This window comes from Salvia splendens, chromosome 11, assembly GCF_004379255.2.
Source record: "Salvia splendens isolate huo1 chromosome 11, SspV2, whole genome shotgun sequence".
Lineage (NCBI taxonomy): Eukaryota > Viridiplantae > Streptophyta > Magnoliopsida > Lamiales > Lamiaceae > Salvia > Salvia splendens.
The window spans coordinates 7,787,811-7,920,549 of record NC_056042.1 but is presented as its reverse complement, the minus strand read 5'-3'; the positions used below and the strand labels follow the sequence as shown (position 1 = coordinate 7,920,549).

The 132,739-nt window shown below is 39.7% G+C and overlaps 4 protein-coding genes and 3 pseudogenes across 8 annotated transcripts; 3 read left to right on the top strand and 4 right to left on the bottom strand.

Moving 5' to 3' along the window:
* Positions 1-11,935: 11,935 nt before the first annotated feature.
* Positions 11,936-13,075, top strand: LOC121755019 (protein BRANCHLESS TRICHOME-like). The gene has a single exon (XM_042150303.1). The coding sequence runs from the start codon at positions 11,966-11,968 to the stop codon at positions 12,773-12,775; it is 810 nt and encodes a 269-aa protein (XP_042006237.1). The 5' UTR covers positions 11,936-11,965; the 3' UTR covers positions 12,776-13,075.
* Positions 13,076-36,711: 23,636 nt separating this feature from the next.
* On the bottom strand, positions 36,712-43,119 carry LOC121754380 (annotated as a pseudogene).
* Positions 43,120-59,039: 15,920 nt separating this feature from the next.
* LOC121755773 lies at positions 59,040-65,462 on the bottom strand. Of its 3 annotated transcripts, none has more exons than XM_042151155.1 (9): positions 65,341-65,462; positions 64,237-65,203; positions 63,742-64,064; positions 61,720-62,829; positions 61,483-61,638; positions 61,059-61,389; positions 60,888-60,958; positions 60,608-60,730; positions 59,040-59,674 (listed from the first exon to the last, which is right to left on the bottom strand). In XM_042151155.1, the coding sequence occupies exons 2-9, from the start codon at positions 65,180-65,182 to the stop codon at positions 59,321-59,323; spliced, it is 3,414 nt and encodes a 1,137-aa protein (XP_042007089.1). In that variant the 5' UTR covers positions 65,183-65,203; positions 65,341-65,462; the 3' UTR covers positions 59,040-59,320. The 3 variants fall into 3 exon arrangements, with proteins under 3 accessions (XP_042007089.1, XP_042007091.1, XP_042007090.1); XM_042151157.1 differs by lacking the exon at positions 65,341-65,462 and having other exon boundaries at positions 64,237-64,645; positions 64,744-64,885; XM_042151156.1 differs by lacking the exons at positions 59,040-59,674; positions 65,341-65,462 and having other exon boundaries at positions 60,608-60,713; positions 64,237-65,334.
* A 9,663-nt stretch (positions 65,463-75,125) lies between these two features.
* Positions 75,126-107,187, top strand: LOC121755631 (alcohol dehydrogenase-like 3). The gene is made up of 7 exons (XM_042150952.1): positions 75,126-75,194; positions 75,334-75,383; positions 80,702-81,030; positions 81,113-81,195; positions 104,279-104,416; positions 106,630-106,791; positions 106,889-107,187. The coding sequence occupies exons 1-7, from the start codon at positions 75,126-75,128 to the stop codon at positions 106,997-106,999; spliced, it is 942 nt and encodes a 313-aa protein (XP_042006886.1). The 3' UTR covers positions 107,000-107,187.
* Positions 82,479-87,456, bottom strand: LOC121755630 (annotated as a pseudogene).
* On the bottom strand, positions 107,185-114,209 carry LOC121755632 (annotated as a pseudogene).
* Positions 114,210-123,647: 9,438 nt separating this feature from the next.
* On the top strand, positions 123,648-130,047 carry LOC121755582. 3 transcript variants are annotated; one of them, XM_042150901.1, is made up of 9 exons: positions 123,648-123,769; positions 123,907-124,873; positions 125,046-125,368; positions 126,280-127,389; positions 127,471-127,626; positions 127,720-128,050; positions 128,151-128,221; positions 128,379-128,501; positions 129,412-130,047. In XM_042150901.1, the coding sequence occupies exons 2-9, from the start codon at positions 123,928-123,930 to the stop codon at positions 129,763-129,765; spliced, it is 3,414 nt and encodes a 1,137-aa protein (XP_042006835.1). In that variant the 5' UTR covers positions 123,648-123,769; positions 123,907-123,927; the 3' UTR covers positions 129,766-130,047. The 3 variants fall into 3 exon arrangements, 2 of the variants coding, with proteins under 2 accessions (XP_042006835.1, XP_042006836.1); XM_042150902.1 differs by lacking the exon at positions 123,648-123,769 and having other exon boundaries at positions 124,225-124,366; positions 124,465-124,873; XR_006040778.1 differs by lacking the exon at positions 123,648-123,769 and having other exon boundaries at positions 123,776-124,873; positions 128,396-128,501; positions 129,412-129,435.
* The last annotated feature ends 2,692 nt before the right edge of the window (positions 130,048-132,739 follow it).

Genomic DNA, 132,739 nt, shown 5'->3' with positions numbered 1-132,739 from the left:
ACACATTTAAGGTCTCGTTGAAAGGGTCGATGATGAAATTGCTATTCTTTAGCAAGACGAATGAATTAAGCGGAAAGAAATATATGTTTTATGGATAACGACGCGCGTAAAGCAAGGAACGGTTGAATGAATATTATATTTGGAACAACACCAAATATAAATTATGTACGATTTCTCGTACTTTAAATTTTTGGTTATGAAGAACGAGATAACAAAATTTAATAAAGGACCGTGAATTTTAATTGATGAAGGAAAATACGAAATATATATATAAATGTATGAATTTATTTTGGACTTTCCAAAATAAATTGAAGTCCAATTAAATATGAAATAACTTGAATTTTAATAACTCTTTAAATCCATCAAGTGGTAGTTTTTCTACTTGGGCTTGTATTTTATTGATGATTTTTAGCCCAATTAGAATTAATTTATGGAAGCCCAAAATGGACCTAAGCTAACTAGCCCAAAGTTTCCTTTTCTTTCCTCCTTCTTTCCCCCCACATCGACGGTTTCTTTCCCCCATGATGACCGATCGGTTTTTCCACCTCTCCACTTCCCTCATCAATACCTACACCCTCCTCAAACCCCTCTAACCCACTCACCACTTTCACTTGGCAAAAAGAATAGAGAAGAAGGAGAAGAAAAGCGGCGAGAGATAGCCGAGAGGAAGGAGAGAGAAGAAGGAGTTGGTTCCACCATTTTTGTTCAACCACCATCAAATTTAAGCTCTTGAGGTTATACCATTTCTTCCATCCTCAAAGCATGAGTCGTTTACTAGCCTTGCATACATGATATACATCCTTGTTCCATAGCTTTTCTTCCATAATCAAACTAAGTAGAATTCAACGTAGAACCTTCCAAACGATCGTCGTACTTAGCCGAAGCTTAGAAAGAACTTAGCTTTATGTTAATAACACGTGTTGCGAGCCTTTGCGGGGTATTTTCGGGCAGGTTCGGAGTGGTTTCGGAGGAGGAGAAGTCGCCGCCGGCGACGGGCAGCGGCGGACAGCCGCACTCGACGTTCCCGGTGCGGATGACGGCTCCCGGTGGCGACGGCGGCAGCAGCAACGCGACGGGAGGCAGCAGCGGCCGGTGACTCCAGCTGGCAGCGACGCCGTGCGAAGTCCCTCCGCGGCAGCAGCTTCCCGGCGACCCTGCGACGGCGACGAGTGGAGGCGGCAAGGCAACGGTGGCTTCACGACCCGCCGACTATTCCAGCAGTGACGTCGTCGAGCCGGAGAGGGCGACGGCGGCGGCGGCTGTTGTGTGGTGGCCGAGAGAGAGAGGAGACGGAGAGAGAGAAAGATGTTAGAGAGGGAGATTTAAATCTGGGCCATGTGTTTTTAATTTGGGCCTTGGAATAGTTATTTCATTGCTGGGCCTTTTAAAAATGGAAGTCTAAATAAATTGATGGGCTCACTAATTTGATGGGGCTCACTATGTAATTTTGGAGGAATAAGGTGGCTAAGAAATTTAATCGCTTGGGCCGATAATTAAAATTTAATCGGGGGAAATTATTTCAGTAATTTCCGGAAGACTTTTTGAAGATGAATAATTTACCTAAGTATGAAGTAATACTTTTTTCAACGGTAAATAATTACGAAAATTAAAGTATGCGCGTAAGTAATTTATAAAAATTATTTTCGACGTTATGGAAATACGAGGAGCCAACGGAGGAAAGAACGAGCGTAAGCGGCCGACCGGCGTCGCACGCGACGCCTTGGGCGGCCACCGAATAACCGAAAATGTGCGAAAATCGAGAAAGAGAATTAAAAGATTTTAATTAGAGTGCATGCATTCTAATTATCGTCGTTACCGAGGATTGATATGAATTTTATGTGTTTTCCGAAAAGGTGGTTCGCACGCACGCTAAAAGTCGGAACGAGGAATTTTTACGGAAATCTTAAGCTTTTGAGGTGGGCTTTATTCTTAAATGTTTATTCTTGAATCAATATGCTTACGATGTTATAAGGATGTTTCTATAAGTATGTCATGCCGTGTTTATGTTTTGAAACTGCCTATCTGATTGTCTACTAGAATGAAACTCTGCTAGACTTTGATGGTTAACGAATTCGGGTCTAACTAGGGTCTACGCCCTACTTAGACTAGTGCACTGATGGGGATCGTGAGCCGTCCCCTAGGTCGGCCGGTCCAGTGATCGAGATTGTGGCCACAGTCTCGTTTCACATGATGGTTCAGATATGGTATATGATGGAGGATGATGTTGGTCCGCGCGGACACTTTTTAAGGAAATGAACTTTAGTGTCTCTCGGCCTTTTAAAAGTAAAACCCGGGATTCACTCGATGATGGCTTGACATATCTTAACGGTGAATGTTTTTGGGCATGAGTTCACTGGGTGCACCAAGTACTCAGCCCCTGCATATGTTTTCCCTATGTGCAGGTTGAGCGAGGTCGGGAGGCGGAGGATTGTTGAGCGATGATCCAAGAACGTATCAAATCACTGTTCCGGTTACTATTATGTCTTCATACGTAGTAGTAGCTACACTCTCAAAATTTGCTTCCGCTACTCAATGTTTTCAGAATTTCTGTTATTTTATTTGAACTGTTGAACTCTGTTACTTCCTTATGGTCGCACTCTGTATCTTTCATTTTGTAAACTTCAGGATTGAAACGTTAGTTGACTTAAACGGCATTTCGTCTTTGATTGTCATGTTGTATTGCCTTGAGTTGATTTTTCCCCCCTTCTTCCCCGCTTCTTAGTTCCCCCACTGTCACGATTTTTCCCGTGCTTCCTATCCTTAGGATGTGCGGTCGTGACATTATTTGATCAGTGTTATGATTGTTTCTATGTTGTTATTGTCTGGATTTTATGCTACATTTATGTTTCTTGCAAGGTTATGTCAAAAAGGCCTGAATTTTATTGTATATATGTGTGTGTGTGTTTGGTGAGTTATATCTTTGTAATAATGTGGGGTATATAAAAAGCTTTGATGGGTATTTTTTTGGAGAATTACTACATGATTTGGTCCATTTTGTTTTTTAATCTTGCTGTGTGCTGGTGCCATGTACAAATCTTGATAGTGATAGATCAGTTTTATTTCAATGTCTTTGGTTATGGTCCGACTCTTTACCAAACTTTCTGCTGCATTTGGAAATCCAACAGTTGGTTATGGTTGAGATGTCACTTTGAGAAAACAGATGCCTTCCAACATTATTTGTTAGGATAGTTTATATACAACAACGACACGTAATATTGTACTAAAAGTATCTGGCAGTTATCGGCCGTTAATCAGCTTAAGGAGAGAAAGTAGCTACAACTATTTATAAATAAAATATGATTCCTACCCAAATATGCCCATTGATGAGGAAAACCAAGAAGCTCCAATTACAAACTGCAACATTCACAAGCTAATTTGGACGGTGGCCAGTGTGGAGTAATCCAGCATCTGCTAGAAGTTACTGAAACTGTTGCAAGCAACTTCTTTGCAAGAAAAAAGTTCGCTTGAGAAAGAATCGAAGGTGGAGAAGGTGTTGAAAAGTAATTTGCAGTTATGAATCTTCATGAAGAGTCATGTACATTCATGAAGGGTCATATATGTATCTATAAATATCATTGTAATCTCTACCATTTTAAAAAAAATGAAAAAAGATCATATTCACTATTTAGTGAAATATATCCATATCATATTTACTCTCCAAATATAAAAGTGCCGTAGCACTATTATTGATTCCCATATCCAACAAAGTGGTATCAAGAGCCTTATTATTAAACATGGCATCAAGCAATTCCATGTTTTCTTATACCCCAAATCAAGTTCCGATATTCGAAGGAGAGCACTTCGACTACTAGAGTAATCAAATGGAGACTATATTTTTATCTCAAGATCTATGGGATGTTGTGGAAGATGGATTTTCAGAACCACCACAACAACAAACTGATACAGAAGCATGGAGTCAAAATCAACAAAATGACTTTAAGAAAAATGTGAAGAAAGATGCAAGTGCATTGAGATTCATTCAACAAGGGCTAAGCAAATCTATATATCCAAGAATCCATGGTGTCAAACGATCCAAAGAGGCCTGGTATATATTGAAGGAAGGATTTCACGGCAATGACAAAGTAACTTCTATCAAACTACAATCTCTTTGGAGAGAGTTTGATAATTTATCAAAGAAAGATGGCGAAACCATGCAAATCTATCTTACTCGAGTTGCAGAGATCGTGAATCAAATTAGAAGTCTTGGAGAAATAATTGAAGAAAAGAAAATTGTTCAGAAAGTCCTTCGAAGTCTTCCACCAAAATATGATTACATTGTTGCCGCTATCGAAGAGTCTAAGGATTTATCAACATATACTCTACATGATCTCACATGCTCTCTTCAAGTGCATGAAGAAAGAATTGGAAGGTTTTCAAATCAGCCTCTAGAGCAAGCATTTGGGTCGATGAATTTCTCGAACCAAAAACAACGACAAAGCAGAGGAAATTCTTTCAAAGGACACATATCAAAGCATATATCTCAAAATAAGGGTGGATCATTCCAAGGAAGAGGAGGAGATCAATCTAGGTATTCTAGTCTTTATTGCAAAATTTGCAAAAAGACTAATCATAACACAAATGAGTGTTATTTTAAGTGCAAAAAATGCAGAAATCCAAATCATTCTAACAGAGATTACTACCATCAAAAGAAAGAAGGGAAGACAAATGAAGTACATTTTTCAAAAGATGAAGGTGAACAACTCTTCTCTTGTATGATTTCCCAACATCAATCACAAGAGAAATGGTACATGGACAGCGGATGTAGCAGTCACATGACAGGGAATAGAAAAATCTTTGTCGAACTCGATCAAGATTTCACCTCGAAAGTAAGGCTTGGTGATGGGAAAATCCATCGTTGCGAAGGAAAGGGAACCATTATTGTTCACACCAAAGGAGGTAAAAAAAATTTATAAGCGATGTGCTTTATGTTCCAAATTTAACAAGCAACCTTCTAAGTGTCGGACAACTTACACAAAGAGGTTATTCCGTCGTGTTTGAAGATGGAGAATGCAACATATTTGATAAGAAAACCAGTTCCTCTATTATTACCGTGCCAATGAGTTCAAACAGGGTGTTTCCCTTAATCATGCCATTAGAAGAAAAGGTGGCTCTTGCTGGAGAAAGCGTTGATCAATCTCAAATATGGCATTTGAGATATAGACATCTCAATTGGAACGGATTGCAACTTCTAAAGAAAAATAATATGGTGATTGGCCTTCTCGAGATTGAATCAAAAACTCAAGTATGTGAAGGATGTATCTATGGGAAAATGCATCGATTCCCATTCCCGAAAACTTCATGGAGAGCTAAGCAACCCTTGGAACTCATTCATGCAGACATTTGGGGTCCTTCAAGAACACTTTCTCTCGGAGGAAAAAGGTACTTTATTTTATTTGTTGATGATTTCACAAGGATGATGTGGATCCATTTTCTAAATGAAAAATCCGAGGCATTCTCTGCATTCCTCAAGTTCAAAATCCTTGTAGAAAAGCAAGTCAATCATCAAATAAAGACACTCCGAACTGATCGTGGAGGTGAGGTTATATTCACACCATTCATGGATTATTGCAAGAATAATGGTATTCACAGGCAGCTCACTATTCGGAGGAGTCCCCAACAAAATGGAGTGGCCGAGCGAAAGAATCGCACAATCGTCGAAATGGCCAGAAGCATGATGATTGAAAAAAAAACTACCAAAGATTTTGGGCTGAAGCTATTCATACAGCTATCTACATTCTGAACTTATGTCCTACAAAAGCTGTTTTGAACCAAACACCATTTGAAGCTTGGCACAAGAAAAAGCCTGTTGTCGATCACTTGAAGATTTTTGGGAGCATTGCATACTCTCATATCTCTACTCCAAATAGAGATAAATTTGATGAGAAAAGTGAGAAACTGATTTTTGTCGGTTACAGTGACGAGTCAAAAGGCTATCGTCTCTACCATCCAATCATTCAAAAGCTCGTGGTTGCAAGAGATGCTATCTTTGATGAAACAACATTATGGAATTGGGAAGGGAAATCAGCCGAGCATCTATCTCAAAATGATTTTTATGAATCATCAAATGTAGAAGATGAAACAGAGCATGGCGTTCCTCCACCTCAAAGTCCAATCCTACTGTACAAATTCCTCCTGATCATATTGCAGATTCAAGTTCAGAATCTCCAATAAGAAAGACTCGTTCATTACGAGAAATATATGAGGTATCGGAATTTGCTCTCTATACTAGTGACCTGAAAATTTTGAAGTTGCTAATTGCGAGATATTTGGAGAAAAGCTATGGAGGAAGAAATTGCCATGATAGAAAAGAACAACACTTGGGAGTTGGTCGATAGACCAAGGCATAAAGATGTCATTGGATTGAAATGGATCTATAAAACAAAATATCAAGAAGATGGAAGCATTCAAAAGCATAAAGCTAGACTAGTTGCGAAGGGGTACTCGCAACAACCGGGAATTGACTTCACAGAAACTTTTGCACCAGTTGTGAGAATGGAAACTATTCGTGTTGTACTTGCACTTGCAGCACAACTCAAGCTTCATGTATTTCAACTCGATGTCAAGTCGGCTTTTCTAAATGGAGAACTAGAGGAAGAGGTGTTTGTTGAACAACCTCAAGGTTTTTATGTTGAAGGAGAAGAAACAAAGGTGTACAGGTTGAAGAAAGCTCTATATGGGCTTAAACAAGCTCCAAGAGCTTGGAATAGCAAAATTGATGGATACTTTCTCAAAGAACATTTTCATCGAAGTCCCAATGAGCCTTCTTTATATGTGAAGAAAGAAAATCATGATATCATGATTGTTTGCATCTATGTAGATGATCTTATCTATATGGGTACTAACAGGCAGATGATAGCAGATTTCAAGAAAAGAATGATGAAGGAATTTGAAATGACGGATTTGGGAATCATGAAGTATTTTCTTGGAATCCAAGTGAAGCAATCTGGAGGAGAAATAGTCATATCACAAGAAAAGTACATTGAAGATCTCTTGAAGAAATTTCATATGGAGAACTGTAATCCAGTTTTCTCACCGATGGCAACGAATGATAAATTAAAGAAAGATGATGGGTCTGAAAAAGTTGATGCACAACTCTTTAGAAGTCTTGTTGGTTCGCTTATCTACCTCACCAACACGAGGCCGGATATTGTCCAAGCTGTGGGTATGCTCTCAAGATTTTTAAATGAACCAACTAAACTTCATTTTGCAGCAGCCAAAAGGATAATGAGATATTTGCAAGGAACTAAAGAGGATGGACATCAAATATGTGAAAGAAATTGATTTGAAACTGATTGGCTATACAAACAGTGACTGGGGAGGTTCTTTGGATGACCGAAAGAGCACTTCAGGCTACTTATTTTCTCTTGGAACTAATATAGTTTCATTGAGCTCAAAGAAGCAAAAGACAGTGGCATTATCATCTGTCGAAGCCGAGTACATAGCCGCTTCAGATGCTACTTGTGAAGGTATTTGGTTGAGACGGTTACTAGAAGATTTGCAGCAAGGTCAGAAAGAAGCTACAACAATCTACTGTGACAATATGTCAGCAATAGCAATGACGAAAAATCCTGTGTTCCATTCAAGATCAAAGCATATTGAGTTGCGTCATCATTTCATCCGAGATATGGTGAATAAAGAAGAAATCAGTTTGGAATTTGTTGGAACAAAAGAGCAGCTTGCAGATTTCCTCACTAAAGCAGTTCCAGTGGAGAAATTTGAGAAGTCACGTGATATGCTCAAGATTGCAAATTAAGAGGGGGTGTTGAAAAAGTAATTTGCAGTTATGAATCTTGATGAAGAGTCATATACCTTCATGAAGAGTCATGTACATTCATGAAGGGTCATATATGTATCTATAAATATCATTGTAATCTCTACTATTTTAAATAAATTAATAAAAGATCATATTCACTATTTAGTGAAATATATCCATATCATATTTACTCTCCAAATATAAAAGTGCCGTAGCACTATTATTGATTCCCATATCCAACAGTTAAACCCATCTGAATAATGCCTACAATTCCTCCTTTTAGCTACCCCCTTCCAACACCCTCGCCCTCACACCACCTCACTCCAGCAGCGCCCCGTTCCACCTTCCTTGCTGTATCTCTCAGGCTCTGATTCGATTATGAATTTCATTTAATTTGACCGTGAATTTCTTGTGTGTGTATTGACAGTAGGTATTGTGTGTTTGTTGATCATGATAGCCAAGTAAAGGATTGTTTCGATGTTTCGAATAACTTTGATGTGGGTGGGTTTGTTGAAAGTGTGGGAAAATAAATCATTCCCCCGAATGACAACCAATTGGATTATGTGCGGAAAGAAGACTGCAACAAATGGAGCCCCAGAAAATCAATCTCAAACATAAGTAAAATTTTGGTGATAGTGAGAAATAAAAGGATGGCTAACCTCAACAAGATTTACTTCCCACAACTAGCTCAAGCTACAACTGAAGAAGGCAGGCAGGGGTGGAGCTTCTTCCTCATTTGCTTTTGAGCTACAATCAATTATCACGCGCTCTTAAACGGTGTTTTTCATATTGTGTCATCTATCATACAGATTTCAAGGTTAATGTTAAGAGGCCGATGGACGAGTGGATGGCTCTAGCTCTAGCTCTAGCTCTAGCTCTAGCTTAATTGGGTGATTATGTAACTGAAAATGGTAGAGTTGAACTTAATGGGATAGAGACTGCTTCAACAAATTGGCACTGCGTTCTTTGTTTCTAATACTATGAAAAAAGTTATGACTCGAATCAAATGATTAGTATAATACAGAGTGCATGTTTTTTATGACTCGAATAAAATGCATAATATAATACAGACTAGAGTACATGATTTTGCTCTATTTGTTGGGATAAATAATGATACATTGTAGACTGCTGAAGTTAAAAAGAAAGGTTGTCGAGTTTGTGACTGTCTTTAGTACCGTAGCTCATTCTTAGGAAAAAACATATCCAACAAATCTATGTGGTAGTGTTACATGTGTTTTGGTCATCCTCCACAAGAAATTTTGTTGATTAATCGAAAAGGCTCAAGCCAGTAGGAGGCGAGCAAGGTTCGAGACAAGCGGTTAAAAGCTACACGGCAAACCATCAAAATTGAAAAGACAACAACCCTACAACATCCCAACAACAACCTAACAATATCCCAACAAAACAAAAGATAAAAAGAGACCAACGCCAGCCAACTACAAAGCCTAAGAAACACGTGTACAAACGCAAGGTTGGGATCTGGGGGCACAAACGTGGTTAACATCTTCACTCCAAAATCTGGTAAACATCCTCCACAAGAAATGAAAAGGTTAATTCACTTGAGATAGTCATTACTAAGTGGTTCTAAAATGTCCAGGGAAAGAGTTCAAATTTATTCATGAAGGCTAATTTACTTGAGATGGTCAAAACTAAGTGGCTCTAAAATGTCCAAGGAAGATTTGAAAATCATTTGTAGGTTTCATTTCTCTGTCAATTTGGAGATCCATATCCCAACTTCTTAATATAAATTGTGGGTATCAAAATAATGAATTCAGGTTGTCCTGAAAAATAAAAGTTACTATAAATAGGCTTACCTACATGCATTTTCTAATTACATACTCCCTACATCTCACTCTAAGTGGAACATTTCTTATCACCATATATCTTATTCAAGTTCTTCTTCATCTATTATTCCTTCACATGTCTTTATTTCCCTCTGTCCCACTTCGTCCCTAGCTTCTTGTTTATGCTCTTTCCTTTAGCTTACCTACATCAGATCATCTTGTTCTTCCCAATTCCAATTATTTACCCATTCATTAGATTTTAAAAGGTACTAATAATTTGAAAATTAAGATGAAATCCAAAGGACAATAATTATTATTTTCTACTAAGGATCTAAGATGGAGTTTATATAATGCAAGTGACAATTCTTTTGAGTAGAACATGAATTATGAAATAGTGTATTTAACCCAATTTTTTAATTAATAAATTTGAAAAAGGGAACAATTTTATATTTATTTAATAATACTCCGAATGAAAAAGGAAAGGCAGTGGCCCATTGAACGGGCATAATGTAGGCCCACCCATTTCGTGTGGGTTGGGTTTAGACTGAGGCTTGCTTTTTAACCACTCTTTAAGTTTGGTATGGGCCATGCCAACTTATTAACTGGAGTAGTATTTATTTTATTTACATTTTTTTCATATTTATATTAATTTCTACAAATATGATCTTATAAGTCGACAACTTGTTGATTCCAAGTCTATCTCATATTCATGTGATGTCTTATATCCCAAAATTAAATTGAGAAGTTTCCCTTTCTTTTGATTGCTATACTTTAGACACTTCACACGAGCTGATGTTTTTTTTATCGTATACATACTTTATCTTTGAAGATTAAAGTTTAAGTCATTGTCGATTAAATTCTAAAGTTATTAATATCACTCAGTTCTTCTGTATTAACCTAGTATTTCAACACATATCCAGCGTTCACATGTTGGAATTTTTTTTCCGACCCCACATTATAGGCATCATTATGAAACATTCTATACTAATCCATCAAAAATTTCAAAACACGCAAACAGTGATTTACCCTAATTTGGACATGGCATGTGCGTATCTTGCAAGAATAATACTTTGAGAACCTTTCAATGATTTTTTCTCCTTAAATTCTTGAGCTCATAAATTAAATTTGATTGATGTAGTATGATTAGAGTGAAAGGTGATACGACCATTTGACATTTGAAGCATTAGTCATAATTTCATATGCAGAGTTCATATATAGTTGAGAATTCTGAGAGATCGCAATATTATTAGACATTAATGAGATTGTAAGTAAAATAGTGCATTGACTTGAGGGGGACCCTGCAATGAGACATATCCAAATGGTGTAACGCCACAATGATTAAATGTATTAGACTGAAGTGGGATCCCTTTCCAGCTCAAGTACCCCACTTTCTACTCGATAACTCTTTTTCATTACTAAATTAAATACTATATGCCTTTGCTACCGAAACTAATAAAAAAAACAGGAATAGAGGTTCAGTAGCAAACATTGATTGTGTAGTGCAACAAAGGTAGATTTATAGATCGAAGAACTATTTGTGTTTTTTAATAAGAGTGACAATCTGGTAAAGAAAATTGCATGTAATCAAATTATAAGCTAGGTAGCGATATGTGTATGTAAATTTGATGGGTTGAATTTAGTGGTGCAGTACTGTTGATCAGATCTTCGACAGTGCATTTAAGAAAAATGCATGTAATCAGAAATGGACCCTCTTCTCTACTACAAATTCACTCGCTTCTCCATTCACTCATATTAATTTATAGTCGGTTATGATATAGTATGTCTCATGGGAATTTACCATCAATTGAAGATTATTATAATTACTACTATTACTTTTAGTTTTCTAGTAATTAATTAGTGTGTGCCTCAAATATGCATATAGTTTGTGAATTGTGATTGCACCTCAAAACAACGTACATTCACCTTTACCACGTGAAGTAACTCGTTTTCTCACACTACAAACTGCAGCATGTGATTGAGACCAACATGACCATACCATTCAAGAGGCACTACTAACTTAATTAACCCACAAATATATACAAAATCATTAAATGGAACTATACAATATGCTCATAAGTACCAAACACTTACGTTTGTTAATTAGTGTACGTCCCATACGATATCTATCTCTTCATGTGTCTCTCCAATGCAAGAAGAATTAGAATTTTCAAGACATGTACATAGTATAAAAAGAGATCAATTTAACACCCCTTATTGCATATTTTTGGTCCAAGTTGAAAATCCACCTCCATCCATGGATGCTCATTAAATTCCAACAAGAGTTGCATGTGAATGTCTCCAACTTTTCCCTTCTTTTATCTCCCAAATACGAATTTTCCATCATCTTAACTACACCAATGGCCCCACTCCCTTTACACCAAAAGCAAAAGAGAAAAGAAAACACCACAACACTTATTAACTAAGAACAATGGAGGAGATGATGACCAATAGTACAATGGTGATGATGAAGAACACCAACACCACATTCTCCCAAGACCAAAATCCAAAACCCCCCATAAATATGAATATGAATATGAATATGAATATGAATATGAATATGATCAGCACCACCCCCATTTCCCCAACCTGGAAACTCTACGAGAATCCCTTTTATACCTTCCATCAACAAGATCACATCCACAACCAAATCCACAAACTCCACCTCCCCATCTCATCCCGCAAGCTCGCAGCCTCTTTTTTTGACCTAGCCTTCATCAAGCCGGACGACTCCGAGCTCGAGACAGCTCGCAAGAAGATGGAGTCCCTCAACCGGCGGCTGGAGAGGGAGGTGGCCGAGGAGAGGCGCGGGCGGGAGGCACTGGAGCGCGCCTGCCACGACCTCGCGGATCAGGTCTCGGCCCACAAGGCCGAGATCGCGAGATTGAAAAGAGAGATGGAGGAGGAGAGGAGGATGCTGCGCACGGCCGAGGTCATCCGCGAGGAGCGCGTGCAGATGAAGCTCTCGGAGGCGAAGAACTTCCTCGAGGAGAAGCTCTCCGGCCTCCAAAGCAATGGATCTTCTTTATCTAGAAATGATCATCACAAGGCTATGACGGAGAATCCGCATATAAAGAGAGGGATTAAAGGGTTTGTGGAGTTTCCGAAGGTGGTGAGAGCGATCGGTTGCAGAAGCAGCAAGCATTTGGGGAGCAAATTGGAGTGTCAGAAGGCGCAGCTGAAGATACTACTCAAGCAGAAGGGGCCTGTTAGATTCAGTGCTGGCCTTATTACAAGATGAGATCTCCTCTTCTTTTTTTAATCATGTAATTATACTTTTAGTTTTGTTTATGTTTATTGATTTGTTGTTGATTTTGTTTTTGCCATGCATTTATGGTTTGTGAATGTAGAGAAATAATATTTCCTTAGGAGGATTATATACCGTGATTGATTAGTTGAAATCAATTTGATGTAGAAAGGTTTTGAGTTTATATGATTGCTAGCTGCTGTTGTTGGAAATACAAGTTGCTTTTGGCATTGATCGTAGCTACTTTGTTAGAAATTTGATACTTTGGCAAGTTGGTAATGTCAAATTAATATTGTGGGAGACATTTGTTTTCGATGTACTATTCTACTACCCTCATAAATCCACAAAATTAATTGTTGTAATTATATGTATTGTAGTAATGAATGTCTAGAGACATTCAGATCCATGAAGTGACTAGTGAGAGGTTGAAAATGGCTTGTTGGGCCAAAAAGCACGGTAAATTGGGCCAGTCTTCATGCTCTTTTACAAACTGTATTGATTGGGCAATGCTTATTTTATGCTATTCAGCAATTCAATTCCTTTTTGTGCTGCTGATTTTCTTTTATTGGTCTTTGGACATAACGAATAATTCAATTATGTGTTTTTAATTCAGATATTAAGATAATTACGTAGATTAAAAGTTCTAGGACTCAAATGAGTGCAATAAGTTAGCGAGTAAAGATTTTGAGATGTATCCAACTAAAAATTCTAGTACAAGTGATCAACTTCGGTTTTAATTGCATAATCAAGTTAGGTTTAATATGGTGACATTTATCGTAGCATTCTCCAAACATAATAGGGATAGTACTCTAGCTTGTCATAAAAATTTCTCAGTTTATTCCTACGTTTTTCTTCTCTTGTCTCTCGACGGACTCTGGCACAATGTAGGTTGTGTCGTGTGTTTACTATCCGCTTCAGTGCGATGTTACTATCTTAGCTGTGTTGTTTCACTTGCTTGTCAATCTTTGGCTTGAATGTCTTTAATTTATAAAAAAAAGCAATGACTTTTCAATTCCACGTTCGATGATTATCGTGTCTATAAGTGGATTGAAGAGATGGAGAAAACAATGTTTGAGAAATAGAGATTGCGTGGACCACTAATTTAACTTTATTTTTGTACATATTTTGGATAAAGTTTGAATCAAACTAAACAATTTGTTATCAGTTGTGTGACTCATTAAGATATTTTCTCTCTTTTTGGTTACAAACAATAAAAAGAATCATACTACTCTTAATAATATATTTAAGTATTGCAAATTGCAATGTGTATTTTAGTTAAAATATTTTGATGTGGTCCACATGCATATTTCCCGAGAAGAATTTGTCCACTTAGTCATGTGATTTTTAGGAGGTTTGAGGAATAATTCTCCAGCTACCATCATTAACCACTGCTAGAATTATGAGCTGAGCTGAGCTGTTCTTATACTTATAATATGACACTTCATAAAAGATGTCAATATATATATCCAATAATCACATCAACGTTCCATGGCATTTATAGTATAAATTTTTTAAAAATTACTTTATTCATTATAGAAGCACGTTCATAAATTAGGGATAAGATATCAAATTCGTTAGTGTACACTACTAATTTAAGCTTTAAGTACATCAATCTATTAATGTATAATTACAAATTTGCAATTTGTTCATTTTCTTCTTATACTGTACTATTTAAAGTGAATATATTGGGGTTGATTGCAAATTGTCATAAACAGAATCTCCGTAAATTTACCAGAATCACAATCGTCTCTTCCCTGCTGCTGTATCCCTCACCAAATTGAGAAATTTACAGTACAAAATAATCGCTCTTGATCACCTCACCGTTCTTGTCTTTCTCATATCATTCTGGACATCTGCCAATCTATTTGAGTCCGAAAGAATCCAATCTCTCTCTTCTTGTGTGCTCGCTCTATCTCGGCCAAGGGTTTTTGTGCCGCCACGACAGTTCTCTCTCAGGTATCATCTTCCCTTGATCCTAAATCCCTCCAAAATAATCCTAGCTTGTCAATTTAAGTTTGTTTCTGCACCTTTTTTTATAAGAATTTCTATGATAATTATTCTGGTTGCATGCGGGTTTCTCAATCAGAATCAACTGCTTATTGTATAATCACATAAATATAATGTGGTTGAATGGATGATCTAGGTACAATAAAGCTTGATTTTAATTATGACATTTTGTTTAGTTTGATATCGATCAAGATGATTGAATATCCTCTATTATCTTTTAGATTTGATTTATTAGTAGATTTATTTCAATGTCCTTGTTAGTAGGAGTTCTTGCGATTATGTTTAGGTAGTAGTAGTAACCTTTTAGATTTAGTTTATCCTTTTGTTATTCAATTATTCTTCATAGCCAAAGATTTTAATTTGCAGTGTCTTTATCAATTAGGAGTCTGTGTAATTTTGTATAAAAACCTCCTTTCGAGATTGAATAAATGTATGGGATCAAATTTTGAGAATGGCAGTCCGCCACTGCCTCGTTAATAGTTCTTTTTACATATAACAGATTCCCAGCCACTTCACTGATAAATATCTTAACTATTTGTAAATTAGAGCACAACCAGAATAAAAATATTTGTATATACTTAGTATTTTATTTTATCATTCATTATCTAATTTGCTAAATTGCCAATATTTATATATTTTCTATAGATTTGATAGGAATGTAGAGTTTGATGTGTGTGCACAACCTTAATAAAAAGTTATATTACTCTTAGTTTTCATTATCTTAGGTATTTTACAAGTAATTAAATCTCTCTGTTGCAGCTGCTGGTATCCTTCTCCACACCTCTCTCCATTTGAGTCCGAAAGACATTCAATCTCTTTGTTCACGTCCGTTCTCTTTCGGGTGAAGGGACGTCGCGCCATTGTTGTTCTTTGCCTTCTCTTTTGTAAAATCATGGATTAAATATGCCTGGTCAATGGATTTTGACTAGGGGTGGCACGGTATGGTATACCGCACTGAAAATGTCATACCGCATACCGTACCGCAAATTGCGGTATGAGAAAATGTCATACCTATACCTTACCGAATTTTTCGGTATACCGCTTTGCGGTATACCGAAAATTCGGTATGTCAATATTTGAAAACTTTTACCTTACCGACATTGCGGTATACCGTACCGTGTTGCGGTATACCGCGGTATACCGCTAATCATACTTGTTTGATTTATAAATAATAAATATATTAAATATTATAATATTATAAATAATAAATATATTAAATATATATAATTATTAACGGTATATACCGCAAAATTACGGTATATACCGCAATTTTGCGGTATATACCGCAATTACGGTATGATGCGGTATACCGCGGTATATGCAAAATTCATACATTTGCCGTACCTTAATCTAACGGTAAGGTATCATACCGTACCGAAAATGCAGTATACCGAAAATGCGGTATTTTCGGTATTTTTTCGGTACGGTAAGTGCGGTATTTCGGTATATTTTGCCAGCCCTAATTTTGACCAAACAATAAATGTGACGAGACATTTAATTTTGTGAAATTAAATGATATAGCGTCGATCTACATTTTACGTACATAAATGTAGTATATTCACTTTCTCTAATTCGATTTCCGGTGAGTGAGAAATAGTGGATTAAAGTTGGGCATAATTAGCTTTTAATTAAAGCTTGAAGTTTGAGCTTAGAGAATAACTAACTAGTGTTAATTATCCCACATTGGAGAAGTAACACATCTTTTAATGTGTTTAAATTAAGTGACTTTATGTTACTTAATAATTATAGTGGATCAAGATGGGTGAAAGAGCTCACACGTGCGCACACGCGCGCGCCGCCGCCGCCGCCTTCCCGCCCGAGCCCGAGCCCGTGCCTGTGCCCAAGCCCGTGCCCGCCGCCGCCGCCCAGGCCCAGGCCCGATCCCGATCTTGATCCTGGACATGGACTTGGACTTAGATCTTGGATCTTGGCAATTACGTGAGAAATCCACACGCTTCACACATGAAAGGCACACTCCTGCCACAAGCTTGTAACCGACGACGGTTACAAATGAGCCATGATGAGCCTTAATGGCTTGGTTGACCCTGCATGGTGGCTTGGCCTATAATAAGCTATATCTCCAACAATCGCAAGACGAGATATACACTACAGAAGACCTTAGACTTCCAGAAAACGAATTAAAAAACTTTCGAAACTTAAACCTTTGCAGGAAATATCGACCAACGTCAACACCACCTCTGCCACCACTCCGGGCACTGCCGCATCCACTGTTCCGACCACCAACGCCGACGTCACTCTTCCCACTCCATCCACCGGTGCATCTGCCAATGCATCCACCATCTCGATGATGCCGACCCCTGGCTTCCCAGCCGCGTCATCAACTATCCCATGGGTTTGGGACAACCCTTTTGGGGAGTCCACTGGTTACACCTTTGGTGGTTCGGTTGGTTCCACTTTTAGTGGTTCCTTCGGATCCTTTAATGGATCTAGTGTTGGTGCCTTCGGGCTCAATACTAGTGTTGGATCTTTCGGGATCAACACGAATGCGGGGGCACTATGCCCAATACGAATGTGGGGGGAACTATGCCCAACACGAACATGGGGGGTTCTATGCCCAATCCAACTGTTGGCTCCTACGGGGGCAACGGGATAGGCTCCTTCCATGGGGTCAATCCGGCACCAATGGCACCAAGAATGATGCCACCCACCGAGAAGCCGCCAAAGTTTGAAGGTTCGGACTTCAAGAGGTGGCACCAAAAGATGTTGTTCTACTTGACAACATTGGGCGTCGTGAACTTTCTCACAGAAGACGAGCCGCCCGCTCCAAGTGACCAAGTTACGAACATCGAGGTCATGGCCCACTATGATGCATGGCACAGAGGAGATTACCTTTGTAAAAACTTTATTCTAAATGCTTTAGATGATAGTTTATACAATGTATACTCAGTAGTAAACACCTCTAGGCAAGTGTGCGAAAACCTAGAGAGAAAGTACCGTAGTGATAATGGGGAAACAAAAAGTTCGTAATAGCTAAGTTCCTTAACTACAAAATGGTCGATACAAGACCAGTCATGGAACAAGTTTAGGAGTTCCAAATGATCATCCATGAACTTGCTGCCGAAGGAATGACGTTGCCCGACAACTTTACAACGGGCACGACCATTGAGAAGATTCCACCTAGCTGGAGGGACTTCAAAAGCTACCTCAAGCACAAGCGAAAGGAGATGCCTTTTGAAGACTTGATCGTAAAGCTGCGCATTGAGGCAGACGTGCGGAAAAACTATCAAAAGGCTAAAGGCACTCTGGATGCAAAAGCCAACTTGTTGGAGCGGGGCGGTCCCTCCAACAAACGCCCTCGCCCAAATCGTCCAAGTGACAAATGGAAGGGAAAACAGCCTACAAAGAAGTTTGAAGGCGACTGCTACAAATGTGGCAAAGCGGGGCACCTTGCAAAGGACTGCCGCATCAAAAAGATAAAGCCGGCTGCCCACGTCATTGAGAAGGAGTTCAAGGACTGGGATGAAAGCGACCTCATCGTCGTGGTCACCGAAGAAGTCAACCTTGTTAACAACAAGGGTGGCTGGTATATTGATACCAGCGCTACTGCACATGTTTGTGTAGATAGGAGTATGTTCTCCACCTACAACAACGTTGAATGGAGAAAGATTAACATGAGGAATCAAGCTTCGTCTGAAGTCCTCAGAGTTGGTGATGTAGTCCTCAAGGTGACGTCTGGCGTCTCAATCACCTTGAAGGATGCGCTGCACGTTCCGGACATCCGGAAGAACCTAGTTTCAGGATCAATACTAGTAAATAAGGGTTTTAAACTTGTATTTGAATCCAATAGGTTTGCATTGTATAAGTTTGGGAAGTCCCTCGGAAAAGGTTATGTAACCGACGAACTTTTCAAGCTTAGTGTAGCAACACTTCGTGTTCCAAAGCCATTGGCTAATAAGAATAAAGCATCTACTTCTTCCTACTTGACTGAGTGTACAAATTTGTGGCACTGCAGATTGGGACATGTAAGTTCAAATGCCATTAAAAGACTAGTAAATCTAGAGTCAATAAAGGCAAATGAAGTTTACACTAAAGATAAATGTGAAATTTGTCTTGAAGCCAAAATGGCCAAGTTACCGTTTCATTCAGTAGAAAGAAACCCGAAACCCCTTGAACTAATCCACACGGATGTGTGTGATTTAAAGATGGTGCAAACTAGAGGTGGTAAAAAAATACTTTATCACTTTCATAGATGATTGCACAAGGTATTGCTACATTTATCTTTTAAGAAGTAAAGATGAAGCAATAGAAGCGTTCAAAAATTATAAGAACGAAGTTGAGAATCAACTTGGTTGTAAAATCAAAACGATTCGAAGCAATAGAGGAGGCGAATATGTAGCCCCGTTTGAGGAGTTATGCAACGCAAGTTAATTCATCAAACAACTGCTCCATATTCACCTCAATCTAATGGTGTTGCAGAACGCAAAAATCAAACTCTAAAAGAGATGATGAATGCACTGCTACTCAGTTCAGGATTATCACATAACATGTGGGGGAAGCTGTTTTGACAGCTAACTATATCTTGAATAAAATTCCACTAAAAGGTAAGGATGTCACTCCCTACGAGTTGTGGAAAGGAAGGAAGCCATCATACAAATACCTCAAAGTGTGGGGGTGTTTGGCAAAGGTAATGGTTCCTCCGCCCAAAGAAGTTACAATCGAACCTAAAACGGTTGATTGCATCTTCATTGGATATGCACTTAACAGTAGTGCATATAGATTTGTTGTTCATAAGTCTGAAATATCGACTGTGACTGTTGGAACAACAATTGAATCAAGAAATGCTGTATTTCTTGAAAATACATTTCCTTGTAAAAATCAAGAGAATGTAGCATCTAATTCTAAAGCAAGAATTGAGGATGAAATAACAAGCTCTAAGTCATTAGATAAAGAGCCCGAATCTCGCAAGCGTGCTAGGCCTGATCCAAATGAGGCAGTAACGAGACGAGGCAATAGGGTTAGAACACCAAAATCTTTTGGTCCCGACAACATTGCCTTCATGTTGGATGAAGAACCAACGTCTTTGAAAGTAGCCTATGCAGGCCCAGACGGGCTGCATTGGAGAGAAGCTGTTCAAAGCGAAATTGACTCAATTTTGCTAAACCACACTTGGGTGTTGGTCGATCTTCCCGAATGTGCTAAACCTCTAGGATGTAAATGAGTCCTTAAAAGGAAATTTAAGGCCGATGGAACAGTTGATAAATATAACGCCCGACTAGTAGTCAAGGGTTTTAAACAAAAGGAAGGACTTGACTTCTTTGATACGTACTCACCTGTAACGAGAATCACTTCTATAAGAGTGTTTCTCTCGATTGCTGCATTGCACAATCTTGAGATTCACCAAATGGACGTAAAAGTTGTGTTTCTAAATGGTTAACTCGATGATGAGATCTATATGGAACAACCTGAAGGTTTTGTAGTACCTGGACAAGAAAATAAGGTCTGCAAACTGGTTAAGTCCTTATATGGATTAAAACAAGCGCCGCTCCAATGGCACTTAAAATTTGATAATGTAATGTTATCAAATGGATTTAAAATCAACGAGTGTGATAAGTGTGTCTATATTAAGAATACTAATAACAGATATGTTATAATATGTCTCTAGTTGATGACATGTTAATCATGGGCAGTAGTACCCGAACGATTAACGAAACTAAAGCCATGTTGAAAAGAAATTTTGACATGAAGGACATGGGTCTAGCCGATGTAATTCTTGGAATGAAGATTCTAAGAACATCCGAGTGAATCACCTTAACACAATCTCACTATGTAGAGAAAGTGCTAAAAAAATTCAATGCTTATGACAGCACGCCGGCTAAGACGCCTATAGAGCTAAATGTTCACCTTAGCAAGAACAAAGGTGAACCTGTCGCACAAGAAGATTATGCGAAGGTTATCAGGTGCATTATGTACTTGACTAATTGTACGAGACCCGATATTACTTGCGCCGTGAATAAGCTAGCACGCTACACGAGTAATCTAAGCAAAGAGCATTGGAAAGCTCTTGTAAGGGTTTTGAGATACTTAAAACATACTCAAAATCATGGGCTGCATTTTGCAAGATACCCCCGATACTTGAAGGGTACTGTGATGCAAACTGGATATCCGATAATAAAGACTCACTTTCCACTAGTGGATATGTCTTTACCATTGGGGGTGCTGCTGTCTCGTGGAAATCCACGAAACAAACTTGTATAGCCCGATCAACCATGGAATCCGAATTCATAGCTTTAGACAAAGCTGGTGAGGAAGCCGAGTGGCTTAAGAATTTCCTCGAGGACATTCCATGTTGGTCTAAACTTGTACCTCCGGTGATGATTCACTGCGATAGCCAAGCCGCTATTGGAAGGGCGAATAATGACTTGTACAACGGGAAGTCTCGACACATTCGTCGACGACATAACACCGTGAGACTGTTGATCACAACTGGCGTGATTACAATTGACTATGTGAAGTCAATAGATAATCTAGCGGATCCGCTAACCAAAGGGTTAAACCGTGATCAAATGAATAAGTTGCTAGAGGGAATGGGTTTGAAATCCACAAACTAACGAATTGTCATAGTGGTAACCCAACCATGATGACTGGAGATCACAAGAACTTGGTTCAAAGGGACAACTAAGCTATGAGAGTTCATGAGAAACACTCAACTATATCTATTCCCTAGAGAGCAATAGAGTGTTGGAGAACTTGCCTAGTGGTAAAGGCTAAGTCTATGACTTTTAATGGTTCTTAAGGATCTCAAAGAGATAGAGTTCTCAAAGAGACAAGTATGGAAAGGTACTTGACTAAGAATCACCTATGTAAGTGCGAAGTGTGGTCGCTTCATATAACGCACTTATGAATCCAAAGTGGTGTCCAAGACCGCAATGGACACATAAGAACGGATGAGGTTGAGGTGTTTAAGCGTTAACACCATTGTCTCGGTGCACGCCGTGGGGGATTAGTTCAAAGCATCGCGCTACTAAGCCGCCTGTGTATCCGATGGTGTCGACTGTGGAGGGTTCAAAGCCAACAACTACCTATCCTTATGCTTATATACCTCTCAAGGGTTGAGCTTGTGTCTGCATGCATATGCATTTGGCTATTTCCACTCATGTGGGGGATTGTAAAATCATGGATTAAATATGCCCGGTCAATGGATTTTGACCAAACAATAAATGTGACGAGACATTTAATTTTGTGAAATTAAATGATATAGCGTCGATCTACATTTTACGTAGATAAATGTAGTATATTCACTTTCTCTAATCCGATTTCCGGTGAGTGAGAAATAGTGGATTAAAGTTGAGCATAATTAGCTTTTAATTAAAGCTTGAAGTTTGAGCTTAGGGAATAATTAACTAGTGTTAACTATCTCACATTGGAGAAGTAACACATCTTTTAATGTGTTTAAATTAAGTGACCTTATGCTACTTAATAATTATGGTGGATCAAGATGGGTGAACGTGCCCATGCGCGCTCCGCCGCCGCCGCCCGCCCGCCCGAGCCTGTGCTCGTGCTCGTGCTCGTGCTCGTGCTCGCGGGCGCGGGCCCGAGCCCGATCCCGATCTCGATCTTGGACTTGGATCTTGGCAATTGGTCTTTAGGCTTGGTGCTTGGGCTTGTCCCTGGCCCAAACTTAATCTTTTTAGACCACCGCTGAGTCAGCAATCCAAGTGGCTTGACACATCGTCAAGCGTGGCATAGTCAAAGCTGCCACGTGAGAAATCCACACGCTCCACACAAGAAAGGCACACTCCTGCCACAAGCTTGTGACCGACGACGGTTACGGATGGGCTTTAATGGCTTGGTTGACCCTGCATAGTGGCTTGGCCTATAAATAGGCTAGTCATTCCACTGCATTACACACACAGAAACATCACAAGCATACTTCCTCTCTACATAAGTCTTTTCGAAGCTCTGCCCTCTTCCTCTTCCAGTTTGCCGGAGCGTATCTCGTCTTGCGGAAAGAGGTCTTCCTTGACTCGGCTAAGTTCAATTTTACAGTTTCGAATTGTCACTTTAATTTTCGTTTCTGTTTTATTTCTCTTCCCTCAGATTGTATTACGTCCGGTTAGTGTTTTTTATAGCTATATCTCCAACATCTTTTTCTCTTTCACATGTCCGCATCCCATATTTCTCTTGTCTTGAATCATAAAAGAGATTACCTATCCTACTAATTAATTTAGGCTTTTGTAGTTTTTTCTATTGCACAAGAGTTTCCTTGCTAATTAATGTTCTATGTATATTTGAATCTAGAACTTCAATCTGAAATCAACCATAATTCATTTGCGTTATAGTCTGAAATCAACCATAATTCATAAGCCTCAGAAATCTGATATTCACACAGCTAATGGGGAGTTTACAAAAGTGGAAGGGGCAGGAACTGTGAAAATATCACCTAATCTTCAATTATCTAACTGCATCTACATTCCTTCGATGTCTCACAAATTGTTGTCTATTAGTCATGTCACAAAGGAATTAAACTGTACCTTACTGATGCAACCACACTTTTGTCTACTGCAGGATATCCGAACCGGGGAAATAATTGGACGTGACACTGAACGTGATGGACTGTACTATGTAGATGGGATAGCTCAAAAAGGGGCTGTCATGCTAACTCACGGGTCTGCCGATAAGAAAGCTTGGCTTTGGCATCGGCGCTTGGGACATCCGTCTACCGGTTACTTAAAACTATTATTTCCATATTTCATTTCTAAACATGATGCGTATTGTCAAACCTGTTTTTTGGCCAAAAGCCACCAAACCTCTTATCCTTTAAATAATACTCGTGTTGATTTTTCATTTTCCTTAATTCACTCTGATGTTTGGGGGCCCGCACCTTTTACTAGGGGACAGGGTCTTAGATACTACTTATTTTTTGTAGATGATTGCACCCGCATGAATTGGGTATACTTTATGAAGCAAAAATCTGAAGTTTATAAACATTTTCACATTTTTTAACCTTATCAAAACCCAGTACCAGCACTCTAAAAAAATCCTGAGATCAGATAATGAGAGGGAATTTGTTAATTCTGCCATGAAACAATTTTTTCAAGAAAATGTCCTAATTCATCAAACTAGTTGTGCCTATACTCCCGAACAAAATGGTGTAGCCGAAAGAAAAAACCGTTCCCTCCTTGAAATGACCCGCTCTATGCTCATTGAATCAAAAGCTCCAAACCACTTCTGGCCCGAAGCTATTGCTACCTCAGTCTATCTTCTAAACAGGTTACCCACAAGTATCCTCAAACATCAAACACCGCTCCAAGCCCTATCCTCCTTCACTAAAATTCCACCACCTTTAACTCTTGAACCGCGAGTTTTTGCTTGCTCCATTTTTGTTCATACCCCAAAATATGAACGGACCAAACTCTCTCCTTGTGCAATTAAGTGTGTCTTCGTGGGATATGGGGTAAACCAAAAAGGGTATAGGTGTCTTGATCCTAAAACCAATCGGATGTTTGTCACAATGAATTACAATTTCCTGGAAACCGAATACTTCTATACCCACCTTAGCAGTCAAGGGGAGAATAATAGTAGTCAGGACCCGCTAAGCTGGATATCAGCGCCAATGCCAACGCCAAGTCTTCCCGAAGTGGGCCTAACAGAGGCGGCAGTAAGCGACCCCGCCGAGCAAGTCTCTGAAGTAGGACAGTCCGTTATTGAAGGTGACGCTCAGCCAACTATTTCTCTGTTGAGGTTATCCAATGTAAGTATCGATAACTCTGCTCCTCGAGATTCCTTAACCACTGTTGATGTAAGTGTAGAGAAAAAAACAACATGCCCTGATATGGAAACCCTGCTGAAGAAATTATTGAGCTAGAAGGAGTCGAAGGAATTGACCCCGACACGGGGGGTACATTCTTCCATACAGGGCGAACAGGGGAGTCCCGCCAAAAAGATATACACCTGAGAGGACCAACAGGAAAGCTCGCTACTCCGTTGCTAGCTTAGTTACGAGTCATCTGTCAGAAATGGCTCAAGCATTTGAGAAGGCACTATATGAAGGGGAAGAGGTCCCACAGTCATGGGAATAGGCTATGCAGTATAAGCACCGAAGAGAGGCAATGCAAAAATAAATTGATGCACTGATCTGAAACAACACATGGGAAACGTGTATCATACCTAAAGAGAAGCGGCCTGTAGGGTGTCGATGGGTCTTCACTATCAAGAAGAGACCAGATGGTTCAATTGAGAGATACAAGGCACGACTAGTCGCGAAGAGCTATACTTAGACATATGGGGTAGATTATTCTGAAACTTTCTCCCCAGTAGCCAAGATGAACACAATTCGAGTCTTATTGTCGGTAGCGGCAAATAATGATTGGCCACTGCACCAATTCGATGTGACGAATGCCTTTCTTCGTGGTGAACTGAAGAAGAAAGAAGAGGTATACATGGAGGCTCCACCAGGATTTGCAGCAGACTTCAAGGTAGGAGAAGGATGTAGGCTGAGGAAGACTCTATATGGTTTGAAACAATCTCCAAGAGTGTGGTTTGGAAAGTTCGCCGGGGCGATGATTAGTTATGGATATAAACATAGCAACTCTGATCATACTCTGTTTCTGAAAAGGATATGAGACAAAATTACTTGCTTAATCATATACGTCGACGACATGATTATCACATGTGACGACTTGGAAGAGATTGAACACTTGAAGAAGAATTTGTTTCAGGAGTTTGAAATGAAGGACTTAGGGGATCTCAAGTTTTTTCTTGGGATCGAAGTGTTAAGATCACCTGGAGGAATCTTTTTGAGACAAAGGAAATACATTCTGGACATCCTTGCAGAAACGGGTCTCCTAGAGTGTAAACCGGCAGATACGCCTATAGTAGTTAATCATGGATTGCAGATTAACGATAAAGTCGAGCTGACCGATCAAAGTCGATATCAGCGACTAGTTGGAAAGCTCATCTACCTATCGCACACTAGGCCAGACATTGCCTACGCAATAGGGGTCGTGAGTCAGTTCATGCATAAACCACATACGGATCATATGAAGACAGCGCTTAGAATTTGTCGATATCTGAAGGGAACAACAGAACATGGAGTGCTGTTCTCTAAAAGTGGGAATCTTGAGATTCATGGATACACGGATGCTGATTGGGCTGGAAATCCAAACGATAGAAGGTCCACCGCGGGGTACTTTACCTTTGTTGGAGGTAACTTGGTAACTTGGAGAAGCAAGAAATAGAAAGTGGTGTCACTATCTAGTGCTGAAGTAGAGTTTCGGGGTATCAAAAGTGGACTAACTGAGATAATGTGGTTAAGAAGATTGATGAAGGAACTTGGTCTCTCCCCAAGTAAGAAGTGCCGACTATACTGTGATAACAAGGCTGCCATAAGTATTTCGGAAAATCTGGTTCAACACGATCGAACCAAACATGTTGAGGTGGATAGACACTTTATCAAGGAAAACATTGAGATGAGAATTGTTGAGTTACCATTTGTTCGCTCAGAAGATCAGCTTACCGACATATTGACAAAGGCAGTCAGTGCAAGGGTCTTTGAAGATGCCCTTTGCAAATTGAGTATTGGAGACCCCACCACTCAATTTGAGGGGGTGTTAGAAAAGGAAAGATTTCAATTAGAATCAATTGTTAAGAAATGAAAGATTGCAATTAGAATCAATTACTCCAATTAGATGATTGACAGAATATTGTAATTAAGGACTTTACCATGTATAATGTCTCCTACACCCTATTTAAAGGGTCTCCTATACAATGGAATAATCATCTGATTCTAAACAACTATTCTCAACTATGTTTTCTACTACGTTTAACAGTTAATGATATTTTTTGAATGATGAACTCCTTAAAATATTTGTAAAACATAATGCATATTTTTTTTCTTAAACAGATATTTAGGCACATTGAACTTCTATGTGCGGAATAGGAGCAAACCTAAAGGTTCAATCGCACGAGGATATCTAGCAGAAGAATGATTGACATTTTGTTCTTTGTGTTTAGCTGACTACATGGAGTCGAAGTTTAATCGATCATCGAGGAATGAAACTGTGAATGATAATGCAATAATTGGATTAGATGTATTTACAATCACAGGTCGTTCTCTTGGAAAAGGAACTGCTATGAGATTAGACGACGAAACATTGTTGAAAGCACATCAATATGTATTGTTCAATTCTGAGGCCGTAAGACCATATATTGAGTAAGTTATCTTGCCTACTTTTATTTATTGTAATATTTGTAATTTTTTGTTTGAAAAGGTTTATGGTATAATTTCAGTCAACATCAGCTGGAACGCATATAGTGTAAAGTTATATACTCCAAAAATGTAGTAAGTTATATACTCCAAAAATGTAAGTAAGTTATATACTCCAATAGTGAAAGCTTTGCTGATTGGTTTGTTCAATATGTAAGTTATATACTCCAAAAATGTAGTAATGGTGAATATAGTGTTGCTTTTTTATTAATTTAACTTCTTTCAATAGGTCGAAAGGTTAATCATCCATGGAGAAACTCCAAAATTAAGAGATTTGAAATTAGTTGCTCGTCGGCCTAATTTTATTGGAGTGAAATATAAAAAGTATATTGTAAATGGTTTTAGGTTTCACACGAAAGATTTGGAGAGTACGAAGAAAACACAAAATTGTGGGGTCCGTGTAAAGGCCACAACGTCAAGTTTTTCAAGTACTAGAGATCAAAATCCAATCTTAAGTGAGTTGGACTATTATGGAATTCTAACAGATATCATTGAGCTAGATTACGGCAGTGGACGTCGAGTTGTATTATTTGACTGTGAATGGGTGTCAAAAGGTAAACGACTGAAGATGGATGCAGATGGATTTACAGTAGCCAAATTTTCAAATGTGATACGCCACAATGAACCATTTATTCTGGCATCCCAAGCTGAGCAAGTTTTCTATGTTGAGGATCCTACAGATTCACAATGGAGAGTAATTGTCTCTACTACAGCACGAGCTAATTATCACATGGAACCAATTATTGATGTCGAGAATTACTTACAAAGTAATATTTGTGTTCCTCCTGATAATGTAGAATCTGGTGACTTTGGTTAGGTTCGCAACGATGTCGATGGAATTGAGGTTGACATATAAACAGGTGATCTCTAAATTTATAATCATTATGTTATTCTATCTTTCTTCAATTCAAAATCAACTTTAAAATGCTTGCAAGACTTATAACAGTTTGGAGCTTGAGAATCCTAAATGCTAACATGGAAAGTGGGACGTTGTATCTAACTGTCAATCTCATCGATAGATTCTTGGCAGTCCAGTCCGTGGAGAGGAAAAGATTGCAGCTTGTTGGAATAGCCGCTTCGCTCCTAGCCTGCAAGTACGAGGAATTCTCTGTTCCTCTTGTGGAAGACCTTGTTTTGAAATCCGACAACGCCTACTCGAGAAAAGAAGTGCTCAACATGGTAATCCACGAATTGTGTTTCTAATCCGCACGAGACAATGTGACATTTGCTGATTTCGACTGTTTCTTTCCTCTGCAGGAGAAGAGTGGCGCCGCCAAACAGAAGGAAGGAAGATAGGCGCCATTTTTCTTTCCGTGAAGGACGATGGAGGGTATTCGGACATTTCATATCACAGAAGCAGGGACATTTTTGTCATCTTATAATTTAGTCTAATGTTGGGATGTATCACATAAATCCTACCAAACAAGAGATTAGGTGTTTAATCATCTTTTACCAAACACCCATTTTGTAAGAAATTGCTATCCCTATTCATGGGAAAACTTGTTATATGTAAACTCATGTATTTTTCTTTATATTAATAATGTGTTAAATAAGGATACAGATATATTTGGACTAAAGAGATGAAAAGTGATATAAAATTATAAAACTCGATTTATGCAAATTTACAATTATCTATTTGGTATGGTAGATAATTCACTTAAAGTTAATTTTCCTAAAATAGCCTAAATGTGCATTTTTATTACTATGATTTAATATTTCATTGCAATTATTTTGTGTATAAAATATACATAAAATATTATAGTTATTGCATTTGTGAACTTTTGTATGTTATTATTTTTATAAATGACATAGTTTCGATTTTAAATTTTAGATTGTCTATAAAAATTAGTCACTTTATTCTTTAATAAAGTTTTTTTTATAATTAAATGAGACTCAATTTTCACGTATAACACTACAACCCCTTTTTTGTATTTTTCTACTTATGTATTAAAATTCGTATAAATCTTATTATTAAAGTCTTTGATAGTAGACGAAGGTAGAATATATAAGAATACATGGAGCTCCTACCAATGGCGGATCCCGGGAGGGGCAAGAGGGTGTGGTCGCCCCTCCCTAGTGACTAATTACTACGCGACATAAACTTTCCATCGTCGCCCCTCCGTTTGCTTTTGACGTCACCCATTCGTTTGCTTTCTGACGTCGCCCCAAGAAAGACGGAAATCGTCCAGTGCTATATTGGGCTGACTTGTTGCAAGCCCAAGCCATATTAAATTTAAGCTTGAACTCAAGAACCCCAAGTTGCCCAATTGATATCCTAACCAAATTCAAGCAATGCAAGTAATAAGTTTATTCGAAAAATTGGAGAGTCGAGCTAAGAGAATCGAGCGACGGATCTTAGTTGGAACTGAGGATAAACTCTGGATTATTAGTAATTGTTTATGGAAAATGACCATTTTGTTTCTAATATATTACGGTGGTGTTCAATGCGATAGACAAAATAGTATTTAAATACAATAGGAAATAAGCTAAAATAGAATTTATTTAGGATTAAATCAGTCACAAGAGTGTTGTATGATGAATAATTGTGAGATTGCATTATAATCTTCGCATTGTGGCGACGAGCTGATTATTAAATTGATGATTACTAATTTTGTAATATTAAATAATAAATGAACATGTATTATATAATTAATTAGATTCATAAATTATCATATCAGATTATAACCATGATTTATTTTTTTAATATTTTTATTCTATTTTACACTTTTTCTTGGTTTATTTACTAGGCTATTATCATTTTATTTTTAAAAACATTTTTCTTTAAAATCTCAAAGCTAATGATTTTATCATAGATTAATAATTTCTCCTTCGAATCTGTAATTAAAATCTTATAGATATCCCCTAAAAGTTTTTGAATCATAATTAAATGCATAAAATAAGGAATCTTTTGCAAATCTACAATAAAATGTTTAGTTAAAAACGTAAAAAATATTTAAAAAAATCATAATGAAAAGAAAAGTAAAGAGTCAGCGTTTTGTTCATTATTTTCTGCGTTTAAAGCACTGTTCCATCACTCCATTCGACAGTTTCATCTAGATTAGGGATTGAGCGGGAGATACATTAAGCGCCAAATTAAACATGGATCTTACAACCGTCCACTCCTCCCACAACTCCAAGCAAATTCAGGAACTCACAATTAGCTATAGTTTAGCAAAGAGAACAAGAACGAGAAGAAAATCAAGTTGAGACCTACCTTTGATTCTTGCACGGTGAGTTTTTTCAATAAATTATTTTCAAAACGAACGATGTAATATATTCACGGGAATGATAATCTACTGTTGCTAACATAGATTATATGTTTGATCACATACTATAGGTTTCAATTGAATTTTATTATGCAATGTGATCAAGTTTAAAGTAATTTTTGTTTTACTCCCCAAGCGTTTGATGAAATGATCTCAAGTTTCACTATATCATTTTATAAGCTATTGTCTTTACTTACTTTCACTCCAATGTATGTAGTTACATATGGCTTCTAAAGGAGGGAAATAGATTTAAAAAAGTGCTCCTTTACAGGAGGAAAGGAATATGTCAGCTAAAAGTTTACATCTAGTGAAGGAAAAAAAATGCTCGGCTTCTAGGTGATAGTAGGGAAGGAAAATCATTTTATGTTTCGATTAAATAGTGAAACTAAATAGAATCTGATGGATTTATTCTGACAACAATATAACATCCAGATTCAAATAATTCCACCCCTAAACTCCATTTTTGCAGCACTGTAATCTCAATAATCTCATTGAAGAATTATTAAATTCTAAATTTTCTTCCTATTTTTAGTACTTTGTCTAGTTAAATTCTAAACCCGTCGAATTAGGATTTATTAGATCCATTGCTATCTCTAGTAGTGGTTAACTTGAGGGGCCTTTCATCATTAACTGAGTTTCAAATAGAGTTATAATCACCACTCATCCGTTCCAATGACATAATATAATATTTTATTTTGGATGTCTCAAAAATATAGTACTACATGTTAAAATTTCATTCTTTACTAATACTAGTAATTTTTGTAATCCTTGTGAAAATTTAAATCAGCCAGATTGAGTTTGATATTTTTTGTTTAGCGTACTATACTGTTAGGTAGTTAACATATATTTTTAATATAAATTGTTATAATGATTAGCATGTTTTACAACTAAGACAACAATGAGCTGAAATAAAGAAGCTGTGAATATGGTCATGTATTCGAACCGTATCCATAGGAGTGTGCCACCATTGCCAAATGAGGATATTTGTGTTGACATTGAAGAAGAAGAGGAGGTAATGGGCAATCACACACTCTAATAAGCTCCTTAATATTTTAGTTAATAGAGTAATCATATATTTTTTGTGCTTAAAGGTAGTGCATCGGGACATGAAACTATTGGAAAGGAAAGCAGAGGCCCTACCTATATGTCAAATATTTGGGGCCGCCCTCCAAACCTACCACTCATTTCTGTCGAGTATAATGAGTTTGGTCAGCCTATAGGTGGCGAAAAGAGCAAGCTTTGCCATTTCTTAGGTTCAATTGCAAGAAATGGTAGATATTGTCCATTAGATGTTAATAATTGGCGTGCCATGCCGAAGGGGAAAAAAGATGACATGCTCGAATTCGTAAAGGTAATAAAATTTCAAAAGAGTGTAGTTTATTTAATTTATCCTGCTCTTTAATCCTTCTATGCTTTTGGACTAAGTTGGCTTTCTCGTTTACTACATTTGTTAAGTATTTGTTATGTTATTTAACATGTGGCTTATGTTTTGACATGCATTGACCTGACTTTTTAATGCTCACTTTTCATGGTAATCCTATTATCACATATATTTAGTACTTAATACTTGTTGTGAAGCTGACACATATATGTGTTCTTACATGTGGTTTTAAATCATTGGATCTAGTTTTGCTAAGAGTATTTTTTTGAACATAAGTTCTGAACACTCTGGATTATCACACTACGTTATTCTCAATTCTTAATTGTTATTTAATTTCTATTTTACTTTACCTCTTAGAAATTAGTGTGATCTATTTTTTATTCCAGACCATTGGCAATTATATATACATAGTTATAACAATATATGTCTTTATCTAAGGCATGATTCACTATCCTTATCATTACTGAGAAATGGATTGTGGCCTCCATCGGAGTTAAATGGAGATGTTGGAAGCATTATTTGAAAACAAGGTATTGGGCTGACGTACCTATCGAGCATTTAATACATGACAAGGATGACAGAGTTTTAGAAGATCAATGGATCAATTGTCTGGCTTACTGGAGAACGGAAAATGCAAAGGTTTATTCTAGTTTTTCTCTATGTAATAATATTTCATTTAAGCTATAAATCTAATCATTTTGCTTTTTGACTTGCTATTAGAATATAAGTAAGAGAAACCAAAAAGCTCGAGCAAAGAAGTTAATGAATCAAAGAACAGGAAAGACGTCATTTGCGCAAGTTAAAGAAAAATTGGTAATATTTTCTTTTTTCTATGTTTAATTTCATCATTATTTTTATGACATATTAGTATCCTAACAATATACATATTCCTAGACAAAGGAACACGAATGATGCCCAACCCGTGTTCAACTTTTTAGTTCCTGTTTTGTTCCTTCGAGTGGAAACACGAGTGATGACGTATCAACTAAAATTGTATGTTTCATTACATTTTCCCATTGTATGGAATATATTATGCAATTTCATTGTGTACATTAATTTTTATAATTTTGTGTACAGGCAGCAATGGTCGAACGTAGTAGTCAACTTCCCGAAGGTGCCGAAGATCAAATTGCTCCCAATGATATATTTTCCCAAATCATGGGAAAGGACAAACTCGGTCATGTAAGGATGCTGGGTAAGGGAGTGTGTCCCACAGACGTGTGGAGTGGAACACCAAGAAGCACATCGGACCGTTTACTAATAGAGTATAAAGATAAAATTGCACAACTAGAAGCCATGCTTGCGGCAAAACAAAGACCTCAAGCTTCGCAAGCAGACGTAAGGCGAGATGTGACAAATTCTGAAGCTCTCTCATCACAGGCTACGACTCAAGCTGACCTGGTTTCTTTGTTTTTTTTTTCTATAATTTTGAAATATATTACATATTAAAAATGGTTATTAATTTATTTGTTTTCTTGGAGGTTGGGACATGTTTCTCTAAGGAGTTTTCTCACCCAAAAAAATTGTTGGTAAGGGATTTATTCATAGCATCGATCCAACTACAAGAGTTGGCGGATAAATGTTAGGATTGAATTGGTGTGAGATATGTGTCGTAGCCGTTATTGAACCCAAGGATCAATTGATCAGGCCCTATGATAACTTTCAAGAGCTTTCCCAAATACTTGGTCATATAATTGCTTGGCCTATAGCTTTGGTATATTCTATCATTTATAACTTATAATTAACAAATGCATTTCAGTTTGATTCATAATTCACATCTGTCCTATACATGCAGGTGACACCCACTGAGTGACGTCCATTGGATGTTTATGATTTCTCGATCCACATTTAGATGACAGGTACTCTAAATTTAATTACTAATTATACTGTTTGATATACTTGTCTTGATTTATACTACTACAGGGGACATTTGCATTCTCTTTGTGTGGGGACTTACTATTATTGCATTCAATTTCAGTTGGATATTTGTATTTTAATTTACTAGATAAGAGCTCTACATGTATTGTTTTTGCCTAGCCTTTGTATGCGGATATTACATTATACTATTTTCTGTAGTTATTTTATAGATTTGCATTAATGCCTATGATTAGTTTTCAGTTGTTATAATATGTGTTCTGATGGATGGTGACACAATGGTGAAAAAAGTGAGAACATATGCATTGTTTATTTGGTCTAATAACTCTCTTTAAATTTTCGATTTAGTCACATCTATGAAACTTTGATAATCTTGATTCTTTGCCTTATGTTATTCACATGATGGATCTTTTATTATCTGCACTATAATTTTCTTTGTTCTTTATTAAAAAACCAATGTGATCTATACCTTGTGCATTCACTGTAGCTACTAATTATTTCTGATTCACTTCTGTCTATTCTAATGAGGTGCGAAAATTAACTTATCATTCAAAGTTGTAGAATTTTTATTTTTGCATATGCAATAATTTACAAAGGTTTACAACTACTAGTAGACTAGTAGTAGTGGCATTGTTCAGATTTGTTTTCTTACTCCAAAATTTGTCATTGCCATTAATTTATCCCCTCTGCAAAGAATATGGAGAGAGAGAGGTGATGGCCACACATAGTAAAGATGATGAGTTGTTGATTATGTGCTTGTTTATGTTATTTAATGTTGCTACTTCTCTTCTCTATTGCAGATTTGCAGGTTGGCAGATTTGCAAGGTTGAAGTGTTATGTTTCAAATGTGTTGCACTTTTAGAAATATTTGGACCTCGATTATTAGTACTACTACTATTTATGCAAGTAGGTTTTTGATGTAAGATCATTATGACATTGGATTTTTGTTATTCAAATTTAGCATTTTATTTGAATTAGTTGTTTATATAAATTTTGTTGGATGGTCAATAGCAATTTAATATGAGTTTTTTACATTGAAAGTGGAAATGTAATTATATATTTAATAAATATGTAAATATAAAAATTTGAAGGACATAATGTAATTTATAAATATTTATAGGATGAAAATACAAATTATAGCAATTTGTAGGTCAAAAGTAAAAATCAAATAAATATAGGTGGGAAGTTGTAATAATATATATTTGTGGGGCTTATTTGTAAATTTTTGTGCATTTATATAGTGTAGTTTAAAAGAATAGTTTGTGACACTATACATTGTGATGACTCTTGACACTTTTTGAGTGAAATAAAGAAGTATTTATTTTCACAATTTTTTTCCTCACACGTGCAATAAGTGCCATTACACCTAAAGTATCCAGATAATAGTTTTCTTGTTGCATTTATACATGTCATAATATGTGAATTTTCTAGTAGTGAACATATTGACAACCCTCTCTTCAGCTGCATTGCAAGATTATATTTCAATGGCTAGTAGTGGTTTTTATGCTTGTATTTTAGCAGAAAGTAATAATATATGGGATTACACAAGAGAATTAAAACTACCTACTCCGTGTTTATCTCGAGATCGATGCTCAAGACCGGTATTAACTTGATCTGGTGAGTAGCAAATAAGGAAATAGTACTACATTACTTACTATTATTATACTCCATATATATAGAGCTAAATGAAATTCTGTTGGACCCTCTAGCTGCCTAGTACAAAAATAGGAATTACAAAAAATTGGAAATGAAATTGAAATTCCAACGTGGATAAAGCTTGTAAATTATTTTACATTTATCCATTATTACAAGCTAGTTTTATGATGGAATCCTTTATTATTCAATTCTTTGTTCTGTGGGGCATTGACCTTGTAAAATGTCGACGTCTAGCATATATACTCATGTGCTGATCATAAGAGCGCAAGACACATGTCGAAAACCACATTAAACCCTACTTTAGCAACCAATTAATACCCTACATCCTCCAATTTTGTAATACTCAAGAGTTTCTAATTTGTAACACCTGATTAAACCTAATACATAATTTTGGAAAATTCAGAGTAATAAAGTCTCCAAATATCGGAAATTAATTCTACACAAAATGTTTTTTATCGTGTCAACGTGATTTGGAAAAAATGTGCGAGGAACAACAAAGGTGCAATTTATTTTTGGTCAGCCGATGTGCAATGTAAGCAGCAAATGGCAACAATCATCTTAGCCCTTAGGTAGTGGAGTAGTATATATGCACATGTATGCATGTGATCGGTGCTATGCAGTACAGGCAAGAAATTCTCCCAATGGGCAGCACCATAGGCAGATTATATTCTCGATAACTTTTGTTGGCAATTTATAATCGGCACAAAAGAAACTTTACAAAAGTAGCATAATACTATTATAAATTGACTTGTTACAAAATGCAATACAAATAAATATGCTTTCAATTTCCAACTTTCATTGTATAAATAAATAGGCCTTTACTTCATGCGTACACTGAGATCCACCCTTCTGAAATTACAAGAACTCCATGCATGCAAGTCAATTTTTTTTACATGAACTCAAAATTTTCCAAATTTAGCAATTGGAAACAATAGTAAAAAATTTCCATTTTGAGTCATGTAAAAAAATTAGTCAGCTTTCAATTCTGCTAAGTAGTAGTAGTAATATTTTTTCATCTTTCTTATTCTATTAATTTTCCATTTGAATACTGTCAAGACTATTGATAAAGATGAAGAGATAACTAGCAAAGGTCTCCATATGTAACTGCTATTCAAATTTACTAAGAACACCAAATAAATAGAAAATTTGCAAATTGAAGGAAGTTGAGACATGGGAATTTGTGGTGACCTAAACAGACACCCTGAAAATACAGGAAATGTAATTAATTTGGTGGATGAGTACAATGATTGGGCGAATGGTAAGCTGAAATTAAGATGAGTAGTGGCGGCAAATACAGTGTAGAATCACTCACTCCTATTTTAGCATAATCAAAATAAAAATAAAAATAAAAATAAAAATAAAAATAAAAATAAAAATAAACACAAACTAGAGTTGCCAACTAAATCAGTTATTGAATCATGCTGCTATAAACTCCTCATCCATCAATGATGCTGCTTTCCTTCATCAAATTTTAGGAAACATGAAACTGAGGCTGACATTGTCCACCTCTACTGTATCTTCATCTCAACCACCGCCGCAGATCGGTGGTCGAGCACGGCGATATCTCGCTGCCGATGCTCTCCGTATACCACGAATAATTAGACTGCTCCTCCATCCCCACGTACCCTGCCTGAACGCTCTTGAAGCTCGGACTCCTCAGATTCTGCCCCAAATTATTGCATCCGAATCCCACATTCACGCAATACGGCTCTGGTATCGGGTACGAGAGGCGTTTCCTCGCCGCCGATCCGCCGCGCTCCCGCTCCGGCGTGTTGAAAGATATGAGTATTATTCATTCAACTTATACAGAGAATTACAATAGGTACGTCTCCTTTAAATAGGCCAAGGGTTACATAAAATTGGCAAGATTTGTCATAATACTCATTCCCTAATTAATTTTTTTTCCTTGCTTACCTATTTTCCTTACTTACATATTTTCCTTTCTAACACTCCCCCTCAAGTTAAGTAATGGGATTACCGATACTTAACTTGCCCAATACCTCATGGAAGCTTCTTGCATCGACAGCTTTCGTGAGTATATCCGCCAACTGATCTTCAGATCTCACAAAAGGAAGTTCTACCGTCTTGGCCTCTATATTGTCCTTGATGAAATGTCGATCCACCTCGACATGTTTTGTCCGATCATGCTGAACTGGATTTTCAGATATACTGATTGCCGCCTTATTATCACAGAACAACTTACATGACTTCTATGAGTTTAAGTTCAACTCAGTCATCAATTTCCTCAGCCACAGAATCTCAGTCAACCCACTCTTAATCCCTCAAAATTCAGCTTCTGCACTTGACAAGGCTACCACTTTCTGTTTTTTGCTTCTCCACGTGACAAGATTTCCTCCCACAAAGGTAAAATATTCAGCAGTTGATTTTCTGTCATTTGGGTTCCCTGCCCAATCAGCATCCGTGAATCCATGAATCTCTAAATGTCCATGATTCTCGAATAGAATCCCATGGTTCGCTGTCCCTTTCAGATATCGAACAATCCTCAGTGTTGCTTCCCAGTGAGCTACTTGAGGTGCATGCATAAACTGACTAACTGATGTAGAATGCGTTTGTCACGTCGAACTGATGTAGTGGCCATTCCCTGACTGCTGCTATTGAGAAGAGCACTCGAATAGTACTAATTTTTGCTACCGGTGAGAATGTTTCAGCATAATCAACTCCATAAGTCTGAGTGTATCCTTTGGCCACAAGTCTCGCCTTATACCTTTCAATCGACCCATCTGGCCTCCGTTTGATAGTGAAGACCCATCTGCATCCCATAGTTCGAACTCCATCAGGTTTAAGACATACTTCCCATGTATTGTTCTTCATCAGAGCCCGCATTTCTACTAGCATTGCTTCTCGCCAATGAGCAATTTTCATAGCCTCCTCGGCCGTATATGGGATTTCTTCTTCTTCGTAAAGTGCTGCTTCAAACGCCCTAGCCATCTCTGTTAGATTTGCTTTAGCCAGATTCGCCATAGAATATCGGCTTCTACTAATCCTCTCAGGACTGTATCTCTTAGCCGGGACCCCACCAGTAGTTCTGTTGGGGAGTATATAGCGGCCGGTATCACCATCAATTGCTGCATTCTCATTCTCGTCTACACCAAAAGTGTCAGGAGTAATAACTGTATTATCTGAGCTAGTTTCAGGAATTACCTCGGATATCACTGGAGGAGGACTCGATTCAGGCGTAGGCGGTTGAGGAGGCTCTACAACAGATGTGACTGACTCGGCAGTGACACTAGCTTGTTCTGTTGGTTCCACGTTCGAGATACTTGGATGTGGCATCGGAAAACTGAGGGGTCCAATTTTATCACACTCCCCTGAACAGCACTCCCCCTGACCCCGAGGTTGGGTGTGATAGAAGTATTCACTTTCTAGAAAATTACAATTCATGGTTGTTATAACCTTCCTAGACCCCGGGTGATAGCATCGATAGCCCTTCTGATTTACCCATACCCCAAAAACACATTTTATTGCACATGCAGAAAATTTTCCTCTTTCGTGTTTCGGTACATGCACATAAACGGAACAACCAAAGATTTTGAGCGGAAGTATGAGAGGTGGGGGAATATCAGTAAGGGATGCGAGAGTCTGCAAAGGAGTTTTCATACCCAAAATTTTTGTAGGCAAACGATTAATCAGGTAGACAGCAGTGGCAACAGCTTCGGGCCATAAAATTTAGGAACATTTGAGTCAAAAAACAGGGCTCTCGTGACCTCTAGGATTATCCTATTCTTTCGTTCAGCTACACCATTTTGTTCAGGAGTGTAAGGACAAGTAGTTTGATGAACTAACCCCTTTTCTTTAAAAAAATCAGTCATGTCTTTGTTAACAAATTCCCTACCATTATCGGATCTAAGAATTTTGATCGTGGTTTGGAATTGTGTTTGGATCATTGTAAAGAAACGGGTAAATTTTTCAAAAACGTCAGATTTATGCTTCAAAAAATATACCCAAGTCAATCTAGTGCAGTCATCCACAAAAATAAGAAAATATTTAAAACCATGATCACCAACAATATGAGCTGGACCCCAAACATCGGCATGCACTAGAGAAAAAATAGTCTTAACACAAGTATCACTTGATCTAAAGGATTGTCTGTGGTTTTTTGCTAAAACACAAGATTCGCAAATAATATCCTTAAAATGGGAAAACTTTGGAAAAAGCAATTTTAAATAACCCGAGGATGGATGCCCCAATCTGCGGTGCCACAACCAAGCTTCCCGATTTGCAGATCCGTGAGCTAGCATCGCGGTGCCACCTTTTTGAGTAATCTCATCCACATAATAAAGACCTTGACGCTCAGTGCCACGTCCAATTATCCTCCTCGTCCTGATATCCTGTAATACACAGAAATTTGGATGCATTAGTAACGTACAGTTTAATTCTTTCGTCACGTGGCTGATGGACATAAGTTTATGAGATAATTTGGGCACATAGAGGCAATTTGTAAGCTTCAGGGTTGGGGATATTTCAATGGTTCCACTCCCACCCACAGCGGTCAACTCTCCATCGGCAGTTTGAATTTGGATTTTAGTTGCCCCATTAAATTCACAAAAATCTTTCAGATCGTAGGTCATAGTATCAGTTGCCCCACAATCAAAAATCCACTCACTCTCCTTAGGGTCAATTTTACTTTGGGCAATGCATGCAATATGTATATTTTCCAAGGGTGCAAAACGATTTGGGCTTAAGACGGAACTTTTAGACAGTTTTGGGGTCAAACGTGGAATATAGTTTTTCTGGGGTCCTAACTGTAATTTTCCCGTGTCATATTGCATATATTCTGAACTATAAGGACCAGAAATTAAATTACTCATGCTTTGGTGTTTATTCTGAAAATCAAATTGAGGATCGGGGTTTCTCAACCCCAATCCGTTACCTCCATATGACCCGCCTCATTTCTTCTCCGCGAAGGCTGCCTCGCCGGGCCTGCCGCCTCCACCCGGTTGAGGACCGGTATCTCCTGCTCTCCCACGGGTGTTAGTCATCTCATTATTCCCTGCTTCTTGCAGAAATAACCCGCCTCCATCTTCGACTCCGATGGCTAATCGAGCTTTAGCCTTTTGATTTTCATCCCACCATTCTGGAAATCCAACGAGGAGGAAACATGTATCTCGAGTATGTCTTTGTTTTCCGCAATGAGAGCACCAAAATTTTGATTTGTCGGGTTTGAAACTGCCTTGGTGATTGGGCTGTTGCGCGGCGGTTCGTGGTGGTGGCTGTTTTGGTCGCGGTGGTGGCTGGTTTCTGACGGCGAACCCATGTCCGACTTGGCCCGATGATGATCCATCGTTGATTGCGCCGGTCTGGAGATCGATGTCTGCTGCCGGCATGATTTTCAACCGCGTAGCTTCTCGTTTTACCAGACCGTATGCGGTCTCGGCTGAGGGCAACGGGGTTTCCTTGAGAATATCCCTTCGGATCCCGTCATATCTTGCATTCAAGCCTGTTAGGAATTTGAACAGCCGTCTTGTTGCTACATACGTTCGAAGTTGGCTAATCCCCTTATCGCAGCAATCCATAGGTTGATGTTGGCATCGGTCAATTTCGACCCAGATTCCGTGGAGATGTCGCCAATATGTTTCTAGCCCATGTTCCCCTTGCACGATTCGGCCTGCCTTTTCCTCTAGATCGTACAACAGATATGGATCTGCAGTACTTTCGAATGTAGTTTGTAGGCTCTCCCACAGAGCTTGCGCGGTTTGGTGATGTGCAAAGTCGACAACAATTTCTGTTTCGACGTTGTCAATTATCCATGAGAAGACTGTCATATCGGCTTCCTCCCATTCTGTGTACCCCTTCATTCCAGGTTTCGGCGGCTGCGGTGTACCGGTGATATATCTGTTTGCTCGTCTTCCCACGATGGCTACTCTCATCAGCCGTTTCCATAGGGGATAATTCATCCCGTTGAGTTTAATGGCTAGAGTAACATTCTTACTCATCTTTAATCGTGTCTCCTCCATATTTGGTTTCTCTTCATCGTCTGACATGTTGCAGGTTGAAAATAACCGCCTTCTTGGTCGGGAAAGGTATTAGGCTATGATGATTTTGTTATGAGCCTTTGCTCTGGTACCATGTTGAAAGATATGAGTATTATTCATTCAACTTGTTCAGAGAATTACAATAGGTACGCCTCCTTTAAATAGGCCAAGGGTTACATAAAATTGGTAAGATTTGCCATAATACTCATTCATTAATTAATTTTTTTTCCTTGCTTACCTATTTTCCTTACTTACATATTTTCCTTTCTAACACGGCGTCGCCGGCCTCTGCCGCGGCGCTCTCTGCGATGGGATCCTCGCCTTGGCTGACTCTGTCGCCGCCATGTAATTAGGCATCTGCGCCGCAGCGGCGGTTCCCTCGCTGACGCGCTGTGCGGATCTCAGCGACGGCGTGTTCGCGGTGGAGTAGCTCCTGTCTTCCGTGACGCGCTGGGGGCTGGGCGGGCGGACCTGCGGCGACGATCGCGTTCTGGAGGCGAGAGATGGCGTGGACGGCGCGATGGATCTGTGGTGGGGAGAGGCGAAGGAGTGGCGGTGGTTGATTGGGCTCTGGCAGCGGGATCGGCGGCCGTTGGTTGTTTTGAGGGAGTCGATTTCGACGGTTTTGATTGAGTCGCGGCGGTGGTCGGTGGAGGATCTGCTGCTGGTCTCCCACTGCTTGGTGGCCATCCATTTATCCAGCCAGTTTGTTCTGTTGTCCAGCTCGCTGCTTTCGTCTCAGTTGTAGGCGCTCCTGTCGCTTTCCACGAGGTTGCTCTGGACGATTAAAAAATCAATCCTATTTCCGTTAGTAATTCCCAAATCGAAACAGAGGCAGACACAGCAGATTGATTTATGACCTGCTGAGCAAAAGCAAAAGGCAGAGAGGATTTCTCATGCGCCAATGCCGCTTCGTTTCTGGCTTTTAGGATAGCCTCGAGCTCCTCCAGCGTGCGCGGGCACTCCGGTGCTGGTCTCCACTCGTCCGTCACGCAGCTTCCCTCTCTCGACTAATCGACAAAGCAAGTTTATACATAAATGTATCCAATTTAGGGAGATATGTATACTCTAGAGTTTCTGTCTCTGAGGTACTTGGATTCCCATAAATTGGTGGTCTCAGCAAACATGGACCTTCTCCCGGCGTCGTGGGAGAGGCGGGCGCGCACCCGCAGCAGCGACTGCATGCACTTCATGGTCATGTTAGCCTGCTTCCTCACGTTCTGCCCCCGGATTAGTGCCTGCAGCTTCACTATCCCCTTCAGCGCCACCAATGCTCTCCGCGCCTGCAATAACTCAAAATAAGCTCATTCCTACACCACTAATTACTTCATCTTTGATCATAGATAAGTACCAAGTAGCCTCTGAAGGCGGTTTGGATCACTCTCGCTGCCGCCGTCTCATGTTTATACGACGCTGCAGCCTTGGGGCACGGCCGGATCATCTCCACCGCGATGGCATGCCTCTGCTCCGGGGCCATCACAGGAGCTTGTGCGGCATTGCTGTTGGATTGCTTTCTGAACAGCCATCTCCTCCTCTCACTCTTCTGCATAATAAATAAATAAATAAACAAAACATGATAAGAACGACAAGATAGATATACCTTGGCATCGTCGTCTTGGGGTGGGTGGTCAACTTTCCTCCGGCAGCTTTACTTATCGGAATCGGAGTCTTTGTTGGGAGAGCGGAAGGCACGTTTGACAGCGGTGAGCCAGGAAGAGGATGTCAACGCATATCACAAGGGATATTCCCACAAGCAAGGAAGATTGCAAGAAATTAGTAATTGATTTAATTGTATATTTCCCTAGAATAGATTGATTACAATTTATGGCTCTTACCATAGATAAGAAAAGCTCTCCACTATATTTTGAGGAGCCGTGTAATTGATCAAAGACAAGCAATATACAATCCTCCTTCTCTAAACTTCTCTTCGCCATTATGCAATATCCCAACTCTCTCGATCACCATCGTTAAGATGGTATCAGAGCAGTTCTATCCCGGGATCGAGACTCAGAAAAATATCATCATAGTCTCGGTACCTTTCCCGACCTTTTGAAACCTGCAACCAAACAACCACAAAAATGTCAGATCGACCAATAACACTTTCAGCAGAACAATTTGCTGAATTTCTGAAACTGAATGGGTCTCAGAAGGTATCAAACGAAGAGCCTTCATCTCATCCAGAATCACTAGGCGAAGTACACATCGCCACCAAGCTCGATGGGGATAACTACCCCCTATGGGCAAAGCTGATGAGACGGGCAATTGGTGGGAAAGGTCTGGCGTCTCACATATCTGGAGTTTCAGACCCTCCACGACCAACCGATCCAAATTACAACCGATGGCAGCAACGAGACGATTGCTGCTTTAATTGGATCATCGGCAATATCGACGCCAGCCTCGTAAATGAGGTATCCCAATACGCAACGGCTCAAGACTTGTGGGAAAGCCTGGCCACTACGTACGGGAGCGGCGCCGACAATTCCAAATCTCCGACTTACATCGGCAAGCCTACAGCCTGAAACAAGGAAACCTGTCATTAGAGAGTCTGTGGCAAAAATTACAGGATTTATGGATCTCCATCGACACTCGGGATCCAAATCCAATGGACACACCATCAAGCATTGAAAAATACAATCAACACATTCAACGACACAGGTTATACCAGTTTGTATGGGCGCTAGATGATCGATATGACAAAATTAAAAGAGAGATCCTAAATATGGATCCAATACCAACTGCAAGGAAAGCGTATGGACTGGTCAGGAGAGAATGTGTCAATGAGCGACTGATGAATCCCGAACCAAAGGATCCAGGAATCGGCGTCGGACTTGGAGTATTCGACCGAAGCCGAAACCCTAATCCACCACCACCACCGTATTCCAAACCCTACCGCCGGGAAGAGGACAAAAGCAAAATGGTATGCACTCACTGCGGAGGGAAGAAACACACGAAAGAAACGTGTTTTCATCTACATGGATTCCCGGAGTGGTGGGAGGAGATGAAGAGAGCCCGTCAGAACAGGGGAAACCGGAGTGGTAGCAGCGGTGGAAGTGGAAGAGCGGCGGCAGCCGTAACGACCGGAGACCGAGCCACCTACGCCGAATCCTCGGCGGGCGGCGTCGGTCCGACCGGGATGAATGGAGGCGGCGATCGAGACAAGGCATTACCGGAAGAGAAAGCAGTGGCCTCGGTTGCACGAGTCTGGTCGGAAGGTAAAATGACGAGAGTAATCAACCCCGGCGAGAGGAAGACGGCGGATTGGGTCCCCACTGGAAAGGGTTCAACGGCGGCGGATTCGGCTAGGGTTCATGAAGAGGAAAGCCTATTTTTAGGTTTAAAATCCCCAACTCTCAAAAAACCTCTTCCGACCCCACTAAAACCCGAAAATTCTACTCCGAGCCCCGAGCCAAAAACACCTCCAGATTCGACCCCATAAACCCCACATATTACACAGCCACCCCAGAATTTTAAACCCATCCGATATTCAACCCCAGAAATGTCGAAAATCCCATCCTAACCCCTACACGAAAAAACCCTACAAATTGCACCCCAAAGTTCTGGAAAATTTGAAAACCTACCCACTATACCATGTAAAAATTCCTTTGATGCCTTAGCCTGTTCCTCCATGTCCCAAATAGGCCCTAAAGATACCCATTGGATTTTTGACTGCGGAGCGACTGACACAATGTCGTTTGATGCTTCAGATTTTCTGAATATCTCAAAATCCACTAAGTCCTATGTCCAGACGGCCAGTGGGGACCTAGCCCGGGTCCAAGGGGCCGGCACAATTAATATTTCACCCACTTTATGCCTATCTAACTGTCTTTTTGTACCGTCATTATCACATAAGCTCCTTTCTATTAGTCATGTGACTAAGGAGCTCAATTGCAAATTGCTAATGCAGCCTCAATTTTGCATGTTACAGGATATCAAGACGGGGACGATAGTTGGGCGTGGCACTGAGCGCAACGGACTGTACTATGTGGACGAGATAGCCCAACAGAGTGCTGCAATGCTGACTCACGGACCGACTGACAGGCAGGCTTGGCTGTGGCATCGTCGGTTAGGACATCCATCCATAGGATACTTTCGCATGCTTTTTCCTAAGTTAGTAGCTTCTATGAATTCCTTTCATTGTGAAACTTGTTTGTTAGCCAAAAGCCACAAACATACTTTTAAATTGAACAACACGCGAATGAAAACTCCTTTTGCTTTAATCCATTCTGACGTTTGGGGCCCTGCTCCTATTACGGGGGGACAAGGGTTTCGTTATTTTGTGCTTTTCATTGATGATTATTCTCGCATGACTTGGATTTATTTTTGAAACATAAGTCCGACGTCTTTGACAAATTCACCGAATTCTATACCTTAATTCAAACCCAATATCACCGAAATATCCAAATCCTTAGGTCAGATAACGGGGGGGAATTTGTCAATACAAAAATGCGAGATTTTTTCAGGGAAAAGGGATTAGTTCACCAAACGTCATGTGCCTATACCCCGGAACAAAATGGGGTCGCAGAAAGAAAAAACCGATATATCCTTGAAATCACCCGAGCCCTTCTACTTGAATCCAAAATACCCAACTCTTTTTGGCCCAAAGCTGTAGCTACGGCAGTTTACCTAATGAACCGTTTGCCGACAGGAATCCTAAACTTCAAAACTCCCTTAGATACTTTTTCTGTCCACTTTGAGCTCCCATCATCCTTATCTTTAGAACCTAGGGTGTTCGGATGCACTGTCTTCGTTCATATCCCTAAACACGAACGTACAAAATTTTCTCCGTGTGCTCTCAAGTGTGTGTTTCTGGGGTATGGAAAAAATCAGAAAGGATATAGATGTTATGACCCAAACACCCGCCAGATACACACAACCATGAACTGTGACTTTGTGGAAGGAGAATACTTTTACAGCCAATCTAGTAGTCAGGGGAGACACAACCATCTGATAGTCATCCGAATAGTGACCTACTAAATTGGCTGCCTACACCCATACCCAAAATTGGTCCAAGGGAAAACCATTCTGAGGGAGAGTCACAGTCAAACCCTGTCACAGAGGTTGGTCCAACAGAGGAGGTTAACGGTACCGCCGGGCCGTCACAACCAGTAATACAGAACGAGGTGCAAAGTGACATCGACCAGCGATCAGCCCCGACTTCGATTCCTGAGGTACAAAGTTTGAATATTGATGATACTATATCTTCAGAGAATACTAATGATGATAGGAACAATGGAGTCGAAAGTGAAACTAATGGAAGGAATGGAGAGATAGAACAACCATATGAACTACCTCCAAGAAGTACAAGAGGAGTCCCACCTCGAAGGTACTCACCAGACTGGAGGGGAAAAAGGGGCAATATGCTGTGGCGAATACCACACAGGGACAACTATCAGAAATGGCCCGAGCATTCGAAGCAGCTCTATACGAAGAAGAGGAAATTCCTCAATCATTTGAAGAGGCATCAAAACACAGGCACTGGAGAGAAGCTATGAAGAAAGAGATAGATGCGCTTATCAAAAATGAAACATGGGAGAAGTGCACCCTACCTAATGGGAAGAAGCCAGTTGGATGTAGGTGGATTTTCACCATTAAACGAAGAGCAGATGGTTCGATCGAGAGATACAAGGCGAGACTTGTGGCGAAGGGATACACGCAAGTGTATGGGATAGATTATGAAGAAACTTTCTCCCCAGTTGCCAAACTTAACACTGTCCGAGCTTTACTATCTGTAGCAGCATGTAAAGATTGGGCCCTACATCAGTTTGACGTCACCAATGCTTTTCTCCATGGAGAATTAGAAGAAAATAAGGAAGTCTATATGGAAGTGCCTCCAGGTTGCTCAGCAGAATTCGGAAAAGGCCAAGTATGTCGTCTGAGAAAGACACTGTACGGACTAAAGCAATCCCCAAGAGTCTGGTTTGGAAGATTCTGCCAGGCAATGACCAAACAAGGGTTCAAACAAAGTCAGTCGGATCACACACTCTTCACGAAGAAAAGGGGGGACAAGATTACTTGCCTAATTATCTACGTGGACGACATGATCATCACGGGGGATGATAGTGAGGAAATTCAAAGCCTGCGAGAGAACCTGTTCAAGGAATTTGAAATGAAAGACCTAGGAGCGTTGAAGTACTTCCTTGGAATAGAAGTGTTAAGATCCAGATACGGAATATTTTTAAGGCAAAAAAAGTATGTCCTGGATTTATTGGCAGAGACAGGCCTATTGAGTGCAAGCCGGCAGAAACTCCCATGATCCCGAACCACGGCTTGAAGATAGAAGAAGGAGTCGTACCTGCAGATCGCGAACGGTATCAGCGACTAGTAGGGAAGCTAATCTACTTATCCCACACTCGACCAGACATTACATACGCAGTTGGCATAGTTAGTCAGTTCATGCACCGACCACAAGCCGACCACATGGAAGCCGCCTTGAGGATCGTTCGATATCTGAAAGGCACGGTGGGCTATGGAGTGTTTCTAGCTAAGAGAGAAAATCTAGAAATCGACGGGTACAACCGATGCGGATTGGGCAAGTAATCCCGTTGATAGGAAGTCTACTGGAGGCTATTTTACCTTTGTGGGAGGCAACCTTGTCACTTGGAGAAGCAAGAAACAGAAGGTGGTGGCCTTGTCAAGTGCCGAAGCCGAGTTCAGGGGAATCAAGAGTGGACTTATGGAAATCATGTGGTTAAGGAGGCTGTTAACGGAAATTGGCTACCCACCTACGCGGAAAAGTCAATTATTCTGTGATAATAAGGCAGCAATTAGTATCTCAGAGAATCGGTGGCAACACGACAGAACTAAGCATGTGGAAGTTGACCGACACTTCATTAAAGAAAAACCTCGAGGCAGGTACCATTGAGTTCCCATTTGTACGATCGGAAGAACAGCTGGCAGACATCTTGACCAAAGCAGTTCATCCAAAAGCTTTCAAGGAGATTTTGGGCAAGTTGAGCATCGGGGATACCGTTTCTCAACTTGAGGGGGAGTGTCAACGCATATCACAAGGATATTCCCACAAGCAAGGAAGATTGCAAGAAATTAGTAATTGATTTAATTGTATATTTCCCTAGAATAGATTGATTACAATTTATGGCTCTTACCATAGATAAGAAAAGCTCTCCACTATATTTTGAGGAGCCGTGTAATTGATCAAAGACAAGCAATATACAATCCTCCTTCTCTAAACTTCTCTTCGCCATTATGCAATATCCCAACTCTCTCGATCACCATCGTTAAGAGAGGAGGTCTTCTTGATCATTGTGTGTGTGAGAGAGAGAGAGAGGGTTGCAACATGTGCAGTAGTGATGTGATAAAATTGCAGTGGTGAGGGAGGAGGATTGATATATACTCCACAGATTAATAATTGGTGGGGGATTAAATAGTGTTATGCTTCTTATAAAAGAGTAGTAGTCTTTTAATTGGGGTGCAGCATCTAAAACTGTACAACCCTCAACGCAAGAGGTAGGTGTTTTGTAGCGGAATGGGAAAAATAAAAAACTATTGGTGTGGTGTGGTGTGGTGTGGTGTGGGGGGCTGTCACATAAGATTCCATGAAAAATAGTAGCCCTTTCTGTTTCGCATAAATAATGGCCGACTCCCCCCTTCAGTCCTTCACGTGTTATGTCATACAATTGTTGATAAATTCACAAAATGGGTTTCTCTATGTTTGGGTTTAATTACTGAGTATGGAACTTTTACAATTCCGATGGAATTTTTCGTTATTGGTTAATTAAATGCGACTCACTGCACATAAAAGTTGAAGCAATTTAGCTCGATTTCTTGTAGTCTTAAAAAAATAGGAGAAACAAAATGAGAGGAGGATCTGGGCATTGAAGTGGGTCAAGTATAAGAGCATCCGCAGCAGTGAGCAGGACGCTGTCCGTCCGTTCGTGCCAGCGGCATGGCACCGCTGTCCGCTGCTGCGCTCTTGACGTTGGCGCGGCGCTGCTCGATGCATCGAGCACGTCCGTGCCAGCGAGCAGCTGATGTGGCGCGTTCTGATTGGCCAACGGCATTTCCGTTGGAAATTCAATTTTTCCTGAATTTTTTTTATTTTTTTTAATTTTTATTATCCCAAAATCATCTATAAATACACACATTCATCATTCATTTTTCACATCAAATCATCTCTCATTCATATTTTTTTATACAACTTATATCTACATCTTCCTCTCTCACTCAAACCCTCAAATGGATTTCACTCATCTCATTGCGGAAGCGGAGCGCGAAGAACAAGAATATTATGAACACATCGTGCCGCCTATGTCGCAGTGAATACCTCAGCCCTCCTCCTCAACCAACTAGATCAACTCGCCGATACATCCATCGTGACCGGGAGGGAGCAAACGAAAGGCTCGTTGCCGACTATTTTTCCGACCAGCCGCGATTTTCGGAAGATTACTTTCAGCGCCGTTTTCGCATGTCAAAACGCTTGTTTATGCGTATTGACAACACATTGTCCGCCTGTGCTGAACACTTTCAAACAAGTACAGACACAGCCGGTCGGCAAAGTCTCTCTACGCGTTCAAAAAGTGTACGTGTGTCATCCGACAACTTGCTACTAGGCAAACGGCTGACCTTTTCGACGAGTATTTGCATGTCGGCGAGTCCACTGGAATCTTTTGCCTTAAAATTTTTTGCGAGGGCGTTCGTTCATCTTTCGGGAATGAATTCCTTCGGGCACCCACTACCGATGATTGCTAATGGTTGCTTCGTCTTCACGAAACAGTGCATGGCTTTCCCGGCATGCTTGGCAGCATTGACTGCATGCATTGGGGGTGGAAGAATTGCCCGACTGCTTGGAGGGGGCAACACTTAAGCGGCCACAAAGGAGGCGACCCAACACTTATCTTGAAGCGGTCGCCGACTCCGCCTATGGATTTGGCATGCATATTTCGGTGTTGCCGGATCCAACAACGACTTGAACGTGCTCTATTCTTCACCACTCTTCAATGATGTGTTGAATGGTGTAGCACTGACAATCGACTACACCGTCAACGGAAATACATACCACATAGGTTACTATCTCGCCGATGGTATCTACCCAAGGTGGTCGACTTTCGTGAAGACGCTCAGCAACCCGCAAGACCCGAGACGGGTTCTTTTTGCGCAGCGACAAGAGTCCGCTCGTAAAGACGCGAAAGAGCTTTTGGGGTCCTTCAAGCCCGATTCAACATTGTGAAGGCTCCGTCTCGGCTGTGGTACGTGAAAAATATCGCCGACATCATGTACACGTGTATGATCTTGCACAACATGATTATAGCCGACAAAGGACCGAGGGCGGCTAGCTTTTACTACGAGGATGAAGCCGGAAGCTCAACCGCGAGGTCTCCCCCACGCCGAGGTGTGCATACGACGGTGGGTGAGAGGATCAAAACAAGGCGCACAATGCGCGATACCCGAACCCACGTTGAGCTACAAGAAGACCTAATCAAACACATTTGGGTGAAATTCGGCCACGAGTAGTGGGTTTTTTAAATTTATAAATTTAATTATGTAATTTTTAATTTTTAGGATTTAAATTATGTAATTTTTAATTTTTAAGACTTTAATTATGAAAATTTTAATTTTTAGGATTTTAATTATGTAATTTTAATTTTTTGTAATTTGTAAATATTATTCCGGTTATTTTTAATGCATTTTAATATTGTGGAAATGTTTTTATTTAAATTGAATAATAAATGGTGAGACACTTGAGCTTGTCCTTGCGGAAGAACACGGATGTAGGTGTTGTGCTCTTGTCTAAAAGCAGGGAGTAAAAGTGGGTCCGGCCCACATCCGTACTCGTTGGCAAAAGCACGTATGTGGATGCTTGATATGAACCTCTATTATTATTATTTAGTTTAGATATTATAGGGATTTAGCATATCTTTTTCTATATATTTGTTTTCTTGTTCATTAAGTCAGTAGCATTATAAATATGATAGACTGTTATCTTTTTTATTCATTCAATCAATATATGAAATTATCATTCTGTTGGCTCAATTGAGTGGCAAACAAGAAACTTCTCCTAAGGTTGCCGACGAGGTTGATCTCGCGCTCAACCGCCCCTTTTTTGCCGTCCAAGTCACGACCCAACGTTGGGCGCTCGACAACGACGACATCTCGTTTCTTGATTTTGTGTGGAAATCGACGTTAAGGATTTAGGTCCTTAACAACTGGTGCTTTCATTGAGAGCTGACCCTCCTACCATCTCGAACCGAAGCTACACCGCTGCCCGACGGAAAACATTTCGCTCACAGCAACTGCTTTGGTTGTCGAGTCCCGCCTGTGCGCCGAGCTCTAGCCGCAGGACAACACTACTTCTGCAACGCCGACGGGAAGGATTCCCGCGTGCCACGTCGAAGTTAGACGATCATCATCCACCACAGCCACGCCTCAGTCCGTCAACATGTCATACGACTACGCCGACTATCACCGTCGTCAATATGACTTCCCTCAGGCCACACAGCCATTCCGTCCCTACCAGCCAGCCCAACCTCGCCGTGTAACCAGTTGGGACCCTCCGAGCATCCGGGTGTAAGTACTCCGCCCGCCGTCGTGGCCTGATCCAGAATCACCCTACGTCTCACACCACTTGGATCCACCTGATCGTCGCCCACGGCCGAGATACCAGCCCATCGGGTACCGCGATCGCGCGCAAGACGCCTGGCACGACACCGCGGTGGCTACGTCGAGAGGGTGGGCACCTATCTGATCGCGGAGATCATCAGACCCAATTAGGGTTTGATCGATACCCGCCAACCAAACGCAGCGGCACCGCCCAACGTGTTGGGATCCACCGGCTCAACAGCAGGACCGCGGCTACCCGACTGTTGACCGGCCCCTACGCTCGGAGACGTGCTGGGACCGACCTCGCCCTCGGGAGGAGGTGAGAGCGCAAGTCCAGCCCGCCTCCCACCAGCCCCGCTACTCCACTGAAAAGCCATCGCGGGACCTGTACAGTCAGCCCGCGCGTGTGACCAGTCAAACTCCAGAGCAGCCACGCCTGCCGCTAATATGGGTCTCCCAAGCGGAGAAGTCAGAACGGTCCAGGTTGGGTCTCTGTTGGCCCTGTCCCGAGAAATGGGTGAGGGGACATGTGTGTAAACAATGCATTCTATGTTATGCGGATGATGGGGAGGAGTTTGAGGAGAACATTCAAGATGAGAATTTAGCCAAAGAGAAAACTGATAATACTCCCACGATAGTATTCGGTGATGATGTTCCCAATGACGTTACCGAGGTTCACAATGATGGCGCTCCTCTTGATGTTCCAAACAACGAGTCCCCTGGAGAGTTCGTCAGGAACAAAGGGATTGTCAAGAACGACAATGAGTCACCGCAAGTGCTCGTTGGGATATATGATGAGAAGATTGGTGAAAAGGAGGAGACATTGCTAGAAGATAAAGAGGAGGATGGTTCTATTGGTGAAGTGGAGAAGATAATCGCCTCACTCAATGTTGTTCAAGTGTCATCCAAAAATGTTGTTGGAAATTATTGGGGCAAGAAAGGAGATGGTGCTTACACCGATTTGCCCGTAATTGCTTGTGTCTATGTGGATTTGAATGTCGGTGATGTTCCAAGTATGAATCATCGATCAACATCGCTCGACAAAGATGCAAGGTTGATCCCTCCGAGTAATGACATGCCCTGCTTGGGCATTCTGGGAGGCGTGGGCAAGTTTTTCGATTTGGCAAGGAATTTTTCCACCAAAGTTGGGTCTCCTTTGTTGATTTTTTATGGAGGTGAAGAAGGGAGACGTTCATCTGTTCGGTGTGTGTTTGATCCAGGAGGAGTTGCCACGCCGAAGCTTCTGCTTTCAACTCTCATTTTTGCTTCGTGGTTCCCACCTTGAGGACAAGGTGGATTTTAACCGTGGGATAGTTGATACGAACCTCTATTATTATTATTTAGTTTAGATATTATAGGGATTTAGCATATCTTTTTCTATATATTTGTTTTCTTGTTCATTAAGTCTGTAGCATTATAAATAGGATAGACTGTTATCTTTTTTATTCATTCAATCAATATATGAAATTATCATTCTTTTGGCTCAATTGAGTAGCAAACAAGAAACATCTCCTAAGGTTGCCGATGAGGTTGATCTCGCGCTCAACCGCCCCTTTTTTGCGTCCAAGTCACGACCCAACGTTGGCGCTCGACAACGACGACATCTCGTTTCTTGATTTTGTGTGGAAATCGACGTTAAGGATTTAGGTCCTTAACAACTAGTTGTTAAGGGTGTTTCCTTAACAAGCACCGGCGGCGAGTTTCGCTCGGCGGTGGAGATCAATTTCCGGCGACCAATAGGCTCGGCGAACGGTGGCAGAGTTTCTGTGCGCAGGAGTCGCTCCCGTCGGGCAGATAACTCGGCGGCTGATAGAATACTCCGGCGTCCAATTAGGATCGGCGGAGGGAATCAAAGTTAGGATTGAAAAACACACGTTATCCTTGGTGGAGAAAATATTTCATTAATTGATTGAATGAATAAAAAAGATAACCGTTTATCCTATTTATAATACTACTGACTTAATGAACAAGAAAACAAAGATATAGAAAAAGATATGCTAAATCCCTATAATATCTCAACTAAATAATAATAATTATATTTTTTCTTGTTCCCTAAGCTAGTATTCTAGTATTATAAATAGGATAGATTGTTATCATTTTATTCATTCAACCCATTAATGAAATCAGTATTTCGCCCAACTTGGCTTGAATCACAAAATTCTATTTCTCTATCGCTGCCGACGAGAACTTCTCGCGCTCAGCTGCAATTTTTGCCGTCCAAGTCACGACCACAACGTTGGGCGCTCGACAAACGACGACACTTGTTTCTTGATTTTGCGTGGACATCGACGTTAAGGAATTAGGTCCTTAACAACTGGTGCTTTTATCCAGAGCTCAGCATCCTCCGTCTACGTTCATCCATATCCCCAAATAAATCACCACCATTTCTACCGCAACCACGATTCAGTCCGTCAACATGTCATACTACTACGCCGGCTATCGCCGTTGTCAATACGACTTCCCTCAGGCCACACAGCCATTCCGTCCCTACCAGCCGGCCCAACCTCTCCGTGTAACCAGTTGGGACCCTCCGAGCAGCCGGGTGGAAGTACTCCCCCCGCCCTTGTGGCCTGATCCAGAATCACCCTACGTCTCACACCTTGGATCCACCTGATCGTCGCCCACGGCCGAGATACCAGGCCATCGGGTGCCGCGATCGCGCGCAAGACGCTTGGCCCGACACCGCGGTGGCTACGTCGAGGGGGGTGACCACCTATCGATCGCGGAGATCATCAGACCCAATTAGGGTTTGATCACTACCGACAACCGCAACGCAGCGGCACCGCCCAACGTGCTGGGACCCACCAGCGCAACAGCAGGACCGCGGCTACCCGACCATTGACGGGCACGAAGCTCGGAGACGTGCTGGGATCGACCTCGCCCTCGGGAAGAGGTAAGAGCGCGAGTCCAGCCCGCCTCCACCAGCCCGCGCTGCTTCACCAAAAACCAACGCGGGACCTATACAGTCAGCCGACACGTGTGACCAGTCAACTCCGGAGCAGCCACGCCTACCGCTAATACGGGTCTCCCAGGCGGAGAAGTCAGAACGGTCCAGGTTGGGTCTGTGCTGGCACTGTCCCGAGAAATGGGTGATGGGACATGTGTGTAAACAACGCATTCTCTGTTATGCGGATGATGGGGAGGAGTTTGAGGAGAACATTCAAGATGAGAATTTAGCTGAAGAGAAAACTGATAATACTCCCACGATAGGATTCAGTGATGATGTTCCCAATGACATTACCGATGTTCACAATGATGGCGCTGCTCTTGATGTTCCAAACAACGAGTCCCCTGGAGAGTTCGTCAAGAACAAAGGGATTGTCAAGAACGACAATGAGTCACCGCAAGTGCTCGTTGGGGTATATGATGAGAAGATTGGTGAAAAGGAGGAGACATTGCTAGAAGATAAAGAGGAGGATGGTTCTATTGGTGAAGTGGAGAAGATAATCGTATAGTTCAATGTTGCTCAAATGTCATCGACGGATGTTATGAATTGTTGGTTTAAGAGTGGAAGTGTTTGCACTGGTGTAAGGATAACTGCCTATTTCTACGTGGATTTCTTTGATGGCAATGTCCCAAGTATTGTCCATGTTCGACATCACTCGACGTCGATACACGATTCATCCCTCTGTGCAATGACACGCCATATTTGAGCATTCTTGGAGGTGATAAAGGGTGACATTCAGCTGCTCGATATGTGTTTGATCCAGGAGGAGACGCCTAGCTAAAGCTTTTTCTTTCAACTCTTCGTTGCTTCATGGTTCCCACTTGGGGATAAGGTGGATTTAACCGTGGGGGAGATTGAAGAGTCTATTATTATTATTTTTTGTTTAGATATATCTAGGTATATGCATTCTTTCTTATTTGTTTTCTTGTTCTAAGAACTAGTTGTGTTTTATAATAGGATGATGTTACCTTTGTATTCATCAACCTTAATTGAAATTCGTATTTCGCCAAACTTGCTTTAATCAAAAAATTTATTTCTCTAATCGTGCCCAGGAATTTTCGGCGATCAGTCTGCATTTTTGCCATCCAAGTAACGACCAACGTTGGGCCGATCGACACGCGACATATTTCTTGATTTTGCGTGGAATGACGTAAAGGATAAATCCTTACGTGATTTTCACCCCAAAATCAAAAAAGAGATGTGTCGTTGTCGGGCCAAAGTTGGGTCAGTGACTGGAGTTCAAAAAGGGGCGTTGAGGAGAGATCAACCTCGTCGAACCTTTTGGAGTGTTTTTATTTCTACTCCAATTGAGCTTTCGGTCAGAAACCGGCGATTTTCTGACGACCGCCGTTGACAAACCCGCCGGTTTAAAGGGGTTAAACCGCCATATGTTTTTTTATATGCAAAAACAATTACATAATTGTATTTGTATATACTCTAGTCGATGAAGTATATTTCTCTATACGGCTAAATGAGGGAAACTTTTGACAATTCTACTATATTTGTTGATTGTTAGACGAAACTCAACATTTAAAGTTTGAATTGCTAAAGTGTCCTTAATTTAGTTATGTAGAAAGATCTTCTTCGCCGGTTAAGAGTATATATATAATACACTTATACGTTTAAGAACTTCAACATCGTTTCTTGTCATTTGTAATTAGTTCTTCACTAGTAGTCTCATTTGTATTTAAATTTTGTTTAAGACTTCAAGACCGCCATATGTTTTCAATTTGTAATTGTTGTAACTTTGTAACGTGTAATTTGTAAACATGCAATTTCAATAAAATTGCAACTTTATCCGTATTTTTTTCAATTTTATTTACTCACATTTCATACAAAAAACAAACTTGAAAAGTGTAATGTAAGTTGATTAAAATTGAAAAGTTGAAAAATGCAAAAAAAAAAAAAAAAACAATTCGTCGAACCGTCGAACCGGCCCGGAACCGGCGGTTCAAGCCGAAAACCGGCGGTTTTGACCGCCCCGTAACCCGCCGGTTTTTTGAACCGGAACCGGAACCCCGGGACGGAGCGGGGCGGGCCGGTTCAGGTTCATACATTCCCCGCCCTTGAACCGCCGGTTCATGACCCTAAACCGGCGGTTTTCGACCCTTGTGCATGCCTAATCCCGGGCATCATCTGCTGCCAAGGGTACATGTTATTGTAGTACCCGGGCATATGACCCCATCCACCTCCAACAGGGACCGTGTGAGTTTGAGACCCGATCGTTTGAGACTTGCTCGTCCCTGGAGTAGGCTCGTTGTTGAGATCCATTTCTCGTTGTTGAGATCCATTTCTCGTTGTTGCTCTTGTACATAATTAAGATAGAGAGAGAACTCGTTAAAACAAGTGGTGCGAATGAAAATGAAGTTCAAATCGCGTATATATAGACTTTCGAAAATTAAAAAAAAAAAAAAACAAATTGCGCTCGCCGATCGGGACGCTGCAATAGGGGCGAGCCGATCGGCGAGCGCTCGCCGAAATTCTCGCCGATTTGGCGCTTGCCGGTTGCAATAGTTCGGCGAGCGGACCGACGAGCGCCAAAAATCGGCGAGCCGGTGCGCTCGCCTCTATCGCGGATGCTCTTACTACTAAAAATGACAATTAAATAATTGAATACCGATGAGAACATAAATTCTTGAATATCAATGAAGACGACAGCAATCAAAATTACATCCAAGGAAAATGATTGCGATTCCGTGAGTTAGATGGTCAAGAATCAAATGTGTGGCTGCACACTTTTTGATTGAGTAGGAAAGATTTGATAAATCTAACATTTGTTCACATTAGGTTCTGTAATGAGACGTTATTTTTGGATAAACAAATTAAAAAATTGATATTTAAAAAGTCAAGTGTGGAGAGAATAAAATAGAAGAGGAATAATGTCTTATAAGTGAAAGATAATAAAATAGGTAAGAAATCAAATGCATTCTTTTTTTCTTTTGCTAAGAAAAGGAAATAACTTATTTTAATGGAACGTTTCGAAAAAAAATAGAAATCACTTATGGTGAGATATCTCAAGAGATTATTAAATTTAGAGTACTCCTAGTTTACTTTAATATTTACTAGTCCTGGTTTTTGGTTTGTATTTTACCACTATGGAGACTTTCTTTACTGATAAAAATATAAATTTTCACGTTTAACAAGATTGTTAATAGGATTATATAATATTGGATATAAAAATATTGTTAAGAGGACTATATATAATTTAGAATACTTTATTTAATAATTTATGAACATAATATATTTATTTTTTTAAAACTATAACTACTTCAAGAATTCAGTAGAGATTGTAGTATTTTTTTATGTTGAATCACATAAAGATTTAAATTTATTCAATCCAACCAAAGGATAGTTTTTACTTTTTTATTATCTCCCCCAGTACGCCATAAAATGTCACAAGCTCGATATCAAAAAAATATAAATAAAGTGTATTGAAACATTCAATGAAATATCAATATATTTTTATAGGTTTATAAGAAAATATTAGTGAGATAAAATTTGTAAAATATGGAGTCCGTAACCAAAGATCATGATAAGTACTGATGAACGAACTAAAATGAAATTAGTAACAAAAATAGCGGAGGAAGGGATTACTAATGTAGCAAAGAACTACAAGGTAAATGCAACAAATTAAAACACAGAAACTGAAGAAATCACAAGGTATTAACATTGCACTTAACATATTAAGGGAATCAAATTATGAATACTTCAATCAATTCAAATGCAACAAGAATTGTCTTTTACTAAGTATACTCCTAGAATTATGGAATCATAGGTAGTATCCATCAACAGATGCATAGTATCCATTAATCTACATTTTTAAGAGGCCAACAAATATATTCATTATTAGTATAAAAAATCCGTAGAGGCATAATAATCGAAGATCTAAACCATAATTCATTCACGATTCTTACTCAAAACAAGTAAGATCCATAATTTGTCGTCACATAAATCACTTCATATTCTATGTTAAAGATTGCATTAGAAAGCTGAAAATATTTATGATAGAAAAGACGTGTCCAAAAATAAAGGACAAGAAAAAAAAGGAGATAAATAATGAAATTGATGTTGATGAATGATTATAAAGATGCCGAACTAATTGTGACAATTAAACTAGGAATCGTGCACTTGGACCTCTATTTTATCTAACTAGTTTCAGTTAGCCAAACTATTTTTTACCTTGAGATTTCGGTAAGCCAAACTAATTTTACCGTGTGGTGTTTTACCACTATAAAAAGTTGAAACCTCCAACAGAGCCATCATAAACATGCTTGCCACAACAAACGAAGTATAGTATTCCATGGTGACAAGGATCATTTTTCAATAAAGAAAGATTGAGAAGAGACCACTGAGTAAAATTAATTTTTCTTTTTTCTTTTTCCTTGCCAAATGCTATTATTCAATAAAGAGAAAATATCAGCTCAAGTAAAACACCCTAAATCTATAAGTAGAAGAAGATATTCTACATTCAAGAATCTAATTTACAGCCTACCCTAGGAATTAACCTAAACTTTATAACAAAATTTATGCTATATGTACAATATTGTTACAGCTTACACATTCAAATAAGTCTCCTGTTTCTGAAAAACTGAGTTACAGCACGGCACAAAAAGCATCATCCACGCACTCAAGTCTTACCGCCCCTCATCCGAACTAGCTGAGACCTCGCTGCCAACTACAGATGTCCCACCACCCTGTATTTCTTCTTCACTGGACATACTATCTTCACTAGAACAAGAAAATGATTCACTTTCATCATCACTAACAACACCAGCTCTACGCCGCCTCCTGACAACACCTCTTCCCTGCAAAGCAAGTCGCCTGCGTTTTCTGGCTTTCCGCTTTCCTTTGGGAAAGTCTTCTTGGTGAGATTCAAAACTCTTACTCCCAGCATCTTTTGAAGTTTTTACCATCTGATCTTCATTATCCTCGGACTCCATGCTCAGGGAATCAGTATCAAGTTTGCCTCGTTTTCTACTCACACTAGTCTGAAATAGAAAGCACGTAAATATAGACAACACAGTTATGCACATTTCAACGTAGAAGTAATGCTTAAAGATAATATAATCTTCAAAATCTCCAGAATTCTCTAAAAACATTATAGCCACATAAACAAGAGAGATGACTGTATGCATTACTACATCCACTTACAAGTAAGCTCGACTGTGCGCATGCAAACAAAATATCTACACCAGATGGAACTGTGCTAAAAAGGGGCATATAAGGAAGTGTTATGTATCAAAATTATGTATTTGTGCAAATCCACATACTTACAAAATTATGTATTGGACAAATTCACATAGCAGTGTTAAGTATCAAAATTATGTATCTGAAAAAACTGGTGCAATAGTCTAAAACTTATTACTATCTCCATCCCACAATAAGAGTCACATTTCACTTTTACCATAAAAGATAAGTTGGTTGGAAAGTTAGTAGAATATGGGACCCATTTTTTTATATGGTTTTATAATAAAATGTGAGTGGAGTGAGTTAGTGGAATGTGGAACCTACTTACTATTTTATGGTAAAAATGAAGTGTGATAATTATTGTTGGACAGATCGAAATAGAAAAGAGTGACAATATTGTGGGACGGAAGGGGTATTAAAACTGAGATATGAATCCTTAGATCAAAAAAATGGATGCTGGAGATATAAGATTCATATTCCACCAACTTATTCCACTCACATTTTATAATAAAATTAATATATATAAGTGGGACCCATAGTCCACGAACTTATTCAACCCACTTTTTTAACATTTCTTAAAACTCGTGCCCACACAAAATGTGACTCCTATTGTGGAACGGTGAGGAGCAGATAACAAGGAACTACTTGAGGAGTAATAACAAGGAACTACTTGAGGAGTAATAACAAGGAACTACGTGAGGAGCAGATAGATAAAAGCGTTTGCACAAGAATACCTTTGGCCCACGGTCAACTAGACGAGCCCATTCACTTCGGTTCCTCAAACAATCAAGTACGGCCTGTGAGTGGCTTGAATATGCATAGCGCTCTCCATTATGTTTCCTTAGGTGAGGCCAATGCTGGGAATAAGCATTAAAATATTTTTTAAGTGGAAAAAAAATGAAGATAAAATTTTACCAGTCAATTGAAAGACTACGCCACTCAATTGTATAATCCACAAGCGAGCGAGAGAGAGAGAGAGTAATGATAAACCATAGATTAAGTAAAGTGGCATACCGGCAGAACAGCATTACACAGTTCTTCGTAAGTCATGCGTTTTCCTTCACTCATAATCTCAGCAATCAAACCTACAAAATTCAATCCCAAATAATGATAAACCATGCTTTTAGCAATCTGTATCAGAAACACAATATACAAGTCGAATTTTAAGCTGGAAAGAGCACAAACCAGGCAAAGTACGATTTGTCTGACGACTAACCATCTGCCGATCATCATCAGCAGCACTCCTTGATGATGGGCGATTAGATACATTGTGGCCATTAGCATCCACTGATGATGACATGGAGCTGTTCGCGTTTGTCTTCTTCATTGATGGCACACTTTTCACTAGAGCACCATCTACTTCTTTTCTTGAAAGCTGATCTACACTGTAACTGGAATTATGCCTCCTGTTATCCTGCGAAGTAGGTTTTCTCTCCAACTTTTTAACTTCGTTGACAGCTTCCAGAGGAGCGTGCGATCCATCTCCAGAAAAGTCCTTGGTCCTCCTCCTAGAAGCCTTCAATTCATTAAAGATGAGTCATAACCTTGATTTCATAGTCAGATAAAAATACTGAAAAGCAACTCAATGGACAAATTAAGATGGGCATACCATGCCCTGATCTTTTCCACCACTAGAAGTTCTCTTCATCAGTACACTAGTAGCATTTGGACCTGTTAACTGAGGTAAACTTCCAGCATGACGCATGCGTGGCACCCGAGGAACTCTTGGAGAACTATTCAGTTCTTGATGTAAAAGTAAAGCAAGCTGAATGTGACATACCACAAAAAGGTTAGATGAGAAAGAATATGTAAAATACAAACATAAAATTCGATAATTGCTTTATACCTCTTCATCACTCAAGGTAGCGGGAATATTTGATGATGCTGAAGAGGTCATTGAAATTACATGTCCTTTAGATGGCGGGTTACAACCTGTCTGATAAGACTTTTCACCTTTTCCAGAAACAGCTGAAGCTACCGCTTTATTGGATGCACCCTCCACTGATGGCAGACTAGCACACTCACCAGCAACATGACTGGATGCAACATTTGAGCCCAATGGTACTTTAGAAGAAGAATGAAGACTGTGATCCTTCAAATCTGATGCCTTTTTTGAATCAAATGAGTTGGACATTTTCTTGGTCTCTGATATTTTTGCCAGAGGGCCTGATCTTGAAGGTTCTTTAAGTAATTTCTTTGGCCTCCCACATTTTTCTACATGCTCAACTTTATCAGCTGAAGCATTGTCTTTCATAGTTCCCTGACTGCTATCAGACAACTCATGTCTGATATGAACAGAGGAATTTTGAGCAGTTAAGGCCATGTAATTTTCAGATGATTTGGACACGATACCGGAAGAAGTGGATCTCAATACAGAAACTCCTGCTTTACGCTGATATGAAGCTGTTGAATGACTTCTCGATGTGCCATTTGATTTGAGTAATTCATCAGCCACTTCCGAGCTCGGTTTAAGCCCTGATGACCTTTTTCTTGCTCCAATAGAACCTTCTGATCCTGAATGTTCTCTCTTGGGATGAAGGGTACCTTCAGCTGAGCCATCAGGTTTATTCGTTTTAGAACGGCCAACGATATGGCTCCTGCTAGCTTCAAGGACCTTAGCTTCAGTTGCTTCTGTGTTTACAGTAGACATCCCAACCACTTTTCCTTCCCCGGTAACAACATTAACAGACAATCCAGGAGATTGAGTTGAGGCTTCGGCGGCCGCATCTAATTTTACGTAATTCAAATGTAGAGACTCAACCAACTGGTCCCTGTGATCATCGGCATCTGACTCAATTTTCAGTTTCTTAATTGGCTGTGAGTTGGCCTCGTCAATGTCTAAATCTTGACCGTGTTCACTTTCTTTAGCATCTGCAGCAGCAATTCTAACATGTGCAACAACAGGCTCCTTTCCAGATGAGCCAGTTCCTACACTTCCAGTACCAGCTTGACATCTCTGACGTGTATCACCAGTAACTTAATTAATAAATTAAAATTCGCATGCTGCTAAGTAATTATCCTCTCAACATGTTGAAGCACACTAAAGTAGCTATAGTTAAATGCTCTACTGGGAACTAATCAATATTGATGGTCAAAAGCTCAAAACACACACTCCATGTATGCATTATGAAATATTTTACTCAACAGCTTTATATCTTGTTATCCATAATCCGCAACATGAAGACAACGACACATGCATTGCGAATAAAACAATTTAGAAACACTACTCATAAGAAAAGCAATTGCATAATTTAGCCATCAAGCAAAAATGAATTATGCAACATGATGGCTACAAATTAGAGGCACAATTTCTACTACCTCTGCTTTTCCTATCTGACATCTAAAAGATCAATGCCTCCGACAGGCATGTTTTTCCTTTACTGTTTTTACTTGTCTAAATATGTTAACATTCCTAACATACCTTACTTTGATCTAATTTAAGGTTTAAGTTTTCAGACAGAAAGTCCTATTTACAAGCAAAATTTTCAAGGGGAGACCTTGATAAACTTTGCCCCAAGGAGAATGAGTAGAAGCTAAGATAATAGCTTATATAACAGCTTATAGGAGACATTGAAAATGTTGTATAGCATGGATGAAACTGAAAATAATTAAACATAATTTAAACCTACAACTAAACAAGTTGGACTTATGGTACATAGCAACAACAGGTATGCAAACCAACCAAAGCTATACATACAAATGAGACACCATTCTCTAAAAAAGCCTAGAATACCTAAATCCATATTTTAAATATGCTAGACAAGAACTTTGTGCAGATAAATCAGCACAATAGCAGCACTGCATTGCAAGTACAATTGTACAAATAGTTGATAGTATATAAAGAATTAAAGGCAATGAATATACAAACCTCTTCATTTACAATTAAGCTCCTGGGACCATTCACTTCAGTTAAAGATTCCACACCGTTACACATCTTGGAGACATTCTCTGATTCCAGAGGAACTTGAGCCCCTTTATAGCCAACCCGTAACATTTCACCCCTTGAAACATCATTTTTAGGGGTGGCCTCTAGACCATGCTCATTTGATGCTAAGTTGGTAGCACATTCACCAAGACGATCCAATGGTTGATCGCCAAGATCTTTGCCACATTGAAGATCATCACTGACAGCCTTGCAGCTTCTGCCTTGAGAAAACTCAAGATGTTTTCCATCTCTTGAGAATGTTGAAGCTAATAGTATAGATGGAAAAAATAAATCATATGTATCACAATAAACAACTACCACTAACTAAACTTCATTCGACCATTCATCTAGAGAAAATGATAAACTCGCCTCAAACACAATAACATATAGACAGTTCAAAGAAAACAAAGCTAGATTTGAAAATATACATCAACTCACCTGCTTTCGAGCCATGAACATTCTGCTTTTTAAAATCACCCTCTTTATCAGTAGCCCTAACCTTTTTCTTTACATTTTGATCCTTTGTTCTCAGTTCCTCTTTTTTGCGCTTTCCAGAATGCAATATAACGGTCACCGAATTTTTCTTCTTTATGCTCAACTCAGGGGCAGAATGTGGTTTGTCACCAGCTAACTTCTTCTTCTGTCTAGGTGCCTCTGTTTCCTGACACACACCCCTGTCAACAATCCCCCCTTTTACGCTAACAGAATCTACCACTGGGGCAGGCGAAGTACCGTCGTGTTTCTTCAACAAAGAGAATAAAACCCGAGCACCATTATCAGATTTGTTGGCATTCTTTTCACCATTTGTCGTATCCATCTCTTCGTATTCCTTCTCATCAACCTTTCCCTGACCCAAGAGAGGAAACTCAGTATACCTAAGGTTAAACTTCTTAGGAACATAACCAGTAGACTTCCACAACTGAGGTCCAAAAACTGAAGACATACCAATCCCAGAAAATAAAGCAGGTTCCCCACCGGGCACCCCTTGCACGTGAACCCTCTCTTCCATGGGAATATCAGCCCAAAGCCTAAAAGGCCTACCCGATGCTACCGCTGGTGGATTCGGATTTTCCATACTCAGCGTCTTGGTCGGTAACTCAACTAAAAACTCCGCTACCTCTGTCTCCTCGCTCTCATTCCTAACCCCGCTGCTGCCACCTCCGCCGCTGCTCTTGCTCTTGCACTTGTCACAGGCAAACGATTTCTCGCTCTTGACGTAGCGCGAGCAGCGCGTGTGCACCCACACCCCGCACTCATCGCAATCAACCATCTCCTCGCCGTCGTCGAAAGTCACGCCGCAGACGCAGTCCACCGTCCATGACCCGTCCACCCAGTCGTCGTGGCGGGGCTCCGCAATCGGAAGCCGATGCGAACGGCTCCTCATTGCAGCCAGAGACCTCTAAACCTAATACGGACTTTTCAATGAAACCCTAATTCTCACACACATCACCTAAATCTCTACAAATTGATGAATTTATTCCGTCGGATTACACCAAGACCACGAATTAGAGGCGGGACCATATGCGTAATGAGAAGGCGTACCTGCTGAAGCAGCAAAAGCTGTTGAATTGGAGAGATTGAGGATGAATCAGTGTATTGCTGGAGAGAAGAAGAACGGAACCCAGAGAATTGTGAAATTGGGTTTGGGGAATGAAGTGGCGTCCGCGACGCGTTTTGCTGCGGGTAGCTTTAGCGTGGCATCCGAATATGACCCGATTCGACCCGCCGATCTAATTTTGCTTTTGTTTCTTTTTTCCTTTATTCGATTTTTTAATTTAGCATTTATTTATGAGTAAAAGGCAAAATTGGTCATGAACATATACCCAGATTTTGGTCCTAGAATCTTTTGAATTTTTATATCTTGAACATTTCAACTCGGATAATTTATTCACTTTATCTATTTATTATCATTTTTACAAAACGAATGCTCAAAAGTAACTGGGACTGCTAAAGCGGGACGGAGGGAGTACTATCTCATTTTATATAGATGATTAGGGTTGTTTCAGTTTTAAAGTGATTAGGGTTTCAGTTGTTGGGGGGAAATTTTGGATTTTGAATTCTGGGGCTTTACATAGATTTTTGATTATGAATAGTTTGGGGAAAAATTGGATTTGAGATTCTGGGGCTTTATATAGATGCATGAGTATGAATATTTTTTTTGGGAATGTGGATTGTGGTGGGATAGTGAACTCAAATTTATTGGGTGTGTGTGTATGGTTTGTCATGTCAGGGATGCATGACTATGTCCCGAAAAAGGGTTAATGTCAGACTATAAATGTCGACTTTGTGGTGTCGTCGGCCACAACAAAAGAAGCTGTCCGACGCATGAGCCAGTAGCAGGATGCATCGGCTCCAAACCTACGACAAGTAGTCTTTTTGTATGAGTGTATTATTTGGATTATAATTCTACGAAGCAGCCTAGGTCCCAACCTTGAATTAGATTTGGCACCCTATATTCCATTGTCTAATTGTTGTTTATATAAGCAGGGAAGAAGCACAAGCGATTAGAAGAACAACAAAAATGCGCATTGTGTTGCCAACCCGGTCACAACAGGACAAGCTGTCCAAGTGCCATAGCTGACATGTTTGCGGATCCGGCCTCAGCTTCGGTGGTGGGTGACAACCTAGCCAGTGCATCGACTTTGAAGAAGAAATGAGATGTCGTGTTGTCTTCCTGTCAATTCAAACAATTGTCTTACTGCCTCAATACAATTGTTTTATAACTTGACTGTTTTTTGTTCATATTTTGGTTGGTTTGGGAGAGGGCAGTGCCCATTGTGGCTGAATAGAATATTGACCGGTTATTGGTGATGTATTTTGGTCCAGTCAGTGTGCTCGTTTTGGTTGGGGCACTGCCCAATTATGTAAACTTTGGTGAAGCTTGATTCTACTACCACTAATGTAAACTTTAGTGTAGGTTTTGTAGTTCATTTCATGAATTTGGTTGATGGTATTTATGATTTGTACTACTGCTAATGTATATTTTCAATCACTCAAATGTGCATTTTTTTTCTAAAGCATGAGCTAAATCCATATATGTCAACATTAGTATTGCAAATTCACCCTCCTATCTTGGGAACCTCTGTTCCATCAGATATAAAAAACTATGGATGTTACTTTTGCTAAGTTGACAGAAGCAAATCATGGAAGGCAATCTTTATTTATTTGAAATGATAAGATTAGAACTAAATAGGAATATGATTATGAAATGAACAGAATAATGAAAGAAGAACACAACTTAAAGAGAGGTAGCAATGAATATACCCTCAGCCATCAAAGAGCTAGATTTACCATGTTGTTCAGCCAAAAACAATACACCATCAAATATGTCAGAAACGCATAATATAGCTCACGTTTCGGACAAACGAGACATATGAAGAACTTATATAGAGTAATTATGAACACACTAAATTACTATGTTCAATAGTATCTCAAGAATTGAAATTCAGTTGACCATATGAATGGAAATTACCTCCATTTCTGCAACAGCAACATGTGACACATACACACACACACATCAATTTAGCTTCCTAACTCTCTCGATTCTATGAGCTTTTAGGCCGTTGACGGACCTTCAATTTCAACCCAGATGGCATCTCACACTCACCTTCATCTCCACAAACTTAAGAATTTCTGCATTGAAGTATTGAACCATATAGCTCAAGATTTAGTATTTACATCAAATTACTCAACAAGCTCATAGCAACACAATTTCCAGAATCAGTGCAACATAATTTCCAGCATCAATTGCATTACTTCTTCATCACAATTTTAGTTCATCACACTACACTTCGATTGTTCATCATCTGAAATTCACTACTTGAATTTCAACATACAAACAAACATTACAAACATTACAATAACAAAGAACCATAATCCATACATCACAACAGTAGTTAATTTCTGTATGGTCTGATTATTATCATTGATCGATGCCAAAATCAACCCTAAAGTTTCCCCATCCGTCTCGGCCAGCATCAGTGATGAATCCACGTCGTCTTCTTCTTCTTTAATTGACCCGATTGGTTCGCACCACTTGAAAAAAGTGCACTCTTTTTTCTCACAAACAAAGTAGAGCTTCCCCTTTTAGGTTTGCCATGGCTTTTGATGATTCGGAGTGAAGCAAGTTTCTTGCAATTGCAAGACTCGTACCGGAATCGAAGGTCACGTCAGTCACCACTCTCGCCGGACCTGGCCGCGGAACCTCTGCTGCAGGACGACCGCTCCAGCATTACGAAGTTGAGCCACGAAGGTTCTTCGTTTTTCAGCGGAGGAAGAAGATGAAAGTGGCGCAGTTTTGAAACCCTAGTGAATAATCGATGTCTGTTAAAAATTGGAATAAATAATTTATGATTTGGAATAAATAATTTATGATTTTATTTAAAAAAATAATTTTGATTATTAAATAATTAAAAATTGCTTAAGTTGGTCAAAATTGGGTTAAAACCGTTGACCGTTTAAAAATTGACGGAACTGTTAGTGTAGGACCGATTGTGATCCGAGTTGAAATATTTGGAATGTAAAAATTCAAAAGATAAAGTCTAGAACCAAAATCGTAAAATGAGCATATGTTTAGGACCAGTTTTGGCCTTTACTCTTTATTTATACATAATTTTTGTGTTGAATTGATGGATCAATAAATTATTAAACTTTAATTTAAGGAATACTCATTCCGTTCACGAAGAATAATATCATTTATGGATGCACAAATTTTAATGAATAATTGGTACAACAAGAGATATGGAAGACAAAGTAGATTAAGTAAGAGGGAGAAAGAGAATAAATAAGATAGAAGAGAAAAATTGGATAGAGACTGAAAAAAAAATTCCATTTCTAAAATAGGAAAAACACTCCAAAATTGTAAAATAAGATTATTCTTGAACGGAGAGGATATTATTTAAGAATCAAATTTACATGATTTAGCATATGAAATATGGATAGTTTACTTTTACATTTATCGTCGTGACATGTCAACAATATCATTTGACTCACTCAAGGTCTCAAGCGAAGCATAACTATACCTTTTGTATTCATAGTCATATTAGAAATAGATCACTCACTCTTCTAAGGGGTGGGTGACTCATTTCTAATACTGCTTAACATATGTGTATCCATATGAACCATATTTCATATACATATGTGATTTCTTACTAACTTTTCAATAATGGAAATTCACATTCTTCAATACACTCTCTCTATTTCAAGGAAGATGGGCTCTTCCTTAGGCAGCACAGGCTTTTTTATATGTTAAGTGGAGAGATAAAATAAGAGGAAGAATAAAGTAGAGATGGACGTGTTTTCAATTTAAGAAATGAGTCTCCCCTAGGTCCAAATCGTTTATGATTTATGACTATTTTATTGGAACATACTGAAGAAATATATGGAAAATCATACTCCTTTCGCCACCTAAAAATAAGAAGTTTTAAGATGATATATGTTTTAATGAAAAATTGGTAAATTAAAAAAGTGATGGAAAGAAAAGTGTCTAGTGAAAAATGAGTCAAACCTCATTGATGTCATCCTCGGACGATCCTTCTAACACCTACCATAACAAAAGGTAACTATCTCACAAAAATCATTATAAATTAATTTTTATTTAGTTGGAGCTGAAATTTGGATCCAATACAAAGGATACAAAAAAATATGTTTTGTCAAACGGTGAGAATAGTTGACAGTGGTTTAATTGGTTGTTTCACAATACAGTCCCTTACGATGAGGTTGCGAACGAGAACGGATATCGCACCATGGAGGTGACATGGCATGGCCCTCATTAGTGGCCGACTCAAGTCGTTCAATGGACTCGGAATACGATGCGCATCACCCATGCTCACATCATAATGATCTCAAACAACGTTTTACGTCGCTTTATATATATATATATATATATATATATATATATAGGGTGCTGCTAGGTTGAGATTATTTAGCTAAATTGAGAAATGAGATGCAATATCAGCCATTAATCCACAAGATTAACTAAATGTCAACAGCTATCACATTATGTCAACACGGGGGTATAAGTGTCATTTCGTGTTTTAATGTGTCGGATTGTTGACATGGCTTATATGTCTAGTTGACATGACTTATAATTGTTGTTGACATGGTTTCTATGTGCAGTTGACATGGTTGTACGTGTAATTGACATGGCTTGTAACACAGTTGACATGGCTTGTATGTGTAGTTGACATGACATGTATGTGCCGTTGACACGATATGCACCATAGTTGTCATAGTGTCACCGGCTTATATATCAAATGTCAACAACTTATAGTAAAATGTATTAGCTTGTATATCAAATGTCAACAGCTTGTCAAAAGCTTGTATATATTGTCAACAACTCAAAAACAATTATTGTAATTAAAAAATAACAACTATTTGACTTAATCTTCTCTAAGCATCATAGTATACAACTATGCAATAGCTTAATTGATAATTCCATAACAGAAACGGAGACGGAGTCGGAGGAGATTGACTCGCCGGAGGTGGAGCGGCTGAGGGAGGATCTGTTGGACGGAATCGAAGAGGATTCCGATCTCTGCACTTCCATCCACGACCTCGACTCGTTCATGAAGAGTTTCGAGGAGGAAATCACTACATCTCCCACTTCCAGTCACGGATCCGGAGCGGCTGAGGAAAGAATCGTCGAATCGGCGTCGGATTGCGGCGAATCCGGAGAGGTTGAGGAAGGAATCGTCGAATTGGTGTCGGATTCCGGCGAATCGCGGCCGGATCTAGGCTATCTGCTCGAGGCGTCGGACGGCGAGCTAGGGATTCCACCTCCGGCGGCGTCTCCGGCGAGGAAGGAGCTGGTGACGGGGTGAGGAGGAGCGTTGCCGTGATTTGAGGCGGAGCATCAGCGAGAAGGGTCGGAAAAGAGTGGAGGAGGAGATGAGCAGAAGGTGGAGGCGTAAGGGAAGAAGAATGGGAGGGGAGAAGTTAGTTTTCATTTGTTTTCAACTAAATTTACCATTATACCCTTTCATAATAAATTAATCTCAAAATATTTTTTTTGGGCAAATCTGGACCACTCATTTAATAAAAATGAGTGGCTGATGTTGCATCTCATTTCTCAATTAGCCTAAAAAATCTCAATTGATCATGGACCTATATATATATATATATATATATATCACTAACGTCAAGCCCTAAAATTATTATTCGTTGAGGCTAACATCATGATTTCTTACTCTCTCCATCCAAACTAAATTAAGTCATATTCATTTTTGGGATGTTCTAACTAAGATAAGTGACTGAGTTAGAGTTGTCAACTGGGCCGGACCCGGCCCACCAGTGAAACGAAGCGGGCATGGGCTGGGCTCATTAGTTGAGATGGGCTCCAATTGGGCCGTTTTGTAAACCCAGGCCCGACCCAGGCCCAGGACCATCTGAAGCCCAGGTCTGGGCCCATCAAAGGCTCACCTTCTATAATTAGTATTTTTAATGTAATTAGGAGATTAATCACTAATGATAGTATATTTCTCTATTCATGCATGTCATCTTGTGCACGAGACATGTTAATTTTGTCTATTGTTCCAATTTTTTTGGTGTCACCGAATGGATTCAAACAGTAATAGTTTAATATCAACATACGTTTCCAACTAATTAAATCATGATTGCAACATTCAATCCCGACTTCATCTATTTTTTTCTTATATTTTTTTATCTAAGAGATAACAAAGACGGTTCTGAAGTTTAACTTTAAGAAAATTAGTAATTTACGTATTCAAACCTTGATATTTGATGAATAATTATAGAATTATTTAAATTTTCTAGTTAGTTCTTATACTTGTAGTTTTAAAAATGCAACATCAACTTATGTGTCATCATCTACTAACAAAAACTAACAATATTGATTTTTCCTTTAGTTATACACTTTCTTTTAAATAGAATAAAGAACATGAAAAATATTGATAACACAAAGTCAATAAAATGAACTTAAACACATTATTTAAATTTAGATTTAGTTAATGAGATATAAATACAAGTTATATGTTTTATTTTTGCATATAATACATTTACGATATCTTTAAAATACATAAATAAAAAATTGAAACGAAGTCCAGCCCAGCCCAGCCCGGTCCGGGCTAAGCAAACTTTAAAAATCCCGCCCCGGCTCAGACATTGGCCTGGGTCTGGCCTGGCCTCAATATAGACGGGTCTGGGCCGAGCTGGGCCGGCCCGAACCACTTTACAACTCTAGACTTGGTCATTTCTTTTTTTGACAAAAATAAAATATTACTCTTATTTCATTTTATTACCTACTTTACTCTCTCTTGCCTTTCCTACTTTATTAAGAGCATCCACTACGCGTCCCGTCACCGTCCCGCGTTCCGTCACGGAGGGATGGAACCGCGGCGGGACGCGTTGCAGCAGGTCGTTCCGTCCTCAGCCCGTCCCGAGACCCGTCACGCCGCGACACGGGACGCGACGTCTCGCCACGCGCCGAGCTCCCAGGCCATGCGTGACGCCCACTCGCTGGCCCGCAAGTGGGTTTCGTCACGCTGACGCAATAATTCATTTTTTTTAATTCGAATTTAAATATATTTTTTTTTCAAACGGTAATGTTACCGTTTTTTAGCCGTTTTTCAAATTGTTTTTATTTTTTTTAATTTCTTTACTCTATAAAGACTCCTATTTCATACTCATTTCACACACAAACACACATCTATTCCTCTCAAATCATCTCTATATCCACTCCAATTTCCATCTCAAATCAACTCAAACTAATGGATCATTTGGAGCAAATGCGTCAAATAATGGAACAATCACTTTAAGAAGATCGATGCCGGGAGGCGGAGGAAGCCGCGCCGCCCCAACGACGCTCCCGGACGTACATCCATCGTAACCGGGAGGAAGCCGCCGCAAGGTTAGTACGCGACTACTTCTGCGATAACCCGGTTTGGGGAGATACCTACTTCCGTCGCCATTTCCGCATGGGGAAACCGCTATTTCTCCACATCGCGAATACTTTGGCGGCCCGGGAAGAGTTTTTCCGAGAAGGGTTCGACGCGGTTGGCCGTCCCAGCCACACGACGCTGCAGAAATGTACTACAGCAATCCGTCAGCTTACGACTGGACAAACGACCGACATGTTCGACGAATACCTCCACATCGGAGACACCACTGGGCGCACGTGTTTGCTCAAATTCTGCAAAGGCTTCCGGGCAGCCTTCACCGATGAATTTTTTCGGAGGCCAAGCACGATTGATTGTCAGTTCCTCCTCGACCTGCACGAACAAGTGCACAGATTCCCTGGGATGCTTGGTAGTGTCGATTGCATGCACTGGCAATAGAAGAATTGTCCGGTGGCGTGGAGGGGGTCCTACACGAGCGGCCACAAAGGCACCCACCCAACCGTTGTACTTAGGCCGTTGCCGACTACCGGCTTTGGATCTGGAACGCGTACTTCGGGGTCCCCGGGTCGAACAACGAAGTTAACATGCTCCACCAGTCCGACCTCTTTACCGAAGTTTTGGACGGTAAAGCGCCGGCCATCAACTTCGTCGCCAACAACCGGCTGTATAAAATGGGGTACTATCTCGCCGACGACATCTACCCGAAGTGGCCGACCTTCGTGAAGACGTGCAGCAGGCCTGCGAACCCAAAGCAGGCTCTTTTTGCGCAGAAGCAGGAGGCTGCTCGCAAGGATGTGGAGAGGGCGTTCGGGGTTCTCCAAGCGCGCTTCAACATCATCAAAGCTCCGTCTCGTTCGTGGTTCATGGAGAGCATGGTCGACATCATGTATACGTGCATAATCTTGTACAACATGATTGTCCAAGACGAAGGACCCGAGGTGGGAAATTGGTTCGACCCTGAATCCCCCGGAAGCTCAACCGCAAGTAGTCCGCCTCGAAGTGGAGCGCATCCGTCTATACAAGATCGGTTATCTATTCGTGCAAGGACACGCGACTCTAGCGCCCACACCCAACTCCAAGAGGATCTAATTGAGCACATTTGTGCAAACTTTAGCGGAGGAAATTATTAAATTATGTATTTTTATTTTTTAGGAAATTATTAATGTTTTTTTACGAATTTTATGTTGTAAGTTTATTTTATTTAATGAAGTGTGTTTTTATTAATTGAATTTGGTTGGAAAAAAAATGAAATTGAATGAATAGTAATTTAAGGAACGGTTAAGTGACGGATAAGAGACGGAGGGTTGTAGGTTCCGTCCCTTAATTAAGGGATGGAGTAAAAAAGGACAATGAAGCCCCCAATAGTAGTTTAAGGAACGGCGATATAGTGACAGCGTAGTGGATGACCTAATCTCTCTTATTTTATTTTATTTTATTTTCATTTAATTCATTCAACATAATTTCTTAATCTATCTATTAAAAATTTTAGCCCCGACGTAATAAAAATGAGGGAGTACGTTGTAATCGCTTTATTATATATCATTATTCATTTCTGCCAAAGAGAGACAATGATATACAGCAACGTTTTAGTCACAATCCATATCGTTTTTCTTTTGATACAATATCACTTAATTCTTTCATATACTTCTTTCATATACAATATCACTGTTCCTTACGTGCAATATCATAGAGATAATGACATACCAACGTCTTAGTCATTTTGATACATAAAAAGATTATAATGTGTAATTGATAAAGTAAGAGAATGATGGAAAAATGTAAAAAAAGAGAGAAGGAAAATGTAATAGAAGTAGTATTATTGAATTGTAGAGCCATATTATTAGTGATATATAATTGGTTAAAAAAAATTATATTTAGACTTGGCCAAATTTTAGAGAATGGACTAAAATGATAAAAGTAATATATATTTCTTTAAGGACTGAGGGAGTATATTATTAATGCCAAAATGTAACCTTATTATTGTTTGAGTCTAGCATTATTATTCCGAATAATAATGTGTATTCCTAAATATTTAAATCTGGAACGAACAAAAATATCCCCACAATATAATATTATATCATATACACAATAAATCGGAGTATGAAATCTATATTAAATCTCTTAAATCAAAATGTTTTAAGTCACGGAACAAATATTTAAATCTGAAACACATGCACTTATTGCCTATAAATATACTGTATAAAAGTAGTACGAATATAGATGCAACATCGAAGTCCAAACATCACACTTAGACAAAAAAATGGGTAGTAATGGCAACAAGGATTCAATTTCAAATGATACCATCGGAAAAGTTATTACATGCAAAGGTATATTAATATCATCATAGATCATGTTTCTTACTGCATAATTCATATAGGTTGTAATTAGTCAGAAAATGTTACAGCTGCGGTGGCGTATGGTCCGGGGCAGCCGTTGATGGTGGAGGACATTCGGGTCGATCCTCCTCATAAAATGGAGCTCCGGATTCGGGTACTGTTCACTTCAATCTGCCAAACCGATCTCACATATTGGCGCAGCCAGGTATCATTGGAGTTGATTAAGATAAAAACATCTTTTTATAGTAATAAAAATTATGTACTACCATTTTCAGTCTTAGACCATAGAGATCTTGTGCTGAGCTTCGTCCTCGTCTTAATTTGTTGTGGTTCATGCCTTGAAGGATGAAGCTCATCGGATTTTCCCTCGGATTTTTGGTCATGAAGCTTCTGGGTAAGAAATAAAGCGATGCATACATACATTGGGGTGCGTTATAATGATAACTATTAGTATTAAATTGCTAAATTTGTTAACCCATCAACACAATGTATTTATTTACAACTTACAAGTAGTAATATAAGTTATGTGAGATGATTAATGTTGTTGAAAGTGGATTAGCATTCAGCTTGAAGAGATGAAAGGAAACAAGCTCGGTGCATCCGAGAGTTTGTTAGAAAGTGACCGTTAGGATCTATCCGTTGGAACAACTCGCTCCAACCGTTTTACTTTCTGTTTTAGTTTAGCTCTTTTGTTAGCTGCAATTTGTGCATAGATATAAGGCATGAGGTTTTTGTTGAGAAAACCGGGTAATTTTCTCTCAAATAGTGAAATGAACCGATTCAGTAATTTCAGAGTTAACCCAATGGGGTCTACTCTGAAATTACTGAATCGGTTCATTTCACTATTTGAGAGAAAATTACCCGGTTTTTTCAACAAGTGGTATCAGAGCCAAGGTTCGTCCTTGGTTCTATTTGTTTGTAATATTGAATACTTTATTTTGAGTCTGTAATGGCGGGTAATGATCAAGAAAACAAGGCTAGTTCTTCGTCATCGTGGTCGAGGCTTCCACTGTCAAATATGAAATTGACGGTGGAGATATTTGACGGTACTGGCCATTTTGGTATGTGGCAGGGGGAGGTTCTAGACTCTCTTTTCCAGCAAGGTCTTGACATTGCCATTGAAGAAAAGAAACCAGAAGATATAGATGATAAAGATTGGAGTACCATAAATCGGTTAGCTTGTGGAACAATTCGGTCGTGTCTATCCAGGGAGCAGAAGTATGCTGTCAAGAATGAGACTTCTGCACATAGATTGTGGAAGACACTGGAGGACAAATTTCTGAAGAAGAGTGGTCAGAATAAGCTCCTTATGAAGAAAAGGTTGTTCCGATTTGAATACCGACCAGGTACCACTATGAATGAACACATTACTTTGTTTAACCAATTAGTAGCAGACCTGCTAAATTTAGATGTGATATTTGAGGATGAGGATCTGGCATTGATGTTGTTGTCGTCTCTACCTGATGAATTTGAACATCTGGAGACCACATTACTCCACGGTAAAGAGAATGTGTCTTTAGATACTGTATGTTCTGCTTTGTATAGTCATGAATTGCGAAAGACAGATAAAATGAAAGGCAAAGCAGTTACAGATGAAGCATTAGTGGCAAGAGGTCGTCAACAAGGCCGATCAAAGGAAAGAAGAGGAAGGTCCAAATCGAAAAAGCGAGCTGCCAAAGATGAGTGTGCTTTCTGTTATGAGAAAGGACATTGGAAGAAAGACTGCCCAAAGTTGAAGAAGAAAGAAAAGGCTTCGCAAGATGCAAATGTTGCTGAATGCAAAAATGATGCGGAGTCAGATTGTTCTTTGACGGTTTCACCTTCAACATCGCATCCAGACGAGTGGATATTGGATTCAGGTTGCACCTATCATATGTGTCCCATCAGGGAGTGGTTCTTTGATTTCGAAGAACTCAATGGCGGACTTGTTTACATGGGGAATGACAGTCCATGTAAGACAACCGGGATAGGCTCAATCAAGCTACGAAATCAGGATAGATCCACTAGAATTTTAAAGGATGTGCGGTACGTGCCCCAGTTGAAGAAGAATCTCATCTCATTGGGGGCCTTAGAATCTAAAGGCCTAGTTGTGATGATGCGAGATGGAATTCTTAAAGCAACTTCAGGAGCATTGGTGATGCTGAAAGGTGTGAGGAAGAACAATTTGTATTACTACCAAGGTAGTACAGTTGTTGGGACAGTAGCAACTACAACTTCGAGTAATAAGAAGGATGCGGAGGCGACGAAGCTTTGGCATTTGCGATTGGGACATGCTGGTGAGAGATCATTGCAAATTCTCGCCAAGCAAGAATTATTGAAAGGTACGAAGTCTTGCAAATTAGAGTTTTGCGAGCATTGTGTTCTGGGAAAACAACGAAGAGTGAAATTTGGCACTGCAATCCATAATACGAAGGGAATTCTGGATTACGTGCACTCAGATGTGTGGGGACCTGCCAAGACTCCGTCACTTGGAGGTAAACACTATTTTGTCACTTTTGTTGATGATTTTTCCAGGAGAGTTTGGGTGTACACTATGAAGGGCAAAAATGAAGTCCTTGGGATTTTTCTGAAATGGAAAGCTCAAGTTGAAAATCAGATGGGAAGGAAGATCAAGGTTCTCCGATCTGACAACGGTGGAGAATACAAGAGTGATCCTTTCCAAGATGTATGCCAAGAGTATGGCATAGTTCGGCACTTCACAGTGAGAAATACACCACAGCAGAATGGAGTGTCAGAGCGTATGAATCGAACACTAGTGGAGAAAGTTCGTTGTATGCTGTCTAATGCTGGGCTAGACAGAAAATTTTGGGCTGAGGCCATCACATACGCTCAACACATTGTCAATCGTTTGCCATGTTCTGCCATTGATGGCAAGACTCCTTTAGAGGTATGGTCCGGTAAACCTGCAACTGATTATGATTCTTTGCATATTTTTGGTTCTATTGCATATTATCATGTGACTGAATCAAAGTTGGATCCACGTGCAAAGAAGGCTTTGTTTATGGGTTTCAGTGCTGGTGTTAAAGGATATCGGTTATGGTGTTTGGATTCTAAGAAGACGATTGTAAGTAGGGATGTTACCTTTGATGAATCTTCCATGTTGAATAAGGTAAATCCAAATAGTAGTGATACTTCGCAGCAGGCGGAGTATACACCGAAGCAGGTGGAGTTCGAAGAAGCAGTTGTGATCCCAACTACGAACACCACAAATGACTCTCCTACGGAAGAAGAAGAGTCAGATGATGAAGAGGTTCCACCCCAAGAACCTTAGCAGCAATCAGAGCCAATTGCAGTTAGGCGAATGAGGCGGAAAAATAAGAAACCTGCTCGATTTGCGGATATGGTAGCATATGCGCTTCCAGTTGTTGATGATGTTCCATGTATCTTTTCAAAAGCTATTGAAAGTTCAGAAAGCGATGGTTGGAAAGGTGCTTTGGAAGAAGAGATGCAATCTCTTCAGAAGAACAAGACGTGGAAGCTGATGCCATTGCCGAAAGGTAAGAAGGCAATTGGATGTAAATGGGTTTTTGCAAAGAAAGAGGGATTTCCTGACAAAGATGATGTTCGCTACAAAGCAAGATTGGTAGCTAAAGGCTACGCCCAGAAGGAGGGAATTGATTACAATGAGGTATTTTCTCCTGTTGTTAAACATTCCTCCATTAGAATTTTGTTGGCTTTGGTAGCGCAGTTGAATTTGGAGCTAGCTCAACTTGATGTGAAGACCACGTTTTTACACGGTGATCTGAAGGAGGAAATCTATATGACCCAACCGGAGGGATTCAAGGTTGCTGGTAAAGAAAATTGGGTTTGCAAGTTGAACAAATCGTGTACGGATTGAAGCAGTATTCAAGACAGTGGTACAAACGGTTTGACAAGTTTATGAAGGATCAGATGTACACAAGAAGCAAATACGACCACTGTGTGTATTTGCGCAGACTTCAAGATGGTTCCTACATCTACCTACTCTTATACGTTGATGATATGCTGATAGCATCAAAGAGCCAAGTTGAAATTGACAGATTGAAGGCTTAGTTGAGTAAAGAGTTCGAGATGAAGGATTTGGGGGAAGCCAAGAAGATTCTCGGCATGGAGATAACAAGAGATAGAGAAGGAGGCAAGCTTTGGCTGACACAGAAGCAGTATTTGACCAAAGTACTACAGCGTTTTGGTATAAATGATGATTCCAAACCTGTAAGTACCCCACTTGCTCCTCATTTGAAACTTAGTTCTCAGTTATCTCCAAATACGGAAGATGAGCGAGAATATATGGCGAAGGTTCCCTATGCTAACGCAGTTGGAAGCTTGATGTATGCAATGGTGTGTACAAGACCAGACATTTCACAGGCCGTTGGTACTGTGAGCAGATACATGCATGATCCAGGAAAGGGTCATTGGCAAGCTGTGAAATGGATTCTGCGGTATATCAAAGATACTGTAGATATTGGTTTGTTGTTTGAGCAGGATAAATCACTTGGTCATTTTGCAGTTGGATATTGTGATTCCGACTATGCTGGTGATTTGGATAAGCAAAGATCTACTACTGGCTATTTGTTCACTTTAGCGAGTGCGCCAGTTAGTTGGAAGTCTACCTTGCAGTCAACGGTAGCTTTGTCTACGACAGAGGCAGAGTACATGGCCATTACTGAAGCTGTGAAGGAGGCGATTTGGCTTCATGGGTTGCTGGAAGAATTAGATGTTGGTCAGAAACAACTTGAAGTATATTCTGACAGCCAGAGTGCTATTCATTTAGCAAAGAATCAGGTCTTTCATGCAAGGACGAAGCACATTGATGTTCGCTATCATTTTGTGCGGGAAATTCTCGAAGAAGAGGAAATTGTCATAAAAAAGGTTCCAACTTTAGAGAATCCTGCAGATATGTTGACTAAGGTGGTGACGAGAGCCAAGTTTGAACATTGTTTGAACTTGGTTAATATTCTGCGATTTGGAGCTGGCGCTTGACTGCGCCAATATGAAAGCACCGCGAGTCGTCTGTTTGGGTGGAGAAGATTTGTGTTCGGTGGGATTTGAAATTTTGCCAAGGTGGAGATTTGTTGAAGTTTGTTAAAAATTTTCATCCCACATCGGTGGGGATAGGATAGTTTGGGGGAGAGTTGCCTATAAAAGGAACTCTCCTGCCCCATTTGTAAACATCCTCAAATATTATATTCTCTTCTCCGTCTATATATAAGCGGGCTTTGCAGAGGGTGCTCGGAGACGTAGGCAATTTGGCCGAACTCCGTTATCAAAGTTTCGGGTGTGTTCTTTCTTTATTATTTATTTTGTTCCGCATTTATTTCTGGGTTTATTTTCTGTTGGGATATTGTATTCAATATTATTTGCGGGTTTGGTAGTAGTGTTTTGTACGGTTCTTTTGGGTGTTTTTATATTGTGATAAATACACCAACTGATAAATTCTGTTAGGAATCTGGTATTTAAGAGGGACAGTGTCCCCGCCAGTCTTTCCAAAGAATTTATTTGGAGAAGTAATTTTATCGAGTAGACCCCATTGGGTTTAACTCTGAAATTACTGAATCGGTTCATTTCACTATTTGAGAGAAAATTACCAGTTTTCTCAACAGTTTTGTATGTTGAGTAAGTTCTTCATCACTTCAATAAAGATTCCACATTCCAAAAAATTGAGCTCTCGTTCTCTCCCCTCAAACAAAGTTCTTTCTTGTTCTTCAATTAAGATAGGATTTACAACAAATGTAGTGTGGTGGAAAGCGTGGGAGAAGGTGTGAGCGGTCTGGAAATAGGAGACCATGTTGTCCCCATTTTCAACGACGAATGTGGCAAATGTGTCTACTGCAATTCAAGCATGACCAATCTATGCGAGAAATTCAGAGTGGACACAACGAAAAGCACGATGGCGAGCGACGGCAAGTGCCGGTTTTCAACGGAAGAGGGGAAGCCCATCTTCCATTTCCTCAACACTTCCACCTTCAGCGAATATACGGTGGTTGATTCGGCTTGTGTGGTTAAGATTGATCACGAAGCCTCCTTGAAGAAAATGTCTCTCCTTAGTTGTGGAGTTTCTACGGGTGAGCATCATTAGCATCTCAATTCTCTTCATAAATTTAATTAAAATAAATAATTTTAGTAATTATATTGGTGTATATATAGGTGTGGGAGCTGTTTGGAATACGGCAGACCTGGAGGAGGGGTCTACTGTCGCTGGTTTCGATCTTGGAGCTGTGGGATTGGCTGTAAATATTGATTGTATATATGAATATAAATATTACATACGGTTAAAAATTCATAATTCTTGTCCCACATCGACTTGGTAACGATCCTAGCTCACCTATATAAGTGTGGATAACCCTCCCCCTTATGAGGCCTTTTAAGGGGTGAGTGGCCCATTTCTAATATGGTATCAGAGCGGACCCAAGTCGATGATGGATTATATCTCTTTATCTCTTCTCTTGCCTACCCACGTGATGGAAGTCCGATGTGTCATTCCGGCCCACACGTGAGGGGGCGTGTTAAAATTCATAATTCTTGTCTCACATCGACTTGGTAACGATCCTAGCTCACCTATATAAGTGTGGATAATCCTCCCCCTTATAACCCCTGTTAAGGGGTGAGTGGCCCATTTCTAATACATACAAAATGCATTTGATGTTTGTGATTTGAATGCGAACTGGAAAGGCGAGGAGCTTCAAGAATAATAGGAGTGGATGTCAACCCACACAAATCTTCCAAAGGTAGGAGTAATTAAATTTAATTAATATAAATTAATTTCCTATATTACCTCATTTGAACATAACAAAAAAACTGTGTGATTGTTCTTTTATAAACATGAACATATTTGACAATTTTGATTGAGCAACGAGCACAAGTTTTTACCAAAAAATTAGTAGCAAAGAATAACTGATATCATAGCTTCGCTAAAATTTGTCCGATATTCAACTATATTGTGAAGTAAAACGTCAAGAAATTCGTATACGTACACAATGATGGATCGGATCAGTTGCAATGAGAGGCTAAGGATATGATGCTGGTAATTGTTAATTTTGTACAGCTCAAGCAATTGGAATTACAGACTTCATAAATCCCATGTAACTCGACAAGCCACATTTTTGTATGTGGTTTCAATAATATATTGTTGCAAATGACAGGCGAAGTAAAATGTTTTTCTATGTTTTGATTTTTGGTGTAGGGATGGGGTTTGACAGTAATATTAGGAGTGCATCCTACACCAAGATTGCTGCCTCTCCACCCAATGGAGCTGTTTGAAGGGAGAAGAATAGTGGCTTCGGTTTTTGGTGATTTCAAAGGGAAATCCCAATTGCCACATTTTGCAAACCAGTGCATCAAAGGGGTATATAACATAAGATCAAAATTTTATTAAATAGACATCATGCATGACTACTGACTAGTGTTTGTTTGTAACAATTAATGAAATTGCATCTTCTTCAGGTGGTGAATTAAGTTGGATGAATTTATCACACATGAGTTGCCATTTTACAGAATTAATGAAGCTATGCAGTTACTCAGTGATGGCACTTCCTTAAGATGCCTTCTACATCTTTGACCTTAAATGATAAATAAATCATCCGTTAATTACAACTCGATAAAAAGCTCAGTTGATAGAAGCATGCATACGAAGAGCATAGGCTAGACTCACAAGGGATTCACAGACACACCAAACTAGTAAATATAACAGCAACCATGCATATGTATATCCACATTGCTATTATGTAACAACATGCATTCAAAGGTGTAGAACGCATCTCAAGGACTTGCCATCAAGGAGTAATTGCATGGCATCATTGATCTTGGAAAATGGCATTTCATGTGTGATGAATTCTTCCAACTTCACCACCTGAAATATAAGGATATGAGCATTTAGTTAGAAATGAGCTATAAACTAGAAATGTGTTAGTACTATCTATTTGTGAGTGCGTTGCGTATGTACTTACCCCTTTAGTGCAGTGGTAGGCAAATTGAGGCAGTTGAGATTTTCCTTTGAAGTCACCAAACACTGAAGCCACTATCCTTCTCCCATCAAACAACTCCATTGGGTGCAGAGGTAGCAATCTTGGTGATGGATGTACACCTAAAAGTACCGTCAAACCCCACCCCTACACCAAAAATCAAAATATTACAAATTAGATGATACTAGTATTTTAGTAACAGATCCTGATCTAACTATTTATCGAGTACATTGAAATCACTTGTAAAAGAGAGGGTAAAATGGTCAAATTATTTCATGATAAACTCCATAGAATAGAGAAAAGAAATGAGATTATTACATCATGTGTGGACAAAAAGGCCTCCCGAAGAACATCCAGATTTCCTGCACACTCGAAGCTATAAGGGCACCCGCAACGCTGTGCCGTTGCGGTTCCTATGCCGTTCCGGCGGAACGGTTCCGCGGCGGCACGCGTTGCGGGGTGCGTTCCGTCGCCGTTCCGTGCCGTCGCCGTTCCTATGCCGTGCCGCGTTCCGTTCCGGAGGAACGCGGAACGGAACGTTCCGCCACGCGCCGAGGCGACGTGGCGGCCTCCCATTCGACACGTGCAGCCCACTCGCTGCCCCGCGAGTGGGCTTCGTCCGGTGACGCAATAATTAATTTTTTTTAAAAAAATTCGAATTTAATAAAATAAAAAAAAAAAAAAATTTGCAACGGTAATGAGACCGTTTTTTTATATCCGTTTTTTATTTTTTTTTATTTTTTATTTTATTTATTTACTCTATAAATATTTTATTTTATTTATTTACTCTATAATTTTTTTTTAATTTTTTTTTTAATTTTTTTAATTCCGCATGGGGAAACCGTTATTTCTCCACATCGCGAATACTTTGGCAGCCCGGGAAGAGTTCTTCCAGGAAGGGTTCGACGCGGTCGGCCGTCCCAGCCACACGACGCTGCAGAAATGTACTGCAGCAATCGGCCAGCTTGCGACTGGACAAACGGCCGACATGTTCGACGAATACCTCCACATCGGAGACAGCACTGGGCGAATGTGCTTGCTCAAATTCTGCCAAGGCGTCCGGGCAGCCTTCACCGACGAATTTCTCTGAAGGCCAAGCACGACCGATTGTCAGTTCCTGCTCAACCTTCACGAAACAGTGCACGGATTCCCCGGGATGCTCGGCAGCGTCGATTGCATGCACTGGCAATGGAAGAATTGCCCGGTGGCGTGGAAGGGGTCCTACACGAGCGGCCACAAAGGCACCCACCCAACCGTTATACTTGAGGCCGTTGCCGACTACCGCCTTTGGATCTGGCACGCGTACTTCGGGGTCCCCGGGTCGAACAACGACGTAAACGTGCTCCACCAGTCCGACCTTTTGACCGAAGTTTTGGATGGTAAAGCGCCGGCCATTAACTTCGTCGCCAACAACCGGCTTTATAAAATGGGGTACTATCTCGCCGATGGCATCTACCCGAAGTGGCCTACCTTCGTGAAGACGTGCAGTGGGTCTGCGAACCCAAAGCAGACTCTTTTTGCGCAGAAGCAGGAGGCTGCTCGCAAGGATGTGGAGAGGGCGTTCGGGGTTCTCCAAGCGCGCTTCAACATCATCAAAGCCCCGGCTCATACGTGGTTCATGGAAAACATGGTCGACATCATGTATACGTGCATAATCTTGCACAACATGATTGTCCAAGACGAAGGACCCGAGGAGGGAAATTAGTTCGACGACGAATCCCCCGGAAGCTCAACCGCAAGTAGTCCGCCTCGAAGTGGAGCGCATCCGTCTATACAAGAACGGTTATCTATTCGTGCAAGGACACGCGACTCTAGTGCCCACACCCAACTCCAACATGATCTAATTTAGCACATTTGGGCAAATTTTGGCGGATGAAATTATTAAAATTGTGTACTTTTATTTTTTTAGGATTTTAATTGTGTGCTTTTTATTTTTTTACGTTTAAGTTGTAATTTTTTTTAATGTTGTGTGTTTTTTTAATAAAGTGTGTTTATTTTTTAAAGTGTGTTTATTTAAATTGAATTGGGTTGGAAATAAAAAAAAATGAAATTGAATGAATAGTAATTTAAGGAACGGTTAAGGAACGGAGGGTTGCAGGTTCCGTTCCTTAGTTAAGGAATGGAGTAAAAAAGTACAGTGGGGCCCTCAAATAGTGGTTTAAGGAACGGTATAGGAACGGTATATGAACAGCGTTGTGGATGGCCTAATCCACACCACCGTCCGTCATTTCCCTTATTTTCTGCATAAATGTTTATTTTAATATTGGTGATTAAAACATCCTTAATCAAACAAAATACCATGGAGTACAATACATACATCTTTTGTTAGAAAATGAGAATGGCTTTGAATTTATTTAATTCAAGTACCTGGTGAACTGGCATGTCCAAATCCTTGGGATTTATAAAATCTGTGATACCGATTGCTTCGCCTCTGATTTGTTTGTCTGAGTTGATGTCCACTCCAATAATTCTAGATGCCCCACGTACCCTTGCCCCCTCTACCACCTACACATTCAATCAAACCCCAGATCTGGATGACTTTAATTCATCTAATCAATATACTATTATTTTTTGTATTACTATATGTTTGTAGTCGATGAAACAATAAACTCTTAGATTAATTTAAAGCAGTGGAAAAAGTTGATTTTGTCTCATCGGTTTATCATAAATGTCATACTATTAAGATAATTAATTTCTCCTTCTCAAGTTAGATGTTACACTTTCATTTTTAGTTTATTTCTCAAAAAATGTCATATTTCATTTTTGAAAAAAATATTCTCTCACATTAATATATAAAAACATATTTTCTCTTTTCACTTAACACAAAACATCTTTTAAAATCACGTGAAATCGTGTATCATCTATGTCCGATATCTATGTTGGGGAAGGATCGTTGCTTTTGACTTTTGATCATAATTCATTCAGCATTAATCATGACATTTTATTCTAAAAAATATAATGGTTACCGATGAGACATTTTCAGATAAATTATCCAAACAGCGAGACAAATCGACCATTTACCTTTAAATATATGAGTTTAAGTTGGACCGAATAGTATTCTGGATTGACCGGGATAGAATAATATACAAGAATAAATTAAGTACAGTATATATACATATTGAAAATTATGAACACATATCTTGTAATAAAACATGAATTCAGTATGTGGCATTCTAAAAATGGAAAATGTGATGAGTTGAAAAACTTACCGCCAATCCTACAACTCCAAGTCCAAAGACCACCACAGTTGACCCTTCCTCAAGGTCAGCCGTATTCCCAGACGGCACCAAGACCTGGTTTATAAGTCAATCTCATTAATATTTAATTCATATATTTATGAATTAAATAAATTATCAATTCTGATTAAGATGGTTACCAGTAGAAACTCCGCAACTAAGGAGAGTCATATTCTTCAAGGAGGCTTCCCGATCAATCTTAACCACACAAGCTGAATCAACCACTGTATATTGGGTGAAGATAGAAGTGTTGAGGAAATGGAAGATGGGCTTCCCCTCTTTTGTCGAAAATCGGCACTTGCCATCGTTGGCCATCGTGCTTTTCATCGGATTCACTCTGAATTTCTCGCATAAATTGGTCGTCTTCTTTGATTTGCAGTAGACACATTTTTCACATTCACCGTTGAAAATGGGGACAACATGGTCTCCTATTTCTAGATCACTCACACCTTCTCCCACGCTTTCCACCACTCTACATCACCACAAAATTGACCTTGACTTAGACATATATGTCCTATCCCATGAGCTAGTACTTCTACTTTTTTGGGCATAACAACAAACATCAATATTTAATAATTCCGGCAGGAAAAAATAAATGGTATAGGAGACGATGAGTTCTTACCCAGAAGCTTCGTGGCCGAATATCCGAGGGAAGGCTTGTTGAGCTTCACTCTTCAAAAAATTAACAATTGTTAATTAGGAAAAAAAATGAGAATATAATAAATTAAGTAGTACTCCCTCCGATTCCATAGTAGTTGAGTCATTTTGCCATTTTGGTACATTCCATAGTAGTGGAGTCATTTCCCTTTTTAGAAAAAGTTAACACATTTCTTCTCACTTACTTTACTCTCTCTTACTTTATTCTCTCTTCATCTCTCTACTTTCTTAATCTCCGTGCCGAAAAGAAATGCCCCCACTACTATGGAATGGAGGGAGTAGTTAATATGTAATGGATAATTGAGGATACCTCTCCTTTCCAAGCGCTGAGATCGGTGTGGCATATCGAAGTGAAAAGCACTCGGATTCGGACCTCCATTTTCTGAGGCGGATCGACCCGGATCTCTTCCACCACCAGCGGCTGCCCCGCCGCGTACGCCACCGCCGCTGCAAAGTCCGATCATTACAATCCTATTCAAACCATAATTAATTATGAAGATGTACCTTTGCATGTTATAACTTTTCCGATGGTCTCACTCGAAATAATATTGCTTCCCAAGCTGCCCATTGTTTTGTTTATGTGTGCAAATTGCAATGTGTGACGAATCCAAAAGAGCTATACCATGTTATATATTTGAAAAAAAGAGTACTATGCTGCGTGTGAACAAGTGGTGGCTTTTGAGTTGTTGACTCATACCCATCTTTCAATTTTCCAATTTAATTTGTCCTATAGTGGCGGCTCTTTTCATTGTAACGACTTGCTCCAAAAATCTAACACACATGTCACGGAAAATCAGAATTCACACGGTTCACATTCAACAAAATCATTTATTAGAGCATCCACAATGGGACGGATGTCCCAGCGGACATCCCGATGGACTTCCCAAAAATACTTTATGCCACGTCATAAGGACATCCTACTGCACTGCCACGTCATAAGGACATCCCACTGCACAATGACAGACATCCCCAAGGACATCCCGACGGACATCCCACAATAATAAAAATTCACAAATTCACCAAATTAAACAATTTATGGAATTAAAATTTCGACACGAATACGGAGAAAATTCAACCATTTTATTTTAAAAAAAACATACATAATTATTAAAAAAATACATAGTTTTAAAAAAACAACCTCAAGCTTCGACAAAATGCGGCCGCCGTCTCATTCCTCGTCGTCCCCGCCGCCAGTCCCGTCGTCACAATCGGGCAGGGGTGGCATCCCCAAATCGCGCTGCATACTGCCGATGACATCCTTCAGCATCAACTTGTATAAGGGGCTAGTCGCTGCAAGCCACTTCTCCATGGTGATTAAAAGTGAATCATGCTGTTGTATGCGGGCGAGTGAGGGGAGCTTGGGATCGATCTGGGAAGGAGCTGCCGATTGGACCTTGGGTCCGGACCCTTTGGCGCTTCCCCTAGCCATCCGCATCGCGGACTTTTGCCCAACCGGGCAACGGCGGCGGGATTGAGGGGTCGGGAACTCTGCCTCGGCGTTAGGGAGTTCGTGGGAACCCGTACTCCTGGTGTACTCCCTGGAGGCGTTGATCTTCGTCCGCTTCGCCAGCCAGCTTCAACACCCGAACTAAATTTGGCGGAAGTCTGCACCACAAGATAGACCTCCCAATATTTAAATTCCCCGAAACATAATTCACTGTCGGGGTACTGCTGGTGAGACAGAAGCTTCACATCATCGGCGGACATGCCGCTGGTTGCTGTGCGGAGGTTGTTTTGGTAGATGCCGATAAATTGGCTGAGCTGCCTCCTCAACCGCTCCCACTGTTTCCGACATTGCTCTCCATCGTGAGGCTTCCCACCTGGCGGTTTGAATTGGAGGTAGCTTCGGCTAATGCGCCACCACTTTCTGTCGATATGCTAGTTAGCCCCGACGTAGGGATCCTCGACTACACTGATCCAGGCCTTCGCCAACGCGATGCACTCCCCTATGCTCCAGATGGTCCTCTTTCTCCCGCCGGCTTCCTCCCCCTCGACCCCCGCCCCAACCTCGTTCCCCGCACGCGTGGACGAGGTAGTGCCCTTGCCCTTGCCCTTGCCCTTCCCTCTCCCTTGCCTCCGCGTCCTCCCTGTCGCCGATGGCATCTTAGTGGGAGACTCCCTGACCGGAGATAGTCCTAACTCCTCAAAAGAGAAGTCTCGATGCCGGTGAACTAAGTCTCTAGAGGAGTACTCTTGGGGGGTATCACTCGACAATAGATCCATGTAGGGGCGATAGACATTGTCCCTAGGTGATTGGGGGACCCCCTGCCTGCTCCCCCCGCAGTGGCAGGCATGCCCTACATCATCCCGGGCATCATCATCCCGGGCATTTGGGGTATCATCTCCGTCATCGCGGCACTCATCCCGAGCATTTGGGGTATCATCCCAGTCATCGCGACACTCATTTGGGCATTTGGGGCATCATCCCACACTAAGGGGGTACATATTGTAGTAACCGGGCATCATCCCTGCCATTTGGGGTTGGGGCATCATCGACGCCATTCCGGGCATCTTTCCGGATATCGGTGCACTTCCGCCTACATTTCCCCCAACTCTAACCTGAAAATTCGGCGTTTGTGACTCGCTCGTGGCAGGGGAATCACTATCGAAGTGTTCTATTTATCTTCAAAAGAAATAAAAGTAGAGAGAGAGAAGCTTGTTAAAACAAGTAGTGTGAATGAAATGAAGTTCAACGAGCCGTATATATAGAGTTTTTTAAAATGAAAAATCGGGACGTCCGTCGTGTCACCGCAATGGCGGACGTCACGATGGACGTCCTCGGAATGTCGCGGAACTCCGGTGTCCGCAACGCACGTCCGCGTCCGCCTCACTGCTGCCTAATGGCGGACGCCCCGCGCGGACGTCCGACACGCCGGTCGGACGTCCGCCGGGGCGGCCGCCGTTGTGGTTGCTCTTAGACCAGGTTAATTTTTAAGGCATGGGCCGATGAAGAGTTTCCTCTCCAAATGGTTCTACTTTTACATATTGGGCCACATCAATTTTATATGGTTGGATATGGTCTTAAAGATGATATTTCAGCTTGAAATCGGATACACCGGAATATGATGGTTATGACAAAAAATTCATAGTGATATCTAAATGTAACAAATTGATTGAGCCTTATATACATGTGTATGATTGTCATTCAACGAGCTGAGGAATATAATCAGGGTAATTACATCATACATACAAAATGTTTCACCATTGTTTCAAATGCCAAAATAATTTTTATAAAAACAGTTATATCATGCCACCATTGAGTGACCTCGGGGTTTTAACTTGAAAAGGCCCGAGACACTAAAAATATCTCAAACACAAACTTTCAACCCATCCTCAAATCTTTTCCTCGTCATTTCAAAACACAACCATTTCTCCTTGAATTATTTAAGAAACTGCCATATCTACTCTTTAGGGTGCCGTGTAAGGGGCCACTTTCCACGAGCACGAAAACCGGCCAACCCGTTCGATGACTCACGGTCCTCATCGTGTACACTAGTCCGAGTAGGGACGCACCCTTGCTAGGACCCGAATTCGATTAAACTCATAGTAGGGACTCACTCCCCACTAAACAATCATCAACATCAACATCACTCTCATCAACATCAACATCAATCTCATCAACATCAACATCCTGTGAACGAGAATGTGGCCGCAAACTCGATCACTAGACCGGCCGACCCAAAAGACGGCTCACGATCCCCATTGGTGTACACTAGCCTGAGTAGGGACTCACTCCCTAGTCAGGCCCGAATCCGATTTCAATAGGTCTAGTAGGGACAACTCCCTTGCTAAACAAACAGATAGGCATTTCTCAAAACAAAAACATGGCATGATATTCACTTTGCAAACCTCTATTTTCCTCAAAAACGTATTTGAAACACAAATAACTTTTCTGTCAAGGGCGAGCATCAATTCACATCACATCAACAAGTCGAGCAAATCACAAATCACTCGATAAATCAACACATATATAACATAACATCACTTCCACTTTAATCATTTCACTTTAAGCACATACATTACCTTATCATCAAATAAAATTAATAATACTTGCAATCTCAGTTAAAAGAAATTTCGTCACATAAAATGATGCTCGAATCAATATATTAAAACTAAAGCTCTTGAAAGTATTTAGTTCGAAAGCCCACCTCGTTCGTTTAATCGCCAACTTTGTCTTTCCGTTCCGTTCTCAGGAAGCGTGCGTGAAGTCACCCATTGATTTAATATGCTCCGGCCCAAATCTTCCATTTAATTAGTTTGGCCCGGACTCAAATTAACTCCAATCCAATCTCCTTTGTTAAAACCATAGGCCCAAAACTGTAAAAAAAACAAATGGCCCATTTATACTAAGAGATTCTCCACGCCTCACTCTCTCTATTTCTCTCTCTCTCTCGTCGGCCAAACCGTCAGGAATTTCTCCCAATTCCCGTCGCTAACTGCAGTCCGATCCACAGCTCCAACGCCTTTCTGCACTCTGCATCGGCTTCCACAGCAATCGCGAAACGAAGCGTCTCACACCGAGACGCACACGGAATCAGCCCCGTCTGATTCGGGATCAGTCTCACCAAAACAGTCGATCCGCCGGGAGTCGCTGCTGTCGCCGCAGGGAGACGCTGCTCCACAATTCACCGGGATGAGCTGCTGCTGTCGCGTCCAGATCCTCCTCCATCGCGTCGATGCCGCCGCTGCCGTTGTCCTCCTTCTCTCCCGCACTGCAGCGCCGCCATGAATCGCAGCGACTGTTGCCGATAGCCCGTCGCCACAGCCGCTGAGCTCGCCACTGAACGGCGTGGTCTCCTATTTCTCCCTCAATGTTGTTTTCTTTTCCTAATTCCTCAATTCTTTGATAAACTCTTCTCTGCACTCTCAACTTCTCTGTTTCTTTGGTATTGAATGAACGAAATGGGGAAAATTGTGGAAACTGATTGAATGAGATGAATTCGCGGAGTTGTGGGTGATATGTATGTGTACATAACTGATTTCATGGGATCATGGGAGGTTGAAGATCATGGGAGGTTGAATGAAGTGGAGGCATTTCTCACGGCTGGAATGGGAGATGTAAACTTGTTGAATAATTGAAGAGTATGGAAGAGTTGGGCTCCAAAAACAATTCTCCCAACTTTAATTAACTTGTTTGGGCCCATTTAGTTCCTTAAAGAATTGGGCTAACAAATAAATTGGGATAGGAAAAGAATATTTGTCATAGGCCCAAAATGATATTATTATTTTTTTTTGATGAACAAAACAAAGCCGAAAAAAATTGGTAGGAAAAGTCGGGGTGTTACAATCTACCCACCTTAACAAAAATTTCGTCCCGAAATTTGCTTACGTCCTTCGAATGGTTCGCACCTAGCTTGCTCCAAAGTTTCACGCAATTCCAAGAAAAAGTTTCATGGTCCACCGGCCTCCATTCGCACTCTCGATCTCCTTGTCTCGTCGTGCCTCGATCAATTTAGGGGTTCACCCCAAACTTTCAGATTCTCGTTCGTTTCATTGCTCGGGAAAGCAATGGTAAAGTTTTCAACTATTATTTGCGCGGTCAACTAGGCCTACGCCTTAGGCACTCTAAGTTCACAACACATTTCACCATCTCATAGATCAACAAATATCACATTTAAAGTCATTCATACCTCAAATAACAAGTATAATACCCAACATTTCGCTTCCCAGAACCCAGTGCTTTCACATTTCACATCTACTTTCAAAACAACCATTTTCTTCAAAACTCACACTTTTCTCAAATATTTCAACATCTCACTTTCAACTTTGAAGTACAAGCTTTGACTCAAAAATCAAAACATACTTGAACATCAACTTTCATCTTTTCATGTAAAAACAAACAATCCATCGTTTCTCTTCAAACTTCATCATCTTTCTTTCTCAAAACATTCTCATAAAACATCTTACCTTTTTCTCGGTTGAGTGTGACGAGTCGGGATGTTGAGCCTTCAATTCACAACCTCATAGTCTAGCGAAACGAGTCTAGACTAGATTGAATAAGAGACTCTCGGTCCAGAGCGGAAAGAAAAATTGCTCTGATACCATTCTGTCACGCCCGCATTTTCTAAGGATAGAAAATACGGTTGATCGCGACTAGGGGAGGGTTAAAGAAGCGGGGAAGAAAGGGGAAAACGACACAACTCGACCATAGCTCGAAATAAATGAGAATAGCTCGAATAAAAATCAGAGTATCTCAACAATCAACAACTCGAAACAAATATTATCTTAACAATACTTGGCAAAAGAAACAATATTCAGCGGAAGCATCTCGAGAGTAGAATAATGCTATGTATGAAGACACAACATATTCCGAACATTTGATAGACATTCTTCACTTTTATGCTCAACACCCACCGCGCTCGTCACCGCTCAATCTGCACATTAAGAAAAAAAACAATATGCAGGGCTGAGTACTTATTGCACTCAGTGGACAAATGCCAAAATAATTTTTATAAAAACAGTTATATCATGCCACCATTGAGTGACCTCGGGGTTTTAACTTGAAAAGGCCCGAGACACTAAAAATATCTCAAACACAAACTTTCAACCCATCCTCAAATCTTTTCCTCGTCATTTCAAAACACAACCATTTCTCCTTGAATTATTTAAGAAACTGCCATATCTACTCTTTAGGGTGCCGTGTAAGGGGCCACTTTCCACGAGCACGAAAACCGGCCAACCCGTTCGATGACTCACGGTCCTCATCGTGTACACTAGTCCGAGTAGGGACGCACCCTTGCTAGGACCCGAATTCGATTAAACTCATAGTAGGGACTCACTCCCCGCTAAACAATCATCAACATCAACATCACTCTCATCAACATCAACATCAATCTCATCAACATCAACATCCTGTGAACGAGAATGTGGCCGCAAACTCGATCACTAGACCGGCCGACCCAAAAGACGGCTCACGATCCCCATTGGTGTACACTAGCCTGAGTAGGGACTCACTCCCTAGTCAGACCCGAATCCGATTTCAATAGGTCTAGTAGGGACAACTCCCTTGCTAAACAAACAGATAGGCATTTCTCAAAACAAAAACATGGCATGATATTCACTTTGCAAACCTCTATTTTCCTCAAAAACGTATTTGAAACACAAATAACTTTTCTGTCAAGGGCGAGCATCAATTCACATCACATCAACAAGTCGAGCAAATCACAAATCACTCGATAAATCAACACATATATAACATAACATCACTTCCACTTTAATCATTTCACTTTAAGCACATACATTACCTTATCATCAAATAAAATTAATAATACTTGCAATCTCAGTTAAAAGAAATTTCGTCACATAAAATGATGCTCGAATCAATATATTAAAACTAAAGCTCTTGAAAGTATTTAGTTCGAAAGCCCACCTCGTTCGTTTAATCGCCAACTTTGTCTTTCCGTTCCGTTCTCAGGAAGCGTGCGTGAAGTCACCCATTGATTTAATATGCTCCGGCCCAAATCTTCCATTTAATTAGTTTGGCCCGGACTCAAATTAACTCCAATCCAATCTCCTTTGTTAAAACCATAGGCCCAAAACTGTAAAAAAAACAAATGGCCCATTTATACTAAGAGATTCTCCACGCCTCACTCTCTCTATTTCTCTCTCTCTCTCGTCGGCCAAACCGTCAGGAATTTCTCCCAATTCCCGTCGCTAACTGCAGTCCGATCCACAGCTCCAACGCCTTTCTGCACTCTGCATCGGCTTCCACAGCAATCGCGAAACGAAGCGTCTCACACCGAGACGCACACGGAATCAGCCCCGTCTGATTCGGGATCAGTCTCACCAAAACAGTCGATCCGCCGGGAGTCGCTGCTGTCGCCGCAGGGAGACGCTGCTCCACAATTCACCGGGATGAGCTGCTGCTGTCGCGTCCAGATCCTCCTCCATCGCGTCGATGCCGCCGCTGCCGTTGTCCTCCTTCTCTCCCGCACTGCAGCGCCGCCATGAATCGCAGCGACTGTTGCCGATAGCCCGTCGCCACAGCCGCTGAGCTCGCCACTGAACGGCGTGGTCTCCTATTTCTCCCTCAATGTTGTTTTCTTTTCCTAATTCCTCAATTCTTTGATAAACTCTTCTCTGCACTCTCAACTTCTCTGTTTCTTTGGTATTGAATGAACGAAATGGGGAAAATTGTGGAAACTGATTGAATGAGATGAATTCGCGGAGTTGTGGGTGATATGTATGTGTACATAACTGATTTCATGGGATCATGGGAGGTTGAAGATCATGGGAGGTTGAATGAAGTGGAGGCATTTCTCACGGCTGGAATGGGAGATGTAAACTTGTTGAATAATTGAAGAGTATGGAAGAGTTGGGCTCCAAAAACAATTCTCCCAACTTTAATTAACTTGTTTGGGCCCATTTAGTTCCTTAAAGAATTGGGCTAACAAATAAATTGGGATAGGAAAAGAATATTTGTCATAGGCCCAAAATGATATTATTATTTTTTTTTGATGAACAAAACAAAGCCGAAAAAAATTGGTAGGAAAAGTCGGGGTGTTACAGCCAACCCCGGTGAGATAATATGCCTGCGTAGCCGCGTTGCTTCAGCCAAATCCGCGACGAGCTCGACGTCTCGAGGACGGCCCCCTCTTGAACACGAGGGGAATGAGAGGGGCAGGGCTCGAGTGGCGGCAGTGGAGGCGCTGCCAGCAGTGCAGGGTGAGCGAGGAGCAGCCCAGTTTGCAGGGATGATTTTGAGATTGGAGAGAATAGGAGGGAAAAACTAAGAAAACTAACGGTGTTACAAGGAGCACTAATTAATTTGGAACACTAATTAAACTTTTTGTATAAAATATGCAAACTTAATACTTTTTGTATTAATTTGAAATAATGGTGAAACATTTTGTATGTATGGTGTAATTACCCCAAATATAATCTCTCAATGTTGTGAGATAATTTGGAGTTTCCCTTCAAAAGAGGCAAAAAAAAGTTTGATCTCCTTTGAAATGTTTGGAAAACTTTTCTCTAAGCAATTGGAAGACAAAGAAAGGAAATAAAATCTTAATTGAGATTTATGAATAGGTCAAGACTTCACTATCAACACAACTCCCTATTAAACATCAATAATCTGAGCAATTTGCAATATGAATGAGGTCATTATTGACACTTGACAGGGACACATAATTTATGCCAATCTTCCAAACTCCAAAGTCAATTTCTACCGATTTAAGCCCAATTCAATATCGAGAAAAAAAATGTGGCTTGATCCATAGTTCTTCATTAGGTTTGTGGGTGTTGCTTGATCCATAGTTCCTTATTAGGTTTGCTGCTTGATTTGATGATGCTAGTTTGTATTGATTTGTTTGGAGTAGGCTCGAAGTGTCACCTATTAGAGCCATTTTTTTTTTTTTCATTTTTAGTGTTTTGATTGAAGGCTTCTTTTCTTTTCGTGCTTGGTGAGTTGGTGTAGCCTCTGACTTTCAATCTCACTAATTCCTATCTTGAGCTACTATGCTTCTTACATTAAAAAATGTTAGTGGTCCAAATTCCAACATGTTAATTAATTCAATTTAAATATTGAAGAAATGGGGAGCGTTATTCTCCTATTCATCCCTTACATCCTTTATTCTTCTTAATATGTGCCGTTAGATCTCATTCATCAACGGTACAGATGATCTGTATTATTACACTATAATGGTGCATTATTAGTTGGTGTGCATTATTCAACTGAAAATCTGCATTATTACACTATAATGGTGCATTATTAGTCGGTGTGCATTATTCAACTGAAAATCTGCATTATTAAATGACACGTGGTACCAATCTAACCGTCGGATGACAAAATCGTGGGACTGAGATTAAAAAGAACAAAGAACAAAAGATAAAAATGAAAATGAATACATCCCTTCAAGAAATAAAATAAATATTATTTGTACTCAAATATGTGATGTCTAAAAAATATAAAGCATGTCGCCGTTAAACCATGACAAAACAATACATTTTTCTTCAAATTGCTCTATTAGAATCTCTGTTAGAATCTATTATTTTCTTCAAATTAATAAATTTTTAAGTAGGATGGATGCATACGAGAGTGCCTAAAAATAATTTTGTTGCAATTAAGGGCCAAGGGGGGTTTGATTTTCAAGGGATGTAATTGGGCTGGGCTTGCGATGAAGAGAGCTAGGAAATAGTATGGGCCAATATATTTTAGATAAAAAAAACTAGTGATGTTTTAATTACGTCGTTTCCATTACCAGTTTCGGTAATAGTTTTGTTTTTGTGCGAAAACAGTTGAGCATCTGAAATTCTGAATCAATATGGTATAAGGAGGAAAGAGCAAACTACTATAATTAATTAATAATAAAACCTTAGAAATTTAGCTAGGCTTACTGATTGTGAAGAGTTTGAAAATAAACACATAGTATTAGGGTGTGAAAGAAACTAAATATTCGAGTGTGAGCTTCGTATAACGTGAAGAGTTACGAATCCATGTACGACATAAATAGCCCAAATCTTATTCAGGTAAGAAATAACAAAAACAATATAAATGATAGACTTTTGAATCCAACGAAAAGTTGAAATAAGCATAAAAATCATGAAAAACAGGAAAGGAGGAGAAGAAGTACACTCGGATGCTATTCCAAAAAATACTTTCAAAGTCTCAATCTAAAATGAGGGGGGGATCGTAGAGTGTATTCATACAAGTGTGGAAAGGTGGATTACTCCCTTCTCGCCGTCGTCTTCGGTCTTCACCCCCCTAATCGATCCTCGGTCATTTCATTAGAGCGAAAAACTTACCATAATAAAACAAATACTAATTTTGGTAAACTGGAAAAAAAACAAGACTAATTTTCGTGGACCGCATTTCAATATTATTTAGTAATAGCACTTTAGATAAATACAAAACTTCTCTCAATCCCTTAAATATAATCACATTTTTCTATTTTTGTCTATTCAACAAAATTAGTCCACTTCTTTAATTAAAAATTCACAGCACATTATATTTATACATCATCGTATTTAAACCATTTACCATTAGGATCCATCACTAAATATAACTAAACACTACTAATGATATGAATTTTTCTTTTAACTAACACTATTTAACCGTGTTTTTTTTTCTTTTTCGCTCATATTTGATCTGTAAAAGTATCAATTGGTAGCTTATTGAGGTGAATGTCAGTTGTGATGCGATAGTGGGAAGGATTGGTAGCTTATTGCTAGAGTTTGATTCGGCATCAGTGAGACATGCATCGAGAAGGAAATTTTGCTGCAGATTTCTTGTCAGACCATGCTTACAACTTCGAGAGAGGAATGCATGTTCTTGAACAGCCGCCTACAGGTCTTACTATTTGGTTATTACATGATAGGTTAGGAATTTCTTATGATTGGTAGTATATAGTTTGGTTCGGGCGTTGTCCGCTTTCATTACAAAAAAAAGAAGTATCAATTGTCCATTAACACTGACAATAGAAAGAAGTGGAGATTCTTTGGCAGGACACTGTAATTAATATAGTTGAAAACGTGATATAAAAGGCATACTATTATAATCTGAAAATAATTTAGTTCCCATTCTAGGGATACGTAGAGTACAAAAAGCGCTAGCTAGGTAGATGTGTTTGGACAATCGAATTTTGTTTATTATTCTTATTACTTTAAATTAGGCCCCAAATGTTTGTTAGAGTGTTAACAACTTTGACAAATCATTCACTAATAATTGTTAACTGCGTTCACCCTTTTTGTTAAAGCTGCTTTAAACAGATTCTCGCAGTTAACATCAGTTAATTTAAGCGGAATATATTTAATTTCGTTTAATTACAAATTTAATTAATCCAAAAATCTTCACTCTCATACCCTCGACTCTACATTAGAGCATCCACAACCGTGCTCTTGCCAGCGGCACGGTTGTGGGCCCGGGAGGTACTATTCATGTCTGCTCTCTGGCAAGAGCACAACACCCACAACTGTGCTCTTCCGCAAGGACGAGCACAATTAATTTAAAATTCAATTAAACAATAACATTTCCATAATATTAAAATTCATTTAAAAACCACAATAAATATTACAAATGACAAATAAAATTAAACATTACATAATTAAAATCCTAAAAATGAAAAATTACATAATTAAAATCCTAAAAATTAAAAATTACATAATTAAAATTCTAAAAATTAAAAAAACCACTACTCGTTGCCGAATTTCGCCCACATGTGGTTGATTAGGCCTTCTTGTAGTTGATTGTGGATTCGAGTATCGCGCATTGTGTGTCTTGTCTCGATCCTCTGGCCAACCGTCGTAAGCTCGCCTCGGCGTGGGGGAGACCTCGCTGTTGAGCTTCCGGCTTCGTCCTCGTCGTAGAAGCTAGCCGCCCTCAGCCCTTCGTCGGCTATAATCATGTTGTGTAATATAATACACGTGAACATGATGTCGGTGATATTATTCACATACCACAGCCGAGCCGGGGCCTTCACAATGTTGAATCGAGCTTGAAGGACCCCGAAGGCTCTTTCGACGTCCTTCCGCGCTGACTCTTGACGCTGCGCAAAAAGAACCCGTCTCGGGTCGTGCGGGTTGTGGAGCGTCTTCACGAACGTCGACCACCTTGGGTAGATACCATCGGCGAGATAGTAACCCATGCGGTATGTATTTCCGTTGATGGTGAAGTCGATCGTCGGTGCTACACCATTCATCACATCATTGAAGAGTGGTGAAGAATAGAGCACGTTCAAGTCGTTGTTGGATCCGGCAACGCCGAAATATGCATGCCAAATCCATAGGCGATAGTCGGCGACCGCCTCAAGGATAAGTGTTGGGCCGCCGCCTTTGTGTTCGCTTAAGTGTTGCCCCCTCAAGCAGTCGGGCAATTCTTCCACCTCCAATGCATGCAGTCAATGCTACCAAGCATTCCGGGAAAGCCATGGACTGATTCGTGAAGACGAAGCAACCGTTGGCAATCATCGGTGGTGGGTGCCCGAAGGAATTCATCCCCAAAAGCAGAACGAACGCCCTCGCAAAAATTCTTTAAACAAAGGATTCCAGTGGACTCACTGATATGCAAATACTCGTCGAAGATGTCGGCCGTTTGCCCAGTAGCGAGTTGTCGGATGGCACACGTACACTTCTGCAACGCCGTGATACTTTGACGGCCGGCTGCATCTACACATGTTTGAAAGTATTCAACACGTGCGGACAATGTGTTGACAATTCGCATGAACAAGCGCTTTGACATGCGAAAACGGCGCCTGAAGTAATCTGCCGGAAACCGCGGATGGTCGGCAATGAGCCTTTCGTGGGCTCCCTCCCGGTCACGATGGATGTAGCGGCGATTTGATCTAGTTCGTTGAGGAGGAGGTATTCGCCGCGACATATGCTTCGTAAGCGGCACGATGTTGTTCGTAGTATTCTTGTTCTTCGCGCTCCGCTTCCGCCATGAGATGAGTGAAATCCATTTGATGTTTTGAGTGAAGGTTGAATGTGTTGATAGTTTGTATAAGAATTATGAATGAGAGATGAATGAGAGATGAATTGATGTGATAAATGAGTGATGAATGTGTGTATTTATAGATGATTTTGGGAAAAAAAAATAAATAAAAAAATTCAGAAAAAACGGGAAAAAAACGGTCATATTTTTGGGATTTGGAAAATATTTTTTTTATTTTTTAGCATTATTTATAATTAAATACCGATTTTTTTAAAAAAAATAAAAAATGTTTAAACACAACGGCTATGCCGTTGACGAATGGGAGCGCGCCACGTGTGCGTCCGCTGGCACGGATGTGCTCGATACATCGAGCAGCGCCGTGCCAGCGGCGCGAGCGCAGCGGCGGCGGATGGCGTCCGTGCCAGCGGCGCGAACGGCGGTGGCGACTGACGCCACAGCTGCGTATGCTCTTAATGTCTACGGCAGCCACCTCTTCTCTCACTATCTTTCAAATATACATCAATATAATTATAACACGTTGACGACGTTATATTGATGACTATTATAAGGCATGATATTTTATTTTATATACTCCTATCAGTTTCATGTTTCACTACTAAAGATTGAAAATTTTATTGGATATAACTACAAAGATCCATGAGGACAACGAAGAAAGAGTAGCGGATGTGGAATTTCAAATTCATTATTTATTAATTGCCACATAAGCTTTATTATGCCACCTATGTTTTGATTTTGGATTTACGGGAAAAAAGTCTAAAGTTCATGTATTTGTATTCAAATTTTAAAGTTTAGTAGGAAAATAAGAAAAAAAAAAATCAAAGTTCATGTATTACAGGCAAATAACCCTTTTACAATACATTAATCTTCAACGGAATATATAAATCACCAGTGGAGATACGTTACCCCTAACAAAAAAATTATTTTGAATTTTTCTTACAACATCACAAAGTTAATTATCAATATATTTGTAAATCGTCAGGCGGAAGCATCCGCTTTATATGAAATTAAATGAGTGGGTTGACGTTTTCAATTTTGAAATATATAGCCTCAACCACCATTGAACTTGTGCCTAGGCCTAACATATATTGAAGGTGTTATAAAATGCCTTGAAACTATAAAATGTGTTCATGAACAAACCCTAAAATTCGCCTATAATTCGTGAAAGATGAATACATAAATAGCAATACTTTTTTTTCGAATTAATTCACAAGCTAAACGACAACACAAATATGTATTGTTTACAATTTTCATCCTATATTTACTCAATCAAAGTTTTTAATTCTTACGAGTATATTTTAATTCGCCTCTAATTAATTAAACAATACTACTAAGTTTATAGATTAAACTACGGAATAAGATGAAATTATATATTTAAAATTAAATCTAACTTATAAAGTTTGTATAACTTCTTAATATAAAGAGTAGTGTAAATTGTCACATTATTCAAAACAAACAAGATGCATAAACTATTATCGTTATTTTAAGTGATAATTTACTTTTTTTACGTATATGTGGCGGGAAGTAAGAAATTTATTCTTTCTAATATAAAAAATTCATTTAGTCTTTGGCCATGTATATCAAGTTATGCTATGGTCTGAAATTAAACAGAAGAAATAAATAGTCAACTAAAATGTGATTATTGGATTATACAAATTTTCTAACTTGACTTCTCAAAGAAGTTTTAAATTTTATGATTTAAATTATTCATATATTTAATGTGGATATGTTTAATATTCTATATATATTTTTCAAATTATCTTTTTTAAAATTAAGCTATTAAATTTATATATTAATTTACCTTTTATTTGGATTAATGATTTGCATAACACTTGTCAATAAATGTCTTTATTCACACATATTTTCTTGCATATCTTATTATAATTAACTCATACTCTTTGATAATTAGTCACACATCTTCTTTTTGTCATTAATTTTATTGTTTTTACTCCACATAGATTATAAATCAAAATTGCATAAATATTTCATTCATTAGGGAGTAATAAATTTTTCATTTAGAGTGAGACAAGATAAGTTCATTTCTGTTTTTTTAAATCTTCACGTTGCTTTGAATTCTTATTTTCTACTATATGTTTATTATATTTTGTATTCATTATTTGAAACTCATATGTCCCGTGTATAGCACGGGTGTTAATACTAGTTATATAAATAGTAAGTTTGTTCAAATCATGTCGAAGGCTAAACTAGTAAATTATGCTTCATCACTACAATATACTACTATGAGACATGATGTGTCCATAATAACTAAGAGGTAGAAAAATGAATGATGTAACAGTGACAGCAACCTTGAATTTGTGAGCTTGCTTCTCATGCAAACCACAACGTTTAAAAAAAAATTATAGCGCCACACATACATATCTATGTAATATCAAGGGGTATAACTGTACGCTATTATATACTCCCTCCGTCCCACCGAAGATGACTCATTACTAAAAATAAAAACACCTTTTATCTCTACTTTATTATCTCTCTCTTTATTTAATCTTTCCACTTAACACACAAAATAAAGTTACATAAAATCCCGTGCCGCCTAAGGAAGGGGTCATCATCCTTGGAAAGAGAGGGGGGGGTGGTAATTAATTTAATTGACTTAATATAGATCAATTAATGCCATTTCAATTTTATTTAAAGAATATTATCTAACTTTCATGTTAATTCCATAGCTTATTTGTCCAATATCCACAACAAAAAGTACATACACAAGAGACGGAGGGGCGGGGATTGGCATAGAGAGTGAGTGAGAACGGAAAAAAAAAGGAAAAAACAAGAAAAACAAGTCGTTGTTGCGGTTGCGGTTGCTCGCTGCTTGCCAGTGGTCACGTGACGGTGATGTGGAGAGTAAGTTGTGATATGATTTCTTCGTCGCTTGATTGAAGGCATGACGCCAAGCCCACCCATCTCCACGAAAGGTGTGAGACCATGTTGTCCCCATTTTCAACGGCGAATGTGAAAATGTGTCTACTGCAAATCAAAGAAGACTACCAATTTATGCGAGAAATTCAGAGTGAATCCGATGAAAAGCACGATGGCCAACGATGGCAAGTGCCGATTTTCGACAAAAGAGGGGAAGCCCATCTTTCATTTCCTCAACACTTCTACCTTCACCCAATATACAGTGTTGATTCAGCTTGTGTGGTTAAGATTGATCGGGAAGCCTCCTTGAAGAATATGACTCTCCTTAGTTGCGGAGTTTCTACTGGTAACCATCTTAATCAGAATTGATAATTTATTTAATTCATAAATATATGAATTAAATATTAATGAGATTGACTTATAAACCAGGTCTTGGTGCCGTCTGGGAATACGGCTGACCTTGAGGAAGGGTCAACTGTGGTGGTCTTTGGACTTGGAGTTGTAGGATTGGCGGTAAGTTTTTCAACTCATCACATTTTCCATTTTATGCCACATACTGAATTCATGTTTTATTACAAGATATGTGTTCATAATTTTCAATATGTATATATACTGTACTTAATTTATTCTTGTATATTATTCTATCCCGCTCAATCCAGAATACTATTCGGTCCAACTTAAACTCATATATTAAAGGTAAATGGTCGATTTGTCTCGCTGTTTGGATAATTTATCTGAAAATGTCTCATCGCCATAACATTTTTTAGAATAAAATGTCATGATTAATGCTGAATGAATTATGATCAAAAGTCAAAAGCAACGATCCTTCCCCAACATAGATATCGGACATAGATGATACACGATTTCACGTGATTTTAAAAGTTTTGTGTAAGTGAAAAGAGAAAATATGTTTTTATATTAATGTGAGAGAATATTTTTTTCAAAAATGAAATATGACATTTTTTGAGAAATAAACTAAAAATGAAAGTGTAACATCTAACTTGAGAAGGAGAAATTAATTATCTTCATAGTATGACATTTATGATAAACCGATGAGACAAAATCAACTTTTTCCACTGCTTTAAATTAATCTAAGAGTTTATTGTTTCATCGACTACAAACATATAGTAATACAAAAAATAATAGTATATTGATTAGATGAATTAAAGTCATCCAGATCTGGGTTTGATTGAATGTGTAGGTGGTAGAGGGGGCAAGGGTACGTGGGGCATCTAGAATTATTGGAGTGGACATCAACTCAGACAAACAAATCAGAGGCGAAGCAATCGGTATCACAGATTTTATAAATCCCAAGGATTTGGACATGCCAGTTCACCAGGTACTTGAATTAAATAAATTCAAAGCCATTCTCATTTTCTAACAAAAGATGTATGTATTGTACTCCATGGTATTTTGTTTGATTAAGGATGTTTTAATCACCAATATTAAAATAAACATTTATGCAGAAAATAAGGGAAATGACGGACGGTGGTGTGGATTAGGCCATCCACAACGCTGTTCATATACCGTTCCTATACCGTTCCTTAAACCACTATTTGAGGGCCCCACTGTACTTTTTTACTTCATTCATTAACTAAGGAACGGAACCTGCAACCCTCCGTTCCTTAACCGTTCCTAACCGTTCCTTAAATTACTATTCATTCAATTTCATTTTTTTTTATTTCCAACCCAATTCAATTTAAATAAACACACTTTAAAAAAAAACACACACTTTATTAAAAAAACACACAACATTAAAAAAATTACAACTTAAACGTAAAAAAATAAAAAGCACACAATTAAAATCCTAAAAAAAAAAAGTACACAATTTTAATAATTTCATCCGCCAAAATTTGCCCAAATGTGCTAATTAGATCATGTTGGAGTTGGGTGTGGGCACTAGAGTCGCGTGTCCTTGCACGAATAGATAACCGTTCTTGTATAGACGGATGCGCTCCACTTCGAGGCGGACTACTTGCGGTTGAGCTTCCGGGGGATTCGTCGTCGAACTAATTTCCCTCCTCGGGTCCTTCGTCTTGGACAATCATGTTGTGCAAGATTATGCACGTATACATGATGTCGACCATGTTTTCCATGAACCACGTATGAGCCGGGGCTTTGATGATGTTGAAGCGCGCTTGGAGAACCCCGAACGCCCTCTCCACATCCTTGCGAGCAGCCTCCTGCTTCTGCGCAAAAAGAGTCTGCTTTGGGTTCGCAGACCCACTGCACGTCTTCACGAAGGTAGGCCACTTCGGGTAGATGCCATCGGCGAGATAGTACCCCATTTTATAAAGCCGGTTGTTGGCGACGAAGTTAATGGCCGGCGCTTTACCATCCAAAACTTCGGTCAAAAGGTCGGACTGGTGGAGCACGTTTACGTCGTTGTTCGACCCGGGGACCCCGAAGTACGCGTGCCAGATCCAAAGGCGGTAGTCGGCAACGGCCTCAAGTATAACGGTTGGGTGGGTGCCTTTGTGGCCGCTCGTGTAGGACCCCTTCCACGCCACCGGGCAATTCTTCCATTGCCAGTGCATGCAATCGACGCTGCCGAGCATCCCGGGGAATCCGTGCACTGTTTCGTGAAGGTTGAGCAGGAACTGACAATCGGTCGTGCTTGGCCTTCAGAGAAATTCGTCGGTGAAGGCTGCCCGGACGCCTTGGCAGAATTTGAGCAAGCACATTCGCCCAGTGCTGTCTCCGATGTGGAGGTATTCGTCGAACATGTCGGTCGTTTGTCCAGTCGCAAGCTGGCGATTGCTGCAGTACATTTCTGCAGCGTCGTGTGGCTGGGACGGCCGACCGCGTCGAACCCTTCCTGGAAGAACTCTTCCCGGGCTGCCAAAGTATTCGCGATGTGGAGAAATAACGGTTTCCCCATGCGGAATTAAAAAAATTAAAAAAAAATTAAAAAAAAATTATAGAGTAAATAAATAAAATAAAATATTTATAGAGTAAATAAATAAAATAAAAAAAAAAAAAATAAAAAACGGATATAAAAAAACGGTCTCATTACCGTTGCAAATTTTTTTTTTTTTTATTTATTAAATTCGAATTTTTTTTAAAAAATTAATTATTGCGTCACCGGACGAAGCCCACTCGCGGGCAGCGAGTGGGTGCACGCGTCGAATGGGAGGCCGCCACGTCGCCTCGGCGCGTGGCGGAACGTTCCGTTCCGCGTTCCTCCGGAACGGAACGCGGCACGGCATAGGAACGGCGACGGCACGGAACGGCGACGGAACGCACCCCGCAACGCGTGCCGCCGCGGAACCGTTCCGCCGGAACGGCATAGGAACCGCAACGGCACAGCGTTGCGGGTGCCCTTATAGCTTCGAGTGTGCAGGAAATCTGGATGTTCTTCGGGAGGCCTTTTTGTCCACACATGATGTAATAATCTCATTTCTTTTCTCTATTCTATGGAGTTTATCATGAAATAATTTGACCATTTTACCCTCTCTTTTACAAGTGATTTCAATGTACTCGATAAATAGTTAGATCAGGATCTGTTACTAAAATATCATCTAATTTGTAATATTTTGATTTTTGGTGTAGGGGTGGGGTTTGACGGTACTTTTAGGTGTACATCCATCACCAAGATTGCTACCTCTGCACCCAATGGAGTTGTTTGATGGGAGAAGGATAGTGGCTTCAGTGTTTGGTGACTTCAAAGGAAAATCTCAACTGCCTCAATTTGCCTACCACTGCACTAAAGGGGTAAGTACATACGCAACGCACTCACAAATAGATAGTACTAACACATTTCTAGTTTATAGCTCATTTCTAACTAAATGCTCATATCCTTATATTTCAGGTGGTGAAGTTGGAAGAATTCATCACACATGAAATGCCATTTTCCAAGATCAATGATGCCATGCAATTACTCCTTGATGGCAAGTCCTTGAGATGCGTTCTACACCTTTGAATGCATGTTGTTACATAATAGCAATGTGGATATACATATGCATGGTTGCTGTTATATTTACTAGTTTGGTGTGTCTGTGAATCCCTTGTGAGTCTAGCCTATGCTCTTCGTATGCATGCTTCTATCAACTGAGCTTTTTATCGAGTTGTAATTAACGGATGATTTATTAACGGATGATTTATTTATCATTTCCCTTTGAAATCACCAAAAACCGAAGCCACTATTCTTCTCCCTTCAAACAGCTCCATTGGGTGGAGAGGCAGCAATCTTGGTGTAGGATGCACTCCTAATATTACTGTCAAACCCCATCCCTACACCAAAAATCAAAACATAGAAAAACATTTTACTTCGCCTGTCATTTGCAACAATATATTATTGAAACCACATACAAAAATGTGGCTTGTCGAGTTACATGGGATTTATGAAGTCTGTAATTCCAATTGCTTGAGCTGTACAAAATTAACAATTACCAGCATCATATCCTTAGCCTCTCATTGCAACTGATCCGATCCATCATTGTGTACGTATACGAATTTCTTGACGTTTTACTTCACAATATAGTTTAATATCGGACAAATTTTAGCGAAGCTATGATATCAGTTATTCTTTGCTACTAATTTGTTGGTAAAAACTTGTGCTCGTTGCTCAATCAAAATTGTCAAATATTACGTCAAAATCTCCATGTTCATGTTTATAAAAGAACAATCACACAGTTTTTTTGTTATGTTCAAATGAGGTAATATAGGAAATTAAATTTATATATATTAATTAATTTAATTACTCCTACCTTTGGAAGATTTGTGTGGGTTGACATCCACTCCTATTATTCTTGAAGCTCCTCTACTTCGCCTTTCCAGTTCGCATTCAAATCACAAACATCAAATGCATTTTTTATGTAATATTTATATTCATATATACAATCAATATTTACAGCCAATCCCACAGCTCCAAGACCGAAAACAGCGACAGTAGACCCCTCCTCCAGGTCTGCCGTATTCCAAACAGCTCCCACACCTATATACACACCAATATAATTACTAAAATTATTTATTTTAATTAAATTTATGAAGAGAATTGAGATGCTAATGATGCTCACCCGTATAAACTCCACAACTAAGGAGAGACATTTTCTTCAAGGAGGCTTCGTGATCAATCTTAACCACACAAGCCGAATCAACCACCGTATATTCGCTGAAGGTGGAAGTGTTGAGGAAATGGAAGATGGGCTTCCCCTCTTCCGTTGAAAACCGGCACTTGCCGTCGCTCGCCATCGTGCTTTTCGTTGTGTCCACTCTGAATTTCTCGCATAGATTGGTCATGCTTGAATTGCAGTAGACACATTTGCCACATTCGTCGTTGAAAATGGGGACAACATGGTCTCCTATTTCCAGATCGCTCACACCTTCTCCCACGCTTTCCACCACACTACATTTGTTGTAAATCCTATCTTAATTGAAGAACAAGAAAGAACTTTGTTTGAGGGGAGAGAACGAGAGCTCAATTTTTTGGAATGTGGAATCTTTATTGAAGTGATGAAGAACTTACTCAACATACAAAACTGTTGAGAAAACTGGTAATTTTCTCTCAAATAGTGAAATGAACCGATTCAGTAATTTCAGAGTTAACCCAATGGGGTCTACTCGATAAAATTACTTCTCCAAATAAATTCTTTGGAAAGACTGGCGGGGACACTGTCCCTCTTAAATACCAGATTCCTAACAGAATTTATCAGTCGATGTATTTATCACAATATAAAAACACCCAAAAGAACCGTACAAAACACTACTACCAAACCCGCAAATAATATTGAATACAATATCCCAACAGAAAATAAACCCAGAAATAAATGCGGAACAAAATAAATAATAAAGAAAGAACACACCCGAAACTTTGATAACGGAGTTCGGCCAAATTGCCTACGTCTCCGAGCACCCTCTGCAGAGCCCGCTTATATATAGACGGAGAAGAGAATACAATATTTGAGGATGTTTACAAATGGGGCAGGAGAGTTCCTTTTATAGGCAACTCTCCCCCAAACTATCCTATCCCCACCGATGTGGGATGAAAATTTTTAACAAACTTCAACAAATCTCCACCTTGGCAAAATTTCAAATCCCACCGAACACAAATCTTCTCCACCCAAACAGACGACTCGCGGTGCTTTCATATTGGCGCAGTCAAGCGCCAGCTCCAAATCGCAGAATATTAACCAAGTTCAAACAATGTTCAAACTTTGCTCTCGTCACCACCTTAGTCAACATATCTGCAGGATTCTCTAAAGTTGGAACCTTTCTGATGACAATTTCCTCTTCTTCGAGAATTTCCCGCACAAAATGATAGCGAACATCAATGTGCTTCGTCCTTGCATGAAAGACCTGATTCTTTGCTAAATGAATAGCACTCTGGCTGTCAGAATATACTTCAAGTTGTTTCTGACCAACATCTAATTCTTCCAGCAACCCATGAAGCCAAATCGCCTCCTTCACAGCTTCAGTAATGGCCATGTACTCTGCCTCTGTCGTAGACAAAGCTACCGTTGACTGCAAGGTAGACTTCCAACTAACTGGCGCACTCGCTAAAGTGAACAAATAGCCCGTAGTAGATCTTCGCTTATCCAAATCACCAGCATAGTCGGAATCACAATATCCAACTGCAAAATGACCAAGTGATTTATCCTGCTCAAACAACAGACCAATATCTACAGTATCTTTGATATACCGCAGAATCCATTTCACAGCTTGCCAATGACCCTTTCCTGGATCATGCATGTATCTGCTCACAGTACCAATGGCCTGTGAAATGTCTGGTCTTGTACACACCATTGCATACATCAAGCTTCCAACTGCGTTAGCATAAGGAACCTTGGCTATATATTCTCGCCCATCTTCCGTATTTGGAGATAACTGAGAACTAAGTTTCAAATGAGGAGCAAGTGGGGTACTTACAGGTTTGGAATCATCATTTATACCAAAACGCTGTAGTACTTTGGTCAAATACTGCTTCTGTGTCAGCCAAAGCTTGCCTCCTTCTCTATCTCTTGTTATCTCCATGCCGAGAATCTTCTTGGCTTCCCCCAAATCCTTCATCTCGAACTCTTTACTCAACTGAGCCTTCAATCTGTCAATTTCAACTTGGCTCTTTGATGCTATCAGCATATCATCAACGTATAAGAGTAGGTAGATGTAGGAACCATCTTGAAGTCTGCGCAAATACACACAGTGGTCGTATTTGCTTCTTGTGTACATCTGATCCTTCATAAACTTGTCAAACCGTTTGTACCACTGTCTTGAATACTGCTTCAATCCGTACACGATTTGTTCAACTTGCAAACCCAATTTTCTTTACCAGCAACCTTGAATCCCTCCGGTTGGGTCATATAGATTTCCTCCTTCAGATCACCGTGTAAAAACGTGGTCTTCACATCAAGTTGAGCTAGCTCCAAATTCAACTGCGCTACCAAAGCCAACAAAATTCTAATGGAGGAATGTTTAACAACAGGAGAAAATACCTCATTGTAATCAATTCCCTCCTTCTGAGCGTAGCCTTTAGCTACCAATCTTGCTTTGTAGCGAACATCATCTTTGTCAGGAAATCCCTCTTTCTTTGCAAAAACTCATTTACATCCAATTGCCTTCTTACCTTTCGGCAATGGCATCAGCTTCCACGTCTTGTTCTTCTGAAGAGATTGCATCTCTTCTTCCAAAGCACCTTTCCAACCATCGCTTTCTGAACTTTCAATAGCTTTCGAAAAGATACATGGAACATCATCAACAACTGGAAGCGCATATGCTACCATATCCGCAAATCGAGCAGGTTTCTTATTTTTCCGCCTCATTCGCCTAACTGCAATTGGCTCTGATTGCTGCTAAGGTTCTTGGGGTGGAACCTCTTCATCATCTGACTCTTCTTCTTCCGTAGGAGAGTCATTTGTGGTGTTCGTAGTTGGGATCACAACTGCTTCTTCGAACTCCACCTGCTTCGGTGTATACTCCGCCTGCTGCGAAGTATCACTACTATTTGGATTTACCTTATTCAACATGGAAGATTCATCAAAGGTAACATCCCTACTTACAATCGTCTTCTTAGAATCCAAACACCATAACCGATATCCTTTAACACCAGCACTGAAACCCATAAACAAAACCTTCTTTGCACGTGGATCCAACTTTGATTCAGTCACATGATAATATGCAATAGAACCAAAAATATGCAAAGAATCATAATCAGTTGCAGGTTTACCGGACCATACCTCTAAAGGAGTCTTGCCATCAATGGCAGAACATGGCAAACGATTGACAATGTGTTGAGCGTATGTGATGGCCTCAGCCCAAAATTTTCTGTCTAGCCCAGCATTAGACAGCATACAACGAACTTTCTCCACTAGTGTTCGATTCATACGCTCTGACACTCCATTCTCCTGTGGTGTATTTCTCACTGTGAAGTGCCAAACTATGCCACACTCTTGGCATACATCTTGGAAAGGATCACTCTTGTATTCTCCACCGTTGTCAGATCGGAGAACCTTGATCTTCCTCCCCATCTGATTTTCAACTTGAGCTTTCCATTTCAGAAAAATCCCAAGGACTTCATTTTTGCCCTTCATAGTGTACACCCAAACTCTCCTGGAAAAATCATCAACAAAAGTGACAAAATAGTGTCTACCTCCAAGTGACGGAGTCTTGGCAGGTCCCCACACATCTGAGTGCACGTAATCCAGAATTCCCTTCGTATTATGGATTGTAGTGCCAAATTTCACTCTTCGTTGTTTTCCCAGAACACAATGCTCGCAAAACTCTAATTTGCAAGACTTCGTATCTTTCAATAATTCTTGCTTGGCGAGAATTTGCAATGATCTCTCACCAGCATGTCCCAATCGCAAATGCCAAAGCTTCGTCGCCTCTGCATCCTTCTTATTACTCGAAGTTGTAGTTGCTACTGTCCCAACAACTGTACTACCTTGGTAGTAATACAAATTGTTCTTCCTCACACCTTTCAGCATCACCAATGCTCCTGAAGTTGCTTTAAGAATTCCATCTCGCATTATCACAACTAGGCCTTTAGATTCTAAGGCCCCCAATGAGATGAGATTCTTCTTCAACTGGGGCACGTACCGCACATCCTTTAAAATTCTAGTGGATCCATCCTGATTCCGTAGCTTGATTGAGCCTATCCCGGTTGTCTTACATGGACTGTCATTCCCCATGTAAACAAGTCCGCCATTGAGTTCTTCGAAATCAAAGAACCACTCCCTGATGGGACACATATGATAGGTGCAACCTGAATCCAATATCCACTCGTCTGGATGCGATGTTGAAGGTGAAACCGTCAAAGAACAATCTGACTCCGCATCATTTTTGCATTCAGCAACATTTGCATCTTGCGAAGCCTTTTCTTTCTTCTTCAACTTTGGGCAGTCTTTCTTCCAATGTCCTTTCTCATAACAGAAAGCACACTCATCTTTGGCAGCTCGCTTTTTCAATTTGGACCTTCCTCTTCTCTCCTTTGATCGGCCTTGTTGACGACCTCTTGCCACTAATGCTTCATCTGTAACTGCTTTGCCTTTCATTTTATCTGTCTTTCGCAATTCATGACTATACAAAGCAGAACATACAGTATCTAAAGACACATTCTCTTTACCGTGGAGTAATGTGGTCTCCAGATGTTCAAATTCATCAGGTAGAGACGACAACAACATCAATGCCAGATCCTCATCCTCAAATTCACATCTAAATTTAGCAGGTCTGCTACTAATTGGTTAAACAAAGTAATGTGTTCATTCATAGTGGTACCTGGTCGGTATTCAAATCGGAACAACCTTTTCTTCATAAGGAGCTTATTCTGACCACTCTTCTTCAGAAATTTGTCCTCCAGTGTCTTCCACAATCTATGTGCAGAAGTCTCATTCTTGACAGCATACTTCTGCTCCCTGGATAGACACGACCGAATTGTTCCACAAGCTAACCGATTTATGGTACTCCAATCTTTATCATCTATATCTTCTGGTTTCTTTTCTTCAATGGCAATGTCAAGACCTTGCTGGAAAAGAGAGTCTAGAACCTCCCCCTGCCACATACCAAAATGGCCAGTACCGTCAAATATCTCCACCGTCAATTTCATATTTGACAGTGGAAGCCTCGACCACGATGACGAAGAACTAGCCTTGTTTTCTTGATCATTACCCGCCATTACAGACTCAAAATAAAGTATTCAATATTACAAACAAATAGAACCAAGGACGAACCTTGGCTCTGATACCACTTGTTGAAAAACCGGGTAATTTTCTCTCAAATAGTGAAATGAACCGATTCAGTAATTTCAGAGTAGACCCCATTGGGTTAACTCTGAAATTACTGAATCGGTTCATTTCACTATTTGAGAGAAAATTACCCGGTTTTCTCAACAAAAACCTCATGCCTTATATCTATGCACAAATTGCAGCTAACAAAAGAGCTAAACTAAAACAGAAAGTAAAACGGTTGGAGCGAGTTGTTCCAACGGATAGATCCTAACGGTCACTTTCTAACAAACTCTCGGATGCACCGAGCTTGTTTCCTTTCATCTCTTCAAGCTGAATGCTAATCCACTTTCAACAACATTAATCATCTCACATAACTTATATTACTACTTGTAAGTTGTAAATAAATACATTGTGTTGATGGGTTAACAAATTTAGCAATTTAATACTAATAGTTATCATTATAACGCACCCCAATGTATGTATGCATCGCTTTATTTCTTACCCAGAAGCTTCATGACCAAAAATCCGAGGGAAAATCCGATGAGCTTCATCCTTCAAGGCATGAACCACAACAAATTAAGACGAGGACGAAGCTCAGCACAAGATCTCTATGGTCTAAGACTGAAAATGGTAGTACATAATTTTTATTACTATAAAAAGATGTTTTTATCTTAATCAACTCCAATGATACCTGGCTGCGCCAATATGTGAGATCGGTTTGGCAGATTGAAGTGAAGAGTACCCGAATCCGGAGCTCCATTTTATGAGGAGGATCGACCCGAATGTCCTCCACCATCAACGGCTGCCCCGGACCATACGCCACCGCAGCTGTAACATTTTCTGACTAATTACAACCTATATGAATTATGCAGTAAGAAACATGATCTATGATGATATTAATATACCTTTGCATGTAATAACTTTTCCGATGGTATCATTTGAAATTGAATCCTTGTTGCCATTACTACCCATTTTTTTGTCTAAGTGTGATGTTTGGACTTCGATGTTGCATCTATATTCGTACTACTTTTATACAGTATATTTATAGGCAATAAGTGCATGTGTTTCAGATTTAAATATTTGTTCCGTGACTTAAAACATTTTGATTTAAGAGATTTAATATAGATTTCATACTCCGATTTATTGTGTATATGATATAATATTATATCGTGGGGATATTTTTGTTCGTTCCAGATTTAAATATTTAGGAATACACAATATTATTCGGAATAATAAAGCTAGACTCAAACAATAATAAGGTTACATTTTGATTTTGGCATTAATAATATACTCCCTCAGTCCTTAAAGAAATATATATTACTTTTATCATTTTAGTCCATTCTCTAAAATTTGGCCAAGTCTAAATATAATTTTTTTTAACCAATTATATATCACTAATAATATGGCTCTACAATTCAATAATACTACTTCTATTACATTTTCCTTCTCTCTTTTTTTACATTTTTCCATCATTCTCTTACTTTATCAATTACACATTATAATCTTTTTATGTATCAAAATGACTAAGACGTTGGTATGTCATTATCTCTATGATATTGCACGTAAGGAACAGTGATATTGTATATGAAAGAAGTATATGAAAGAATTAAGTGATATTGTATCAAAAGAATATGGATTGTGACTAAAACGTTGATGTATATCATTGTCTCTCTTTGGCAGAAATGAATAATGATATATAATAAAGCGATTACAACGTACGTACTCCCTCATTTTTATTACGTCGGGGCTAAAATTTTTAATAGATAGATTAAGAAATTATGTTGAATGAATTAAATGAAAATAAAATAAAATAAAATAAGAGAGATTAGATTATCCACTACGCTGTCACTATATCGTCGTTCCTTAAACTACTATTTGAGGGTTCCATTGTCCTTTTTTACTCCATCCCTTAATTAAGGGACGGAACCTACAACCCTCCGTCTCTTATCCGTCACTTAACCGTTCCTTAAATTACTATTCATTCAATTTCATTTTTTTCCAACCAAATTCAATTAATAAAAACACACTTCATTAAATAAAATAAACTTACAACATAAAATTCGTAAAAAAACATTTTAATAATTTCCTAAAAAATAAAAATACATAATTTAATAATTTCCTCCGCTAAAGTTTGCACAAATGTGCTCAATTAGATCCTCTTGGAGTTGGGTGTGGGCGCTAGAGTCGCTTGTCCTTGCACGAATAGATAACCGTTCTTGTATAGACGGATGCGCTCCACTTCGAGGCGGACTACTTGCGGTTGAGCTTCCGGGGGATTCAGGGTCGAACCAATTTCCCACCTCGGGTCCTTCGTCTTGGACAATCATGTTGTACAAGATTATGCACGTATACATGATGTCGACCATGCTCTCCATGAACCACGAACGAGACGGAGCTTTGATGATGTTGAAGCGCGCTTGGAGAACCCCGAACGCCCTCTCCACATCCTTGCGAGCAACCTCCTGCTTCTGCGCAAAAAGAGCCTGCTTTGGGTTCGCAGGCCTGCTGCACGTCTTCACGAAGGTCGGCCACTTCGGGTAGATGCCGTCGGCGAGATAGTACCCCATTTTATACAGCCGGTTGTTGGCGACGAAGTTTATGGCCGACGCTTTACCGTCCAAAACTTCAGTAAAGAGGTCGGACTGGTGGAGCATGTTAACGTCGTTGTTCGACCCGGGGACCCCGAAGTACGCGTTCCAGATCCAAAGCTGGTAGTCGGCAACGGCCTAAGTACAACGGTTGGGTGGGTGCCTTTGTGGCCGCTCGTGTAGGACCCCCTCCACGCCACCGGGCAATTCTTCCATTGCCAGTGCATGCAATCAACACTACCAAGCATCCCAGGGAATCTGTGCACTTGTTCGTGCAGGTCGAGGAGGAACTGACAATCGGTCGTGCTTGGCCTCCGAAAAAATTCGTCGGTGAAGGCTGCCCGGAAGCCTTTGCAGAATTTGAGCAAGCACGTGCGCCCAGTGGTGTCTCCGATGTGGAGGTATTCGTCGAACATGTCGGTCGTTTGTCCAGTCGTAAGCTGACGGATTGCTGTAGTACATTTCTGCAGCGTCGTGTGGCTGGGACGGCCAACCGCGTCGAACCCTTCTCGGAAAAACTCTTCCCGGGCCGCCAAAGTATTCGCGATGTGGAGAAATAGCGTTTCCCCATGCGGAAATCGCGACGGAAGTAGGTATCTCCCAAACCGGGTTATCGCAGAAGTAGTCGCGTACTAACCTTGCGGCGGCTTCCTCCCGGTTACGATGGATGTACGTCCGGGAGCGTCGTGGGGCAGCGCGGCTTCCTCCGCCTCCCGGGCGTCGATCTTCTTAAAGTGATTGTTCCATTATTTGACGCATTTGCTCCAAATGATCCATTAGTTTTGAGTTGATTTGAGATGGAAATTGGAGTGGATATAGAAAGCATTTGAGATGAATAGATGTGTGTTTGTGTGTGAAATGAGTATGAAATGAGTCTTTATAGAGTAAAGAAATTTAAAAAAAATAAAAACAATTTGAAAAACGGCTAAAAAAAAACGGTAACATTACCGTTTGAAAAAAATTATATTTAAATTCAATTTTAAAAAAATGAATTATTGCGTCAGCGTGACGAAACCCACTCGCTGGCCAGCGAGTGGGCGTCACGCATGGCCTGGGAGCTCGGCGCGTGGCGAGACGTCGCGTCCCGCGTCGCGGCGTGATGGGTCTCGGGACGGGCTGAGGACGGAAACTGTGAACGCGTCCCGCCGCGGTCCCCCCCGGTTCCATCCCTCCGTGACGGTGACGGGACGCGTAGTGGATGCTCTTAATAAAGTAGAAAGGCAAGAGAGAGTAAAGTAGGTAATAAAATGAAATAAAAGTAATATTTATTTTTGTCAAAAAAAGAAATGACCAAGTCTAGAGTTGTAAGTGGCTCGGGCCGGCCCAGCTCGGCCCAGACCCGTCTATATTGAGGCCCGGCCAGACCCAGGCCCATGTCTGAGCCGGGTGGGATTTTAAAAGTTTGCTTAGCCCGGACCGGGCTGGGTGGGGCTGGACTTCGTTTAAATTTTTTATTTATGTATTATTTTAAAGATATCGTAAATGTATTATATGCAAAAATAAAACATATAACTTGTATTTATATCTCATTAACTAAATCTAAATTTAAATAATGTGTTTAAGTTCATTTTATTGACTTTGTGTTATCAATATTTTTCATGTTCTTTATTCTATTTAAAAGAAAGTGTATAACTAAAGGAAAAATCAATATTGTTAGTTTTTGTTAGTAGATGATGACACATAAGTTGATGTTGCATTTTTAAAACTACAAGTATAAGAACTAACTAGAAATTTAAATAATTCTATAATTATTCATCAAATATCAAGGTTTGAATACGTAAATTACTAATTTTCTTAAAGTTAAACTTCAGAACCGTCTTTGTTATCTCTTAAGATAAAAAAATATAAGAAAAAAATTGATGAAGTCGGGATTGAATGTTGCAATCATGATTTAATTAGTTGGAAACGTATGTTGATATTAAACTATTACTGTTTGAATCCATTCGGTGACACCAAAAAATTGGAACAATAGACAAAATTAACATGTCTCGTGCACAAGATGACATGCATGAATAGAGAAATATACTATTATTAGTGATTAATCTCCTAATTACATTAAAAAATACTAATTATAGAAGGTGAGCCTTTGATGGGCCCAGACCTGGGCTTCAGATGGTCCTGGGCCTGGGTCGGGCCTGGGTTTACAAAACGGCCCAATTGGAGCCCATCTCAACTAATGAGCCCAGGCCAGGCCCGCTTCGTTTACTGGTGGGCCGGGTCCGGCCCAGTTGACACTCTAACTCAGTCACTTATCTTAGTCAGAACATCCCAAAAATGAATAAGACTTAATTAGTTTGGATGGAGAGAGTAAGAAATCATGATGTTAGCCTCAACGAATAATAATTTTAGGGCTTGACGTTATATATAATATATATATATCTATATATAGGTCCATGATCAATTGAGATTTTTTAGGCTAATTGAGAAATGAGATGCAACATTCAGCCACTCATTTTATTAAATGAGTGGTCCAGATTTGCCCAAAAAAAATATTTTGAGATTAATTTATTATGAAAGGGTATAATGGTAAATTTAGTTGAAACAAATAAAATGAAACTTAACTTCTCCCCTCCCATTCTTCTCCCTTACGCCTCCACCTTCTGCTCATCTCCTCCTCCACTCTTTCCGACCCTTCTCGCTGATGCTCCGCCTCAAATCACGGCAACGCTCCTCCTCACCCCGTCACCAGCTCCTTCCTCGCCGGAGACGCCGCCGGAGGTGGAATCCCTAGCTCGCCGTCCGACGCCTCCGAGCAGATAGCCTAGATCCGGCCGCGATTCGCCGGAATCCGACACCAATTCGACGATTCCTTCCTCAACCTCTCCGGATTCGCCGCAATCCGACGCCGATTCGACGATTCTTTCCTCAGCCGCTCCGGATCCGTGACTGGAAGTGGGAGATGTAGTGATTTCCTCCTCGAAAATCTTCATGAACGAGTCGAGGTCGTGGATGGAAGTGCAGAGATCGGAATCCTCTTCGATTCCGTCCAACAGATCCTCCTCAGCCGCTTCACCTCCGGCGAGTCAATCTCCTCCGACTCCGTCTCCGTTTCTGTTATGAATTATCAATTAAGCTATTGCATAGTTGTTATACTATGATGCTTAGAGAAGATTAAGTCAAATAGTTGTTATTTTTTAATTACAATAATTGTTTTTGAGTTGTTGACAATATATACAAGCTTTTGACAAGCTGTTGACATTTGATATACAAGCTAATACATTTACTAAAGTTGTTGACATTTGATATATAACCGGTGACACTATGACAACTATGGTGCATATCGTGTCAACGGCACATAATGTCATGTCAACTACACATACAAGCCATGTCAACTGTGTTACAAGCTATGTCAATTACACGTACAACCATGTCAACTGCACATAGAAACCATGTCAACAACAATTATAAGTCATGTCAACTAGACATATAAGCCATGTCAACAATCCGACACATTAAAACACGAAATGACACTTATACCCCGTGTTGACATAATGGATAGCTGTTGACATTTAGTTTAATCTTGTGGATTAATGGCTGATATTGCATCTCATTTCTCAATTTAGCTAAATAATCTCAACCCTAGCACCCTATATATATATATATATATATATATATATATATAAAGCGACGTAAAACGTTGTTTGAGATCATTATGATGTGAGCATGGGTGATGCGCATCGTATTCCGAGTCCATTGAACGACTTGAGTCGGCCACTAATGAGGGCCATGCCATGTCACCTCCAGGTGCGATATCCGTTCTCGTTCGCAACCTCATCGTAAGGGACTGTATTGTGAAACAACCAATTAAACCACTGTCCAACTATTCTCACCGTTGACAAAACATATCTTTTTTGTATCCTTTGTATTGGATCCAAATTTCAGCTCCAACTAAATAAAATATTAATTTATAATGATTTTTGTGAGATAGTTACCTCTGTTATGGTAAGTGTTAGAAGGATCGTCCGAGGATGACATCAATGAGGTTTGACTCATTTTTCACTAGACACTTTTCTTTCCATCACTTTTTTAATTTACCATTTTGCATTAAACATATATCATCTTAAAACTTCTTATTTTTAGGTGGCGAAAGGAGTATGATTTTCCATATATTTCTTCAGTATGTTCCAATAAAATAGTCATAAATCATAAACGATTTGGACCTAGGGGAGACTCATTTCTTAAATTGAAAACACGTGCATCTCTACTTTATTCTTCCTCTTATTTTATCTCTCCATTTAACATATAAAAACCCGTGCTGCCTAAGGAAGAGCCCATCTTCCTTGAAATAGAGAGAGTGTATTGAAGAATGTGAATTTCCATTATTGAAAAGTTAGTAAGAAATCACATATGTATATGAAATATGGTTCATATGGATACACATATGTTAAGCAGTATTAGAAATGAGTCACCCACCCCTTAGAAGAGTGAGTGATCTATTTCTAATATGACTATGAATACAAAAGGTATAGTTATGCTTCGCTTGAGACCTTGAGTGAGTCAAATGATATTGTTGACATGTCACGACGATAAATGTAAAAGTAAACTATCCATATTTCATATGCTAAATCATGTAAATTTGATTCTTAAATAATATCCTCTCCGTTCAAGAATAATCTTATTTTACAATTTTGGAGTGTTTTTCCTATTTTAGAAATGGAATTTTTTTTTCAGTCTCTATCCAATTTTTCTCTTCTATCTTATTTATTCTCTTTCTCCCTCTTACTTAATCTACTTTGTCTTCCATATCTCTTGTTGTACCAATTATTCATTAAAATTTGCGTCCATAAATGATATTATTCTTCGTGAACGGAATGAGTATTCCTTAAATTAAAGTTTAATAATTTATTGATCCATCCATCAATTCAACACAAAAATTATGTATAAATAAAGAGTAAAGGCCAAAATTGGTCCTAAACATATGCTCATTTTACAATTGGTTCTAGACTTTATCTTTTGAATTTTTACATTCCAACATTTCAACTCAGATCACAATCGGTCTACACTAAAGTTCCGTCAATTTTTAAACGGTCAACGGTTTTAACCCAATTTTTGACCAACTTAAGCAATTTTTAATATTTAATAATCAAAATTTTTTTTAAATAAAATCATAATTATTTATTCCAAATCATAAATTATTTATTCCATTTTAACAGTCATCGATTCATTCACTAGGGTTTCAAAACTGCGCCACTTCTCTTCTTCCTCCGCTGAAAAACGAAGAACCTTCGTGGCTCAACTTCGTAATGCTGGAGCGGTCGTCCTGCAGCAGAGGTTCCGCGGCCAGGTCCGGCGAGAGTGTGACTGACGTGACCTTCGGATTGCGGTACGAGTCTTGCAATTGCAAGAAACTTGCTTCACTCACGAATCATCAAAAGCCATGGCAAACCTAAAAAGCTCTGCTTTGTTTGTGAGAAAAAAGAGTTCACTTTTTTTCAAGTGGTGCGAACCAATCGGGCCAATAAAGAAGAAGAAGACGACGACGTGGATTCATCATTGATGCTGGCCGAGATGGATGGGGAAACTTTAGCGTTGATTTTGGCATCGATCGATGATAATAATCAGACCATGTCAGAAATTAGCTACTGTTGTGATGTATGGATTATGGGTCTTTGTTATTGTAATGTTTGTTTGTATGTTGAAATTCAAGTAGTGAATTTCAGATGATGAACAATCGAATGTGTAGTATGATGAACTAAAATTGTGATGAAGAAGTAATGCAATTGATTCTGGAAATTATGTTGCACTGATTCTGGAAATTTTGTTGCTATGAGCTGTTGAGTAATTTGATGTAAATACTAAAGCTTGAGCTATAAGGCCTTATGGTTCAATACTTCAATGCAGAAATTCTTATTTTGTGGAGATGAAGGTGAGTGAGAGTGTGCCATCTGGGTTGAAATTGAAGGTCCGTCAACGGCCTAAAAGCTCATAGAATCGAGAGAGTTAGGAAGCTAAATTGATGTGTGTGTGTGTGTGTGTCACATGTTGCTGTTGCAGAAATGGAGGTAATTTCCATTTCATATGGGTCAACTGAATTTCAATTCTTGAGATACTATTGAACATAGTAATTTAGTGTGTTCATAATTACTCTATATAAGTTTCTTCATATCTCGTTTGTCCGAAACGTGAGCTATATTATGCGTTTCTGACCATTTGATGGTGTATTGTTTTTGGTTGTGACTGGCTGAACACATGATAAATCTAGCTCTTGATGGCTGAGGGTATATTCCTTGCTACCCTCTCTTTAAGTTATGTTCTTCTTTCATTATTCTGTTCATTTCATAATCATATTTCCTATTTAGTTCTAATCTTATCATTTCAAATAAAGAAAGATTGTGCTTCCATGCTTTGCTTCTGTCAACTTTGGTCATGGTAGCAAAAGTAACATCCATTTTTTTATATATTGGAACAGAGGTTCCCAAGATAGGAGGGTGAATTTGCAATACTAATGTTGACATATATGGATTTAGCTCATGCTTTAGAAAAAATGCACATTTTGAGTGATTGAAAAATACATTAGCAGTAGTACAAATCATAAATAACCATCAAACAAATTCATGAAATGAACTAAAAACCTAGACTAAAGTTTACATTAGTAGTAGTAGAATCAAGCTTCACCAAAGTTTACATAATTGGGCAGTGCCCCAGCCAAATGGGCACACTGCCTGGACAAAACATACATCACCAATAACCTGTTTAATATTCTATTCAGCCACAATGGGCACTGCCCTCTCCCAAACCAACCAAAATATGAACAAAAAACAGTCAAGTTATAACACAATTATATCGAGGCAGTAAGACAATTGTTTGAATTGACAGGAACACAACACAACACATCTCATTTCTTCTTCAAAGTCGATGCACTGGCTAGGTTGTCACCCACTACCGAAGCGGAGGAGCGGATCCGCAAACATGTCAGCTATGGCACTTGGACAGCGTGTCCAATTGTGACCGAGTTGGCAACAACAATGCGCATTTTTGTTGTTCTTCTGATCGCTTGCCCTTCTTCTCTGCTTATATAAACAACAATTAGACAATGGAATATAGGGTGCCAAATCTAATTCAAGGTTGGGACCTAGGCTGCTTCGTAGAATTATATTCCGGATAATACACTCATACAAAAAGAATACCTGTCGTAGGTTTGGAGCCGATGCATCCTGATATTGGCTCATGCGTCGGACAACTTCTTTTGTTGTGGCCGACGACACACAAAGTCGACATTTGTAGTCCGACATTAACCCTTTCCGGGACATAGTCATGCATCCCTCACATGACAAACCATACACACACACCCAATAAATTCGAGTTCCTGTCCCACCACAATCCACATTCCCAAAAAAATATCCATACTCATGCATCTATATAAAGCCCCAGAATCTCAAATCCAATTTTTCCCCAAACTATTCATAATCAAAAATCTATGTAAAGCCCAGAATTCAAAATCCAAATTTTCCCCAACAACTGAAACCCTAATCACTTTAAAACTGAAACAACCCTAATCATCTATATAAAATGAGATAGTACTCTCTATGTCCCACTTTAGCAGTCCCAGTTACTTTGAACACTCGTTTTGTAAAAATGATAATAAATAGATAAAGTGAAGAAATGATCCGAGTTGAAATGTTCAAGATGTAAAAATTCAAAAGATTCTAGGACCAAAATCTGGGTATATGTTTAGGACTAATTTTGACATTTACTCATAAATAAATGCTAAATTAAAAAATCGAATAAAGGAAAAAAGAAACAAAAGCAAAATTAGATCGGCGGGTCGAATCGGGTCATATTCGGATGCCACGCTAAAGCTACCCGCAGCAAAACGCGTCGCGGACGCCACTTCATTCCCCAAACCCAATTTCACAATTCTCTGGGTTCCGTTCTTCTTCTCTCCAGCAATACACTGATTCATCCTCAATCTCTCCAATTCAACAGCTTTTGCTGCTTCAGCAGGTACGCCTTCTCATTACGCATATGGTCCCGCCTCTAATTCGTGGTCTTGGTGTAATCCGACGGAATAAATTCATCAATTTGTAGAGATTTAGGTGATGTGTGTGAGAATTAGGGTTTCATTGAAAAGTCCGTATTAGGTTTAGAGGTCTCTGGCTGCAATGAGGAGCCGTTCGCATCGGCTTCCGATTGCGGAGCCCCGCCACGACGACTGGGTGGACGGGTCATGGACGGTGGACTGCGTCTGCGGCGTGACTTTCGACGACGGCGAGGAGATGGTTGATTGCGATGAGTGCGGGGTGTGGGTGCACACGCGCTGCTCGCGCTACGTCAAGAGCGAGAAATCGTTTGCCTGTGACAAGTGCAAGAGCAAGAGCAGCGGCGGAGGTGGCAGCAGCGGGGTTAGGAATGAGAGCGAGGAGACAGAGGTAGCGGAGTTTTTAGTTGAGTTACCGACCAAGACGCTGAGTATGGAAAATCCGAATCCACCAGCGGTAGCATCGGGTAGGCCTTTTAGGCTTTGGGCTGATATTCCCATGGAAGAGAGGGTTCACGTGCAAGGGGTGCCCGGTGGGGAACCTGCTTTATTTTCTGGGATTGGTATGTCTTCAGTTTTTGGACCTCAGTTGTGGAAGTCTACTGGTTATGTTCCTAAGAAGTTTAACCTTAGGTATACTGAGTTTCCTCTCTTGGGTCAGGGAAAGGTTGATGAGAAGGAATACGAAGAGATGGATACGACAAATGGTGAAAAGAATGCCAACAAATCTGATAATGGTGCTCGGGTTTTATTCTCTTTGTTGAAGAAACACGACGGTACTTCGCCTGCCCCAGTGGTAGATTCTGTTAGCGTAAAAGGGGGGATTGTTGACAGGGGTGTGTGTCAGGAAACAGAGGCACCTAGACAGAAGAAGAAGTTAGCTGGTGACAAACCACATTCTGCCCCTGAGTTGAGCATAAAGAAGAAAAATTCGGTGACCGTTATATTGCATTCTGGAAAGCGCAAAAAAGAGGAACTGAGAACAAAGGATCAAAATGTAAAGAAAAAGGTTAGGGCTACTGATAAAGAGGGTGATTTTAAAAAGCAGAATGTTCATGGCTCGAAAGCAGGTGAGTTGATGTATATTTTCAAATCTAGCTTTGTTTTCTTTGAACTGTCTATATGTTATTGTGTTTGAGGCGAGTTTATCATTTTCTCTAGATGAATGGTCGAATGAAGTTTAGTTAGTGGTAGTTGTTTATTGTGATACATATGATTTATTTTTTCCATCTATACTATTAGCTTCAACATTCTCAAGAGATGGAAAACATCTTGAGTTTTCTCAAGGCAGAAGCTGCAAGGCTGTCAGTGATGATCTTCAATGTGGCAAAGATCTTGGCGATCAACCATTGGATCGTCTTGGTGAATGTGCTACCAACTTAGCATCAAATGAGCATGGTCTAGAGGCCACCCCTAAAAATGATGTTTCAAGGGGTGAAATGTTACGGGTTGGCTATAAAGGGGCTCAAGTTCCTCTGGAATCAGAGAATGTCTCCAAGATGTGTAACGGTGTGGAATCTTTAACTGAAGTGAATGGTCCCAGGAGCTTAATTGTAAATGAAGAGGTTTGTATATTCATTGCCTTTAATTCTTTATATACTATCAACTATTTGTACAATTGTACTTGCAATGCAGTGCTGCTATTGTGCTGATTTATCTGCACAAAGTTCTTGTCTAGCATATTTAAAATATGGATTTAGGTATTCTAGGCTTTTTTAGAGAATGGTGTCTCATTTGTATGTATAGCTTTGGTTGGTTTGCATACCTGTTGTTGCTATGTACCATAAGTCCAACTTGTTTAGTTGTAGGTTTAAATATGTTTAATTATTTTCAGTTTCATCCATGCTATACAACATTTTCAATGTCTCCTATAAGCTGTTATATAAGCTATTATCTTAGCTTCTACTCATTCTCCTTGGGGCAAAGTTTATCAAGGTCTCCCCTTGAAAATTTTGCTTGTAAATAGGACTTTCTGTCTGAAAACTTAAACCTTAAATTAGATCAAAGTAAGGTATGTTAGGAATGTTAACATATTTAGACAAGTAAAAACAGTAAAGGAAAAACATGCCTGTCGGAGGCATTGATCTTTTAGATGTCAGATAGGAAAAGCAGAGGTAGTAGAAATTGTGCCTCTAATTTGTAGCCATCATGTTGCATAATTCATTTTTGCTTGATGGCTAAATTATGCAATTGCTTTTCTTATGAGTAGTGTTTCTAAATTGTTTTATTCGCAATGCATGTGTCGTTGTCTTCATGTTGCGGATTATGGATAACAAGATATAAAGCTGTTGAGTAAAATATTTCATAATGCATACATGGAGTGTGTGTTTTGAGCTTTTGACCATCAATATTGATTAGTTCCCAGTAGAGCATTTAACTATAGCTACTTTAGTGTGCTTCAACATGTTGAGAGGATAATTACTTAGCAGCATGCGAATTTTAATTTATTAATTAAGTTACTGGTGATACACGTCAGAGATGTCAAGCTGGTACTGGAAGTGTAGGAACTGGCTCATCTGGAAAGGAGCCTGTTGTTGCACATGTTAGAATTGCTGCTGCAGATGCTAAAGAAAGTGAACACGGTCAAGATTTAGACATTGACGAGGCCAACTCACAGCCAATTAAGAAACTGAAAATTGAGTCAGATGCCGATGATCACAGGGACCAGTTGGTTGAGTCTCTACATTTGAATTACGTAAAATTAGATGCGGCCGCCGAAGCCTCAACTCAATCTCCTGGATTGTCTGTTAATGTTGTTACCGGGGAAGGAAAAGTGGTTGGGATGTCTACTGTAAACACAGAAGCAACTGAAGCTAAGGTCCTTGAAGCTAGCAGGAGCCATATCGTTGGCCGTTCTAAAACGAATAAACCTGATGGCTCAGCTGAAGGTACCCTTCATCCCAAGAGAGAACATTCAGGATCAGAAGGTTCTATTGGAGCAAGAAAAAGGTCATCAGGGCTTAAACCGAGCTCGGAAGTGGCTGATGAATTACTCAAATCAAATGGCACATCGAGAAGTCATTCAACAGCTTCATATCAGCGTAAAGCAGGAGTTTCTGTATTGAGATCCACTTCTTCCGGTATCGTGTCCAAATCATCTGAAAATTACATGGCCTTAACTGCTCAAAATTCCTCTGTTCATATCAGACATGAGTTGTCTGATAGCAGTCAGGGAACTATGAAAGACAATGCTTCAGCTGATAAAGTTGAGCATGTAGAAAAATGTGGGAGGCCAAAGAAATTACTTAAAGAACCTTCAAGATCAGGCCCTCTGGCAAAAATATCAGAGACCAAGAAAATGTCCAACTCATTTGATTCAAAAAAGGCATCAGATTTGAAGGATCACAGTCTTCATTCTTCTTCTAAAGTACCATTGGGCTCAAATGTTGCATCCAGTCATGTTGCTGGTGAGTGTGCTAGTCTGCCATCAGTGGAGGGTGCATCCAATAAAGCGGTAGCTTCAGCTGTTTCTGGAAAAGGTGAAAAGTCTTATCAGACAGGTTGTAACCCGCCATCTAAAGGACATGTAATTTCAATGACCTCTTCAGCATCATCAAATATTCCCGCTACCTTGAGTGATGAAGAGGTATAAAGCAATTATCGAATTTTATGTTTGTATTTTACATATTCTTTCTCATCTAACCTTTTTGTGGTATGTCACATTCAGCTTGCTTTACTTTTACATCAAGAACTGAATAGTTCTCCAAGAGTTCCTCGGGTGCCACGCATGCGTCATGCTGGAAGTTTACCTCAGTTAACAGGTCCAAATGCTACTAGTGTACTGATGAAGAGAACTTCTAGTGGTGGAAAAGATCAGGGCATGGTATGCCCATCTTAATTTGTCCATTGAGTTGCTTTTCAGTATTTTTATCTGACTATGAAATCAAGGTTATGACTCATCTTTAATGAATTGAAGGCTTCTAGGAGGAGGACCAAGGACTTTTCTGGAGATGGATCGCACGCTCCTCTGGAAGCTGTCAACGAAGTTAAAAAGTTGGAGAGAAAACCTACTTCGCAGGATAACAGGAGGCATAATTCCAGTTACAGTGTAGATCAGCTTTCAAGAAAAGAAGTAGATGGTGCTCTAGTGAAAAGTGTGCCATCAATGAAGAAGACAAACGCGAACAGCTCCATGTCATCATCAGTGGATGCTAATGGCCACAATGTATCTAATCGCCCATCATCAAGGAGTGCTGCTGATGATGATCGGCAGATGGTTAGTCGTCAGACAAATCGTACTTTGCCTGGTTTGTGCTCTTTCCAGCTTAAAATTCGACTTGTATATTGTGTTTCTGATACAGATTGCTAAAAGCATGGTTTATCATTATTTGGGATTGAATTTTGTAGGTTTGATTGCTGAGATTATGAGTGAAGGAAAACGCATGACTTACGAAGAACTGTGTAATGCTGTTCTGCCGGTATGCCACTTTACTTAATCTATGGTTTATCATTACTCTCTCTCTCTCTCGCTCGCTTGTGGATTATACAATTGAGTGGCGTAGTCTTTCAATTGACTGGTAAAATTTTATCTTCATTTTTTTTCCACTTAAAAAATATTTTAATGCTTATTCCCAGCATTGGCCTCACCTAAGGAAACATAATGGAGAGCGCTATGCATATTCAAGCCACTCACAGGCCGTACTTGATTGTTTGAGGAACCGAAGTGAATGGGCTCGTCTAGTTGACCGTGGGCCAAAGGTATTCTTGTGCAAACGCTTTTATCTATCTGCTCCTCACGTAGTTCCTTGTTATTACTCCTCAAGTAGTTCCTTGTTATCTGCTCCTCACCGTTCCACAATAGGAGTCACATTTTGTGTGGGCACGAGTTTTAAGAAATGTTAAAAAAGTGGGTTGAATAAGTTCGTGGACTATGGGTCCCACTTATATATATTAATTTTATTATAAAATGTGAGTGAAATAAGTTGGTGGAATATGAATCTTATATCTCCAGCATCCATTTTTTTGATCGAAGGATTCATATCTCAGTTTTAATACCCCTTCCGTCCCACAATATTGTCACTCTTTTCTATTTCGATCTGTCCAACAATAATTATCACACTTCATTTTTACCATAAATAGTAAGTAGGTTCCACATTCCACTAACTCACTCCACTCACATTTTATTATAAAACCAATATAAAAAAATGGGTCCCATATTCTACTAACTTTTCCAACCAACTTATCATTTATGGTAAAAGTGAAATGTGACTCTTATTGTGGGATGGAGATAGTAATAAGTTTTAGACTATTGCACCAGTTTTTTCAGATACATAATTTTGATACTTAACACTGCTATGTGAATTTGTACAAATACATAATTTTGTAAGTATGTGGATTTGCACAAATACATAATTTTGATACATAACACTTCCTTATATGCCCCTTTTTAGCACAGTTCCATCTGGTGTAGATATTTTGTTTGCATGCGCACAGTCGAGCTTACTTGTAAGTGGATGTAGTAATGCATACAGTCATCTCTCTTGTTTATGTGGCTATAATGTTTTTAGAGAATTCTGGAGATTTTGAAGATTATATTATCTTTAAGCATTACTTCTACGTTGAAATGTGCATAACTGTGTTGTCTATATTTACGTACTTCCTATTTCAGACTAGTGTGAGTAGAAAGCGAGGCAAACTTGATACTGATTCCCTGAGCATGGAGTCCGAGGATAATGAAGATCAGATGGTAAAAACTTCAAAAGATGCTGGGAGTAAGAGTTTTGAATCTCACCAAGAAGACTTTCCCAAAGGAAAGCGGAAAGCCAGAAAACGCAGGCGACTTGCTTTGCAGGGAAGAGGTGTTGTCAGGAGGCGGCGTAGAGCTGGTGTTGTTAGTGATGATGAAAGTGAATCATTTTCTTATTCTAGTGAAGATAGTATGTCCAGCGAAGAAGAAATACAGGGTGGTGGGACATCTGTAGTTGGCAGCGAGGTCTCAGCTAGTTCGGATGAGGGGCGGTAAGACTTGAGTGCGTGGATGATGCTTTTTGTGCCGTGCTGTAACTCAGTTTTTCAGAAACAAGGAGACTTATTTGAATGTGTAAGCTGTAACAATATTGTACATATAGCATAAATTTTGTTATAAAGTTTAGGTTAATTCCTAGGGTAGGCTGTAAATTAGATTCTTGAATGTAGAATATCTTCTTCTACTTATAGATTTAGGGTGTTTTACTTGAGCTGATATTTTCTCTTTATTGAATAATAGCATTTGGCAAGGAAAAAGAAAAAAGAAAAATTAATTTTACTCAGTGGTCTCTTCTCAATCTTTCTTTATTGAAAAATGATCCTTGTCACCATGGAATACTATACTTCGTTTGTTGTGGCAAGCATGTTTATGATGGCTCTGTTGGAGGTTTCAACTTTTTATAGTGGTAAAACACCACACGGTAAAATTAGTTTGGCTTACCGAAATCTCAAGGTAAAAAATAGTTTGGCTAACTGAAACTAGTTAGATAAAATAAGAGGTCCAAGTGCACGATTCCTAGTTTAATTGTCACAATTAGTTCGGCATCTTTATAATCATTCATCAACATCAATTTCATTATTTATCTCCTTTTTTTCTTGTCCTTTATTTTTGGACACGTCTTTTCTATCATAAATATTTTCAGCTTTCTAATGCAATCTTTAACATAGAATATGAAGTGATTTATGTGACGACAAATTTATGGATCTTACTTGTTTTGAGTAAGAATCGTGAATGACTTATGGTTTAGATCTTCGATTATTATGCTTCTACGGATTTTTTTTCTATACTAATAATGAATATATTTGTTGGCCTCTTAAAAATGTAGATTAATGGATACTATGCATCTGTTGATGGATACTACCTATGATTCCATAATTCTAGGAGTATACTTAGTAAAAGACAATTCTTGTTGCATTTGAATTGATTGAAGTATTCATAATTTGATTCCCTTAATATGTTAAGTGCAATGTTAAATACCTTGTGATTTCTTCAGTTTCTGTGTTTTAATTTGTTGCATTTACCTTGTAGTTCTTTGCTACATTAGTACTCCCTTCCTCCGCTATTTTTTGTTACTAATTTCATTTTAGTTCGTTCATCAGTACTTATCATGATCTTTGGTTACGGACTCCATATTTTACAAATTTTATCTCACTAATATTTTCTTATAAACCTATAAAAATATATTGATATTTCATTGAATGTTTCAATACACTTTTATTTATATTTTTTGATATCGGACTTGTGACATTTTATGGCGTACTGGGGGAATAATAAAAAAGTAAAAACTATCCTTTGGTTGGATTGAATAAATTTAAATCTTTATGTGATTCAACATAAAAAAAATACTACAATCTCTACTGAATTCTTGAAGTAGTTATAGTTTAAAAATAATAAATATATTATGTTCATAAATTATTAAATAAAGTATTCTAAATTATATATAGTCCTCTTAACAATATTTTTATATCCAATATTATATAATCCTATTAACAATCTTGTTAAACGTGAAAATTTATATTTTTATCAGTAAAGAAAGTCTCCATAGTGGTAAAATACAAACCAAAAACCAGGACTAGTAAATATTAAAGTAAACTAGGAGTACTCTAAATTTAATAATCTCTTGTGATATCTCATCATAAGTGATTTCTATTTTTTTTCGAAACGTTCCATTAAAAATAAGTTATTTCCTTTTCTTAGCAAAAGAAAAAATAATGCATTTGATTTCTTACCTATTTTATTATCTTTCACTTATAAGACATTATTCCTCTTCTATTTTATTCTCTCCACACTTGACTTTTTAAATATCAATTTTTTAATTTGTTTATCCAAAAATAACGTCTCATTACAGAACCTAATGTGAACAAATGTTAGATTTATCAAATCTTTCCTACTCAATCAAAAAGTGTGCAGCCACACATTTGATTCTTGACCATCTAACTCACGGAATCGCAATCATTTTCCTTGGATGTAATTTTGATTGCTGTCGTCTTCATTGATATTCAAGAATTTATGTTCTCATCGGTATTCAATTATTTAATTGTCATTTTTAGTAGTAAGAGCATCCGCGATAGAGGCGAGCGCACCGGCTCGCCGATTTTTGGCGCTCGCCGAACTATTGCAACCGGCGAGCGCCAAATCGGCGAGAATTTCGGCGAGCGCTCGCCGATCGGCTCGCCCCTATTGCAGCGTCCCGATCGGCGAGCGCAATTTTGTTTTTTTTTTTTTTTTAATTTTCGAAAGTCTATATATACGCGATTTGAACTTCATTTTCATTCGCACCACTTGTTTTAACGAGTTCTCTCTCTATCTTAATTTATGTACAAGAGCAACAACGAGAAATGGATCTCAACAACGAGAAATGGATCTCAACAACGAGCCTACTCCAGGGACGAGCAAGTCTCAAACGATCGGGTCTCAAACTCACACGGTCCCTGTTGGAGGTGGATGGGGTCATATGCCCGGGTACTACAATAACATGTACCCTTGGCAGCAGATGATGCCCGGGATTAGGCATGCACAAGGGTCGAAAACCGCCGGTTTAGGGTCATGAACCGGCGGTTCAAGGGTCGGGGAATGTATGAACCTGAACCGGCCCGCCTAGCTCCCGGCGGTTCCGGTTCCGGTTCAAAAAACCGGCGGGTTACGGGGCGGTTCAAAACCGCCGGTTTTCGGCTTGAACCGCCGGTTCCGGGCCGGTTCGACGGTTCGACGAAGTGTTTTTTTTTTTTTTTTGCATTTTTCAACTTTCAATTTTAAATAATCAACTTACATTACACTTTTCAGTTTGTTTTTTGTATGAAATGTGAGTAAATAAATTGAAAAAAAACTCCGGATAAGTTGCACTTTTATGAAATTGCATGTTTACAAATTACACGTTACAAGTTACAACATTACAAAATTGAAAACATATGGCGGTCTTGAAGTCTCAACAAAATTTAAATACAAATGAGACTACTAGTGAAGAACTATT

Excerpts from the sequence above, each read along its gene's own strand:
- LOC121755019 (XM_042150303.1), top strand. The coding sequence starts at position 11,966 with ATGGAGGAGATGATGACCAATAGTACAATGGTGATGATGAAGAACACC.
- LOC121755773 (XM_042151155.1), bottom strand. The coding sequence starts at position 65,182 with ATGAGGAGCCGTTCGCATCGGCTTCCGATTGCGGAGCCCCGCCACGAC. Across the intron at positions 64,065-64,236 it reads TGTTCATGGCTCGAAAGCAG|CTTCAACATTCTCAAGAGAT; the intron begins GTGAGTTGATGT and ends CTATACTATTAG. Across the intron at positions 62,830-63,741 it reads GCTTAATTGTAAATGAAGAG|AGATGTCAAGCTGGTACTGG; the intron begins GTTTGTATATTC and ends GATACACGTCAG.
- LOC121755631 (XM_042150952.1), top strand. The coding sequence starts at position 75,126 with ATGGAGCTCCGGATTCGGGTACTGTTCACTTCAATCTGCCAAACCGAT. Across the intron at positions 75,195-75,333 it reads TCACATATTGGCGCAGCCAG|GATGAAGCTCATCGGATTTT; the intron begins GTATCATTGGAG and ends CATGCCTTGAAG. Across the intron at positions 75,384-80,701 it reads TTTGGTCATGAAGCTTCTGG|TGTGGTGGAAAGCGTGGGAG; the intron begins GTAAGAAATAAA and ends CAACAAATGTAG.
- LOC121755582 (XM_042150901.1), top strand. The coding sequence starts at position 123,928 with ATGAGGAGCCGTTCGCATCGGCTTCCGATTGCGGAGCCCCGCCACGAC. Across the intron at positions 125,369-126,279 it reads GCTTAATTGTAAATGAAGAG|AGATGTCAAGCTGGTACTGG; the intron begins GTTTGTATATTC and ends GATACACGTCAG. Across the intron at positions 127,390-127,470 it reads CTACCTTGAGTGATGAAGAG|CTTGCTTTACTTTTACATCA; the intron begins GTATAAAGCAAT and ends TGTCACATTCAG.